At 39.6% G+C, this 144,179-nt stretch overlaps 1 protein-coding gene across 1 annotated transcript; it reads left to right on the top strand.

Moving 5' to 3' along the window:
* The first annotated feature begins 36,711 nt into the window (after positions 1-36,711).
* On the top strand, positions 36,712-134,316 carry TLK1 (tousled like kinase 1). The gene is made up of 21 exons (XM_063428641.1): positions 36,712-37,167; positions 74,917-75,035; positions 80,205-80,276; positions 82,755-82,830; positions 89,774-89,820; positions 89,996-90,091; positions 90,718-90,807; positions 95,057-95,149; positions 100,718-100,828; positions 102,818-102,954; positions 103,922-104,110; positions 104,981-105,047; positions 108,340-108,437; positions 109,844-109,925; positions 113,848-113,939; positions 114,018-114,107; positions 125,842-126,011; positions 128,291-128,426; positions 129,218-129,329; positions 129,862-129,969; positions 134,011-134,316. Exons 1-21 carry the CDS (start codon positions 37,044-37,046, stop codon positions 134,185-134,187), a joined length of 2,286 nt encoding a protein of 761 aa, XP_063284711.1. The 5' UTR covers positions 36,712-37,043; the 3' UTR covers positions 134,188-134,316.
* The last annotated feature ends 9,863 nt before the right edge of the window (positions 134,317-144,179 follow it).

Here is a 144,179-nt window from a genome sequence, read left to right as displayed (position 1 = left end):
TAATCAAAGCCTGTGTTCTGCTCTGGCATAGAAGCAACCAGTTGATTATTTAACCATTAATCAGTCTGATAATATATTGGAAGAAAGATTAAGCAGTAAAGGTGTATTTCCCTTTTTTTGATTTTTAATTTGTTCTTAGAGGTGTAAAGGTTTAAAAATGCCTGGTGCTAACTTTTATTAATTCTAAAGAACTACATCCTGCAATAGATTGCCCTTGCTTTGTGCAAACCCGAATTAAATGTCCATGTATAGCTCCCAACAGCCTGGCATTTCAACAAAGTCTTGATTAAACAGTGAGGTTTTTTTTCGTATTGAAGATATTTGCACAGACAATTTAGATTTCTTTGCATTTTAAGCATTCTTCAAGTTTCTCACCAATGGCTCTTAAATACTAACATCGCACAAATATTCATGTGTCCTGGTAAATATCTGCCTTTTAATAAGCATTTTAGTATCTGTACTATTATGCCGCAATTATTATATACAGGGAGTGCAGAATTATTAGGCAAGTTGTATTTTTGAGGATTAATTTTATTATTGAACAACAACCATGTTCTCAATGAACCCAAAAAACTCATTAATATCAAAGCTGAATATTTGTGGAAGTAGTTTTTAGTTTGTTTTTAGTTTTAGCTATTTTAGGGGGATATCTGTGTGTGCAGGTGACTATTACTGTGCATAATTATTAGGCAACTTAACAAAAAACAAATATATACCCATTTCAATTATTTATTTTTACCAGTGAAACCAATATAACATCTCAACATTCACAAATATACATTTCTGACATTCAAAAACATAACAAAAACAAATCAGTGACCAATATAGCCACCTTTCTTTGCAAGGACACTCAAAAGCCTGCCATCCATGGATTCTGTCAGTGTTTTGATCTGTTCACCATCAACATTGCGTGCAGCAGCAACCACAGCCTCCCAGACACTGTTCAGAGAGGTGTACTGTTTTCCCTCCTTGTAAATCTCACATTTGATGATGGACCACAGGTTCTCAATGGGGTTCAGATCAGGTGAACAAGGAGGCCATGTCATTAGATTTTCTTCTTTTATACCCTTTCTTGCCAGCCACGCTGTGGAGTACTTGGACGCGTGTGATGGAGCATTGTCCTGCATGAAAATCATGTTTTTCTTGAAGGATGCTGACTTCTTCCTTTACCACTGATTGAAGAAGGTGTCTTCCAGAAACTGGCAGTAGGACTGGGAGTTGAGCTTGACTCCATCCTCAACCCGAAAAGGCCCCACAAGCTCATCTTTGATGATATCAGCCCAAACCAGTACTCCACCTCCACCTTGCTGGCGTCTGAGTCGGACTGGAGCTCTCTGCCCTTTACCAATCCAGCCACGGGCCCATCCATCTGGCCCATCAAGACTCACTCTCATTTCATCAGTCCATAAAACCTTAGAAAAATCAGTCTTGAGATATTTATTGGCCCAGTCTTGACGTTTCAGCTTGTGTGTCTTGTTCAGTGGTGGTCGTCTTTCAGCCTTTCTTACCTTGGCCATGTCTCTGAGTATTGCACACCTTGTGCTTTCGGGCACTCCAGTGATGTTGCAGCTCTGAAATATGGCCAACTGGTGGCAAGTGGCATCTTGGCAGCTGCACGCTTGACTTTTCTCAGTTCATGGGCAAAACAACAAAAAAAGTGGAGACTTATCTTGGATCCAGAATACCAGAATAAAAAGAAGGACATTCAAGTTGGAAGATAAGTCTCCACTTTTTGTGTTGTTTTGGGGCCAGGAAAACCGTGGAATAGTGGCCCTTCAGTCGTTCTTCTATTGGAACATGTTCTATCACCTGGTCTTTCAGAAGTTTCGATATGCAGTCCCTCTTCGTGGTACATATACTAATATGTACCTAACTCCGTTAGTCCTGCTTCTGCAGGCTGATTACTGAGTTCTTCAGATAAGGAGAGGCTGAACTTTATCATACCAAACATAAGAATGAGAGATTGGATGACTTCAAACGACCTAAGAGACGCATATCACCAGATCCCAATCAACAAAATTTACAGCAAGTTACTCAGATTTTGTGTGTTTGGAAGACACTACCAGTTCAAGGGACTTCCGTTTGGGTTAAGCCTGGCACCGAGAACCGTTTCAAAGATCCTTATCGCGTTGGTGGCAGTTATCTGAAATAAAGGGATAGAGATCAATCATTATCTGGACGACTCTTTGATTATAGGTCCATGCAGCTAGATTGTAGCCCTCCACACTCAGGTGACCATAGCACATCTCATAGACCATGGATGGAAGTTGAACATGGAACAGAGTACAATGGTTCCTACTCAGAATATGATATTTCTGGGTGCAGCCATAGACACTATCAAAGGTCAAGTGAATCTGTCAACAGAAAGAATGGAAAGTATTTGGGTGAAGATATGGAATCTTCGCTAAAAAATGGATAGAAGGTTCATGGGAGTCGAAAGAGAGAAGGTTGCATTCAAACCTGAGAGAACTGAGAGCCATATTATATGTCCTTTTGGGATTTCAGCAATGTCTAAAGAACTCTTGGGTGAAAATTCAGACAGACAACAGAGCGGTGACGTCCTATATAAACCGTCAAGGGGGAACCAGAAGCAAAGCTCTCTTACTAGAAATATTTCCACTTATGTAATTTGCTCAACACAAGATACAGGGTCTGAAAGCGGTCTACCTTCCAGGAACAGAAAATTTTCTGGCAGACTATCTGAGCAGAACAACAATTATATCGGAGGATAGGCAATTGCATCCAGATGTGTTTCAAATTATATAATTAAGGTGGGGCACACCTCAGATCAACTTAATGGCTTCATACCGGAATGCTCAAGTCCCAAAGTATTTCTCCCTAAAGGCGGATTATCGATCAGCAGGTCAAGATGCCTTTTCCCATCCCTGGGACTTCGATCTGAGGTATGCATTCCCTCCCCTACCTATGATTCACTGGTTATTGAGGAAAACTTGGAAGGAAGGGAAGATGGTTATTGCTATAATTCCGATTTGGCCAAGGAGGCCTTGGTTCCCGCTCCTGAACAGAATGTGCCTAGGTCCTCCATGGCCTCTTCCTCAGAGATCAGATTTGTTGATCCAAGGTCCAGCGATTCATCCCAATCCAAACCAATTGAATCTGGGGGTTTGGCTCTTGAGAAGCAACGACTCTTAGAGCAAGGATTACCAGAATACGCTTTTAAAATTCAGGAAAAGTTCCACTTCCGCATGCTATCACAGAATATGGGATGTCTTTTGCTCATGGTCAGAATAGATATTCAAACATTTCCTCCATCCTTTAAATATTTATGTTCTAGAATTTCTACATGAAGGGTTGGAGAAGGGCTTAAGCACTTTAAAAAGTTCAGTCATCAGCCTTATCTGCTCTGTGTAACACCTCCTGGGCATCGGATCCAAAAATAGCGAGGTTCTTTAAGGCAGCGATACGCATAAGACCTCCTTCCAGAAATTATGCTCCTCCTTGGGATCTTCCCTTAGTACTGTATGTGCTGTCAGACACCCCCTTTGCTCCTTTGGATAAATTGGGCATTAATAAACTGACTTGCAAGACTTTGTTCTTGGTGGCAATCACTACGGCTAAAAGAATGTCAGAAATTCAAGCCTTCTCCAGTGATTTGAATGACGTACAGGTCTTCCATGATAGAATTTTCTTAAGACCTAGAATGGAGTTCCTACCTAAGGTGGTTGCACGTTTCCACTTGGCACAGGAAGTTGTTCTGCCTTCCTTTTACCCAAACCCTTCATCCACAGAAGAAATTAAGCTCCATCAATTGGATGTGAAGGAATGTGTGATTAAGTATCTAGAGGTCACTAATTGTTTAAAAAAGTCACAGCATCTATTCCTTATTCCTTCCAGCTACAGAAAGGGAGAGGCGGCTTCTACCGCTACTTTGAGGCGTTGGATTTTAAACACCATAAAAATGGCCAATCATGTCAAGAATCTATCTCCTCCGGATAAGATAAAGACCCATTCAACTAGAGCATTGGCTACCTCCTGGGCTACTTGGACAGAGGTTTCTTCTGATGACATATGCAGGGCAGCCACCTGGTCATCTCTTATGAAGCTGGATGTAGCTTCTTCATCCTCATCCTTTGGGAAAGGTGTTTTGTCCTCAGTTAACTCTCATGAATAAATTGCTTTTGCAGCAGACTGATAGTATATGTTTTTTATCCCTCCCATTGTTTTGAGCTTGGGTATTACCCATAAGTGATGCTGCCATGAATGACCAGGAATATAGAAAATGTTCTCCATACTTACCGTAATTTTATTTTCCCGGCTATAATTCATGGCAGCATCAGCAACCCTCCCGTGTTTTTTTGTTTTATAGCTTTATACTGGACTGTGGGTAGAGGGAGGAGGGACCTTTTATGTCTACAGTCTGGTTATAATTAATTAATTGTTTTCTGTCCTGTTCCTGTTGGGGGCAGAGCTAACGCATTAGTGATGCTGCCATGAATTATAGCCAGGAAAAGAAAATTACGGTAAGTATGGAGAACATTTTCTATATTAGTGAATAACTGTGACTAAACTGTGAATTTAGTGAATTAAAGCCTTGATTTAATATTTTTGGATAAACGTTTAATTTATTTTTTTTAAGGAAATATTTTAACAAATATTTGAAATGTAAACAAATTATAAAAAAAATCTAAATATTTAAAAAAAAAAGATTTTCCAAAATATTTCATTATATTCAAAATGTGTACAAAATTATTAAATCATTTGAAAACCTTATCCAATAATATGAAACCGTTTGAGAAGCGTATCCAAAAATCCAAATCAAGGCCTCAGTTTAAATTTGCAAAACAATTTTCCAATTCAGCTATAGTAACAGTTTGACTGAAATTTTAGAGTTTGGTAAATAAACCTGACTGAGTTTAAAGGGATGGGCACTATCGTCAACAAAACAACTTTAGCTTACTGAAGCAGTTTGATTCATATATCATGCCACTGAAGTCTCACTGCTCAAGTATCTGCCATTAAGCCTTCCTAAACACTTCCTGTAAAGAGTAATCTAATGTTTACACTTCCTTTATTGCAAATTCTGTTTAATTTAGAATTTCTTATCTCCTGCTATGTTAATACTTTGATAGACCCTGCATGAGCCTCCTGTATGGGATTAAAGGTCAAAGGTTACAGAGCAGGAGATAAAAAAAAAAGCTGCCAATGCAAGTTAACAGCTGACTGGAAATTAAAAAAAGAAAATTAATGCAGTCTGTGTCAGTCATAGCCAGGGGAGGAATGGCTAGAGCTGCATAAACAGAAACAAAAGTGATCTAACTCCTAAATGGCAGATAATTAAGCAGTGTGACTTCAGGTGCATGTTCTATACACCAAAACTGCTTAATTAAACTAAACTTGCTTTGGTGACTACAGTGTCCCTTTAATTTTGATTTCTATGATGGCATCCCTGCTAAGCTGTAAGGATGCATACACTATAACTCAGATCATGGGTGGCATTAGTCTGAGTCACATGCACACTAGGACAGCAACATATTGTGCAATATTTCTGCTGTAAGCAAGGTGCGCTCATTTATATAAAAAGCATAGTAGTGTTTACATCATTATACCATTCAACATCCCTTTAATCAAGTAAAACAAACAACTGAGATCAACTTGCATATATGTGCAGGGCAGGTGCAAGATTGTTTGCCTCCACAGGCGAAGATGCATTTTTTCCGCACATACCCTCAATGTGTCTCACTCCGCACTCCCAGACCTTTAATTTGTCTAATTTCATCCCCCTGCCCCCTATGTGTCTCATTTCCTCCCCCAGCCCCCCATGTGCCTCATTTCCTCCCCCAGCCCCCCATGTGCCTCATTTCCTCCCCCAGCCCCCCATGTGTCTCATTCCCCCAGTCCCCCAAATGTGTCTCATTTCCCCGGTTCCCCCCAATGTGTCTCATTCCCCCAGTTCCCTACCCCCCTAATGTGTCTCATTCCCCCAGGCTCCCCTCAATGTGTCTCATTCCCCAGCTCTCCTCCCAAGTGTCTCATTCCCAGAGCCCCCCCAATGTGTCTCATTCTCCCAGCTCCCCCCAATGTGCCTCATTCCCCCAGGCCCCTAATGTGTCTCATTCCCCAAGCTCCCCCATGTATCTCATTCCTCCAGCTTCCCTCAATGTGTTTCATTCCCCCAGCCCCTCAATGTGTCTCATTCGCCGAGCTCCCCCCAATGTGTCTCATTCCCCCAGCTCCCCCAATGTGTCTCATTCCCCAAGCTCACCCCAATGTGTCTCATTCCCCGAGCTCCCCCATGTGTCTCCTTCCCACAGCTCCCTCCCAATGTGTCTCATTTCTTACCTCCTGTGTGTTACCCTTTTCCACCTCTCCCCCCATGTGTTACCTCCTTTCCCCCTCCATGTGTCTCCTCACCTGCCTCCTGTAGCGTGGCTGTGTGCGGACCGGGGTAGAGGAGGTCCAGTAACCTTTCCCTGGTCTCACAGAAGCAGTTCTGTGCACTTGCTGTGAGACCTGAGTAAAGTGAAGCTTGGCCATGCTACAGGAGGAAGGTGAGGAGACACACAGAGACCGGCAGGAGGGGAGTGCTGTGCTGTGTGCTCCCCTCCAGTTGGTCAGCCGGATCGTGCACCCTCAGGTCCTATACCGCCTTATGGCAGCGCCGGCCCTGTTTATGTGTTTCATTACCTATAGGTCAGCCGTGCTGGAAAGGTAGATCCCCAGATGTTGTAGAACTACAGCTCCCATCAAGTAAATTAATGATAAAGTACATTTTCTGCTAATAAAAGTATTAAAGAACCACTCAACGCACCATAACCACAGCATCATGCTATAGCAATTGTGATGCCAGGCATGCCCTAGCACCCCCCTCCCCTCCAATGCAAACTATTTTCTGATGGTGTGACTTCTAATTTGAGGTCCGTTGCGGCGCATCTCCCTGCCTGAGCTAAAGCCAGCTGTATGTAAAAAATATAATATTGAAATATAAATATAATTAAAATATATAAAAGTCAATACAATCTTTTTAATAAAAAAATAATACAATCAAAAAAGATACACACTAAACAGATGTGTTATGATGAGATGAAATGTCTGACTTTATAATATAATTTTACATTTTGTTATTTTAAACAAAATGACATAAAAAGAACCTCTGTACTAGTGCGTCTAATGGAGTCACAGATTCAAAAATGGGTTTAGATTTAGCTTTCAAAATCTAAAATATTGTAAATGAAGCATATTTAAGGAACTAAGCCTTACACGGCTAAAATTAGTTGCAGCAGATCAAATGGAATGCTATACAAAACATTCATCATGCTTAAATATTTGCATGTGACTCTTCTTATAGGCTATTTTTGTAGTGTTATGTTACAAGTTTGCACAGAAAACATCTTTGGTAACAGTTTTCGAGGGGTGTTACTTAATATTAATTTGTGCATCACAACTTGGCAATAATCCTTATAATATAGTATAGTTACAAATGATCAGAATGAATAGAATGTATATATTTAAATATTCAAATAATTCATATTATATTAGCTATTAGAGGGAGTCCTTCTAGGTAAGTATGTCAGTGAAATGTACATTACATGTTATAATTAATACAAAACAATCAGTATTGTAATGTGTGTATCAGAGTCGCATAGCAATTATATGTTTTATATGTTACAATAAACACTTGGACATTCTATATAAAGTCTGTGAGTACTGTGCTGCCAAATTTTCAACTACTTGTAATTATGGGCCTTTTGGTATAGCAGCCAGCAATTGAAGTCATTGAGTGCATGAACTCTCACCAAACATATTATATATATATATATAATAGAATAGCATACAGGTGGTCCTCACTTTGTGACCCATCTGTTTTATGATGGCTCGCACTTACAATCAGCTCTCTAGCGTGGACATTCAAGGGATTCCTCACGTTAGAGAGCTGGTCTATGCACAGGGAATTTTCCCCCGAACATAGATTAGAGGGATTCCCTGTTCTGGTGCGTATGTCTACGTTCGGGGAAACTTCCCGGAACATAGAAAAATGCACCAGAGCAAGGAATCCATATAATCTATGTTTAGAAAATGTTTGAGGGATTCCTTGCTCTGCTGCGCTTGTTTATGTTCAGGGAAATTTCTCCGAACATAGATCTGCACTGGTGCACAGGTCGTAAGAATCTGGTGGGTAAGTGAGGAGCATCTGTAAATATGTGTAATGTGTAGAAAGCTGGTGCACATCATTTAACAATGCATACTGACAATGGACTCTTAACCCCTACGTGGCCTCGGACATATCACGTCCGACAAAAAACGGTCGTTCACGACCTCTGACGTACCTAATACGTCTGCTGCAAATTAGATCGCTTCCAGCCGCTCTGATGGTATTGCAGCGATGCCTCACTGCCAGGGCGCCAGGTGATTGCTCCCCTGGAGCGATCACTTCCAGGTTGCTCCACGTGGCACCCGTCAGTGAGGCAGAGCATCGGAAGCCATCAGGCAGGCTTCCGATGCTCTGCCTGTGCTGAGTGCCTCAAGTGGTTGAGGCACTCAGTGAAGAATACAATTATTAAAAAAATTTAATTAAAAAAAATATATATTAACCCCCCCTTCCCTCCCCTCCCCCCCCCTCACTCCCTCCATTCCCATTCACTTACCCGATCCCTGCCGTTCCCCCACCGGTGATCGGCCTTTTTCTCCACTGGAGGGACTGTCTGACAGCCCAGACAGTCCCCCCTTGGCAAAATAGGATCCCAAGGGCCATGTGATCGCTCTAACAGAGTGATCACATGGCCGCAATAAGCGTCCATAGTGTTGCCTGCAGGGGGACTGCCTGAACTTACAGGCAGTCCCTTTGCTGGTGAAAAAAGTTAAAAAAAATAAAAATGAAGTTAATAAATGTAAAAAAATATATATATTTATGATATTTATGTATATATGAGATATATATACCATATATTATATTTATATTAAAATACACTTAAAATGAAATTATAATTACTGCCGGGCCGCCGGTGATTGCTCCCCTGGAGCGTTCACTTCCAGGTTGCTCCACATGGCGCCCGTCATATTTATGATATTTATGTATATATGAGATATATACACCATATATTATATTTATATATAATATGTATATATATCTTATATATAATGTCATACTAAGTGTATTTTTTATTAATATATACATATATTAATACAAAAATACACTTAGAATAAAATTACACAAGTATATATACTATAAAAATAAATAATAATTAATTTAAAATAAATTTGAAAAAATTTAAAATAATACAACAAATGTTTACAAAATGTTATATATATATATATATATATGTAATTTTATTCTAACGTTTGATATTAATATATATATACACTTAGAATGAAATTATATATATATCTCTATGTATATATAAATAAATAAAAATAATTTGAAATATACATATTAGTAAAAAGACAGGCAAGGCTGCGCCAATAAAATACTAAAAAGCAAATAAAGGAGAAACAATGTTCCAATAATAAAGGTATAGTCCACTGGAATAAATAGTCAGAAATAAAAAGTCTCACTAAAATATCAGGATAGGGTGGGGGTGAAATCCTCAGAAGTTGTTCCGTCCGGATGGTTTAAAATATCCAAATATGTGAAGAGACAAAGGGGAGATACAACGACTAATAGTGCAATATGTCAAAATCCAGGGATAAAATTCAATGAAGGTAAGTAAAACACTCACATTTAAAAGAGCTATACCAGCTCTGGGATGTAGGGCGTATAGTGGTACGTCCGTCAATACAGTCTGGGTATCCAATATAATAGAAATGAGATATAAAAAAGATAAAATTATACTCACAAATATAGAGCAGGAATTACTGCTCTATTATAAAGCGTTGGTGGAATGATTCCCACCTAGGATTTCTTTGGGTACAGGAACAAAACAGACATTTGCCAGAAAAATAGGGCATAAAAGCATAAAAAGTGTATATATATAAATTACAATAAAAGAAAAGTGGGTACAATTTAGTAACCAAAAAGAATTTTAATGTTTAAAATACACAATTTAAAACCATAACGCGTTTCACCAAATGTGGCTTCTTCAAATGGAATACGTGTTATGACCAGCTGTGAAAATTCCAAGTTGGAAAACTGGAATGCGCAGCCTCCAAATAAGGCCTTTTAGCCCCCAGAGAACCCGACACACCTATACATGGGTGGTACCACTGTACTCAGGAGATGTTGCTGAACACATATTGGGGTGTTCTTTGACAGTAACCCTTAAAGTTCTCAGTACATGTATTCTTAAATTGCTATGTGTGTCAAAAAAATCACCAATCATTATTTTTTTTTTAATTTGACATAGATTGGTGGTAAAATGGTTGCATGAAACGAGTCAAAATACCCCAGGTTGTCTTCTTTTAAATATATACATGCAAAGGGTTACTCTGGGATTCCTGACAGATATCAGTGTTACAATGTAAATTTTGGAAAAAAATGGTTTGGAAATAGCAAAGTCCTACTTGTACTTATTGCCCTATAACTTGCAAAAAAAAAGCTAAGAACATGTTAACATGGGGTATTTCTAAACTCAGGACAAAATAGAATTTAAATGCAAATATGATACAGTATGTGGAGTGAAAAAGTGCAAAAATAGAATTTAGAACCTATTTAGCACGGGTGTTTTTTGGCGGTTGCAGATGCGTAACAGATTTTGGGGATCAAAGTTAGAAAAAGTGTGTGTTTAAAATATTTTTCATTATATTTTATAATTTTTTTATAGTAAATTATATGATATGATGAAAATAATGGTATCTTTAGAAAATTCAAACATAGTCAAAAGATATCCTGAGACAAAGTAGAAAGTATTTTGTCTTAGCATTTTTCCTTCGCTTGACAAAAAGTTGCCTTCTGTCAAGCCTTGTCATCAAGCTAACAGCCATCACTACCCACGCCTGAAGGAAAAAAGGCTGCAAGATCCTCTATAGACCTGAGTTTTATACTCTCGCACATGCGCAAGAGAACAACGCTAATGTGGGATCTGGGCAGCTGTAACGCCAGGACTTTAAGACCATTGTCAAGAACACCATACCTGTTGCTGCGAGGGATAGATTCAGGTAAATAAAACTCACCTTCCCTGCACAACGTGGCAACTGAACTCCCAGTGTCAAAGTCACTTTCAGGAGTGTTTGGAAATGTGTATGAATGACAAAGCTGCTCTTAATTTTGGCAAAATGTTGCAGAGAATGAAAGGGAAACTGTCACTTTTCAACTGATTTTAATATTATGTTTGCTTGTCCCCTATATTTACCAGATATGTATATATGAAATGTAAAAGAATTGAATTACATTTGGAAATTCATACCTCTTTATCCTGGAATGGGGGCCTCTATTTTAACTCAGTCTCAATCAATGTTATAAGTTCGGAATCCTCGCCTGTAGCCTTTGCAAGCCCTCTCCCTCTTCCCTAGCCCAGACTTTCTGTGGCTGTCCAGATTTCCCAATGGAGCTCAATAAGAAGTCTTTAGAAGGTATATGCTCTGAGCAATTGCTGATGCTTGAGTTTTGCTATGTGGAGCTAAAATACCAGGAAGTAACAAGACAGGTTGCCTGATTGACAACCAGGAGGGTGTAGCCAAGTTAATTTATAAATGTGCCAATTTCTTTGGAAAAGTATTGTTAAATTAAAAATTACACACTCATCATACATAAAGCACTTCAGCAAGTTAAAGTGCTATAGGTGTTTGAAGTTTCTGCCAAAACATCGTGCCATTTCCCATTAGCCCTTACAAGTAAGCTAAAAGGCAACTATATCAAATTTGTCTAACGCTTCTACCCTACATTCAAAATGCATGTAATGAATTTAGTCTTGCCTTTTCAATTGTGAATGTTGTGTGTGTGTGAATAATTTCAATATTCCAAAAACCAAATACTTATACTTTGGTTTGTTTCTCGTTCATCTGTAGCACTTGAAAAAAACAAACACTATTATTAATTTCTATTAAAAGAGCTAGAGTAGACAAAATATATTTTAATTTAAAAACTCTGATTATTTTTAGAAATAGTTTGTCCAGAAATTGGACTACATTAAATACCAGGCAGTATAATGTCTATAAAAAGACACTTTAAATCAAGCAACTTGAAGCCATCATATGACTTCAGAGTGGAATCTTAGGCGGCAGCATGTGGTAATTAATTTTGACACAGGTGATATTTTGACATTTTTGAGACATGATAAGGTTGAAATTAGTGTTATGATCCACAGGAAAAAAAAATGTAGTAGAGTATAACATGCTGTGAAATAAGTATTTGCCTAAAAAAATTAAAGTGTTTACATGCCAACAGTGATGCGGGTGTTAATGCTTTTAAATTTGATTTAAAATAAATATGTGCAATCACAGCAATTATGATCAAAGCCCATATTACTGCATGTTTGGATTATGAGACAGAGGTGGTAGTTATTGAAAGGTAACTAGTATTTGGCAATAGTAGTTGAGAGAGGAAACGTTCAAAATCATTCACAATTATTTTTGAGAGAAATATAGTAAGAGGGTCCTCTTATTCATAGGAGAGATTTAAGCTGATACATGAGTCTCAGGTCAAACATCACTTTAAGACATGTAAGATAAGCAGTGATACATAGATTTCCCACATTTGTGGAAACAGGAAGCAAACCATTATTAACACGTGTCTTGTTTTCATAGCACATGGATTTATAAATATTCATATTTAACTCTCAAGGCTTTGCCACAATGAGTGTGCTGTATAGGCCCACTTGCCCACCAGTGTTTGCAAAAAACTTATATACAATTGGAAATTAGCATATTATGGGTACATAGCTCAAAATGTAATCTGCCTCCATTGTTCCATTCCTTTTTGGTTTTAACCAGGTGACATGAACCTTTATATTAAAGAAATCATATACGAAAGAGCACCAGACCTTTCCTTGACGCACAACATACTAAGTCCTGACCGATCACTCACAGGACCACCCCAGTTCCTACTGTTAGGGCCTCCACTGGGTGCCAGGGTATCCTACCTAGGCTAAGTCTCGCTGATGCACAAAACGACCACCAAATCAATACCCACCCACCCCCAACTCCCAACAACCTTTCTCTGAATTATCCACCTCACTCTTGTTGCATGTGAGCGACTTAACTGACTAACCTTATCTAGGTCCTAACAATACTCATGGGAACGAAGCCCTCTACTCCTATCATGTTGTGCTAATAAGCACCTCTCTTCCCCATTGACTTTCTCCTCACATGTCGGGAACTTCTCACACAGGCCTAAATGACACATTCTGTATTACACTCAGACATCTATGTCTGACATGTTTTTTCTTTAGTTTCCTGTTTGCTACTTTTTCGTGTATCACCACAAAAAAAAAACCCAAAAAGTGTAGTATTTTGAAATGTTTACCAAGTATATTTATACCTGTGCATTATCATCACCTATGCTACCCTGGAATGTCTTTGATTTCTTGATTGTCAATCATTGTGCTTACAAAAATAAGTTGGTGAACACACGTAATTGAGCAGCCAGGAGCTCTACCTATCAGTCCTCCTGACACTATGAGGGTTATGTACAAAAAGCAATTCTAAAAGTGCAACAGACGTCATGGAACCCAATGGAATGTTATGCTGATTGCTCCACTTTTAGAACTCCCTATATAAATAATCTCAGAGGCCGAGCCCATCAACTAAACATCATTCAAAACTCAGTAATGCTGACAGGGAACATTTTACAAAGTAGACCTATTGAAACTATATGGTCACATTCAGCACATGTAAAGAGCTCATGGTTTGACCGGCGCTAGGCCTAGGCCAGTCTGAGTGAATTTATAACAAATGTTCCAATTTTAATTACCGAAGTGTTTGCACAGTTGTCGAGTGTTTGTTATTAACTCCATAGTAGAGCACCTTGGTCATGTCGAAATGAAGCTTTGTAACATATGTTCTCATTTTAGTGTCTACTGTGTTTGTTATGAGTTTAAGGTATATTTCTGCAAAATCGGCTATATGTAAGCAAACATTGTCATCGTGTATTGTTAAATTCATAGATTGTCTTTTCTTTTTAAAAATGCCAGGAGGAGTAATGGGTGGTAGTGAAATGGTGTAATAACAACACATGTTTCTGTTGGTTTTGGAAGGATAAATCTGAAGGATGATTTTAATTTGTTATTCTATGTATAAAAATATTCTAAAAGTATTTTATGACTTTTTGTTCTTGCAAATTGAAAATGTATGTGAAAAAATAAAATCACTGACATTTGTAATGGGTTACATTAAACATGGATAGACAGACAGACTGACTATACAGGATTGTTATAGGTTATTTTTAAAGTTTTATTCAATGTGATATATTTTTTTTTTTGTAAATCTGTTTATTGAAATGGTATAATCAACATAGGTGGCTCGCAGGCCAGACAAAAACATAAAATTTCCAAAATAAGATAAAGCCAGCATAGAATATTTTAGTATCAGAGCAGTTTGAGTAAAACAATTAAAGTACAGTTAAACATCACAAAATCAGATAGACAAATTATGGACCTCGTTTGACAAATTCCGTAATTATTTCCCTTTATTTGTGGAAGCAGGGGGCAGGGACCAGTATTAAGTGCCTTCATGTAGCATTTGTGTGTACATGAGTATTTACCCATGGCCCGATGCGCCTCTGGTTAGACATGGGTCACAGATGACGCCAGCCTGTGGTGGACAGGGGATGGATATGTCACATAGGTAGTTATTACCTCAGATAGTCGAGGTTAGTTCAGGGTGTAATACAGTGTCAGGGCGGAGAGATCAGTGAGTCTCGAGTTTAGTGCCATCCAGGGTCGAGACCGATGTGAGTGCTGATCCCTCCCGCACGATACCCGTCCCAGGCGGAGCCTAAAACATGTTCACCGGGCACCTCTGCCTCAATAGTGTGGAGTCACCGGTTGGTTCGAAGGGTCCCTGATCCCTCCTGTCATGGGCGGTGTTCATTGGTGTGTGTGCACGTGTAGGAGTCCTGTCGGTCCATATGTCAGAATGCTAGGGAATGGAGTCATAGCGTAGTCAGATTCTGGAGTGTCCAGTACATTAAATGTCACTGAGGACGATGTCTGCCCCTAGAGTCTTCTGTCCAATGTCAAGTCCTAACTCGTAGGTTTCTAGTCAATGGTTTCCTATTCTGTCCGTTATCATGAAGCATTACCTATCTGCATAAGTATAGTCTGTCCAGTGTCTGTCTCAGGTCCCTTGAGACCCTGCGATCGGAAGGAGGAGAAGAAAGGAAAGGGAATTAGGAGGGGGGGAGCATTGGTGCCTGTGCCGTGCGACTCTGGTTGTCTCCATCACGTCGATACTGAGCAATATAGTAAAACCAGGGCATCCACATGTCGGTGTGTCTGGCTCTCCGACCAGTGATGGTGGCGTGTGCCTCCTCCGCCCCCTGAATATCTTCGACCCGGTGAATCCATTCGTGTTTAGTCGGTACCGTAGTTGTTTTCCAATGTGCTGGAATGTTGGCCTTAGCGGCGTTGAGCAAGTGCCGCAGTAACGATTTTTTATACACTGGTATGGGCTGTGTAGAGGCGTGTAGCAGGGCCAGTTCCGCCGTCCATTCGGGTATGTCTCTCAGGATGAGCGTCACCTCGGCCCTGACCATGGTCCAATATGGGGTAATGAATTTACATTCCCACCAGATGTGCAGTACAGTGCCGCGTTCCACCTGGCATCTCCAGCACACTGGTGGGATTGATGGGAAGATTCGGTGAAGTAGTGCCGGTGTCCGGTACCACAGGGATATCAGCTTGTAATTCATTTCTTGGTAATAAGAACTCATCGAGCTCTTATGTTGCCAGAGCAACGCGGATTCCCAATGTTGGGTGGTAAGTTCCTTCCCCAGTTGTCCTTCCCATTGCCTCTTAAACGCCAACGGTGCGGGGTTGCCTCCTACTAATAGGTTTTGATATAGTGTCGAGATTGCGTGGGCCAGGTCTAGTCCTTGGTCGCAGATTCTTTCGAACCATGTGAGGTCCCTGTGCAACCGTACGTTGTGTGGTATGGAGGCAATGAAGTGTTTCAGTTGCATGTAACGGAATTGGGAGAGAAGGGTCCAGGGTCTGTCTCCAAGCAGCGATGGGAGATCCCGAAGTTTCCCATCAGCGAGGATTGTATGTATGGGTATATACGTACGTTCACTCTCGATGGGCCATGCTCTCGCTGGGAGCCCACCTCCTACCTCTACATTATGTGTGATCGGTAGCATTGGGCTAGGCGTAGGGGAGATGTGTTCTAGTTTTCTCAGTGTTCGCCAACCAATCAAGGTCTGAGAGACCAGACCCCCAGTGCGAGTCGGGGTGATGAGTCTTCCGGGGTTCCCCCACACCTGAGCTTCCAGTGTCGGGCCTATGAGTCCCCTATCCAGTGTAACCCATTGTTTGGGTGCCGAAGTTACATGCCAGTCTAAAACACGTTGCATTACCGCAGCCTGATAATATTTTTTAAAATCAGGGAGCGCTAGACCACCTTGTGCCCTGGGTCGGCACAGGATATCATGCCGAAGTCGAGGTCGGCCGCCTCGCCAGACATATTTAAGCACTCCCGATTTCAGGGTCGAGAAGAAAGACTCCGGGATGGCAACAGGTGTTGTTTGCAGGAGATAGAGGATCCTCGGTAGGACATTCATTTTAAGTACGGCAACTCTGCCGTGCCACGTAATATGCGGGTAGGACCAGTTGGAGAGGTCCATCAGGACTTTCCTGAGGAGGGGTGTGAAGTTGCAGTTATACATATCCTCCGGGTCTGTCGTCACCCAGACGCCTAGGTACTTCATTTTGTTGGAGCACCAGCGGAACTCAAATTGCGATTCCAGGGAACGGGCCTCCTCTGTAGGGAGTGAGATGTTTAGTGCTTCACATTTAGGGATGTTGAGTTTAAATCCAGATAGGCGTCCGAATCTGTCAAGTTCTGTGAGGAGGCAAGGTAACGTCGTTCGGGGGTTGCGGACAAAAAAGAGGAGGTCATCGGCGTAGGCTGCCACCTTATGGTGCACTCCTTCCCACTCATAGCCCTTGATGTCCGGGCTCTGCCTGATAGCCTGTAGGAGGGGTTCCAGGTATAGTGCGAACAACAGTGGGGAGAGCGGGCATCCCTGCCTGGTTCCATTACGGATCGCGAAGTCTGTCGTCGTAGCCCCATTGATTCTCACAGTTGCTCGAGGGTCCAGATATAGTGCAGAGATCCAGGAGAGGAGCCTTTCATCACACCCCTGCCATCTCAGCATCTCCATAAGGTATGACCAGTTGACCCGATCAAACGCCTTCTCCGCGTCCGTGGAGAGAAGCATCAAGCGGGTCCCATGTCTCCTAGCATGACGCTGGATGGCGAATACTCTCATGGTGCTGTCTCTGGCTTCCCTACCCGGAATGAACCCTGTCTGGTCCTCGTGAATCAGCTCGGGTAGGAGGCATTTGAGACGGGTAGCCAGAACTTTTGTGAACAGTTTGGAATCCACATTAAGTAATGAGATTGGGCGGTAACTGCCGCAGTGTAACGGATCCTTCCCAGGCTTCAGGAGTACGGAGATGGTGGCAGCTACGGACTCCCTCCCCAAATGTCCCCCCTCCCCAACTGCGTTGAGGGCATCAGTGAGTCGTGGTAAAAGTATGTCGGAGAAGTTTTTATAGTACCCCACAGAGAAGCCGTCTGGTCCTGGTGCCTTACCGGTCTTAGAGGATTTCAAGGCCGCAGTTATTTCTGCAACATCAATTGGAGCTCCCAAGAGTGCCGCAGAGTCCTGCTCCAGTCTGTGAATGCCCATTTCAGACAGGTATTCCTGGATCATCGCGCGGTGCATCTCAGTCTCCGCTACCCCTTTAGGTGGATATAGATTATATAGTTTTTCATAAAACCGCCTGAATTCCTCCGCAATCTTTTCCGGGAAGGGAGATATCTCCCCGGAGGTCAAGCGGATTTGTCGAATTTGTCTAAGGGGCATGGGGCCTTTTAAGAGTCGTGCAAGGTACTTGCCACCTTTGTTGGCATGGGCGTAGTAGAAGCCCTTAGAGCGTTGTGCAGACCTGAGGTGTCTCTTCAAGAGGAGGGCTTTAAGCTGTCGTCGATGTTCCATCAGCTCTCCATAGACCGCATTCAATTGGGATCTCTTATGACTGCGCTCCAATACCGAGATGTTGCGGTGTAGCTCAGTCAGCTCGGACAGGAAAGCCTTCCGTTTTTGCGAGGCAATACGTATGAAGGTCCCGCGGATCACGCTCTTGTGTGCCTCCCAGAGCGAGATCGGGGAGACATCCGTCGTGTCATTTTCCCTAAAATATTGCTCTAGTGCTTGGTGTAGCTGGTCCTTCGTATCCATATCCAGTAAGAGGGCCTCATTGAGTTTCCAAGTCCATCTTGTTGGTTTGTAGAGTGGGGAGGCCAATTCCATGGTAACAGATCCATGGTCCGACCAGGTGGCAGGGGTGATGTCAGTTCCAAGCAAGCAGGATAATCCCTCTTGGGTAAGGAAAAGATAATCGATACGTGAGTATCGGTTATGAAGCGCCGAGAAGTAGGTGTAATCCTTCACCGAGGGGTGCAGTGTCCTCCAGCAGTCCACTAATCTGAGTGCCTCTAGCGATTGTCTAATGGACCTAATATGGTGCTGCGATATGCAACTGTGACCCGTGGAAGAATCCAACGTTGGGTCCAGTGGGGCGTTAAAATCGCCTCCCACTATTAGGATGCCATCGGAGAAGTCCTCCAGCTGTTGGAGAGCGTTGCGGAGGAAAGGAGCTTGCCTCTTATTAGGTACGTAAATGGAGGCTATGGTATAAATTTTGTCCGCGATGACCCCCTTAAGGAAGAGGTACCTCCCCATTGAGTCCTGTACACGGTCGAGTTCTTCAAATCCCAGGTTGGTCGCCAGTAGAATGGCTACACCGGTCTTGTGCGATGCGGGATGATTGCAAAAGTAGTTGGTAGCATAGTGTCGGTTGCGTAATCTGGGTTGTGACCCTTCCTTAAAATGTGTTTCTTGTAACAGGGCGATTGACACCCGCTTTCGTTGTAGTTCCCTCAGCAAGTGTGTCCTGCGTTCGGGGATGTTCAGTCCCCTACAGTTCTGCGTGACAACCTTCAGGGGTGCTGTGCGGTAGGCCATAGTGCCCAGCGTCGACGGGGATGTGGGTCAGTGAGAAGCAACCAGTCCACACGCCAGGCAATCCAATGCAGGAGGGAAGGGGGGGAGGGAAGAGGAGAGGAAAGAGGGAGAAAGGAGAGAAGGGGGTGGTATGAGGGACGAAGAGGAGGTAGAGAGAAGATCAGAGACAGGTAAAGTGATCGTAGGAGCAGGTTCGTTCAGGGGCCTGAGGTACAGGTACAGTCGTCTGTAAGGAAATTAAAAGGAGGTAAGTATCCCTATTGTCGATACCCTCACAGAGTCTGGGATCTATCCCAAATCTATACCCCCCACCAAGGTGGAGGAGGGTAGTCTCGTGCAGCAACCGACGTCAATGGGTCTTCACCCCGGTACCAGCCCAGGAGATTAAAGTACCCGTTGCGCGGCCACACCACCTTTAGCACGAGTGTATTTATGTGGAAGCACGGTTTAGGCTCCGCTCAAAGGAGTACCCACGAGAGGATAGTAAGCACCCGCCTCAACCTATCCCCCGTATGGAGAGTTAGTGGGCAGTGTCCGGTACCACAGGGATATCAGCTTGTAATTCATTTCTTGGTAATAAGAACTCATCGAGCTCTTATGTTGCCAGAGCAACGCGGATTCCCAATGTTGGGTGGTAAGTTCCTTCCCCAGTTGTCCTTCCCATTGCCTCTTAAACGCCAACGGTGCGGGGTTGCCTCCTACTAATAGGTTTTGATATAGTGTCGAGATTGCGTGGGCCAGGTCTAGTCCTTGGTCGCAGATTCTTTCGAACCATGTGAGGTCCCTGTGCAACCGTACGTTGTGTGGTATGGAGGCAATGAAGTGTTTCAGTTGCATGTAACGGAATTGGGAGAGAAGGGTCCAGGGTCTGTCTCCAAGCAGCGATGGGAGATCCCGAAGTTTCCCATCAGCGAGGATTGTATGTATGGGTATATACGTACGTTCACTCTCGATGGGCCATGCTCTCGCTGGGAGCCCACCTCCTACCTCTACATTATGTGTGATCGGTAGCATTGGGCTAGGCGTAGGGGAGATGTGTTCTAGTTTTCTCAGTGTTCGCCAACCAATCAAGGTCTGAGAGACCAGACCCCCAGTGCGAGTCGGGGTGATGAGTCTTCCGGGGTTCCCCCACACCTGAGCTTCCAGTGTCGGGCCTATGAGTCCCCTATCCAGTGTAACCCATTGTTTGGGTGCCGAAGTTACATGCCAGTCTAAAACACGTTGCATTACCGCAGCCTGATAATATTTTTTAAAATCAGGGAGCGCTAGACCACCTTGTGCCCTGGGTCGGCACAGGATATCATGCCGAAGTCGAGGTCGGCCGCCTCGCCAGACATATTTAAGCACTCCCGATTTCAGGGTCGAGAAGAAAGACTCCGGGATGGCAACAGGTGTTGTTTGCAGGAGATAGAGGATCCTCGGTAGGACATTCATTTTAAGTACGGCAACTCTGCCGTGCCACGTAATATGCGGGTAGGACCAGTTGGAGAGGTCCATCAGGACTTTCCTGAGGAGGAGTGTGAAGTTGCAGTTATACATATCCTCCGGGTCTGTCGTCACCCAGACGCCTAGGTACTTCATTTTGTTGGAGCACCAGCGGAACTCAAATTGCGATTCCAGGGAACGGGCCTCCTCTGTAGGGAGTGAGATGTTTAGTGCTTCACATTTAGGGATGTTGAGTTTAAATCCAGATAGGCGTCCGAATCTGTCAAGTTCTGTGAGGAGGCAAGGTAACGTCGTTCGGGGGTTGCGGACAAAAAAGAGGAGGTCATCGGCGTAGGCTGCCACCTTATGGTGCACTCCTTCCCACTCATAGCCCTTGATGTCCGGGCTCTGCCTGATAGCCTGTAGGAGGGGTTCCAGGTATAGTGCGAACAACAGTGGGGAGAGCGGGCATCCCTGCCTGGTTCCATTACGGATCGCGAAGTCTGTCGTCGTAGCCCCATTGATTCTCACAGTTGCTCGAGGGTCCAGATATAGTGCAGAGATCCAGGAGAGGAGCCTTTCATCACACCCCTGCCATCTCAGCATCTCCATAAGGTATGACCAGTTGACCCGATCAAACGCCTTCTCCGCGTCCGTGGAGAGAAGCATCAAGCGGGTCCCATGTCTCCTAGCATGACGCTGGATGGCGAATACTCTCATGGTGCTGTCTCTGGCTTCCCTACCCGGAATGAACCCTGTCTGGTCCTCGTGAATCAGCTCGGGTAGGAGGCATTTGAGACGGGTAGCCAGAACTTTTGTGAACAGTTTGGAATCCACATTAAGTAATGAGATTGGGCGGTAACTGCCGCAGTGTAACGGATCCTTCCCAGGCTTCAGGAGTACGGAGATGGTGGCAGCTACGGACTCCCTCCCCAAATGTCCCCCCTCCCCAACTGCGTTGAGGGCATCAGTGAGTCGTGGTAAAAGTATGTCGGAGAAGTTTTTATAGTACCCCACAGAGAAGCCGTCTGGTCCTGGTGCCTTACCGGTCTTAGAGGATTTCAAGGCCGCAGTTATTTCTGCAACATCAATTGGAGCTCCCAAGAGTGCCGCAGAGTCCTGCTCCAGTCTGTGAATGCCCATTTCAGACAGGTATTCCTGGATCATCGCGCGGTGCATCTCAGTCTCCGCTACCCCTTTAGGTGGATATAGATTATATAGTTTTTCATAAAACCGCCTGAATTCCTCCGCAATCTTTTCCGGGAAGGGAGATATCTCCCCGGAGGTCAAGCGGATTTGTCGAATTTGTCTAAGGGGCATGGGGCCTTTTAAGAGTCGTGCAAGGTACTTGCCACCTTTGTTGGCATGGGCGTAGTAGAAGCCCTTAGAGCGTTGTGCAGACCTGAGGTGTCTCTTCAAGAGGAGGGCTTTAAGCTGTCGTCGATGTTCCATCAGCTCTCCATAGACCGCATTCAATTGGGATCTCTTATGACTGCGCTCCAATACCGAGATGTTGCGGTGTAGCTCAGTCAGCTCGGACAGGAAAGCCTTCCGTTTTTGCGAGGCAATACGTATGAAGGTCCCGCGGATCACGCTCTTGTGTGCCTCCCAGAGCGAGATCGGGGAGACATCCGTCGTGTCATTTTCCCTAAAATATTGCTCTAGTGCTTGGTGTAGCTGGTCCTTCGTATCCATATCCAGTAAGAGGGCCTCATTGAGTTTCCAAGTCCATCTTGTTGGTTTGTAGAGTGGGGAGGCCAATTCCATGGTAACAGATCCATGGTCCGACCAGGTGGCAGGGGTGATGTCAGTTCCAAGCAAGCAGGATAATCCCTCTTGGGTAAGGAAAAGATAATCGATACGTGAGTATCGGTTATGAAGCGCCGAGAAGTAGGTGTAATCCTTCACCGAGGGGTGCAGTGTCCTCCAGCAGTCCACTAATCTGAGTGCCTCTAGCGATTGTCTAATGGACCTAATATGGTGCTGCGATATGCAACTGTGACCCGTGGAAGAATCCAACGTTGGGTCCAGTGGGGCGTTAAAATCGCCTCCCACTATTAGGATGCCATCGGAGAAGTCCTCCAGCTGTTGGAGAGCGTTGCGGAGGAAAGGAGCTTGCCTCTTATTAGGTACGTAAATGGAGGCTATGGTATAAATTTTGTCCGCGATGACCCCCTTAAGGAAGAGGTACCTCCCCATTGAGTCCTGTACACGGTCGAGTTCTTCAAATCCCAGGTTGGTCGCCAGTAGAATGGCTACACCGGTCTTGTGCGATGCGAGATGATTGCAAAAGTAGTTGGTAGCATAGTGTCGGTTGCGTAATCTGGGTTGTGACCCTTCCTTAAAATGTGTTTCTTGTAACAGGGCGATTGACACCCGCTTTCGTTGTAGTTCCCTCAGCAAGTGTGTCCTGCGTTCGGGGATGTTCAGTCCCCTACAGTTCTGCGTGACAACCTTCAGGGGTGCTGTGCGGTAGGCCATAGTGCCCAGCGTCGACGGGGATGTGGGTCAGTGAGAAGCAACCAGTCCACACGCCAGGCAATCCAATGCAGGAGGGAAGGGGGGGAGGGAAGAGGAGAGGAAAGAGGGAGAAAGGAGAGAAGGGGGTGGTATGAGGGACGAAGAGGAGGTAGAGAGAAGATCAGAGACAGGTAAAGTGATCGTAGGAGCAGGTTCGTTCAGGGGCCTGAGGTACAGGTACAGTCGTCTGTAAGGAAATTAAAAGGAGGTAAGTATCCCTATTGTCGATACCCTCACAGAGTCTGGGATCTATCCCAAATCTATACCCCCCACCAAGGTGGAGGAGGGTAGTCTCGTGCAGCAACCGACGTCAATGGGTCTTCACCCCGGTACCAGCCCAGGAGATTAAAGTACCCGTTGCGCGGCCACACCACCTTTAGCACGAGTGTATTTATGTGGAAGCACGGTTTAGGCTCCGCTCAAAGGAGTACCCACGAGAGGATAGTAAGCACCCGCCTCAACCTATCCCCCGTATGGAGAGTTAGTGGGCAGTGTGAATGGCCAATTGGGCGAGCGATGAAGGAGCCCACGGACAATAATCGTTAACCAGGTTAGGCAATAAATACAAGAGTCCAGGCTAATCAGGAAGTTCCAAAGCTATCCCGTATCCCCAAGTACAGCCCCAGCATAGAGGCCCTCCTTCTGGTCCCCCCACCTATCCCATTGATCCGCCCCTTGCGGGACTGCTAACGATCAGATTGTGGGCTGATAAACATTTTACATATGTCAGATCCCCGGGCTCTGAGGGGGGGATGAGTCTATGGAAGGCAACACCAAAAAATAACCACGTGCTCATGTAGTGACCCACGTAACACTTAATACAGCAAAACAATTCTAACAAACCTTAAAACAGTGTTAACATTTTTAAGTACGCTTCCTCACCACGGTTCCCCTCCCCCAGCTCGCCCCGCGTCAGAGAGAGAGGGGGGGCAAGCGGGGGGGTGGGAATGCACACGCATGAGAATGGGCGCTCCCGGGTAGGGGCCAACGGGCAAATACACCCCAGGGCGAACAAATGGGTCCGATATACCTGCAAAACCATGTGCGTGTCCGGGCGGGGGGGGGGGGATTGGGGGCCGCCGCACGCACCCGGGTAGGGAGCCGGGGGAGCGGGGGGGGGGGGGGGAGGGCAGGCGGAAAGGGGGAGGAGGGGGAGGAGGGGAAGGAGGGGGGAGGAGGGGAAGGAGGGGGGGGGAGGGGGGAGGGAGGGGGGAGGGGGGGGGAGGGGGGAAGGGGGGTGGGGGGGAAAGGAGCGAGGCAGGGGTCGCAAGCCGGTCCCCCACAAATGAGTTATGGGTATGTATGTCCCAGGAGTAGGGTGCGAGTGCGGAGCAGGCCATCTAGTTTGACACTTGTACATACTAAACCCTGCGGTACTATACAGTTAATTACAACAACAGTCGACCCTCTATGGAAAACGGCAAACAGTGCATAAAATACATCCCACAACCCCCCCATCCCAAATCCACACCCACCCCATAGACCGGGTAAGAGCCAGTGTCCCACAAGTCCGTAAGCCCGTGTTGGTCATAGAGGACTTTCAGGAGGCGCAGTCCGCATCACCCCACCTCCCCCCCCAATCCCCCCACCCAAAGGTTCAACATGCATGTATGCAGGTAGCGGCACAAATCATGGGGCCAGAGATGCCATAGCATAAGGCAATGAGTTACGGGGATCACAGCGGTAGAGGACCCAGTCAAGAACCCATATGTCCCATTAACCCCCCTCCCAAGATGTCAGGGAAAAGAGGGAGCCCCACAGTACCTCAAAATCTGTCGTGTGAAACTCACTCATCCAGAGATAACCAGGCCGGAAACCGTCGTCATCGTCCAGCAGCAGGGCTTCATCACTTAGAGTAGTGGGTGTTGTACCATGGGAGGTTCAGAGGAGCGTGATTATTCCTCCGGGGACGTTGGATCTCTATGTCTGTCAGTCCGGGGGGCATAGGAAGCTCCGGCCGATCGCTGTCTGGGTTGTCTGGGTTCTCTCTGTGGTCTCGGTGGCGGCCCCAGCGGACCCAAAATCCAGTTGGTGACTAGCTGAGGTGGAAGGCCCAATTCCCCCAGAAAACGCGGGACTTCCTCAGGCCATCTCAAAGTGACCCACCGGTTCTGATGTCGTGCCATCAGGGCGAAGGGGAAGCCCCATTTGTAAGTCACGTTGTGCTCCCGCAGTGTCGTTGTAATAGGTCGGAGTGCTCGCCGGGCCTCCAGGGTGATAGGAGACAGGTCGTTAAAGAGCGCAACTTGGGCTCCTCTGAAGGGCCAAAAGGCTCGTTCCCGGGCTTTAAGCATGATGGCGTTCTTCACCGGGAAAGAGCTCACACAGCAAATGAGGTCCCTCGGGCCGTCCTCTGCGTTCCTGGGGCGCAGCGCCCTGTGCGCTCTTTCAAAGAGGATTGGTGGTGGTGGGGCAACTTGCATAATGGAGTGGAAGAGCTCCCTGAGAGTGTCTGCAGCCTCCTCTGTCCCCTCCGCTTCTGGTACACCGCGCACGCGGATGTTACATCGCCTACCTCGGTTATCCACGTCTTCGAGGTGGCGGCGCATAGACAGAATCATCTCGCCTTGCCTAGTGAGCGCGGTGTCCGTGGATGATATACGGGCCGTCATAGCCACATCTGCTTCTTCCAGTGCGGTAATGCGGCCTGCATGCGTCGTGAGTTCGGCGCGGAGCCCAGCCACCTCCGTCCGCAAGGCTTCCTGCAGATTAGTGGCCACCGCTTGTAGGTCGGTTTTAGTGACCATGGCAGCAGTTAGCTCCCGGAGGGTATTTTCGATCCTCTCCAGGGCAGCATGTGTTGGGCCTTGTACAGGGGCCGACGCCATCTTGGGTGTTGCAGGGTCGCCGCTCGCCCCGGGCTGTGGCTGTAAGAAACCGTCCAGGGGGCCTTGCTGGGGGTTCCCTGGGGTCTGGGGATGCTCAGGGCGTTTAGTGCGCCCCATGAAGGCTGATTTGCCGCTATAAATCGCTATATTGGGGGTGTAGGTGAGCGGAGCTCTTCTCTCACGCGGCCATCTTAGACGGAGCCGAAGCCACGCCCTCCCAATGTGATATATTTGTACATATATTTGTGGTTAAGCCTGAACAGCTGTCCACATCCCAAAGAAGAAGATTAATTTGGTTTCTAAAATAGTATTTTGGCCATTACTGTAAAATGGGTAATTTGGGTTTGAAGGATCAAAACACAAATCAAAATATTTTCACTTTTCATTGCATAACTGTCTGATACAATATTGTGGGCTTTATATGTATATAATATAATACAACTGTTCTGAAATAAATTCCGATCTTGCAAATGCGCAGCTCTTTGGGGCTTCCCCATAAATCTGAAGAGCATGAGGACATTCAGCATCAGTTAGGCAACCAAAGTCACCTAGCAAGCAGGAAGTGCCCCTAATGGCTTTCTGATTGACAGCCACTAGAAGTAGTCTTAGTCCTGCAATTAAGACATCGCTGTTTCTCTAAAACTGCAATGATTTACATTGCACGACTACTTGGGCCAGGGACATTGGACCCAGACCAGATCAATGACCTGAAGTGGTCTGGGTGCATATAGTGTCCCTTTAACATCTTGGGTTTAGTAAGTTGGATTCTGCCTGGCATTTTGCACTGGACATTAAAAATCACAAGTTACGAGAAGCCATTAGACTAGGCTTTTGTGAATTTATTAAAGCATCTTCATAATATTTTTTTAGAACATTATCAAATTATAATATCAGATTTTGCCCTTTCATTGTGTTGACCCTTTGGGGGTTTTATTTAATGAAGATGGGATTTTGGGTGCTTAGAATATAAAATATAAAATGTTAGAATTCCTCCACTGCTTCTATGCTATGATCCACATAGTTCTTGGTTTTAATGCTAATATAACACCCAGCCCCATCCCCCCTTCCATTTCACCTCCAACTACATACAGGTGTAATCAAAATGATTTAACCCTCACTGAAAATCAGGTTTATTCTGTTTATTTATAAACTGTCAGCTGTTTGCAATAAACAACTCAAACAGAAGCAATGGAAATAGCTCAACACAATGAAGGCTTCAAGTGGTTTCCCCAAATGCAACTGAAAATGCAACTTAGAATGACTTCATGGCAAGTATCTCGAGTACTTAGTGGAGCACCCATTTTCTGTTATGATCTGCTGCAAATGAGATGCATAGCCAGACACCAGCTTCTGGCATTCCTGAAGAAATCTTAGCCCAATGGCCTCCAGTTCAGTAATATTCTTGGGTTTGCTTGCTGCAACCCCCTTCTTTAAATCCCACCAGAGATTTTATATGGGGTTCAAGTCAGGTGACTGTGAGGGCCACTGCAGAATTTATAGATGTAATTAAATTCAATACGGTTGAGTACCATGACAGATACAGAGCAAGATGATAACCAGTTATTTTTTAGTTAGTGACAGTTACTCTTTTATTAATTACACCAAATGCTCTTGAAGTGTGAAATGGCATGAGGTGTGTGTTTATAAGTAAAAAAAAAAAAAAAATTAAAAACATCCCATTCACTGTCTTGATCAGTTTACTGTAAATCTGATAGTTAAAGGGACACTATAGTCACCAAAACAACTTTTTAGTGTATAGATCATGCCTCTGAAGTCTCACTGTTTAATTATCTGCCATTATGAGTTTAATCACTTTTGTTTCTGTCCATGCAGCCCTAGCCATATCTTCCCTCGCTGTGACTGACACAGCCTGCATGAAAAAGATTTTTCACTTTCAATCAGATGTAACTTACTTTAAAAGTTTTTATCTCCTGCTCTGGAAATTAAACTTTAATATACACAAAGAAGGGATCCTACTGGGTCTAGCAGGCTATTACCAGAGCAGGAGATAATAATTCTAAATTAAACAGAATTTGCAATAAAGGAAGTATAAACATTAGATGACTCTTTACAGAAAGTGTTTAGGAAGGCTGTGTAAGTCGCATGCAGGGAGGGCTGTATAAACAAAGGGATTTAGCTCCTAAATGGCAGAGAATTGAGCAGTGAGACAGCAGGGGCATGATCTATACACCATAAATGCTTCATTAAGCTAAAGTGGTTTTGGTGACTATAGAGTACCTTTAAAAAAATGCAGATCATGTCTAGAAAGATTAGCAAACAATTCAATTAAATAAATGGTTTAGCACTTTCTTCTTCAATAACATTATTGGAGATCAATATGATGGATATGGATTTGAGGAAGTGGAGAAGCTGTGGGGTCGACTGGATATCTAATGTCCTAATAAATGTAAATTTAATGCCATTTCAACAACTTCAAACTTTATACTATTTACCTTCTAAAGATATATTTACTGACCTCAGAATAAAGAATTATATGACCACTAAACAAATTATTGAACAAAACTAAACCACTGAATTTTTAGACATTTATAGTTACTCGAAGAGAATATCTCACGCTTTGATTTTTTTCTGCTGTTTTGAAACCTTTACCAAAGAAGCACCCCAGATTAAATGGGAATACAATATAAAAAAAAACCACCAACACCAACAGCCTTAGTACAGGCACCGCACGTACCAGGTGAACGGAACTCTACCCAAGCCACCCACCGCCAAGTACAAAGGCGAAAGCCACAAGAACACACTGTCAAGCCCACCATCAAAGCCCACATGAGATACAACCTTCACCAAGCGACCAACAAGGGCACAGGTCACCGGACAACCAGCCCAGTACGATAAAGTCACCAACCGACCACCCAAAACCAGATGGGCACACAAAGCCCTCACACGGAAATGAGATGCCAGTGACAATGTCTCCCTTCCTGTGACTTGTCTCTCCCCCCAACCCTCCTTTTTTAATACTATACCCCGCCCCCCCCCCATTTTGTTTTCTTTGTCATTATTGTTCCTACGGTGTACACCCACCACTGTTGCATACTATCTATATCACATGCGAGAAACAAACCGCAAAAATTGACAAATTAAGAATGTTATAATAGGAAAAAAATAAAAATAAATAAAAAATGACTGACAGACAATGTATACTTAAGCTCAAACACTCGGCTTCTGCGCAAGCCATCTACAGAAACGCCACTGTATTAAGGGACATTCGGCTTCTGCGAAAGCCACCCACTGAAATGTTATTGTACCATTGAATTGACTGTCAGTGAACAAATAAAGAATTTAAAAAAAACAAAAAACTTTGAAATCCAGGAATGAAGAAGAAGTATAAAATAAGTTAAACAAATTATGCACTGTATAACTACACTATAAAATAATATATAGGTGGTATATGGCTCCAGCTTTATGAAATAAGATCAATAAAATCCCCTTCAACCAATGCTGGAGATGGAATGATGCTAAAGGTACCAATTACCATATATGGTGGGAATGTAGTGAATTAGATTACCTTAGACGTAAATTGAATGTATTTATAAAAATAATATTTGGACGGGATTCCTGCTTGACCCACCAGCTCCTCCTCCTTCATATCGATATTCCTAAATGGGAAAAATTATCATTGCACATACTGGTACACTGCTTGAATTTAAAATCAGTATAACTAGGAACTGGAAACAGCAAGTACATTTAGAATGGGCTGAAATAGTAAATCAAATTAACTATCAATTCAGAAAACAGAGAAAGGATTTTATATAATGAATAACCAACTAGAATTATTATTCAAAGATTTCGACACCTTGTGATATTTCCCTTGTTGTAAGGAAAAATAAGTAGAACTGAATTAAGGATCCTGGAAATATGGAAATTTTAGAATTTGACGAGGACAGTTAGCCATAATTGGTATATAATATTGGCATCATACTCCTTGCTCGGCCCTCCTTGCGTTAGGTATGAATGATGAAGTAAAGTATTGTATTTCTCTTGTATTATCTCTGCTATTAGATATTTTCCTATACCAAATAACCTAACATGGAATGCTTAAAGGGACACTATAGTCACCAGAACAACTACAGTTTATTGAATTTGTTCTGGTGAGTAGAATCACTACCTTCAGGCTTTTTGCTGTAAACACGGTCTTTTCAGAGAAAATGCAGTGTTTACATTACAGCCTAGTGATAACTTCATTGGCCAATCCTCAGATAGCTGTTAGAGATCCTTCCTGGGTCATGGCTGCCTAAAATGCATCCAAACATTCAATGTCTCCTCCCTCTGCATGCAGACACTGAACTTTAATCATTCATTGATTCAATTAATCTCTATGAGGAGATGCTGATTGGCCAGGGCTGTGTTTGAATCATGCTGGCTCTGCCCCTGATCTGCCTCTTTGTCAGTCTCAACCAATCCTATGGGGAAGTATTGTGATTGGATCAGGCTACCACTTCTGATGATGTCAGCAGACTGCTTGTTTTTTTTTTAGGCAAACAGCATGCAGATCTACAGCTTCTGGCTTGGATACAGTAATATCTTGCTATATTTGTGGAGGCATAAGGGGCCCAGGGGGGGTAGATGGTGGTTTTAACACTATAGGGTCAGAATACATGTTTGTGTTCCTGAGCCTATAGTGATCCTTTAATGTAAAGTGTAAAGAATTTTAAATCGTATAATTTAATATTTAAGATGAAGTCATTGTATTATTTTAAAAACCTTAATAAAGAAATATAAAGAAAACAGTAACAAAAATAAAAAAAACATTTCCTTCACAACAGTGATAGTAGGGGCAATCTCCTAGCTAATGCATTTTTTTGTGCAAATTTCTGCCTTTTTAAGCCACTTTGTACAGGAACACAGTGACAGAGGACCTCTTTGCACCATAGCGGAGATGGAGAGTATTTCCATTTTTGTACCTTTAGCTTAAAATATGCAACTCCTTCGTCAAGTAAATATATATATAAATGCAAATTTGTGATTTCTGCGGAAAAAGCAGTCTTATGGCTTGGCTGTTGTGCACTGTACAGATTTTTGTTTACATTGACATTGTATTAACTATCCACAGACTTGAGGCGGAAGGGGTTTTCAATAAACAGCTGTCCATGAGTGGTTCACTGGCTTTGCATCTTTTCCTAAGTTTGTGTTTCAAAGCTGTTGTATACAGCAAAGAAAAACACAAAGGAATCCATGTTTAAAATGGAATGAGGCAAAAGTGGGATTCTTTGTTAAACTAATTTGCATATGCCCACCCAGAATCCTTTGCAGAATCAATGCAAATGTGTGATTTCTTTGGGAAAAGCAAGTCTTATGGCTTGACTGGTGGGCAGATTTTTGTTTAACATTGTATTGACTGTCCACAGATTTCCGGTGGAAGGGTTTTTCAATCACAATTTTCCCCCACCATAACCTTTTTGGTTTTTGCTTATCAAGCCTCAATAGCAAGCCAGTAACCAACCTCATGCTGATGATTTGCATTAACAATGATACAGCTGTCCATGAGTGGTTCACTGGCTTTGCATCTTTGCCCAAGTTGTGTTTCAAAGCTGTTGTATACAGCCAACACAGACTCAAAGGAATCCATGTTTAACCCCTTAAGGACTGAGCCAAATGTACACGTGATCAAAACAAAACTTAAACAAATTGCGCTTTATGTCTGTTCAGGCTTAATTCACCTCTTTCATATTATGTGCACCCACACTTATTATATATAATTTTATTCAGGGGAAACATGGCTTTCATTTAACATCAAATATTTAGGTATAAAACATAATTTAATATGAACAAAATATAAAAAAAATGGGAGAAAATAAGAATGTAAATTTTTTTTTAGTTCTACATGACATTCTAACTGTGAATGTCATAATACTGTTTGCTTTTACTGCAATAAAATACACATATTTTATTCAGCGATGTCTGACTTGTAAAACATTTCCCCCTATGTACAGGTTTTATGGGGTTTTGAGAAGTTACAGGGTCAAATATGGCGTGTTACATTTTTAAAGTTTTTTCACATTGAAATTCGCCAGATTGGTTACGTTGCATTTGAGACCGTATGGTAGCCCTGGAATGAGAATTACCCTCATGATGGCATACCATTTGCAATAGTAGACATCCCAAGGTATTGCAAATGGGGTATATCCAGTCTTTTTTAGTAGCCACTTGGTCACAAACACGAGCCAAAACTAATTTGAACACCAATTTTGGCCAGCGTTAGTGACTAAGTGGCTACTAAAAAATACTGGACATACCCCATTTGCAACACCTTGGGTTGTCTACTTTTGCAAATGGTATGCCATGATGGGGGTAATTCTTATTCCTGGGCTACCATACGGTCTCAAAGGCAACGTAACCAATCTGGCGAATTTCAATGTGAATAAACTGAAACGCAGGCCTTATATTTGACTCTGTAACTTTTGAAAACACCATAAAACCTGTACATGAGGGGTACTGTTATACTCAGGAGACTTCACTGAACACAAATATTAGTGTTTCAAAACAGTAAAACGTATCACAACAATTATATCATCTGTGTAAGTGCCATTTGTGTGTGAAAAATGCAAAAAATATCACTGTCACTGCCGATATCATTGTTGTAATACATTTTACTGTTTTGAAACACTAATGTTTTTTTTTTTTATAAATTCTTTATTTAGTAGTGCAATTGTGTTCATCCTCACATACAATGCCATATCAATTTTAACCAGCAGTGATATTGCATACAAGATAAAGTGTGGTCTTGACATAAAGATATTGCACCATTTTTAAAAAAGGAAATCAATAACAAGAAACAAGTTAGAAATACATGTCTGCAGTGGTCAATAATACTAGCTAAGCGTAAGTATTGTGGTAGTGGTTGGAAGCTTGTTGTCTGGCTATAGAACTGTGTGACATGTAAGACTGTGCGATCAAAGGGTAGATCCTTCTGGTGGCTGGCTGGTGTCGCCAGTTGGGTTTGGGTAATGCTGGGCTGACGGGGCCAGTGTGGAGTGTTATAGAGCGTTCCGGCTTCAGGATTATCTGCTATAATGTGCTGTCGTTTGGTTCTGTTTTACATAGCATTTAGTGTGTGACATAGATTGGATGTCTTTGTAGGCCTACGAGGCGTTTTAGAGGCAAATGCGATGTGCCTGTTGTGTTGGAGGTTTAGTCAGTGGTGGTAGTGGTTGAATGGGTTGACCCCGGCTAGGTCCGTGCATTGGGAATGGGTACCCCTAACCAAGGGGGAAACACTAATATTTGTGTTCAGTGAAGTCTTCCGAGTAAAACAGTTCCCCCTCATGTACAGGTTTTATGGTGTCTTGGAAAGTTACTGGGTTAAATATAGTGCTGGCAAATTAAATTCCCTGGACATTTGGCCTGGGTTGTCAGGCAGGTCCCGCAAATTGTAATTAATAAAATGACCTAATTATTTATTACATAAATATATACGTAGAATTATTATATATATACGTGTGTATATATATATGTATACACATTTTTTTAAATGTTCATTTATATATATGTATATATATAGTGATATATACGTATATACTTATGTATATATATATATGTATATATTTCGTTCTACGTGTATTTTAATATCAATATATGTATATTAATTTTAAAATACAGTTAGATCGAAATTACACATATATATTTTTTATATATTTTTTTTACGGATTTACATATATATTTATTTTATATTATATATTAATATTAAAATACACTTAGACAGTGTATGTGTATTTATGTGTATGTGTGTGTATATATATATATATACATATATATGATCTAAGTATATATAATGTAATTTTAAACCATTAAACCGTTTTAACATTTATTTTTGCATTTTTCAGGCAGCAGGGGGAGTACCTATCATGTGATCGCGATCACATGGCCCAGGGGGGGGCGAAGAGGAAGGAGGTGGACTCCCTGGGCTCCCTGCCGTCCTTTAGGGGTTAAAATGGGATGAGGCAAAAATTTGATTCTTTGTTAAACTAATTTGCATATGCCCACCCAGAATCCTTTGCGGTAGTAACATCACTGCAGATTTGTGATTTCTATGGGAAAAGCTAGTCTTATGGCTTGACTGGTGGGCAGATTTGTGTTTAACATTATATTAACTATATATATATATATATATATAAAACAGTCAGGCTATTCTGTCGTTTTGTAATAAATAGAAAAAAAAAGTGGGCTAGGAGGATACGGAGTTAGTTTGTCTACAGAGGAATAGAGCTGTTAAACAATGCATTGAGAATTTTATCATGGGATAACTTTGATGTAGGCTCCATTACTGGAACATAGAATGTATCCATCATGTCTGATGACTTGAGTAAATGTTGCATTCAATGATCCATGAGATCGCCAGGTAATCTGATAACAGTTAGGGGTATCATCAGAACACATCAGGAATTTTATTGAAACAGAAGTAGACAGGAACGGAGAACCGGGTATGAAGGCAAGGCATTTATTAGGAAGTGAGGGGAGAAAACAAAATGTTCCAGTGTTTGGTCAGATCGATTACTTGTCTTATTTATTTATTTATTATTGCCATTTATATAGCGCCAACAGATTCCGTAGCGCTTTGTCTTCTGCAGACGTTTGAGCAATCAGGCTCAAAAAACATTCACCATAACGAACTTATATAGAAATTATAAACACGCAACTATTATATAGTACAGTGCTATGGAATCTGATGGCGCTATATAAATATAAATAATAATAATATAAATATATATATATATATATATATATATATATATATATATAGTTACAGAAAATTTCCTCTGATAATATACATGTTGTCTAAAAGTTTACTCCAAGCACCAGTGATTTAAGGTGGTTATGGTGCTTGGAATCTGCATGCACTGCATTTCGCTATGAAACTCTATTCGTACTGAAATTAACCCGTCTGCTGCTAGAGATGTAACTCCGCCTCCGTCAATGTCTTTGTGACATCATTAGCCAACCCATAAAATATTTCCAGGTTGCTAATGTTAATTTGGTGCATATTGGATGTCTGATGTCAGCGTGCACAACATCCAATCACAGCATACCACCCCTCCCCCTTTGTGTTGACCATGTCTTCCCCTCAGCCTCTGCTCCCCCTAGTTCCCTCCCAGTTCAGCATGGAAGAGTGGCATTAGTATGGAATCTGGATGCAAGAAGAACTTGGCCTCCATGCCAGAACAATGTGAGTTTTAGCTTTATATCTTTTTTTGTTTGTTTGTTTTGTTTTGATTGGGGGTTGGGTAAGCAAAACAAGGTTACTCTAACCAAACATTAGTTTTTGTTTGGAGTAACTCTTTAATGTAGACATTGCACTGATAAGAAAAATCTCATGTCATTTTAATACAGTTTCAAAGGTTTTGAAGGGGAAAAAAAAAAAGTTCAGTTTTCTCCTAAAATGTCTAGTTTAAAGAGGCCTTATTTAGAACATACATGTATCAGTGTATCCAGGAAAACATTCTGCAACATTAATGAAACCTTGTTTTTTATGTAGGCAACTCCCTGATAAACATCCCAGAGTATGTGTCACTAGGAAATGAAGCATAGTAACAGGTCTGTGCAGTCACATTCACAGGCTGTGGGAGGGGACTGATTGACTGCAAAATGCATTCTAAAATAAGGACATACTATACATCTATTGATACAGGCTTTAATAGATAATACATCCAATCCACATTGCTATAGACAACATCACAGGATTAATAATTATATTCAAATTATAATCAGGAATTAAAATAGCACATGGAAGATGTCAATCAAACTTTATTTATATTTAATTATAATGTTAAGATTATCCTATAATATTCCTTTAGTATACACATTCAATTTCTTTTTTTCTAAATTTACCAAAGAATTATGTTTATTTTTTTTTGGAAATATATCATCTAATTATGTATTATCATCCTATCATAAACTGTGTAATAAAAATAATATATTTAATATAACCTATTAAAAATAAGTTATCAGTAAAAAACAAAACAAAAATAAACCACTCCTATACTCTCCTAAAAGTTACATGCACCAGTCCATCCTGCATTAAAAGAAAAAAAAAAAAAAAATAATTATATAAATAAAGTCATCGTCAGCCTTCCTCTATCTCTCTCTGAGAAAAGGCAAATCCAAAATGTCTTCTAAATAAAATAATGAAACTTTCCCTGCTGCACATGTTCAAAGAGCAAATAAAAAAAAAGTGTGCATGTGAAAAAAAGAAATAGATGGTATTTAAATTCCTGCATCTTCCTGCTCTACACATATGATGTGTACATTTAATTGTATTGTATGTAAGCATATATTTAAATATATTTGTAAAATTTCCATATTTGAAAAAGTGTGCTTCCAAAAATTTTATTTTTATTTATTTATTTTTTTTAAATGGTGAAATGTGCCTAAAGTTCCCATTTGAGCACAATGGTGTTTTGAAGCAGTGTGATTTAAAAAAAAAAAAAAAAAAAGTGTGCAGGTGTAAAAATAAAAAAATAAATAAAATGCCATGGCTGTAAAATCTAGATTTAAATGGAATATAATATATACTGTGTGACATGGCTGTCTGGCAGGCTGGAGGTGTAAAATATCAATATAAATGAGTATATTGTGTGATGTATGGGAGCACTGCAGGCAGTGAGTGAGGGGATGGATGGATGGATGGATAGATAGATAGAGGAGGAGGCTGGCTCAGTGAGTGGCTCACTCAGTGTGTGAGTGAGTGAAGTGCCGGGGTTGCCATGTTTCTTAGTGGCAGGTTGCCCGGGGTGGGTGCAGGGGCCTCGCGATATACATAGTGTTCCATAGTGTCACACAGTGTTGTTACATAGTGTCAGTAGGAGCGGAGCGTGACGCCGGCCTGCCTGCCTGCCTGCCTGCCTGCCGGGAGGGCGAGCTGATGTGAAGGTTGCACCCAGCAGCAGACAGGCTCCTTGCAGACGCAGTGCAGAGGTGCGGGCAGGTTGTGTGATCCGAGCCCCAGCCAAAGGCCGACCTCCCCCCTCTCCCTCCTTCCTCCACTCACTCACTCCCTCCCTCTCTCCCTCTCTCTCACTCACCCTCCCCCGAGCGCTCGCCAGGGGGCCCCGAGGACACGGCGCCCCCCTGTATCCCCCGCCGCTAGCCCCCCCGGGGGAGATCGTATCCGGCGGGGGGAGTCCCGGCCATGACCGGCCTGGCCCAGCGCTGCCTCCCCGAGCCAGGAAAGTAGCTTGATGAGTGTCCAAAGTAACAGTGGAAGTTTGGAGGGGGCGCCATCTTGGTCCCAGCTCTCCACGTCCCCGACGCAGGGCTCGGCTTTGCTGCGGAATAGCACGCCACCTGGCAAGGCCAAGGCAGGTAAGGGGAGCCGGGGGCACGGGGGAAGCCTTCCCTGAGGGGCTGAGGCCTGGCTGGGGGTGAGGGGAGTGGGGGCTGGGGAGGGAGCCCGGCCTGAAGGGGGTGGGGGGGTAGGACTTGTACACAAGATGTCAGAGTGCCCTGACCCAGCCACCAACACCACATCATGGGCAACTTTGTACAGGCATGCCATGGGCAAAGTACTGATAATATGGGGGGTGCTGGGCATGCAACTCCCACAGCTCCCAGCCAGCAGCTGCTGCGCGTGGCCGAGGGTGATGGGAGTTGTAGCCTTAATATTGAGGAGGAGGAAGGGGTGGGTTGCCTCAGGTTGCCTTCACCCCCTGCTGTAAACCATGGATTGGCTTGCCAGCCCTCATGGAAGGTTGTATATCTTTATTATTATTACTATTATTATTATTGTTGTTGGTTTTTATTTTTTGTGTTTTTGTTAAAAGATGAAGCCCTGGTGGATGTTATATGTCAGAGGTTTTGTGTTGTGTGTGTCTGCTGTGCTTCTTCCCATCCGGTTTACAGTTCAGCCACCAAGCAAGCACCATCCTCATCCTCCTCCTCCTCCTGCTCTGTGTGTCTTGTACAGACATCTCACATCTGCTAACTTCAGTCTCTTAAAACAGTGTGCAAGGATCCATGATGATAGATCTCTGGGCTGCTCAACTCTAGTTTTCATTGCAAACTCTTTATTTTACATTTATTGTGTGTGTGTGTGTGTGTGTGTGTGTTTTTAAACACTCATGGTCAAGGTTATTCTGTGAACTAAAGTGTAAATGGTTAGGAATTCAAAGTGAACTCACAGCAAATTCCAAATTGTAGGCTAAAAAAAGCTGAACTGAAATTCATAAATTATTCAAATTCTGCTATTTAAACCTAAAATTTGAAATTTACTTTGAATTTGTTACTATTTGTCCTTTTAGTAAATAATTCTTAATTTTCTTTTTTTTTTTAATTATGTCCAAGCATAGGTGTGTTTGTTTAATGTATACACCCTTTCTTTGGCAGTTGCATACAATTATGTATATTTTGGCTGCAAACGTCTATTAAGTTACTATGAATATTGCCATAGGCAGTGTGATCACCATTTCGTATAGACTTCTTGAATGTGCAGCTAAGGCGATGCCATTCTTTGCAATGACGGTACAGAATTGGTTTCATTCATCAGGCAGCCTGATTCACAGTCTGACCCATTGTCAGTTCTTGATCTTTATGCACTTAATTTAGAAGCGGAGAGTCTCCAGAGGGAGCAGAAGCTGAGCTCTGATATTCCAAATCTAGTAAATCCAGCAGCTAAAAACAGTGATCTGGAGAGATTGAAATCCATTCTCCTGAGAGCCAGCCAGGATGGTAGTGCATGTGTAGGAATGGAGGAGTATTTATTCGTTTGCTGTTCAGTTTGTCAGCAGGGCCCAGCTGCAAAGACCTTTGTCCTCCCATATATTGTCATTTAACCAATTGGCTAGCAGTGCGTTTTAGTAGCTCTTTTATTTGGCAAGACGTAACCCTTTCCATGCTGTTGGGCTATTACATTGCTCCACCCTGTGGTGCAGAACCTGCCACCGAAAAAATGGTAAAAATTTCAATGCCGGTTATATATTTTATGATGTCAATTGCAGTAGGAATTTCTTACCGTTTTAATTTAGCAATCACTTCCCTTTTGCATTTAATACTCCTTTTTAAAAAAAAAAAAAAAAAATTCACTCCTTTATTTTGTCGCACTAAAGTTTAAAGGGCTGCAACACGTTTCTTAATTGTCTTTAAAAAAAACAAACAAAAAAAAAACCCACTAAGATGTAGCTGTGTTCTATTTTCCTTTGATTATAATTTGGCATTCCTCATACAAATCAAAGTTTTTTTTTTTTGTTTTTTTTTTGCTAAACCTGAATTGTGGAGAATAAGCCTAAATTAGATGTATTAGAAAGCAATTTTTCACAAAATACTGAACAAGTAGTATACTAGCTACATATCTAGTTTGTGGCTTGGACTAAGATTCAAAATGTATTTTTGCATTTGTGAGAAAATATGACCAACTGAAATCTCTGAAAGATGTCTTTCAATTTTTGTTTATATAATATTCGTCGAACAGCTTGAATCACAGGTACTGACCCTATTAGTTATTTTTCATTTTCCATGTCTGTATTACACTAATTTACTTTTGTGGTTTTTTTTTATTTATTTTTTTTATATTTTTGCTTCCATTTTACCTGATTATTCCTCCATTATTCATAAAAAAAAAGTCAGAAAAACAAGTCATAGTGACAGTAGCACTGCCGTGTCATAATTGTAGGCCTGCACACATATAAAATATTACCCTAGGCCTAGGGAAAAAAACAATACCAAAGTTTCTCACAAGCAGAAAGTGAACTTTAATGCTAGAAGTTAACCTGTCAGATTTTTTCTTTTGTTTACTCACTAAACTGGGATTCGTAAGTAAGCGACATAAGTATTTCATATTTTTTGTCAAAGTAATACAACTGGAACAATTTCCAATGCAGCCAATTTTCCAGCTTGAATACTGTGACCTTAAATATCTTGTCAATTCCTGCTTTTGTGAATAAACTCCTCTAACGTATGTATTGTGTTTGCATGCTTGCGTGTAACTGTATAGATTTAAAATCTCCTTTCCATGCCACCCATTCATGCACAGTACTCATTTGGTGGGAACTGCAGGCAAAGTACAGCCCCCAAAATACGTTTCAGCTACTATACTCTGGTGATGGCATACTGAAGTAAAAAAGCAAGAAATCATGGATTAATAATATTGATAATTTATTTCCTCCCTTATGTTGTCCTAGACATACATCTATAATTGAGAAGCGCGAGAGAGGTGCATGCATGTGCACCTATAATGCATCACTTATGATTAATCTGTGCATTAACTCTCCATGTGCTTTGCATCAGCTTCCTCAAGCACATGCAAACAACAACAATCAAGGAAAACAATCCTTTCTTTATACCTTTACTTAGTTCTGTTAGCACAAAAACACAGCAGACATGTCATCTCTTCATAAGTAAACATTGCAAAAATTACACTTTTTTTTCTCATCATTTTCTGATAGTTTCGTCTATTAAAAAAAATATGAATATTGCACAGACAAATTTCTACAAACTTCAAGCATGTACAGTTGTAATCAAAATGCTTCAACCCCCAGGTTTATTGTCAAAATTTAGACTGTCAGCTGTTTCTAATGAACAAATAAAACCTAAGCAATTTAAAATAGCTCAACACAACAAATGCTTCAAGTGGTTCCCCCAAATTCAATTGAAAAGGCAACTTATGACTTCTCCAGTCTCAAAACTATTCAACCCCTTAAGGACACATGACATGTGTGACATGTCATGATTCCCTTTTATTCCAGAGGTTTGGTCCTTAAGGGGTTAATGGCAGACATATGTAGTACTTAGTAAAGCACCCTTTTGCCGTTTTGACCTGCTGCAAACGAGATGCATAACCAGATCCCAGCTTCTGACAGCGTTCCCGAGGAATCTTAGCCTATTGCTCATGAGCAATGGCCTCCAGTTCAGTAATAATCTTGGGTTTGCTTGCTGCAAGCACCTTCTTCAGATCCCACCTGAGATTTTCTATGGGGTTCAAGTCAGGTGACTGTAGTGGCCACTGTAGATTTTTTCAGGACTTCTTCTGCAACCAAGCCTTGGTGGAATTTGAGGTATGTTTGTCATCATTGTATTGTTGGAAGATCCAGTGACACCCAAGTTTCAGTCTCCTCACAGATGGCATGACGTTTTCTTCTAGGTTTTCCTAATCTTGCCTTCCATACTCCAGCTTTTCAGTGCCAGAGGATGCAAAGAAGCCCCAGAGCATCACCGAGCCACCACCATGCTTAGCTGTAGGCAGTGTTCTTTTTAGCGTATGCTTCATTCTTCTTCCTCCAGACATACCGCTGATCCATTGGGCCACAAAGTTCCAGTTTTGTTTTATTGCTCCACCGAACAGAATCCCCAAACTTATTTATATAATTTTGAGATGATTGCAAGCATATTGGATGGAGCGGACTCTTCTTGTGCTTTTGGGTCAGTTTTGGTGTATGTTTTGGAGTTCTGGCATTGAAACCTTCTGCGTTTAGTACGTGCCTTATTGTGCTCACTGAAACCTCAGTGTCTGTTACCACCAAGTCTTGCTGCAGGTCTTTTATAGTCACTCAAGGGTTTTCACAACCTGCTTTCTTAGAAATCTAGCTTCTGCTGTTGATTGCTTCCTTTTTCTGCCTTATCTAGGTAGTGTAACCACTGTTCCTTCAACTTTCAGCGGTGCTTCTAGGAGCCTCTAGCGAACTATGCTTCCAATGGTATCTCTAGGAGCATTCACTGCCTTCACAATGTTTTTGTATCCTGTTCCTTGTTTGTGGAGGGCAATGATCTCTTCTCTTAACTTTGTGGACCAAAGCCATATTTCTAGCATGCAGTCAAACGTGACACTCGCCAAATCTCTAGAAAGTTCAGGTACTTCAATTGTTCCAGTTCAAGCACATCTGGTGCAACTAATAAAGCCCTTGATGCATCAAGTGTTCTTGAGATAACACCTGTTTTGCATATTTATGCTGTTGCAAGGGATTCTATTCAGGGGCTTGAATAATTGTGAGACTGGAGAAGTCATAAATTGCATTGTCAGCTTAATTTGAGGAAACTACTGGAAGCATTTGTTGTGTTGAGATATTCCGATTGCCTTTGTTTGATTTGTTCATTACAAACAGCTGAAAGTCTGTACATTTTTACAATAAACCTTATTTTCAATGGGAGTCGAATAATTTTGATTACACGTGTATAGGGGAAACATGCTTTTCCTAAAATTGTTTGTTGTGACTTTTTATTTATTTTTATCCTTTTACCTATACAAAAGCAATTTAAGCCATTCAGTATGTTTGCATGAAAGTTGTAAGTTAGTGAAAGTTAAGATTTTTATTAACCTATTTTACTTTGTAATAACAAGCAAAAAGGAAGACGAATACTCAATACACTTTGAATTGCCCAATGAAGGGCACATTGTTTAGGTACCCTACTCTAGACCCATATAATCGTATTCGTAAAATAATAACCCTGCAAATCAATCTTCAGTTTTTTGATAAGTCCACAGGAACTGAAATTGAAGTTACATTCTTAACAAGGAAACGTGACTTTACTTCAAATTATACCTTTTGAGTAAAACATTGTACATAACCCACATCTTGTGTAATGATTTTTTTCACATGATGTTCAGGCTTGAAATGTATATTAAAGGAACATTTTAATCACCATAACCACCACAATTCACGGTAGTGGCAATCGTGACATGAGTGCCCTGGAGCCATCGAAGTTGTGTTAAACAGTTTTTAGAATGGTTTGACAACCTTGGTTCCCCGTTGTCCCATGCCTCATTCAGTATTCTGCAGGAGAAGCATGATGTCTCTCTACTGTTAAACATGACTGCACTTCTTCACTGACTCTCTCAGCTAATGAGCGCAGTCCTGCATGGCCCTGCTTAGCTCACTAGAACCAGCTATATTTTACTGCTGGAGAAGACCAGAAGTCACAAGCACCCACAGGAACCCAGGTATGTTGTCAAAAATGTTTAATCCACTATGATGGTGCCATGGCACTCCTGTCACCATAATCACTACGCTGGACTCGATTGTTAAAGATCTAACACCTGACTTCAAAATTCAGTTAGATCTGAGAACACACAAGGCATTGAGAGAGTATAAATACAATTTTTTTTTCTTCTTAATGCATTGACTGTATTTAGAAGGGGAAAAAATTAATGCAAAACCATGTTTCTGTCTAGTCTCTAGTCTCTAGTGTCTGCCGGTAGGAAGACCAATAGAGAGAGATTTTTTTTTTATTTTTTTCAACCTAGTTTCTTAAAAAAAAAAAAACAAACAAAAAAACCCCACAAAAAACTGCAATGTTATATGTATATTGCAGGCTTAAAAGGAAAGGGCCACTGCACCCAAACCACTAACTTGGAGGGATACTCTCTGCACCAAACCAACTTTAGCTGAAAAGGACACTAAAGTCACCCAAAAGACTTCATCTCAATGTGATGTGAGTACAGTTAAAGTCCTTTTATGCTAAAGTTGATTTGGTGCTCAGAGTATCTTATTTTGACTTATCTTGTTATCCATGCCAATTTACATAAGAAGGAGAGAACTTACTTTGTGGAAGATATACAGCTGCGTATTTTAGTTGGTCTCTCCTTAGTTGACCAGATTTCTACTTTTCTTTCCCGAACTTTAAACTGCCTTTGCCATGCTCTGTTTTTTAATAAAACTATTAACAGTTGTGTGTATATATTAACTAAGCTGTTGCTTTCGCCCTGCACTAAGGATCTTGGCAGGCTTTGGGTTGGTGAAGTTGCATTTTGTGGTACACATACCAGGTGTGAATTTCCACTCACCAGCCAGTGGCATATTTAAGCCCTCGTTTAGGACTTTGTTCATTTGCCCTCCTGATGACCCTTAAACTTTCCATTACGATAATCCAGTGCCCGGTATTGACCACATGCTGAGATTTGTGTCTTGTAGGCCAGCAACAGCTGGATGCCTGAAGTTGGAGCCACTGGGTTCGTTGGGTGTATTTAAAATACACCGGAACGGTGCATTTTATGATAAACATGGCTATTTGTGTAAGCTGCTTAACAAGATAATTGTGTCTGATTGAACAGAAGTTTTCAGATAACTTGTAGAATTAAGGTTGCCAATTTTAAAGTGTTCCATGTCTGATACACTGTTTGGGAAAAGCTTAAAACCCCAAATGGCATGTCAGCCATCCTATAGAGCATAGGAATTTTTTATTAAGTTTGAGGCCTAAAAGTCAGATGTTACAAAATTCAGCTGTATGTATGAGCAACGCTTTTTACATTTTATTTATTTATTTATTTTTTTATTATATAGAAAGTGTTCTTTGTACTAAAATAGAAGTCTCCCCTTATATAAGCATTGGTGAAAATTATATTTTCAACTTCTATAGCAGTAGATAGAAATACATGTATTAAACCCCCCCCGCCACCCCCTGCTATTTAACTTAATATTGTGTGTGTTCTAGGCTTAAGAGCAGTGGTTCCTGGTTGTGTCTATGGTATTGTTTGTTTAAAAAAAAAAAACAAAAAACAATAAATCAAAAACACCTTAGACACAACTGGGTAATCTCTAAATCCTGGACTATTCGATTTGTTCTCAAAACGTTATAAAGTTAACCTGTCTCTCAGAAATGGGATGGTAGCGTGCAAATTTATCATTAAATATCATTGTTGGATTAGCTCTTTCCTGTATATGCAATTGACAGACATAAAAATAAAGAGTATTGTTGTAATAAACAGTCATACAATATACAATGTTGATAACTAAGAGTTAGGCCTTTTTGTTGTGATCCTCAGACACAGTTATTTATGCATCAAACATCAGGTGAATATATTTGATTTAAATTTTGACTCACACAGAGGACATATGGAATTCTAGGACAATTTTAAGCTCAATGTAGCAATAAAATTTAAAGGACCACTATAGTGTCAGGAAAACAAACTTGTTTTCCTGGCACTATATAATCCTTAGGGCCCCCTCCTGCTGGGCTGAAGGGGTTAAAACCCTTTCAGCCACTTACCTTTATCCAGCGCCGGGCTCCCTCGGCGCTGGTGACCTCTCCTCCCTCTCCGATGTCAGCTCCCGAATGGAGCTGAATGCGTAAGCGCGCATTAAAAACGCCCATAGGAAAGAATTTCTCAATGCTTTCCTATGGACGTTCTGCGTGATCAATGTGATTTTCAGGGAAGCACCTCTAGCGGCTGTCAGGAAGACAGCCACTAGAGGCTGAATTAACCATGCAATGTAAACATAGCAGTTTCTCTGAAACTGCTTTGTCTACATCTGAAGTGTTAAAACCTGGGGGATCTGGCACCCTGACCACTTCATTGAGCTGAAGTGGTCTGGGTGATTATAGTGGTCCTTTAACAAATATAAATAAATGTGTCATTCTGTATTTTAGTGGGCATCAAAAGCAGTGGATACATTTTGTCATGATCGTTTCTTGGTACATGGTGTTTTTTGATGAGTTGTATCTGGATGTAGGTAGGTAGATAGACATGCACCTGAGTAATTGAGTAACTTATGAAAAGAGGAAACCCCACCACCACCTATAATAAACAATATTTGAAAGAAAGACCTTGTCTAAATAAACAAAGTGGCTAATACATTTTTAATTTGGGCACTGTCTATTTCCTTTAAAATAAAATGTCTGTCTAAAATAAAAAAAATAAAAAATCTTGCATTGTATTAACATGCTGTTTTTTTTTTTTTAAACTGTAATGAGTAGTGTTATAAACATTTTGAATACATGTGTCTATATCTAGTTCTCAAACACGTCTGCTTCCTGGTTTGTTGTTGTTTTGAGTATTGGAGAAATCAGGACATTGGGTTAATTTAAATGTATGTGGTTCTTCTCCCATGCCTTATTGTGAAAGGTCAAATATATATTTCATATCCCTTACATAGAAACCCCTATCCTGCAGATATGTATTTAAAGAGCAAACTTTACATTTTATCACTGTCAAGCATCACTTTTGAGACCTTATGTATAGGTGTAGTGCACTAAGTAGCTTACTGTTAAAGGGTCACTTCAACTACTGTGATTTTAAAGTGATCATGGTGGTGGAAGTCAGCTTGAAACACTGCACATACTGAAATATTTGCACTTGTGCGCTGGGGGGCTTGTTGAAACCCCAGCACATGTGACATTGGCCTATTCCGGACTGTCTAATGTCAATTCTGTGCATAAAATATGTCTGTTGCAAGCTGCTGACCGACATTAACATCTTCTCCTTGCAGGAAGAGCACCTCCAAGGGAAAGATAGCACTCATCTCCCTCCCTTTGGGTGCTCCCTTTTGCCTCCCTCCATTGCACATGAAGGAACTTTAAGGGGAAAAAAATAGAAAAACCTCCCTCCCCTTGCCGGAGTGCAATGTATATAATTTATTTTACGTGTATATGTATTATTTTTAAATATGTGATTTTATTATATATTGAAAGACCTGCCTGACAACCCAGGCAGAACGTACAGAGAATTTAATTTGCAAGCCCTGTATTTTACCCTGTAACTTTCCAAAACCCCATAAAACCTGTATATGGGGGGGTACTCTCTTGTACCCACGAGACATCTCTGAACACAAATATGTGTATTTTATTGCAGTAAAAGCTAACAGTGTTATGACATTCACAGTTAAAATGCCATGCAGAACTGATCAATCTATCAATTTCTTAATTTCTCATACTTTTTTAGATATTCTTTATTTTAAAATATGCTTATATATTATTTGATAAGAAATTAAAGTCCTATTTCTCCTGAATAAATTGATGTATAATAAGTGTGAGTGCACTGAATATCATGGTTGACTAGACATATAGCTGTCCTTCAGTGGGTAAAGATACATTGCTGTGAAGCCCTGTTTCACACTCAGAAACATCTACAATATGGAGCTCCTAGAAAAGAGGGACATCAGGATAGAAGGATAAAAGGGACAGATGGATTTGGGGACAAAATATAGACTATCCCTCCTGAGTGGCTTAAATAAGTGTCTATGCACTGCTGATAATAAAGGAGAGGTGGTTTAATAGAAATAATATAATATACTATTGGCAACCTACATACATACTTTCTTACATATCAATATCTTTTGTCTTTTATTGAGAAGTGGTAGAAACCTCAGTTTCCTCAGTTTCACAAACCTCAGAAAGCTGGCGTTTCTGGCCATTCAGTGGCTCTATTCCAGATGATTAGGCATGTATTTTTTTTCCCCCCAGCACCTATCAATTTTTACTACATATTATTTTTTTTCCCTATCTTGCATTTGCAATGTATGTGGTTGTCTGCATAAAAAAACCTCATGGATCATCTTGGATAAAAACAGAACTTATAACTGCGAATCGAAAATCTAATTTTATTGAATATATGCAGCGTTTTGGATTTTTTTTTTTATTCATTTGTAGCAGTATGTTTATGATCAAAACATGATTTAATCTATATTCATTTATATAATTGAATAATACAGGAATTATTCATTATATGTTTGGTGCACCTAAAGCATAAAATTCTCCACTACTTACCTCCCGTAATATTTATAATTCAATCTCTTCTTTCCCTTTTTTTTTTTTAATCGGATGGCATTTGACCCTATGCTTCTAATTTTTATTGATATTGAGATATATATATATTTTGGCATTTATATAGTGCCAACAGATTCCGTAGCGCTTTACAATATTATAAGGGGGGGGGAATTTAACTATAAATAGGACAATTACAAAAAATAAACTTACAGGAACGGTAGGTTAAGGAGAACCCTGCTCAAACAAGCTTTACAGTCTACGTATCTATATCAGGGAACTACATCGCCCACAATGCTTTTACAGCCATAATGCTGGCAAAGCATCATGGTATGTGTAGTCCAAAACATCTGCAGTGCCGAAGGCTGCCTATCCCTGATCTATATAGTTGTCTTTCTCTAGTAGTGCAATAATGAAACACTTGAACAGGCTCTACCACACCCATATATGTTGTGTTATTTACTACATGTAGAGACTCCACAAGAGTTCCCAGTAAAATTAAAGGAACACTTTAGTGTTTGGAATAAAAAAACTAAAACATTCCTCTGCACTGTCCCTACCTCGCCATCCCCAGAGGCGAGGTAGGGACTGTAAAACAGCAGGACAGTGCATCCAGACCATTCCAATAAGCTTAAGCCATCCGGGTGCCTATAAGGTCCTTAAAATGCAACATTTGACCTATCTTGACATTGATTTATTATACCTATAGTTCTTATCTACAGTTATAATTCTATTAGTTGATGTAACATTGTAATTTTTGAGACCTGCATTGGATATATTTATTGATTTTACTTATTTTCAATACTTTTTTATGGTTGTTCTTAATGGGCAGAGTATGTGATTTTGTGCCTGTGCCCTGTCAATATGGAAAACTGGAACCTTCAGCTATTTACCACATATCTAATTGACGTACTAAAGTCTGTGTAAACCTATGGAACTAATGCATTGGTAAAAGTCAGGACATGGCATCTGTGCTATACCACTAACCAGCCATTAAAATTGACTTGACACTGCACAAGTGGAAGGTCCATGTCACTCACCAGGGGATAATTTCTACTCATCAGTAACTATTGGCCAGTGCACGTTTGGAGTCGTGTGTGTAGAACAAGGTCTCCTTTAATTTAATTTCAATGGTCTGTTTTGCCAAATAACAATTGTCTCAATTTATAGATCAATAGGTGCATTGTAGGTAGTTTAACTGTTGGCTCTCGGTGTAGCTGTTGTGGTGCCAAGAGTCATTGGATGCTATGGCCATTAACAAAACACAAAAAAGGACTCCCATGCACATATAGTACCATAAGTACAATGGGCTGTAGTGTTTATGGTGGTTACCATAATGGCTACATTGAGCTGTTATGATGTTTAGAGTGCTATTTAACCTGCTAACATGTTTGTCAGAGAGTTGTGCATGGGCCACTGACACATATTTTGTGTACAGAAAGGCTAAATCTCACATATTGAATCACATTTTGTTTTCACATTTGTTAACAGTTTGGCTAGTACAAAATATTCATGCAGTTTTACTGTGCATGAAGTGCTACCATGTCACTTGTGCATGCTGTGTCCAGTTTATCGCTGAATCAACAACTGGAATATAAGAAGCATTGGACATGATTCGAACATTTGTGTTCATTTTCAGTGCACCGTTCTTTCTTGTATGTAATTATAGGTTTTTTTGTTTTTTTTGGAATGCTATTATGATGGAAATTTTAAAAAGGAAAATGTGCTCTGTGTTCTACATGCTGGATGCCTTTTCAGTCTGTAGAAAAGGCCAATTCTGTGCTGTAACTAAATTCTTTACATTGTGTGCAAATTGCTGTTTTATTACCGTTCTAGACAGTGATTATATGGTTTAAATGTACAGCCTAATCAATAAGTGCCACATGTTTTTGGTCAGTAAAAATTTAAAAAGGAGCACTATAGGTTCAGGAACAAAAACATGTATTCCTAACCCTATAGGGTTAAAACCACCATCTAGCCACCCTGGTCACTACATGCCTCCCTAAATATATAAAATCTTACTTGTATTCAAGTCTGCAGCTGCTGGCTTTGTCACTGTTTCCTTTAGACCTGCCTGCTGACATCAGCAGAAGTGGTAGCCTGATCTAATCACAATGCTTCCCCATAGGATTGGTTGAGACTGACAAGGAGGCAGATCAGGGGCAGAGGCAGCATGATTCAAACACAGCCCTGGCCATTCACCATCTCCTCATAGAGATGAATTGAATCAATGAATCTCTCTGAGGACAGTTCAGTGTCTGCATGCAGAGGGAGGAGACACTGACTGTTTGGATGCATTTTAGGCAGCCATGACCCAGGAAGGATCTCTAACAGCTATCTGAGGAGTTGCCAGTGGAGTTATCACTAGGCTGTAATGTAAACCCTGCATTTTCTCTGAAAAGACAGTGTTTACAGCAAAAAGCCGGAAGGTAATAATTCTACTCACCAGAACAAATTCGATAAACTGTAGTTGTTCTGGTGACTATAGTCCCTTTAATTTACTGTCACTCCATTATTGGACTCTAATCCAATCAATTGCATGTTTGTACATGGAGATATTTGGATCCCAAAGAGGGACATAGGTCAAGTAATTTATTGCAACTATTGTTTAAAAAAATTGAACTGTTTAAAAGGAACATTCCATTATTTAAATACATGAATTGCTCAATATGCTTATCAGAAAGTTAGCAACACTTTAGCTGCTGTGATTGCTCTAGTGAAACTGCAGCAGTTTGTAGGATAACATTAGTCTGATTTAAAATGGCTGTAATCTAGCTAACATGTTTTATTTATATGTATAATCTATCATTAACAAAACCATGATTATCAAACTTTAAAAAAACAATCAGACCTACAAAGTAAACCTTTCATGACAGAAGCCCTTTATTATTTTGCAAAGGTGTGTTGGCTTCTGCAGAGGGGCACTCTGAATGTTAGAGATACATACTTGTATTTCTAATGTTGGAATGTTTCTTTGCAGTTTTATATTATGCCCACTTCCTAAAAAAATATTACTTACCTGTAATCCAGTGACAATACTGTCTGCAGTTCTGCTCCACCCTCATCTTTACTAGTCATGATCTACTAGCAAAGCTAAAGCTTCTCAAAAGCGTTGGAACATGTGCATGTTCTCTTTGGTAAATGTTGAAACCAGTACTTCTCTGTGGGAAGCCCTCATTTTTGGTTTGAGGAAATGCTCACACCACTTAGAGGTGTTACCGAGAGAATTTATAAAAAGTGTTAATCACTCTTGAAATCTGCATTTTTCTAAAATGAAACCAAGGGTACATTCCCTTAACTCCTTAAACAGGTGCTGCAGGCATTTTTTGACTCTTGCTTTTTTTGTGAAATGTGTAATCATGCAACCCTTATACTTAAAGGGACACTATAGTCACCTGAACAACTTTAGCTTAATGAAGCAGTTTTGGTGGATAGAACATGCCCCTGCAGCCTCACTGCTCAATCCTCTGCCATTTAGGAGTTAAATCCCTTTGTTTATGAACCCTAGTCACACCTCCCTGCATGTGACTTGCACAGCCTTCCATAAACACTTCCTGTAAAGAGAGCCCTATTTAGGCTTTCTTTATTTCAAGTTCTGTTTAATTTATATTTTCTTATCCCCTGCTATGTTAATAGCTTGCTAGACCCTGCAAGAGCCTCCTGTATGTGATTAAAGTTCAATTTAGAGATTGAGATACAATTATTTAAGGTAAATTACAGCTGTTTGAAAGTGAAACCATTTTTTTTTCCTGCAGACTGTGACAATCATAGCCAGGGGAGGTGTGGCTAGGGCTGCATAAACAGAAACAAAGTGATTTAACTCCTAAATGACAGTGAATTGAGCAGTGAAATTGCAGGGGAATGATCTATACACTAGAACTGCTTTATTTAGCTAAAGTAATTTAGGTGACTATAGTGTTCCTTTAAGGAGCTGAAATATTTTGCACAAAAGCCCTCCATTACATGTGTAGCAACTGTCACATTTGTTTCTCTTGCAGATACTTTTCTGAATGAAGTTGTTATGGTGCCAGGAGGCCCCTGGAGCAGTGTTAATAATTTTGTTGACTAACAGTTTTAGTACAATTTTTGTAGACTAAAACAATTCAGTTGACTAAAATACGACTAAAATGGCTTTTTTTAGTCAAGACTATGACTAAAACAAAATCTAAATTTGTTGCTAAAATAAATACTGCCCTGGAGGCATTTTTACCTCAAAGGGTTAAACCGTTCTTGAACAGTTTAACCCCAAAGTTGCCTCCAGCTGGATGTCTACTTCTCCCCATATAGGAAGGGCAGAGTGCCGCCGGGCAGAGTCGCAGCTGATTGGGGGGAAGGTGAATTATAATTTAAAGCGCATAAAACTGTTATATATATATATATATATATATATATATATATATATATATATATATATTATCTATCTATCTCATTAAAAACAGCAAATAATAGCTACTCTTATTGTCTGGATTGAGAAATATTATTAAATGGTACCGTGATCAGTTTGTTTTATCGATTTTAATACGAAGACCTGGGTCCATGAAATTCAACTAGTCACATATCCCTGCTGTTGATGAAAAACATTTGCTTGATTTTTAGAAAAACTTGGCTACGTGTTATAATGCAACCCCCGTCATGGTGGAGGCTGTAGTGTTACAATTATTAAAGTGTCAGCACAAGTACCATAGCAACTCCTGGCATAGGTAATGGAGTTAGATTGCATTTATTTTCTCCAAGTATGATGCTTCTAACAGTCATGTAGTTATTCACTTTCATATGCAAATACAATGTACAGTATAGTATGTGCGAATACTATGCAAACCCCCACTATGTTTGACTGGCTGTCTCATGTTGTGTATGAAGGTGCTGGTTGAAGTAGCTGCCTACTATTTAGTACCGAAGTATGTATCCCACAAACCTAGACAGGGCTTTACCTATGGTTCCTATTAAAAATGGTGAGAGGGCCAGGACTGCCTGCAGAGATTTAGCCATTTCCTGGCTTGATGGAAACTTGCAGCAGACATTCCATATCTGATGATTTGTAGCAAACAAGATCTTTTCACGTGATTGTATTTTGAACATATTAAATTTGCACCGTGTTTAAAAAAACAAAACAACTTTTTCATGTTTTGCAATAGATTAAGTATAAATGTTATCTTGATGAGTAATTTTTAATATATTAAAGTGGCATTGTCACCTTCCCGCCCTCGCAAAATGAGTATTTCACAAAGATAAAATCTTTATCAAATACTCATAATGAAGTGTGTTGGAATTTTACAGAAATTCCAACCCAGTCAAAAGATGTACTGTGACAAGGTAAGGGACTACTTTGTCTCCGTATATTTTCTATGCCTGACACTTCTAGACACTCTGTGCTGCATTCTATGGAGATATTCTATGGAGGATCCTGCGGTCTTGCAGGATGCTTTATAGACTTCAATGCTGTACTCTCGCGCATGCAGTGACACTAGAAGCAGAAAAGGACTAGTTGGAAAAAGATGTTGACGCTCGCAAGGGACAGGTTCAGGGAAGTAAATCTCACCTTTCCCTGCTCCCTGGCAACAGAACCCCTTTGCTTTGAATTAGTAAGCTACTACTTGTCAGGATCATTGTCAGAAAAAAAAAAAAAGTGTGTGTTAACATATATGCAGCAAAAAGAAGAACCTTGCACTCCGTTGCAAAAGTTCTTAATGCCTGTTGCTCAGGTCCACTCTCCGTAGATCTTCTGTTGCACATTGACTGGCTCTTTCAGATTTCAACAAAACGTATGTCAATTTAGTCAAAATTGCAGTTAACATTTCAATTCCTTACATAGAACTTTCCACACGAAAATTCTTGTTTATGTTATGAACTGAAACATTGATTCCAATTTTCTGTTATAAAGGCATTCATTTTCTTGTGAAGCTGCAACATTAAAACCACTGACCAGTCCAGTGAATAACGGATTATATTGTTACAATATGGCTTTACGCCCACAATTGAAGTGACCGTTAAAGGACCACTATAGTGCCAAGAAAACACTTGTTTTCCTGGCACTATTAGGGTCTCTAGGTCCCCCCCACCCTTAGGGTCCCCCTCCCGACTTACCTTTTCTCCACTGCTGGGCTCCCTCGGCGGTGGGGACTCTCCACCTCCTTTCCCCGTCATCGGCTGAATGCGCATGCGCGGCAAGAGCCGCGCGCGCGCATTCAGTCAGTTGCTTTCCTATGGACGCTGGAGTCTTCTCACTGTGAAAATCACAGTGAGAAGCGCCTCTAGCGGCTGTCAATGAGACAGCCACTAGAGGCTGGATTAACCCTAAAGTAAACATAGCAGTTTCTCTGAAACTGCTATGTTTACAGCAGGCAGGGTTAATCCTAGATGGACCTGGCACCCAGACCACTTCATTAAGCTGAAGTGCTCTGGGTGCCTATAGTGGTCCTTTAAGATCTATATGAATGACTTAATTTTAGCTTGCTACATAGCTTCTTTCACACTGATTCATAAATGAAGCTGCTAGGGTGGGCATAAGCTATAGCAATTTTTCAAACTGTTAAAATTAGAATGATGTGGATGAAGGAAGACACGTAGTTCCTTTCAACATAAACGCTAATGAAAAGCTCAAGTAGTTATGGTACTTAAGTTCATTTACCACGAAATGTAATTTTTAATGCTCAATTGATTAATGATTTAATTCAGGTGGCAGGTCTACATTAAACAGTCTGCAAGATAAAATTATTGCACATATTATTCTTCTGTCAAGTCTCAAACCTCGCTGAATTAAACTGGCACATCATTGACAGTAATAGAAATATGGTAGCTTGCATGGGCCACCCACAGTTTTTTGTTTGCAAAGATTAGATAAGTTGCCGATAATTGTGAAGTTTTGCTTTGGCTACTTCAGAAAATAAATCGTGCTTTGAATTGATTTTGCTCAAGATGCACAAAAGGACAACCTTAGAAGTTACAGCATTAATCGTTATGGTCACTCAAATAACCCACTCAAACCTAATAAATTGCGCGATGATTAAGGATGCATGAACCGGAAATTACTAAATTAATTTTTTACCCAGGGTCGCAATGCGAGATAATTCTTTTCTTGAAATAATACATATGAGGAGATATGTTGAATGATAATCACAGAAAGTTGATATAATTGCATCTTGAATACTTGCTCTATATCTATAGGATTTGTTTAAATATATTTGCATTTAATTGCTTAGTTATGGTCCCCAGCTGTGATTTAGTATATTTCAACATCCGTGTAATATAGCAACCCTTTCCTGCCTGTGTGCGGTATTGTAAATTGCAGTGCAGTTTGTGCAGGTCTTTTGGCCTGATTTTAGTTTCTATTGTTTAAGGACCACTTCATGCACCATAACAACCGCATCGTAACAAAGTTATGTTGCAAGGAGGATCCAGGCAGCATCTTACCAGAGGGAAATAAACTCTTAATGTACGGTTTAACCCTAACGTCTGCAGCAACAATCCTTTTGCACCTGCATTTCTTCTGAATATCTGAGTGCTTCAGTCTATAAATACATATTAGGAGTGAGGAGAGTCTTTCATAAAAAATCTTTAGCAAAATCGGTGTCACCAATGTTATTTAAAAAAATCTATATTCTCTATTAATATGTATATGAGCACATATTGTTAAAATTGTAGAAAGCTATTGCTGTTTAAGCATTTAACATCTACATTAACTTTGGATATTAACCATCCAGATGTTAATGTATGATGTTTAATAGAACCCTATAATGCATTCCTGACACTATAGCGTTAAAAACCCATCTTAGGTCCCGGGCCCCCCTTGCCACCCATAAATAAGTTTAAAAAATAAAAAACCCTCACCTTTACTCCAGCACAACGAGGATCCGCCGGCGCTGGCTCAGCCTCCCTGGCTGATAATATCAGGATTGACAATATCAGCCAATCCAATGCTTACCCATAGCAAAGCATTGGCAGGCTAGTCCGCATGTGCGGAAAAACGCAGCTTGGCGCCAATCAGCATCTCCTCATAAATCGGTGAATCTCTATGGGGAGCGTTTAGCTCCTCCATGCACGGTGCGGAGAGGCTGAAAGTGTGCAGCACTGACTCAGGAAGCACCTCTAGTGGCCGTCTGAGTGACTGCAACTAGGTATGTATTGCAATGTGAATATTAACTTTTTCTCTGTAGAGGCCGTGTTTACATTAACATGCCTGCAGGGACAGACAATAGACACCAGAATAATAAGCAGTAGTTGTTTTGGTGATGATAGTGTCCCTTTAAATAGCCATAGCTTTCTTACAAATGTATCAATAGGTGATTGTCAGAGAGGGGTCAGGAGATTATTTGCAAAAATTTTCATTTAGCAAAATCATTAAAAAAAAAAAAAAAAAAAAAAGTGTAACTATTGTGTGATCTTTCAAATGAGGGCAATCTCAATGGTATGCAGTGTATGGAGAGAAACCTACTGGAGTGCCGTGCAATTTTTCAGCGTGAAAAGGGGGTGGATTGTAAAATAGATATAACTTGTTTTTTTTTTTTAATTTGTTGTGTAAGGGACACTATAGTCACAAAAACAGCTTTAGCTTAATGAAGCAGTTGGTGTATAGAACATGCCCCTGCAGCCTCACTGCTCAATCCTCTGCCATTTAGGAGTTAAATCACTTTGTTTATGAACCCTAGTCACACCTCCCTGCATGTGACTTGCACAGCCTTCCTAAACACTTCAGAGTCATCTAAAGTTTATCCTTCAGTAAAGATAAAAGAAGAATAAGGTAAAAGCGGTTAGGAATAGGTGCTACAATCACCAATGTGAGTCACTTATTCACATAAAACAAAGATAAATGTTATCCTTCCTTTATTCCAAGTTCGGTGTAATTTAGGTTTTCTTATTCCCTGCTATATGTTAATAGCTTGCTAGACCCTGCAAGAGCCTCCTGTATGTGATTAAAGTTCAATTTACAGAGCAGGAGATAAAATTATTTAGGGAAAATTACATCTGATTGAAAGTGAAAACTGTTTTATTTTTCATGCAGGCTGTGTCATCCATAGCCAGGAGAGGTGTGACAAGGGCTGCATAAACAGAAACAAAGTTATTTAACTCTTAAATGGCAGTGAATTGAGCAGTAAAACCCGAGAGTCATGATCTATACACTAAAACTGCTTCATTAAGCTAAAGTTGTTTAGGTGACTCTAGTGTTCCTTTAACCCCTTAAGGACGTTCTATGCCATCAATTTTAGGGCGGCCCCAAACGCCGGAGGGCGGCATATAACGTCCCCACCGTCCTTTGGACTTATTGGATCCCCGCCAGTGGTCGCAATCCTGGTTTCTGCCTGGTTGCTCAGGCAGTTCCTCTCTGCCTGACCCGGCCCCCTCCAGACATGTGATCGCGGGGTCCTTGCGGTCACATGGCCGGAATAGCCGGCTTATGCAGTGCATGCAGTGGGCCCGCCTGGGCTTTGTCAGTCGCCCTAATGCCTGTAAAAAAGTTTAGAAAGTTAATAAAAAGTTTAATAAAGTAAATAAAAATACTTGGATCATATATAAACATTTGATGTATATATATATGATCTGAGTACTTTTATATACACATAAGTAAACCATTAATAAAAGTGTGTGTGTGTGTCTGTCTGCACTCACGGTCTTTATAAAACGTAGCTTTTATTCTTTACATAAAAAACTATGCCAGATAACGTCAACATTTCATATATATATATATATAATAATCAAATACATTTATAACTAATACATTTAAAAAAAATTATATACCAGTTGTAATTTGTTCTAACTGTATTTTGATATTAATATACATCTCTCTCTCTCTCTCTCTCTCTCTCTCTCTCTCTCTCTCTCAAATAATAATAAAAAAAAAAATTCTACAAATATATTTGATATTTTTACATAATCAAGTCATTTTATTAATTTCAATTTGAAGGATCTGCCTGATGACCCAGGCTGAAAGTCAAGAGAATTTGTCTCGCAAGCCCTATATTTAACCCTGTAACATTCTAATACACCATAAAACCTGTACATGGGGGGTACTGTTTTACTCGGGAGACTTAACTGAACACAAATATTAAAACATATCACAACGATGATATCATCCGTAAAAATGCAGGTTTTTTTTGTTGTTGCATTTTTCACACACAAACGGTACTTCCTCTGACGATATAATTGTTGTTACATTTTACTATTTTGAAACACTAATATTTGTGTTCAGCGTAGTCTCCTGAGTATAACAGTACCCCCCATGTTACAGGTCTTATGGTGTTTTCAAAAGTTACAGAGTCAAATATAAGACTTGAGTTTTCTTTTTTTTTTTCACATTGAAATTTGCCCGATTGGTTATGTTGCTTTTGAAGACTGTATGGTAGCCCAGGAATGATAATTACCCCCATGATGGCATACCGAAAGTAGACAACTCAAGATATTGCAAATGGGGTATGTCCAGTCTTTTGTAGTAGCCACGTAGTCACAAACACTGGCCAAAATTGGCGTTCAAATTAGTTTTTTGCATTTTTCACACACAAATATGAACGCTAAATTTGGCCAGTGTTTGTAACTAAGTGGCTACTACAAAAGACTGGACATACCCCATTTGTAATACCTTGGGTTGTCTACTTTTGCAAATGGTATGCCATCATGGTGGTAATTTTCATTCCTGGGCTACCATTTGGTCTCAAAGGCAACATAACCAATATGGCGAATTTCAATGTGAAAAAACTGAAAAATGTAACATGCTTTATTTGACCCTGTAACTTCCCAAAACACCATAAAACCTGTACATAGAGGGCCCTGTTTTACACGTGAGACATCGCTGAATACAAATATGTGTATTTTATTGCATTAAAAGCAAACTGTATTATGACATTCACAGTTAGAATGTCACGTAGGACAAAAAAAAATAATCGGATTTCTCCCATTTTTTAAAAATATTTTATTCATATTAAATTATATTTCATACCTAAACATTTGATGTTAAATGAAAGCCCTGTTTCCCCTGAATAAAATGACATACAAGTGTGGGTGCACTTAATATGAACGAGGTAAATTACGATTGAACAGACATATAGTCAAATTCCAGGTTTTGTTTACGTTTTGTTTTGATCACAACGTGTACATTTGGCTCAGTCCTTAAGGGGTTAAAAGCTTGTTATGGTGCTTGGAGTGTCCCTTTAATGCCATACTATTTTGTGCCCCTCTTGATTCTGCATTAGCACCTGTCTAATCTTCTCAACATGAATCTAGATGTCTTGAGGAATGCTTATATACAGAATCCTTCAAATTGCATTATGTTCTTTCAGCAGTTTGCGAAGGGTAACGTGAGGTTTAATTTTAGGAATACATCAATGAAGAGAAGACCACAACAATTATTCAAAATATTTTAACAGAACAGTAATGTTTCATACTAAACCTAAATGTATTTAAATAATAACAACAAAAACTCCTAAGTATACACAAGTGCTTAACTTGCGGAGTGTATAGTGCAGGTGGCACTGAATCATATTCTTTGGAAGCCACTCACGTCCATTGATAAGAGATAAATAATTCATGCCCACAGTAAGCTGTGTGGTGGGTATTTGATGGTCAGGTTATTCATAGATGTTTTTACTTTGTTGACATGCCTTTTATATTTTTGTTTACACCTTTTGGGCTCAAAAGGTTCCCTCTTTCATACTTTATAAAAGGACACATATTCCTTGAACATTAGCACTTATATTAAATGGGACCTGTCATTCCCCTAACAGCTTATGTTTATTATATTGAGCATATGATTCTAATGATACATTGTGCTAGTAGTTTTGTTAGCAATTGTATAGATTAGGAGAAAAACCTATTTATAATATAGTTTTTCTCCCAGCTGTTAGCCAGTGCCTTGGCATGCCTGGTTTGCACCCCATCACATAATTAAACTAAAGTTGGTGCTTAGAGTGGCCCTTTAATTAATATGAATAATTGTATTATATATTTATTAAAATTTTAAAAGGGCATCATATGAAAAAACATCAGCTCCAGTTAAAGACGATTTTAATGTTTTTTTTTTCCAATGGTGTAATTTCCAGAGAAGTGTTCGTTTTCTTTTAAATCTATTTCCAAAAAAGAGGCCAAAATTGCTTTTTATGTCACCATGGTAACCTAAAATATAAGATCTTTATGAGGACACTTTTCTCCAAAGCTCGACAACTTTAAATGCATGTGTTGCAGTTAAAAGAGAATCTTTATAGATCTGTCTGTGTCTCATTAAGTATCTATAATATGTAGGAATTGTGTCTAACACCAAAGGATTTTAATCTAATTCGTAGTACACATTGCTGCACGGTTTCCAGTATTAATTGCATGATAATTAGTAAAACCATAAAGGGTTACTCCAAGCACCATGGCCACTTTTTTGATTTGAAGTGTTCATGCTGCCTGGAGTCTGTATGTGCAACGTTTTCGCTTTGAAGCGCTACCCAAACAGAAATTATGTTTGTCAAAGTAAAGTCTTTGTATCTGACACTAGAATGTCACACAATAACATCACCATAATGTTAATTCTCCTAGTGAGAGGGCTTGGATTTTTAGAGGCTGCCCCCATGGCTCCAGGGGCAATGGGGACCGTGATGAAGTACAAACACATTTATAGCCACCACCTTAAAATTCTGTTTAGAACCCTGGCATCACCAGGCAACCTCACCACATTTCCCCAGACAAATAACTTGTGTTGATTAGCAACACCTGAAAATGCTGCTCTGTAGTATGTCTAATTTCTATGCTACAGAATTCCTGATTTGATTTATTACCTGCAGGACTTGATTTCTATACTACTGGGTACAAATATCATGGAAAATATGGTGGATAAGACATCCCTACCCAGTGTTGAAAAGCACACATATTGGTTCCCTAATTAGGTATTAATTGGATATGTAATATGTCATGCAAGGGATCACTCTTAAAAGGATTCCCCGGGTGCTGGCTTTCCTCATGGGTTTAAACCATTAATGAACAGTTTATGCCCATATTCTTAAATCTGGTGCCTGGTAGGTCTTTCCCCAAACATTCATTGAAGTCTGAGCCTTACATCAAGAAACCTTGGACTGCTATACATAGCGCCTTATTGACACAACTAAGTGAGAAAAATACGTTCCTCGTTCTTAACAGGCGCACGATTTAAGTTAACAAACTCTTTAACCCCTTGAGGCAAGCCTGTGCTCGGGGATCTCTTTTGCACCATAACAACTTAATAACATTCCTTTAATCTGTGTGTATATATATATTAATGTGTAAAAAATGCAAAAGATATTGCACCTCGGCTCTTCACATTTGTCTCACCATTCCAAAAGAAAGATGTGGAAAAGTTTAGCCATTTGTTTTCCAGTAACCTCTACACAATGCATATGTCATTGTTTTCCAAAATGCCAACATATTTTGCAGCACTCCTTGATGAAGTAGCTCTTATAACAACTTCTCATGGAACTAAAAATGATATAGAAGTTGCACACTGAACTTCAATTTTTTTTCCCCTGTACTTATTCAATAGATGTTCTCTCTAATCTGAATTCACTCTTTAATGTGACCAAAGTGTTTTCTGCATTTTTCTTCCTTCCAAAATATTTTTAATCTAAAGATCTTTGGGTGGATTGATGGCAAACCCTTGCAGAAAAATGGGTAGAATTTTGTGTGGTGGAAAACATTACTGTTTAAGTGTTTGGCCATAGATCTACCTACTTCTATTGAAATCTGAACAGTCCTGACCCCTCAGCTGCTACGTTCCGTCACAGGTGGGGAAATTTACTCACGTGTCCATCTGGATATTGTCATTTAAATGATCTCTTTCCCTTTCTTTGCCTTCTTTATTACTTTTTTTTTCTCTTTTGTTTATTTCAAGAATTATAATTGTCAGTCCGTTTTTAGGTTTCTGCTGACTGGTAAAGTTTAACAATGTGAACTTTGGTTGCTAAGACGTTGTCAAAGCGGTTTCAAGAGTCATTGATATTTCTACAAACAGCTGATGGTAGTCGGATGGACGAGTCCCTTAAGAATGGATATATCAGAAAGCCTGTTTGTTTAGTGTATCCTATATATAGCATCAGTTATTTAAAGGACTGACAGGTGCCATACCTTTTTTCTTTTCTTTTTCTCCCACTTCTGTGTGTGATATGTGACTCACTGCTTCAATAGATTTGTTTTTATTTATTTATTTATGTTCATTTAAAAACAACCTTTTCTTTGTTTTGCTGTATATGTTTTGTTTTCTGTTTTATTACAAGTAAGCACTTGCGCATCCTTTCTAGCATTATAAATGGCCAAAGAATAGGCACTTTGGTTTGCATGAAAGTGTCTATTGATATGACAAAGATGCAAACTTGTTGTAATTGTCACTAACCATAGGACCAATGGAAACCGGATCATTAATCTGAATAGGATTCCCTTTCAAACAACATTTAAAAAAAAAAATTTTTTTTTTTGTTATTTAAAATTGAATTTATTCTTTTGCTTTCTGAGATTTTAAAGGTTTATTCCAAGTACCATAATCACCTGTCAGTTTTGAAGTAGTCATGGTGCTTGCAGTCTGCATGTGCAGTGTTTCACAGACAAGTATTGTACATAGAGTGTTAAAGCGGCACGGTCATGGGCGAATCCCGTTTTTTTTAACCCCCCTCCCGCCTCCACTACATCTAACTGACCCCCTAGTCACCCCCAAATGCCCCTAAGCCCCCCAGATTACCTATTTTTTATTCTTTTTTTTCTGCCCCGATCTTTATTCAGGGCACCGCCATCTTTGTGTGGGTAGGTGAAGTCCCTGTGGGGCTCGTCATCTGCCCACACTAGACAGACTGTGAGATTCCTGCACATGCCCAGTGAAACACCTGGGCATGCGAACGGGAATGTCATCCATTCATTCATCAGACAGACGAATGAATGAATAGAAAAATCAGACGAACAAACTAACACTGTTTGTTTGTTCGTTCAGTTTATTACAAGGAGGGAGCTACCGGCACGCAGCTCCCTCCTTGTAATATGTAAAGATAGAAGCGGCAGGGGTGAGCGGTGGGTGGGGGCCCTAAAAAACAATAAGAGGGGGGGACCTACTGTCCTCCCCCCCCCCGGCCCCTACCCCTGAGTGGTGGGTGGGGGTCCTAAATACCCCCCCTCCCCAATCAAGGTGACTAGGGGTCCCTAGTCACCCCCCCCCAAATAAAACTATCCCCTACCTACCCCCCTCACCCTAAAAATAGTGAGGGGGGAATAAAATAACTAAACTGTAAAGAAAAATTCAACTTACCATTTGACGTCTTCTTTTTTTTCTAAAATCTTCATTTTTCAGCCCAAAAAAAGGCCAAATAAAAAGCCATCATACCTGTCGAGTTTAAAATAAAATAAAAAACCTGAGCGCAAAAAAAAAAACCTGAAGAAAAAGAAAAAAACCTGACGCTTAAATTAATCCATCTTCACCCATGGAGGGCTCCGCGCAGACTGAACTGTGCAGGGCGGGGGAACGCTTATAAAGCCTTGCCCTGCAATTAGGCTAAGAACACTCTGATTGGCTGGTTTAAGCCAATCAGAGTGCTCTTTGTCATTTTACACCGCGTGGGGAAATTCCAAAGAACTTTCCCACGCTGTGTAAAATGACACAGAGCACTGTGATTGGATGGATTTCAAGCCACCCAATCAGAGTTTCATTTTCATTTTTTTTTTATTTCATTTGTGTTCTGTTAGGTTAAGATCACTGCTGTGTACGTTAATATTTTTCTTTCAAAATTAATACATGTTTTCGTAAACAGACCTGTATTGCTCTGCTGGTGCATTGAACTTCCTGTTTTGCTGCAAAGTACAATAATATATTCAAAACATTGATCTTCCGAACTCAGGTTTCCAAACCAGTATTAAGTAAAAAATCATTTTGCTGATGTAGCATTTAAAGTAAGGCAGTTGTGCTAACAGATTCTCCTAATCCATGTCATAGACACGTTTTTGCTCTTTCTGCCCACATATGACCTTGTGGAACAACAAATTCCAGCTTCATACAATATAAATAAGTGTAGTTAACTTGTGCTGCTGAGGTTACGTGTGTTTCAGCTACCCCCAAGGCATGTGTCCCCTGGGACCCCCCCCCCCCCCCCCCCCCAAGGCATGTGTCCCCTGGGACCTTGAGAGGTTGTCATCCACTCACATTGATATATCTTTAACGGTCAATGAAGATCTCCAAGTCTTGTTCTATTGAAAAACAATTCAATTACAAGTAAATATATGTATCACACACACATTCTCACATAGAAGCCCTATTATTACTAGTCCTTTAAACTGGAATCAAACACCATAACCACTACAGCATGCTGGTGCTAGGGGTGCCCTGTCTTTCCCAATTTATAGGTAGTTAAACTGATTTAGAGCATATATTGTTAGTGTTTTTACAAAGTCACTTTAGTGTTTTTCTTTAGGGGATTTATTTTATTCTTAATGATGCTAAAATTGACATAATCCTGTAATTTTAGAAGTTCATTTCCTCCATAGTTTTTAGAAAGAGAATGGTCTGGAGAGGTTACAAATCAGTAAGGAAGATTTATTCCTTTTCCACTATGACAATTGGAAAGGTATTTCAGTGAGGTGTACTTTTTGTCGTGGTAATATGACTAGCTTCTATAATTTTTGTCTAATTAAATTCTTATGGATAAGCTAGGTGATTGACATTTTGTTCAAATGTTGGAAGGAGAATACTTTAAACTTTAAATTCCGGAGAATGAAACATTTCAGTACTTCCCTCATTGGTAGTTAGAAAAAATAAAGATTTCATCTACAATTTTAATTCTTTAGTTATTTTACCTTTCAATGTGCACAGATGGATTCCAAGAAAAAGCAGGTCTAATTGCACATTTACAACCATCTCAATTAATTACTCTTAAATGCATGGGTATTTTTCTGTAGTCAAAACAAACAATTTTTTAGTTTTTTGCCATGAGGCTGGTTTGATCTCTGCGGAAAAAAAATGGTATTGCAATAAATGTTTCATAGCTAGTGTTGCGTTTTTTTTTTTTTTTTATCTCCGTGCTCTATTTACTGTTTACTTTGGCATACTAAATTAGGGAAAGTCACACTTTTTTATTTTTATTTCTGTTATTGTTAAAGGGACAGTTGAAACACAGAAATACCTAATCTTGGGTCCAGTGGACTTCATATAAAAAAAAAAAGTTAAGAAAATATGTACAGTGCATGAAAAGACATAAGAATGTACAGTGTAAGAAACGATAATGCACTCTTAAAAGTTAAATATATGTTAATATGTAACCTGTAGAAAGGAGGGGAAATAGTGACATGGTCATAAATATCACTATACCAAATAGTGTAGAAAAACAAAATAAAGAGGAAAAAAGTTAACCTTTTCTGTGATCCAAACCTCTTTATCATCATCCTATAGGAGAAGTGTTGGAGAGAATAGCTTTGACCACAGCAGCATTCTTTCCCTAACAAGGTAGTATCCACTGTTATAAACAAGAGTGGGCATTCTTTAGATTCTCTAGAATTATTTTCAATATTGCTCCATTGCAGGAATTTTCTGGAGGCTGGAATGCGTTAATGTATTAGAGGCACTTTGCTCACCCCTTTCTACTGTCAGATGATTACAACATTAAATTTACTGATATTTGATTGTTATCGTGGTATTCCTTTCCTGTGGTGCTTTCAGAAAACAGAATGTTATTCACCTGAAGAATTGTTAAGGACATTCCATAAAGTTTTGAAAGTTTTTTTTATTTTCCTGGAAAAAAAGATAAGTATTTGATTTTGCTAAAAAAAAGTGAGAACTGTATTGAATTATAGCAACATTTCCAAGTAATGTGTTTATTTATATAGCAATTTTTTTCATTAAAAACACGCTGCTGGAAAAAATGTTTACATTAAGTACAGTGTAAACTCCTTTAATAACTTTTATAATATGGAGGATTTCATAAAACTACAATGTACAATAAATTATCAGTTAGCCAGGTGATTGACATTTTATTGAAATGTTAGGAGAATACAAAATAATGTTGATTAAAAAATATTTTTACTGCAAAATGTTGATGCAGAATGCTTTCTTTTTTTTAACATTCGTTCAAGTTTCCAAGTAGAATAAACATAATTTATGTTCACTCCTCTTATTAAAGTGGTATTATGTTTTTTAGTCTCTCATTTTCCTGATACTACCTATTGATTATAATTCCAGTTGTCTTTATTTACATATCTTTTCTTCTTTGCGTTTGAATCTCAATATTTAAACATGGGGAAATAGTGTGGCAGTGATTAATTTAAAAACAAATCCTGCAAAGTGACAGTACTACATTAAATGAACACTATAGTGATAGGTATACAAAACTGTATTCCTGTCACTGTATAGTCCATCTGCCCCTCCCGCTCCCCTTTCTGTGGCAATCAAAGCGTAAAAACCCTTTAAACACTTACCTGATTCCACGTACTTGATCCCTCCATTTCTACCTCCTCCAACATCAGCACAAGGAGGAACCTAATGTACCTGTTCAGCAAGCTCAGCATGCGCATTAGGCATTCCCCACATGAGGGCATTGAATTATTTGAAACATTGCAGTCTCTTTAAAACTGCAATGTTCCAAGCTGCAGTTTCAAGGGGCAATGACTCTGACTCTGCAGCCAGACCACTTAAATGAGATGAATTAATATACCATTGCCAGTAATTTGGCAAGCCCGTTGTATAGATAAAATGTTATATTTAAACTTGCATCGTGTAACCTTGGTGACACTGGTACACTTTGTTTGCTTGTTTTTGTATAACAAACAAAAAACGAATTTAGTAGAAATATACAAGATAGATTTGAGCTTATTGGTTATCTCCTGTATATAGGATTTCAGAAGAAGAATTACTTTTAAGTTGCTATGAATTTCAATTTACATTGCATTGATACAAAAGAATCAGTCCAAAAATAAACAAGAGTTTCACACGTTTTATTAGTATTAACACCATATTTGAGAGTAAGATCTCTTGAGATTCCAGTTGCGTTATATGTTAATTGTCAAAATACATTCCAGATATTTTTTCCAAAACACACACTAGTATAAAATAATAGCTTCCAGGGACCTGCTACAGTGGGTTATTGGAGAGGGAGGGTCTGGCCTGACAGGTTATGATAGCTTCAGTCTGTGAAAAACTGGATATTATTATTATGTTATTAATCAAAATATTTATCAAATATTGTCTGTCTGTACATGTGGTGGTAAAATTGTGCAGAGTTTTCTCACAAATTAATGTAACTTTAAAAATAGAATGTTTGTGTGCAGGGCTTACAATTTCCACTTGCCATTGCTGAGTGAAAGTCTAGCCTGGGCTTGTAGAAATATACCCATGGTTACTGTGCGATGGACTCCCCTTGACTTGCAGTGACAAGTAACTTTTAAGGCTTGGCTGGTAGTGTAGGATGTGCGATTTTATGCCTTGTTTGTGTGTGTAGGTGTAGGGCATCCACAGAAAGCCATATAAATATAGAATATTTGTGGTTATGGTCATAATCTCAAGGTACATATATGATCTAAATGAAAATAGAAAATAAAGGTGCTCAGCCAAAAATTCAGCTGGTTTATTAAGGGCAACGATTCAACACATATGTGTCTTTTCACAAGCTTGAGAAAAACACTTGTATGTGTCAAAACGTTGCTTTTTCAAATAAACCACCTGAGTTTATTGCAGAGGACTTTTATTTTTGTTTGCTTGCTACTGTGGATCCAAGTGAACAGAGAGCTCACATTCTAGCATCAGCACCAAAATTTTGAATTTGCTTTCGAATGCCTGCCACACACTATTTAGTAATTAATATAAAAGACAGACAGCCTGCTGTGTGCCTTACCTACAGGGACAGAACCCCCAGTTAGGGCATACCTACTAAAAAAAAAAAAAGGGGGGGGGGAATAAGAAGTGTGTGTCTGTCTCGTTATATTTTTATATTTTTCTTGGATCCATTATATTTTTTTAAAGTTTACTATATATTTTAAGAACATCATTTTCTAAGTTGATCCAAAAATATTAAATCAAGGACATATGATTGTGTTACAGGTTGTATATTTTTCAGTTAGTGAGGAGTGCCACCTGAGTTTGGATTTTATCAACCTTCATTGAAAGGACACTATAGGCACCCAGGCCACTTAATCTCATTGATGTGGCCTGGGTGCAGTTTTCCCATCCCCTTAAACCTGTGTAAATGTAAAACACTGCAGTTTTAGAGGAATTGCAATGTTAACATTGTAGGGTTAAGACTACCTCTAGTGGCTCTCTTCCAGTAAAACAATGATGGATGCTCTCACGCTTTGCATAATGACCTATAGCGCCTTCAATCTCCTCATAGGAAAGCATTGATTCAGTATGTTTCCTTTAATATATTTTAATATACTTTCCCCAAGTTGTCCCAATCCTGCAAGATATCGGTTGACCACCTTTTGGTCACTTTCAATGGGAAGAGCGGGAACATAATCTTAAATCTGACATAATTACACAACTTTCATGTACATGTAGTTATGACCACTATCTTACATTTATTCATGAGCAATTTATTTATTTTATTCAATGAATGGAAACTCAGGAAAGCAAGTGTGTTTCACATAATATTGTTAAGCGCTACGGAATCTGTTGGCGCTATATAAATGGCAATAATAATAATAATGTGCAACATGTATTGTCTTATCGAGGAGGTAATTATTAGACTTGTGCATTCAGTTTTAAACTAAGCACAATTTGTCCATATTGTGGGAGTAAACTGAATGTCCAAATTGCCATATAACCAGATTTCAAAACAAATTAAACAAACCATGAACTGGCTTCATTTGTTTTTGAGATTTTAGTTCCACCCGCAATGCTAAAAAAAATAATTGTTGGGGGGGATTATTGTTGTTATGAGGGCGGCCACTAAATGTTGATTTGACTCACTGATCAACTGAGAAGTGACAAATGGAGGGGGAAAAGGAGAGCAGCACTTTTAAATGTTTTAATTTTTTTTGCTCATATCTGTGTACGGTAAAATATATACATAATGTTATGTACTTATTTTGCAGTGCACGAATTGGCCAATTTCACATCCTTTTGCTTTTTCCAAAATTGCTTTTTCCCAGAATGATCACATGGATGAAATTTGTCCGAAATGTCACAAAACAAAATACATTTTTGGAGGAACTGATTCGCACATGCCACATTTTTCACTGTGCCTAAATCTAGTCATTATCTTGCTTGCACATGCCCACAAAATCCTCACAGGGCTGTTTTGGAGACTTGAGAGATTCTATGCCACCTTACTGCTTCTGTGTGTGTGTGTGTGTGTGTGTGTGTGTAAAACAAAATCAGAGGTGCCCCTTATGTATTTGTAATTCCGTTCTTGTTCCCTGGTTAAAAACCATCCGGATGAAATATTCTCCAGTGCAGCTGGCAGACATATATTTTTTTTTTTGTGGTTCCTTTCAGAACTACAAGAATGAATTTTCTTATTACAGAATTTGTTGATGATTAAAAGACTGTTAGACCATAGCTGCTGGCAGCCATTTTGTGACCCATGTGAAAGGAACAAATGTCAGTAGAACAATTCCAGATGGATTGGAGCCACATTAAAGAAAACACAATTACATTTGGCAGTGCCTTGTATTATGAAGTGTGCAGACAAATTGGTTTGTGCTGTTTCAGAAGACAAGCTTTCATAAATCACGCTTCCTTACAATGCCTAGGCAAGTTAAAGGATAGTTATAACTGCATAGGTTAAGATCCGATGGCAGCAAACCTAACCGTCAAATGCCTCAAGGTCATTTAGCAGAGGTGCTCAAAGGGTAGATCGCTGCCTGCTGTAAGGCCAAAAAAGCATAATGGGTATTGTAGTTCTACCTTCTTGGCCAGTTCAGTTATTCTTTGTGTTACTGATAGTGTAGCAGGGTAGTGATTGAATCTTGAGATCTTTTGCTGCATTTCATCTCTTTAACATTTAATTGGGTTTCTGTTGCATTTTTGATTGGGGGGGGTGGGGGGGGGGAGTGGAGATTACTGTTTATATGTCTGTGTCTAACTGGATAATGCTGGCCACTCGAGTAGTTTTAGTTGCTCCCTATGTGAATGTAGATTCTGCTGTATTACAGAAAATATTGCATAAGGTCTGACTTAAGTAAATACTCCTCGGAAAATAGACCACTTTAAAAAATAAAATAACAAAATCTTTATAATTTTATAAATTGGGCAGAATTGATTTTATTACAGTAACGTTTATTTATATAATAGTATTTAAAAAAAAATATTTATTTTTTGTACTTTGTTGTTTTAACTTTATATGCTCTGATGTATCTATGCATAGACATGGAAATGTATTTGATTAAAACATAACTTGTTTATAATGTTTTTGCCATCTGTTAAGATCGGATGCTCCGCACAAGAATAAGAACGTGTTTTTTTCTTTTCTCCATCTTTGACTGCTGTCCAACATTTAGATATTAGAAATTTCAAATGATGCATGCATATAATTTCATAAATTTAATTCCAAGTCATCTGTGCCCACCCAAAACCTATTTTTGTTTTTCGGTCCTGATAAATGGGCAATTAAAATAATATAAAATAATCTATGTCAAAAATATAAAACAAAGTGATCACGCAAACCTTTCCACCCATAGATCATTTGTTCAAGTGTACATGCATTACCCTTTGAATGCTGGCAAACTATTTCAATAAAAAAATAAAAAAAAGGAAAGGAGTTAGAATAAATGTACATATAGAAGTAACACAGTTAATATATGTACTCCTAAGCAAACTGTCTAATTTTTTTTATGTGACATAAACAATCTAAATGAACATGTCTAAATTTCGGACAAAACCGTAATATAAAACATATTTTAATTACTAATCAAGTAAATGAGCTATTTTGCAAGAATACTAGTTGCTTGAAGTTGCGTAAGGTAGTGGACATAGCGACTGCGGTTAATACAGAAACATGCCATACGATCAGATATGCAAGCTCGATAGACATGTAGCTAAAATAATAAATGGTTCAGTACCACTGGGCTATTAGGTAACGAGTGAGAGAGACCAATTTAAAGGTAAAATATAGATTCACAGCCAAGAATCACCTAACCTCACAGGCAGGTCAGTGCAGCCCTTGAACTAAAACAAAATAACCGAAGAAACTCTGTTCAGGTGAATATGTGGCCGTGCAGATCTAGAACTCTAGTCTAGTCAGCCTATTCACACATCTGGGAGGTCCAGCAAGTGGTTGGTTCGGGATGCATTGGGACACTGGGAATGATTGGGAGGGGAGCGGGGGATAGATGGTGCACTGCCAATAATAGCGGTTGATCTTCTGTCCTTGTGGCTGATGCTTTGGGGTTATGCCTCTTGTGGCTGATGCTTTGGGCTGGGTAGTAGTAGTAGTAGGTAGGTGATTATGAAGAGGATGATTGCCCAAAAAAAGCTCATTCACCTCCCGGCTCTCACTCCCCCTTCTCCTCCTGAGTCTAAGGTGTTGCAGCTGATTGGCATGCTTCCAAGACTTCCCAGAAACAATTGAAGGGGTCACCGTCTAGCCACCACAAGAATTGAGCCGCTGATTGTAGAGGGTTCCTAGCAGGCTGCCCAGGACCATAGATTTTAGAGGAGATCTCTGCCGCCTTCTTGACCCTCCCCCACCTCCCCCTACCCATCCCCACAAAGGCAAGGAAGGGAAGATGTGGTCACCTACAGGACGAGAGATCGACCGCCTCTCCTGCTTAGCAGCGCCACCTGACCTCACCAGAAAGCACGTACCAGAAGAAAAGAGTGTTGCACTCACCTCAATTAAATAAATCACAGGGTGCTTTTGATGGAGTACGGGTCAGCATACCCCATAAAACAGATATCAAAAGGAAAAAATCTCAGGCACTCACTGTGATCATTTCAGCCAGATTTAATGGACACAGCAATTTTTCGACCTGTTCCCAGGTCTTTATCAAGCTTTATAAAGACCTGGGAACAGGTCAAAACGTTGCTGTGTCGATTAAATCTGCCTGAGTGCCTGAGATTTTTTTCCTCACCAGCAAATGTCATAGGATTGATCATGAACGGAGTTCTCAATGTCACAGGAAGGCTCAACCAGTGTTGTACTCTTCATCCGTTTAAATCATTAACACCTCCCCTCCTCCCCCCACCCCCCCCAAAAAAAGGAGGAAAAAAATAAGAGAATTGAGTCTAGTGCAAATAGATACATGTCAAATAGCTTTATTCTTTTTGGTGATATTATTTACTGAACAGGTGGACACCAGGTGGACAGCATGTGGCTTATAGTCAGTCTGGCATTCTGTGACCTCTTGATCAAATGGTTCACGTTAATGATCTTTTCACATGAAGTATTGAGTCTCCTTAATGTTTTGTATTAATAGTATTGCCTTATTAATTTTTTTTTTCTCAATAGATTTATACATTTCACATTTTTTCAATTATTAGTTTACAGTTTGTAAATAAATCCACTAAAGTAAGAAGATACAATTTATCCCCCGCCTCCCCCGCATTAAATTTCTGTTCTGTTTTTTAATTTTTTAATTTTTTTATTTATATGTGTACAACACAAATCTCTTAAGGTATATGGGACCTTAAGGTAAGCTTACTAGAGGTCTCTTAAGAATGTCTGCAGTGTTGTAGTCTTTAGAAAGTCTCCGGTCACCAAAAGCCATTACAAACAAAAATAAACATTATGTCCCATCCCCTGCTTCTTGTGGTGGTTGCAGGGTTCAAAATACAATCAAATAATGTATCCGATATGTGTTTTAGTATTATAATCTGTGTACTTTTACTTTGAATTTTACACTCACCCAAGTGAGGCATTTGCCTTGTTCCACAATAACATTTTTGTACATATGTGTCATTTACAACAATACCATGTAAACTCTGATAATAGATACTTTCTTACAGAATCTTCTCCTCTGGCTAATGTCGTTTTGTTCCCTCATCTTGATTGACAGATGCTGTGAGTATAGGTTTAGTTGTAGAATTACGATGCATGTATTTGGCCATGTTTGTCCCAGGGCTCTGCGATGTTTCTAAGGTTTAGCTACATTAGATCCTAAAATGACCGGAAAACTAGACTTTAATAATGGTTATGGAAATATCGAGCTGGAAACGGATAAGATCAGTAACAAACAAATATTTATAATTTAAATTCTCCCCTTTATCGAAAATACAGAATAGCATGCAATATTAAATGAAGTGGTGGGAGCAAAAATACTGCTATTTATGAAGAATATGTTGTTGCAGTGGATATAGCTGTTTGCAAAGGCATCTTCTTAGTCAATATGTCTGCAGTTAAATTTCCAGGTTGCAAGACAGGTTGATGAAGAGTGCTGAAATGCAGACAGAACATAAAAACAGGAGCTTTTTTTTAACCGTATAGTCAAACTGCGTATTTTATGTGTGAGGTGTACAGCAGTTTATTGAACGCATGGTCAGTATATTGCTGACTAAAAATAAGTCTGATTATCGCCCAGTTGTAGATGGTCAAAATGTTTTTATTGAGATTGCTGTTGGCATTTGATTTCTTTTTTGGTTTTCTTTTGTGCGCAGTAATCTGTCGAAATTTGGGTTGCTTACTTCCTAGTTAGAGAAGGCAGGATTACTTTATCTGCCGGACCTGTCTATATTTATTATCATTTTGTGCTGAGATAAAAAATAAATAAAATAATATATAATTATATGCATGTTTTTGTAATTACCTTTGTCGACCTTTTGAAAATCGTGCCCTTTTCTGCTACATGTAATTGAAGGAAAAGCTTGATATTGAATTTGTTTTGGAAGTTTTGAAACGATCTCAAAGCACTTACGAAGCAAAATACTTTGAAAGTAGGAATATGAGCAACGTACACAATTACTGTAGTTGAGGTGAATTTTCCCTGGTACGACTACAGCCCTATATTGTAAATTTGACGTTGTTGAACACAGAGCTGCTTTGGATCGTTTGAGAGGCACGCTTACGTTTATCGCATTGTTCCAGGAACAAATCTTTTGTTATAAGATTTTTTTTTTAATGATTCTGTGCTTGTCAAGCAATTACCGCGACATCTCCTATCCCTTTCTGACATGACAAGCACAAATAAAAGAAATTTCACAACTTCCATGGAAAATGCAAAGACCATTTATACTCCAGCTTTTGTCATTCCGAATAGGCAGATATACGTTGGAGGAAAAGAAAAACCTTGTAAGCGAACTTACATTAGGTTTTGATAGAGTAGGGTGTTTATATAATATATAGTTATTTTTTTGCGTGGAATCATGTTTTGTTTGTATCAGACCCTTATCCAAGCCTTTAGGAGTTAATGTGGTACTGCATCCAGTAGTAGACCTTTTCACCACAACTCAAAGGATCATAGACCAGTCTCTTACCTTTTTAATAGCAGGTGCTAGGGGAGCCTTTCTTGTTACAAGGATATTTTTGGTTCACTCAATGTATTTTTTTTAATTTTTTTTATTGCGTTTTAGAAGAGGTATTAAATGGTGGGGGGAAAAAAGTGAATTAAACCCCCTTCCGCCTGAAGGCAGTGGGTAGTCGATACATTCTTAAAAACATTTCTGCACACACCAGTCAAGCCATAAGACATGCCTTTCTCACAGAAATCTCAAATTTGCAGTGATGTTACTACCGCAAGAGTGGGCATATGCTAATGAATTCAACAAAGGGGATTCTTTATTGAATTAATTTGCATATGCCCACCCAGAATCCCTTGCGGTAGTAACATCACTGCAAATCTGAGAGTTCAGTGAGACTGCATAGTTGTGAACTGATATTTCTAACTGATTCTTAGTGTTTTTTCAATTGGATAAGTTTGAGTAGTTCAATGGACTATGATTCCGATATAGTGTGCTTTTCTCTTCTTTCATTTTAACTATCACTGGGTTTCTAAAAACTCTACCAATCAGTGGGTAGCTGATACCCTCAGTGTGGCATATATGCAGACATGAGGAATGCCTACCGCAGAACTGTCCTTAAAGTGATGGTGATTGCACAGAGGGATGGTGATTCATATTGTTCAATAACTGGACATAAGCCTATCTCCTGTAATGCAGTAATGGACTAAATGAGTGTTACAGCTTGCAAAGATAAATATGTGATAAAAGTTGATGTTCAGTTATGTTAACTATCTTTACCACTTTACAATAAAACACATTGCTAAGAGAATCTGCTTACAGCGAAGGCTGTGGCAGTTTGATCTGTGAAGAGTAGCATATGGTGAATGGCAGTATTAAATCTGCAGTTGTAGTCTCCGCAGACCAATTTTTCATGTAAAGTAATGTATTTGGGCCGGCAGTCAGTCGATAACCACTTTGGATAGCACCTGGTGTACTTCAGTGGGTGAGTGGAGATTTCAGCAACATAATTCACAGGTGTAATTAAATCTAAGTACCTTAATTGTGTTTTGTGGTCTCCCAAAGGCAGCTAGCCTTGATATTTACTGTCATTTAGCACACTTAATGTCCTGTGACACTCTTGTTTCTTTTATCTTGGGCTCATCTAAATTATTAGATAAATTATGAAAGGAAATGAACTATACACAAAACCAATAACCTCACCAAATTATTTTAGACCCTAACACTTTGATTTTGCTTCTTGCTTTACTCTGACTATTGAATTTTAGTGCAGAATTTACCATATGGCATCTAAGGGAAGAAAACAAACACATTGAATGGTCATAACATCACATTACATTACATCTCTTTTTTTGCAGGTGTCATGGATGAACTTCAGAGCTTGGATCCAAGGAGGCAAGAATTGTTGGAGGCTAGATTTACAGGTGGTGTCAGCGGCAGCACTGGGAGTACTGGGAGTTGCAGTGTTGGGGCAAAGGTGAGTCATGGTGCCAAAACATAAATATATTCTGTTAGTGCCTGTCCATAACATGAGATGTGATGTGATTTGAGTGGCAGGATACATGGAACTGTCCCGTTTAATCAACGTTTTATTCACCGTACATAACAGCAGGATCTTTTTGTTGCTCTTAGTTTTATGCATGTGCGTGGCTGAAATGTTTCACTAGTCTGTGTGCTTGTGCTGAGTAAGGAAATGTTACACTGCAGTGGAAGCCGTTATACAGTATAAAATGTAACCCAAGACATAAAATAGTTTTTTCTTTAGACTTTACAACTTTTAAAAAGGAATCAATATGGGATCCCCCCCAAACAAATAGCCAGAATATAAAACCAAATATTATAATGCTAAAAACTATTGGAGCAATTTAATGAGTATTACCAGGAATAAAATACGTGGTTATTTCATAGGCATTCTGATGTGAAAATAGATGAGCGTATTTGCCAGTTTAGTACTTCATTAGGTAGGTTAACGATTACAGGGAATCCAGGTATTTAGTGGTATAACTAAGTAAAATAACAATTCACCTTTACTTTTGACACTGTCATTTTGTTAATAATTATCCTCATATTCTCTATACAGAGTTTAAAATGTTTTGCTTTCACGCACTACACCACTACACTGGTTGATAAGCTAAAATCTGTGTTTTAGTTCCCAGTTGCACCTTAGACAATAATTTAAATCATGTGATTATGTTATATCTTGTGCTACAGTGTTCCATGGTACCCTGTTTATTATGTGCTGCCTAACGAGTGGGTTGTTTGCTGTTTTTTTTAAAGTTTTTTTTATAATCTATTTTGCACCAGTAATCTTTACAAAATATATGTTCCTGACACTACAGTGCTGGAATGAAGCATTAGATACATGGCTTCCCTCTCTCCAGAGAGCAATGGTGATTTTAATGGTCTTTCCTCCTACGCCACGCTGGGGATACCTGACTCCGCCTCTGTGGCCGAGGTAATCCGTTTTGACGATCTCAGCCAATTCGATGCTTTCGGAGGTGATCCGCATGCGCGTCAAAATACTGTGCAACGCCAGTCAGCATCTCCTCAAGGAGGTGCCTTGAATCAGTGCATCTCTATGGGGTACGTTCAGAGCTTCCATGGAGAGTGTGGAGATGCTGTATGCCAATGCGGCCCTGACACAGGAAGCTCCTCTAGTGGTCGTCTGAGTGACTGCCGCTAAAGGTGTTACTAGGCTGTAATTTAAACAATGCCTTTCTCTTACAGTGCCATGGCTGCAGGGACATGCTGTAGACACAAAAATCCACTGGCTTATGGTGTTCTCTTCTTTTACTTTTCAACAGAAAAAAATTGCCCATGGCCAATAAATCATTCTGCATGGACACTTATGTGATACTTTTATTCCCCTTAGCAATACTGTACACATTAAATACCCATAGCTATACTGTACACATTAAATACCCATAGCTATACTGTACACATTAAATACCCATAGCTGTTGTTAAGTGTTCTAGATATGACACAGTTTATTGGAGCTCCCACTTTGAAATCCCAAATGACACTAACTCTACAGTTTGGCCAGTTTTCCTATTAATACAATTAAAGGGATCCTATAGTGCCAGGAAAACAAACCTGTTTTCCTGGCACTATAGGCTCCTGGCGGGCCCCTTCAGCCACTTACCTGAATCCAGCGCCGATGTCCTTCAGCGCTGGGTCAGGCTCCGTCCACGCTCCTCCCCTGCCGTCAGCCAGCGGGAGAGAACTAATTCACATGTGCGGCAATTGCCGTGCACACATTAGACTTTCCCATAGGAAAACATTATTCAATGCTTTCCTATTGGGAAAATCTGACGCTGGAGGTCCGTGAGGACGTCAAGTGTCAGATAACGGACCAAAAGTCAGTTTGGATTCTGGAAACCCTCTAGTGGCTGTCTGTTAGACAGCCACAGATGGCAGACTTAGTGCTACAATGTAAAACATTGCAGTTTCAGAAAACTGCAATGTTTACATTGCAGCTCTAAGTGCAAAAGGGTCACAGCACCCTGACTACTTAAATTAGCTGAAGTGGTTTGGGTGCCTACAGTGTCCCTTTAATTACTTGTAGTGTTTTCTTAAATTAAAATGCTTGTAAAATACATGTGCAGTGTTCTGTGTAAACATCCATTAGTGTAGTGGAATTTGTTTTCAGAGCGAAAAAAAAACAAACGAATACAATGTATTTAATTATCCTGCATGTGTTGTACATCAACATTCTTTTCCTTTCACTACGGTAACCAGTATTGCTGCAGATCTCAGGACTACAGAAAAGAATCAATAAAACTGCTGTAGCCTGTGACCACGGAACTCTCGCTACTTCCCTGAGATTGGGAAAGACAAGCTTGTATTGATTAACATCTCAAGCTTGAGAAGTGCCTAGCCAGTAGCACCAAGCCAAATACATCTCTTAATCACTAATCCATGCTTTGAAAACCGATTCATAGTACAGCTGCAGTTTCTCTGAACAAGACAATTTGATCTCGTTGGCATCTTGAGAATTGGACTGTTTGCAGTGTGGCAATTTGACATTTTTGAGTGCTGGAGATAGTAACATCACCAGTTCAAATGATGGCAAAATATTTTGTAGACGGCTTACGGTAAACACCCGCTTTGCAATCGTTTAAAGAGGAACTGCAGGCATCTGGACAACATTGATACGTAATACCATTTTTATGGTAAAATAATCTGACTTGATTTGCCTGCTGCTCATGTTTTTGTACACCGAGAAAAAATAGTTTAGCAGCAGTTTAGTTGGTGATAAATTGGTATTTAAAAATAAATACAATTTTGAGATGAGAACTACTAAAGCATCTGCACTGCGCTTAGATCTAATATAATTATTGTCTGTTATTTGTATTCTCCTGCGTCCTGTTTTGGATTGTTTGCAAATTGCCTTGGGTCTCCATAAAGTAAAAGGGTAATCCAGATATGGATCCCTCTCTCGCTGTGTCTTGAGCAATATTAGCCTCAAGATAAGTTAAAGCTTGAGAACTGTGTGAGGACCACGGAAAGGCAAGCTATTTCAGTTGTTGTGCATTCTCTTATGCCCTGTTTTGGTGTGATAAATCATATATTCAAAGCGTAAGGAGACGTTATTAAAGTAAACCTGCCATAGCAAATTTTACTTAAAGGGATTCTATAGTGCCAGGAAAACACCCCCACCCCAGAAGTCCCACTAGTGGCTGTCCTGTAGACAGTCACTAGAGGAGGACTTAACCCGGCAAGGTAATTATTGCAATTTCTCAGAAACTACAATAATTACCACTGTAGGTTTAAGTGCCATGGGACATTGCACCCAGACCACTTCAATGAGCTGAAGTGGTCTGGGTGCCTACAGTGTCCGTTTAAATACCCTCATGTCACAGATTAACAGGCATGTTGTTTTACACTGCCTGCTGCTTCACAACTAATCAAAAGAGAGGCCCAATGCCCTAGGCCAGTGATGGCGAACCTATGGCACTCGTGCCACAGGTGGCACGCGGCCATAGGTTCGCCATCAATGCAGAGTAGGCACCTGCCTGCCCAAAACGGCAGGTGCCTACTCTTCTTTCTTGTCGGGAGGACCGTAAGCAGGGGGAGGGATCTCGGAAGCAGTGCTCCTGTCGTCCCGCGAGCAATCTGTGTGGAGTGTTGCTGCGCGTTACCATGGCAACGCTCCACACAGCATTCTGTGCGCGGGTGGACAGGAGAGCTGCAGGACCTGTCCTAGATACTTATTACCACCGGACCGTCAGAAGGGGGAGGAGAGAATACTGATTTAATATACATTTTTTTTTTTATTTTAAATTTTTTACATTTTTTTTTCATGCATCTTTAATCCCCTGCCCTCCCACACACCGCACCCCTAATCCCCCCACACACCGCGCCCCTAACCCCCCTACACACCGCACCCCTAACCCCCCTACACACCGCACCCCTCATCCCCCTACACACCGCACCCCTCATCCCCCTACACACCGCACCCCTCATCCCCCTACACACCGCACCCCTCATCCCCCTACACACCGCACCCCTAATCCCCCTACACACCGCACCCCTATCGTGTACCCCCTATCACATGCTTTCTAGGACAGCCATATGTAGGTAGTGGAAATGCACTCAATCCTTCATCCTGGATGCTGCACTGGATAAGTCCCAGTACCAAAAGGACCAAATATGAAGTTTGAATGTAGAAAATAATCCAGGCACTCCAAAGAATAGACATTTTTATTGGAACCAAGAACCAAAAAACAACATTTCGACCCCATTGACAAATGCCCTAATGGGTCGAAACGTTGTTTTTTTGGTTCTTGGTTCCAATAAACTGCCTATTCTTTGGAATTCTTTGGAGTGCCTGGATTATTTTCTACATTCATGCTTTCTATGACAAGCATTTGAGGAGCTTATGTGTAAAAGCCAAATATGACTGTTCTCTCAGCGGAGTTGTGTTTAGCCCTGCAAAAGAAACATTGCTGTATTTATTAAACAACAGTCTTTTACACTGCAAGGCTAAAATTACATTGAGATGAAGCGATATGGGTGCCCATAGTGTCCCTCCCCTTAAGGACCAAATTTCTGGAATAAAAGGGAATTGTGACATGTTACACATGTCATGTGTCCTTAAGGGGTTAAGCAGAAAAAAGTCACAAAGAAATCTCCCACCTCACACTTCATCCAGTATGTTTGTGATGTATGATGAGACCCATATTCAAGATTTCTAGAAGGCTATCAACATGCACAATCTGAACTTTGACTAATGTATTGATAAAGACTGATGACAGACTTAGATGATGTACAAATGATGGCCCCATTAATGCTGTGACTTGGAATGTTACAGACTCTTATCTCTTTAGGTGGGATAGAGAGTTAAGAAGCCTTGAATCCCAGAATCACTTTGAAGTATCAGGAGTGAAGGCAAAGTGACAGTCGGTGCAATCTCACTCATATTTACTCTTTGCAAAAAGTATAATGGGACAATTTTTAGCTAATCAAATGTCCAATAGCGTAGTTTGCCTTTAAAACAATTCACTTTAGACACTATGATTGTCTTGTAAATGACACAAACATCATTGGCTATGTGTGTAATGTATATCACTAGTTTTCAATTCAGCCTCCCTGTGCTGGTCTTTTCTACATTATTAATCTTTTTATACCTGTGCTTGTTCAACAGGCCTCAACAAACAATGAGAGTTCAAACCACAGTTTTGGAAGCCTGGGTTCTTTAAGTGATAAAGAGTCTGAGGTATGTTGTTTGATGTTGTTGCTTTTTCCTCTTCAATATCTTTTGATCTAAATTGTCATTTTTTTATGTTTTTTTGTCTTTCAATTCCTGTATGTCAAATGTTGGTTTTAGTGTTCAAAATGAAACCTTTGAGTTTTTTTTTTTTTTTTTTATATATATAAAAAAAATGTTGTGCTATAGATTTTAAGTATTGTACTGATTATGTCATTATTGCCTTACTGCAACTTCTTTCTTAAACATTTGCAGGATTATTCACCAAAGTGAGAATTGCTAAGAATTCAAAGTGAATTGGAGTATTTCTTTTTCTAATCCCGCTATTGTGACTTAAATTTTTAAATTCTCTCTGAATTAGAAAAAAATACTAAAATTTACTATGAGTTCCTGATAATTTATATTTCAGTGAATAACTCTTTTGATGCAACAATGCAGCAAATGTATTTAATTTAATTTGATTACATTTCTTTACACTCATAGCAAAGGAACATTCCCATACTGAGAGTTAAACTATTGACTGCTTTAGGCTTTACCTTATTTGTTGTAAGTACAAAAAAAAAAAAAAACAGAGCAAAACAATGCAACTAATAATAGACATTTATTGCAAAGTATAATAATCTTAACTAAGATGATAGAAGGATTAACTAAGATGATAGAAGGGTTAAAAAAAATATTGAAAATACAGCCATTATCTAGCATGTTTCTATACAAACTGCATTATTTGTAGTAAGGGCTATATGAGCTGTCATCTGTAACATTTTCTACAAAAGTATTTCGTTATTTTTATTTTATTTTTTCTGTCTGTTTTTTTTATTTTTCCCTCCTCCCTCCCATGTTCTGGAATGAATAACATTTTTAAAGTGAACCTGTCATAAATCCCCCTTATGCATCACATTCCTCATTTGTCCTAGATAGTCAGGAGTAGTTTTGTATCTCATAACTTTTTTTTCCTTTTTTTTCTTTTTTCTTTTTTGTTCACATTCTGTCAAGATGAATATGGTGCATTTTGTGATATGAACTGAAAGATATTCATTTTTGGGGAGCAGCCCACTGACTTAACACGTGGTGTTCCTGTGTAGGAACTTTTATATTCTCATTTATTCTTTATTTTGAATTTAGCATTGCATCACACAGCTATAGTACTACATGACAGAAATGTCTACATTGTAGAATAGCATTGTGCAGTCACTACACTGATTGCTATATAATGAAAGAATAAAAATATAGGGGAAAGAAGAGAAACATAGAAGTTTTCACCTGTGAAGTCCCATACCCATCCTACACTACTCCAGAGCCTCAAGGCCACTATGTATCAAGAATTGCTCCATAGGAAAACCAAGACTTCCACAATATGTCAAAGGAGGAAAAATGGGTTGACAATGGACATCACCCAATATATTTTAGCTTTCATAGTAGATATCAGATAGTGGTTACGGGCATCCTGGAACCACTAAAGTGCAATGGATTTCTACTTCGCAACCAGTATCTTAGCCATCAATCTGTTTTCGCACTTAGACAATCCTGCGAGCAAGAGAGTAGAAAGATCCAAGTGTCATTTTGAGACACTGGCATCATAGATGGTAACTTGTGCCTTTTAGACCATATTACCACCAAGAAACCTGTTGTGCCATGACCCATATGCATAGAAAATACCTGAGTAATGTACAAATGACAGATAATTTTGTGACATTGTTCTTATGAATTAACAGAAACTGGAACTTTAGTACAAGCCTCCCATATTTATACCTCCATGTTTTCACCAATGTCCTATTCTAATTTTTTTGGGATTGATATAATCCAGGAATTCTGAGTGTATAGAGATCCTGTGTATGGAATTTGTATTCAGGTCTATTAAAGGAACTCTCTAAAAATAATAACTGAACAGCCCACTATAGTACCTATAATATTGGAAGGAATGCCCTGGTGAGCTCCCAGAGTAAGTAGACACATTTACCTTGGCCCTGCCATGCATCCCCTGCTACACCATGTTGCTGAAAGCAGTTGCCCCTGAGCTAAGCCCAGCTATGCAGGGCTCTTGCTCTTGTTGCCTACGATCGCTTAGCTGATGCACTCTGCCAATGAGCTGGCCCTGCATGTCGGTGCTTAGCTCAGTGTTGCCAATGGAAACACCAGGCAGAAGTTTCTGCTACGAGGATAGTTGTAGTGATGGTCTTCCGGTGAGACCCAGGTAAATTGTCAAACCATTCATAAGTGGTTTGACTGCTTTCTGTGGGTTGGTGCCATGGTATCGTAGTACCATAACCACTACAGTGGGCTGTATTGGTTATGATGCTTGGCGTGTTCCTTAATGGTTTTCACAAAAGTCTGCTGGACAAATATTCACAGAGTGTGATAAAATGTTACATTTATGGACACAAATTAGTTGACTGGGATTGTATATTGTAAATGTCTATAATTCAGTAGTGCGTGGCAATGGGAAAATTATTACTTGAATATTGATCGTTTTTTGATTGTTGCTTTTAGACTCCAGAAAAGAAGCAGCCAGACTGTTCAAGGGGAAGGAAAAGGAAAGCGGAAAATCAAAGTGAAAGCAGTCAAGGTAAAACAACCTACAGTTTCATCTACATATGTGCATATATGTATACTGTTTGTAATAAGCTAAAACTTTCAACTTCAAAGCAGGAAGGGGAATTGGATGTACTTGTCCATTTAGGGACAAATGACTTGGCTTGCAATGAGGTTTCAGAGGTTAAGGAAGTTTTTAGTGTTTTTGCCAATGATATACGGCAGGTTGCTTCCACACTGTCATTCTCTGAAGTTCTGCCTGTGCATAACACTCAGAATGACAGGCGGATGCGTATTAGGGACTTTAACTTGTGGCTTGGTGAATGGTGTCGGGAGCAAGGATTTGGCTTTATTGCTCATGGTAGCTCTGTTTGGAATGGAAATAAACTGTACAAAAAAGATGGTTTGCATCTTTCTCAAAAGGGAACAAATGTTCTCAGTGAGCAGTTCAGAGGTTTTGCTAAGATGTATTTAAACTAGGAGGGGGGGGCAAAAGGGTGATAAAACATCAATCCAATTGTCCCCCAAAACAAGTACAGAAGGTGCCTGTAGCAAGTGTGTTAAAAAATGATAAGCTTAGAGTCATGTCTACAAATGCTCGCAGTTTAGGGAATAAGATCCATGAACTTGTGGCAATAATGGCAACTGATAGTGTAGATTTAGTCGCTGTTACCGAGACATGGTATAATGAGAAAAATGACTGGGACATAGCAATACCAGGGTACTCTTTATATAGAAAAGACAGGGAAGGCAAGAAAGGGGGAGGGGTGGCCCTGTATGTAAAGGATAGCATAAAATCTAGCCTAATAAAGGTTAGTGAGGCGAACATAGAGTCCGTTTGGGTTACGTTAGAATTTGGTAATCACACAGTAACTCGTGTAGGTGTGATTTATAGGCCCCCAGGACAAATTGAAGAGTTAGATAATCTACTAGTTGAAGAAATAGCTAAAATGACAATGAAGGGGGAAGTTATCATCATGGGTGACTTTAATCTTCCTGATGTGAATTGGAAAACAAAAATAGCTACTTGTGCCAGGAGCACACATATTCTAAACTCCCTACTGGGATTGTCTCTAAAACAAGTCGTTGAGGAGCCAACTCGTAAAGAGGCCATACTAGATTTAGTGTTAACAAATGGAGATTTGGTATCAGATATTACTGTAGGTGAAAGTTTAGGATCCAGTGATCATCAGTCAGTGTGGTTTAATATAAGAACAGTGACTGAGTCACACCACACAAAAACAAAAGTTTTAGACTTTAGAAAAACAGACTTTTCTAAAATTAGAATATGTGTAAAGGAGTCATTATCAGACTGGAGCAATTTATATGGAGTCCAAAAGAAATGGGATTATTTAAAAGTTGCACTACTGAAGGCAACAGAAAATTGCATTAGGCTTGTCAGTAAAAGCAAAAAATTCAAGAAACCACTGTGGTACTCCGCAGATGTGGCCAAAATAGTAAAAAACAAAAAGTTAGCATTTAGTAATTATAAAAAAAACCAGAGTGAGGAAGACAGAATGACCTATAAGATTAGGCAGAAAGAGGCTAAGCAAGTTATAAGAGCTTCCAAATCCCACACAGAAGAGAAAATAGCACAGTCAGTAAAAAAGGGGGACAAAACTTTTTTTAGATACATAAATGAGAAAAGAAAAGTAAAACAAGGATTAGTTAGATTAAAAACAAAAGAAGGAAGGTATGTAGATGAGGATAAAGGTCTAGCTGACTGCCTCAATGAATATTTTTGTTCGGTATTTACAGATGAAAATGAAGGAAAGGGACCTCAGTTAAGAAAAAGGATAAATGAGTCATTTATTACACGTGAGTTTACAGAGGAAGAGGTTCTATTTCAACTGTCAAAAGTAAAGACAAATAAGTCAATGGGACCTGATGGAATACACCCAAAGCTATTAAAAGAGCTTAGTGGTGCACTAGCAAAACCATTAACAGATTTATTTAACTAATCATTGATAACAGGAGTAGTCCCAGAAGATTGGAAGTTAGCGAATGTTGTGCCCATTCACAAGAAAGGTAATAGGGAGGAGTCGGGCAACTATAGGCCAGTAAGCCTTACTTCAGTAGTGGGGAAAGTGATGGAAACCATGTTAAAGGATAGGATTGTTGAACATCTAAAAACACATGGATTTCAAGACCAGAGACAACATGGGTTTACTTCAGGGAGATCATGCCAAACTAATCTTATTGATTTTTTTTGATTGGGTAACTAAAATTATAGATCAGGGTGGTGCAGTAGACATTGCTTACCTAGATTTCAGTAAGGCTTTTGACACTGTTGCACATAGAAGGCTTATCAATAAACTACAATCTTTGAGTTTGGATTCGAATATTGTTGAATGGGTAAGGCAGTGGCTGAGTGACAGGCAACAGAGGGTTGTAGTCAATGGAGTATATTCGAAGCTTGGGCTTGTCACCAGTGGGGTACCTCAGGGATCTGTACTTGGACCCATTCTCTTTAATATTTTTATTAGTGATATTGCAGAAGGTCTTGATGGTAAGGTGTGTCTTTTTGCGGATGATACTAAGATATGTAACAGGGTTGATGTTCCAGGAGGGATAAGCCAAATGGAAAATGATTTAGGTAAACTAGAAAAATGGTCAGAGTTGTGGCAACTGACATTTAATGTGGATAAGTGCAAGATAATGCATCTTGGACGTAAAAACCCAAGGGTAGAGTACAAAATATTTGATAGAGTCCTAACCTCAACATCTGAGGAAAGGGATTTAGGGGTGATTATTTCTGATGACTTAAAGGTAGGCAGACAATGTAATAGAGCAGCAGGAAATGCTAGCAGAATGCTTGGTTGTATAGGGAGAGGTATTAGCAGTAGAAAGAGGGAAGTGCTCATGCCATTGTACAGAACACTGGTGAGACCTCACTTGGAGTACTGTACACAGTACTGGAGACCCTATCTTCAGAAGGATATTGATACCTTAGAGAGAGTTCAAAGAAGGGCTACTAAACTGGTTCATGGATTGCAGGATAAAACTTACCAGGAAAGGTTAAAGGATCTTAACATGTATAGCTTGGAGGAAAGACGAGACAGGGGGGATATGATAGAAACATTTAAATACATAAAGGGAATCAACACAGTAAAGGAGGAGACTATATTTAAAAGAAGAAAAACTACCACAACAAGAGGACATAGTCTTAAATTAGAGGGACAAAGGTTTAAAAATAATATCAGGAAGTATTACTTTACTGAGAGGGTAGTGGATGCATGGAATAGCCTTCCAGCTGAAGTGGTAGAGGTTAACACAGTAAAGGAGTTTAAGCATGCGTGGAATAGGCATAAGGCTATCCTAACTATAAGATAAGGCCAGGGACTAATGAAAGTATTTAGAAAACTGGGCAGACTAGATGGGCCGAATGGGTCTTATCTGCCGTCACATTCTATGTTTCTATACTGATTTTGCTAGTCCTCCCTTAAAGGACCACTATAGGCACCCAGACCACTTCAGCTCAATGAAGTGGTCTGGGTGCCAGGTCCATCTAGGATTAACCCTGCCTGCTGTAAACATATGTTTACAAATGGGTTAATCCAGCCTCTAGTGGCTGTCTCATTGACAGCAGCTAGAGGCACTTCCGCGCTTCTCACTGTGATTTGCACAGTGAGAAGACGCCAGCGTCCATAGGAAAGCATTGAGAATGCTTTCCTATGAGACTGGCTGGCTGCGTGTGCGGCTCATGCCGCGCATGCGCATTCAGCCGATGACGGGAAAGGAGGAGGAGAGTCCCTAGCGCAGAGGGAGCCTGGCGCTGGGAAAAAGGTAGGGGATTAACCCCTTCCTTCCCCAGAGCCCGGCGGGAGGGGGACCCAAGGACCCTATAGCACTAGGAAAACGAGTATGTTTTCCTGGCACTATAGTGGTCATTTAATAGGATTCTTAAGACTTACAGTGCAAGAATAAGTTTAATAGAGCATAATGAAGGATATCTTCTTCTTTTTTTTTTTGTTTGCATTGTGCCACATGCACTTTGTTGTCAGCCTATTCTACTATGACATTGCTAACTGGAATCTTTTTAGTCATGCTCAGCTCTTGGATAGGCAGTGCTTGAGTGCGATTGGTTTTAGCACATCTAAGAACTTGGTTTGTTTACACTGGTAGAACCTATTGCAGCATTATTTATGAAGAATGTTTAAAGCATCTTCTCCTCTATAAAGCATCTACCTTCACTTAACCAGTCTGTAAGGGCCTATCGTGCGTGTTTATTGCAGATTGCATTGGAAATGTTTTTCCAAAGTTGATTAATCCAAAGAAGCTCTAAGTCTTGAAATCGATGATCACAACTCTGAGCAACTAAGCTCTTCTTTTTGAGTCCGGAGAGCTGTAACTTTTATGCAGACTGAAATTAATTTATTTTAACCTTGTAACGGCACCCCGGCATAAAAGGGTTAAACCGCCGTTTAGAAGATCTTCCCCTACCAGAGATACAGGCACAGCTACTGCAGAACACCAAACTCCTGAACTGAATACAAGGAAATGCTCCAAACTCCCGAACTGCATACAAAGTAGCACTCCAAACTCCCGAACTGGAACCTCCCGAATAGCTGCTAGCAGACGAACAGGAAAAGCACCCAAGCGGCTTACACTCCTGGCAATCAGTCTCAACATACAGTAAATCCCCCCAAAGACGAGACAGAGCTCCGTGTTGAGGGTCAAGCAGTGGTCTGGTTTATTCAGGGGTACCTGCCCAGTATTTATGCAGGTCTCCCACCTGGTGGACACTCCCCTAGGGGACCAGATGGAAGATTGTAACACAGACAGACATGTATCCCATTCAGACACACAGAAGTAAAACATCCCCACAATGCATCCTAATTTCCCTCCCTCTATCCTGGATATAATTGGGAAGTAATCCAATTATCTCCCAGGACAGAGGCAAAACTCCATTATACACAGGGGGACACAAAGACAGCAAAATACTTTAAAATGTGCAAAGTTAAATTTTATACATAAAATACAGACATGTCACATATCCCCAGATAGCTGGCATCTGAGCGCACTTAACTACCGAATAGCGCTCAGATCCTACACACACAGTTCAATTGCCATGGAGCCATAGCTATCTGGGTTAAAACAGTCACATAGAAAAAGTCCCGATCAATCCAGCGCTCAGCTAGACCGCCATGAATAGAAGCAAGGAGGCTGACGGCTCAGCGGTGTTCGCGCAAATAAGTGTCCGTTTCCAGTTCCATAGTTTGGGCGCTGAACACCGCTGGCCGTTCGGGACTTTAAAAAGGCCACCGCCACATGTTCGTCACCCAGCATTTGTCAATTAAGCTGCGGTTAACCGCAGTTTCTGGGAGGTAAATTGCCGACACACTCCCAATACAGGTGGTCCAGTCAATCGGTTGTTTGTTCGGTAGATTGAATCTACCAAACGCCGGGCTGAAAGGCACGAACAAGCCTTTTCTGCAGGGGAAAAGAAGGCTTTTTAACATGGGGCCATAGTCCAGAGGCAACAGGCGGGCAACCAGGCTTCTCCAATGCAATGTGGCGAGATTGGTCTCGTCACAAACCTTGCTTAAATAAAAACCTTTTTTTCTTTTTTTTTTACTTGCCCGCTAGCCATTGACAAGTGGAAATTCAGCCCTGACAAGAGTGCTACTGGCCCCCACTACCCATGGGGATCCGCAGTGCTGTTTGAAAGCAGTAGCTTGTATCCACTAGATTGTTTGCATTTTTGTAGAGGAAATATTGTGAAATCAATGCAGTGTGTATCTGGATGCTTTTGGGATACATGTGTAAGCTAGAACTATAGAAATGAGTGGGTAGCCAGGGAATCCACAGCACATTGCTTATTCTTCTCTGGTATTCTAGTAAAACATAAGGTGTATGTGTAGGTGGTTGGAACTCACACATATAAATACATACCTGTTGCCAGAGGAGGAGAATATGTTCAGAACATTTAATCTACACATTTTCTTGCAAATGCACTTTATGGCAGTATTGGGCATTTTAGCAACAGAGTGCTGTGCCGTGTAGGTTGGACAATGCTTGGCTGAATACTAGCCAACACCATACATCTCCATATCTTGCTGACAGAAGGACAGGATACAAGTAACTCCTACTAATTACTGTTTCCTTCTGGGCTTAATGCCAGCTTGCAGAAACTGCAGCCAAAAGTTGTGAAGAATGTGTCTAAGATGGAGTCGAGCGTTTTAACATTGGAAAGAATAACGTTATAGGCAAACTAAACTAGGAAGAAGCAGGATAAGATCTTGATTACTAGTGGCCGAATTTCCTTATAGTTGTGCTCTCGAATGAGCCTTTTTAAGATAGCTGCAGTTTTAGAACTCTAAATGTAGAGCTATTGTGACGCTCTTAAATCACGGAATCCTGGTAAAATACCCTCTGATTGAAGCTTTCACACATGGAAAACCTAACACAGAGAAAACCTAACACCAACTCCATGTGGACTGGAACCCTTTGGATGAAGCTTTGACAAAGTGTCTGAAACAGTTTTACACCTTAAGTTGATCCATTTGTGCCCTAGCTGTCATTTTTCAATGTACCTAATTTTTTGAGTATTGAAACTGATTTATCAATCTTTCTTTCACCTTTTTTCCACCAGAAACGTGTTATGTTTCTTTTTTTCTCTCCCCACTACTCTATATTTGGCTATAGGTAATGCCTGGTGTTCCCAAAAGGTTCTCTAATCAGTTCTTTAGATCACCATTTTTACACCTAGCATGAAAGGCATTGTATTACACCTCCTATAATGGTTTTACATACTAGTTCTCTCACAGGATTTTCATCTTATTTATGTTAAAATATCCCTCAATAACCATTCTACAATCAGTTGCACGTGGCCATACTGTCGTTGCACCTTCTTCCTGTATACCTAATTAGGAAAGTTATTGTATATGTTAGATATTTATATTTTTGCATTACTCTTTTTATTTATGACTTGCCAGGTGGAATATAGTTATTAATTACAAATATTTTCTCTGTAGGCAAAAATAATGGGGGACGTGGCCACAAGATTAGCGACTATTTTGAGGTAAGTTTCTTTTTTGTCATTCTGATTTAAAGGTGTCATAGAATGCTTATAGTCATATCAATAAATATGTTATGATTGTTATTGCTCAATCACAGCATTGTACATTTTGAAACTTACATTATAATTTTGCCACCACTGTACAAATCCTAACTGTGTGTCTGAATTGTATCCGTAGTACCAAGCTGGGAATGGCTCCAGTCCTGTAAGAGGCTTACCGCCTTCGATACGGTCTCCTCAGAACTCGCATTCACATTCCACTCCTTCCTCTTCTGTAAGTTTCCAGAACTACCATCTGATTTTTGCATTACAATAGGTACAGTTATGGACTTCTCTGGGTGCAGCTATTATTCAAGAAATCCTCTTCACTTCTCTCCAAAATGTTCCTTAATTTGTGAAATTATGATTAACTTGTGCAGTTTTGTGATGTTTGAATGAATACAAATATCATTTTTAAGTTCCTCCACCTATATTTGGCTCGTCACACAAGTGTGTGCATGCAGCTCCCCTTGAATTGAATGTGTGCGCGCATGGAGCAACACTGATTTTAAAGCAGTATTGGCTGGAAGCATGCCTATTAAATTCGGAGAGGTGTACTGTTCCACATATACTGTAGTGAGTATATCACTGCATCCTCATTAAAGCTTTTATAAGAAAACAAAAGCTATGTTTTAATACATACGGCATGCAAATAAGTCCTTTATATAAAAACATACAAAGTAACCTTGGAATAATATGCAAATCCAGTTTGAATAATTACATGGTTTATCTATATTTCACACGTTTTTATATGTAAAGAAGATACCATAGGGTAATTATGGGTTTTTGTGTTTTGTTCACTTAGGCATTTATTTACCCTTTACCCCAATTCCTGTAACAGTCAGTTTCTTTGTGTTTTAGGTACGACAAAATAGCCCTTCCCCGACTGCACTGGCTTTTGCGGACCATCTTCTAACGCCAACAAAGCAGTTATCGTATAAATTAATACAGGTACTTTTAGACATTTTCAGCAGTGTTTGACAAATATATCTTTATTTTTTTTAAGGTATCTTATATTTTAAGGTTTATTTTATTTTTTTTAATTTAAAATACATCTAATTGAAACAACAGAGAGGAATAATAATAATAACATACTGCCATACACATACAAACATAGAGATGAGTGTAAAAAGTATTGGAAAGGAATACAGTTCTGTTGGGACATAAGGAAGGGGGTTGCTTACAAGACTTTAATATTCCAGGCTAACTGTTGGACGGTGATTAATACAGTTGCTCATAACAAAGCAGACACAACATTCTATGTTGTGTCTACTTCTTAAAAGATGAATACTGAGATCTACTTTCCAAGTAAAAGCCTTACTCTCCGCTGAAATGGTGGCATTGTTTTCCCTTCCCCATTGCTAGCAAATAATCTTATAACTGGGATATATTTACTGCAAATTAATAGTGTGTGAATATCAATTAGCCCTGTATCCAGGCAGATTTTAAGGCAATTAAACCTAAAATTGTATTCATTAACTTACCTTGACCCACCCACTCTCACCCCCCTTTTTTAATTTTAAACATTATTTAAAGCATAGGCTCTTACACTTTTGTGGCTTCATTTGTGTTCTTTAAGGCAGGGCTTGACAAATACGTTACTATGGTGACACAAAAATGGGACCTGGCACACACTATTTCTTTTTGTTGGTCAGGAAAGCTCAAACGTTCTTCCCCAATTAATTCCTCTGACATTCATACTTTTATTTCTCTATCTCACCCCCCTTATCTCACCACTGTTGGCATTAGAAAATGAGGAGATGAGAAATCTGTCCATGGTGACCGTGAAAGTGCATGCATTACCTAAATGCTAGAGTTCACAGAGATAGGGAAAACCCTTCTCTGCTACCACATCACCAGTAGCTAAGAAGGACCCAGTGTTTATTTAAAGGAACACTATAGTCACCTAAATTACTTTAGCTAAATAAAGCAGTTTTAGTGTATAGATCATTCCCCTGCAATTTCACTGCTCAATTCACTGTCATTTAGGAGTGAAATCACTTTGTTTCTGTTTATGCAGCCCTAGCCACACCTCCCCTGGCTATGATTGACAGAGCCTGCATGAAAAAAAAACTGGTTTCACTTTCAAACAGATGTAATTTACCTTAAATAATTGTATCTCAATCTCTAAATTGAACTTTAATCACATACAGGAGGCTCTTGCAGGGTCTAGCAAGCTATTAACATAGCAGGGGATGAGAAAATCTTAATTAAACAGAACTTGCAATAAAGAAAGCCTAAATAGGGCTCTCTTTACAGGAAATGTTTATGGAAGGCTGTGCAAGTCACATGCAGGGAGGTGTGACTAGGGTTCATAAACAAAGGGATTTAACTCCTAAATGGCAGAGGATTGAGCAGTGAGGCTGCAGGGGCATGTTCTATACACCAAAACTGCTTCATTAAGCTAAAGTTATTCAGGTGACTATAGTGTCCCTTTAATGTTTCTTACATTCAAGAACTTTCATTCTACACCATGGTAAAGTGATAAGATTTATTTGATCTTTCGACCCCAAGGATGCTAGAGCCAGTATGTAAGAGTGGTGTATTTGCTTAGAAGTAAAACTATAGATGTAAAAATGAAAGTCTTTATTTTCCTACCTAAATACAGGGAGTGCAGAATTATTAGGCAAATGAGTATTTTGACCACATCATCCTCTTTATGCATGTTGTCTTACTCCAAGCTGTATAGGCTTGAAAGCCTACTACCAATTAAGCATATTAGGTGATGTGCATCTCTGTAATGAGAAGGGGTGTGGTCTAATGACATCAACACCCTATATCAGGTGTGCATAATTATTAGGCAACTTCCTTTCCTTTGGCAAAATGGGTCAAAAGAAGGACTTGACAGGCTCAGAAAAGTAAAAAAATAGTGAGATATCTTGCAGAGGGATGCAGCACTCTTAAAATTGCAAAGCTTCTGAAGCGTGATCATCGAACAATCAAGCGTTTCATTCAAAATAGTCAACAGGGTCGCAAGAAGCGTGTGGAGAAACCAAGGCGCAAAATAACTGCCCATGAACTGAGAAAAGTCAAGCGTGCAGCTGCCAAGATGCCACTTGCCACCAGTTTGGCCATATTTCAGAGCTGCAACATCACTGGAGTGCCCAAAAGCACAAGGTGTGCAATACTCAGAGACATGGCCAAGGTAAGAAAGGCGGAAAGACGACCACCACTGAACAAGACACACAAGCTGAAACGTCAAGACTGGGCCAAGAAATATCTCAAGACTGATTTTTCTAAGGTTTTATGGACTGATGAAATGAGAGTGAGTCTTGATGGGCCCGTGGCTGGATTGGTAAAGGGCAGAGAGCTCCAGTCCGACTCAGACGCCAGCAAGGTGGAGGTGGAGTACTGGTTTGGGCGGGTATCATCAAAGATGAGCTTGTGGGGCCTTTTCGGGTTGAGGATGGAGTCAAGCTCAACTCCCAGTCCTACTGCCAGTTTCTGGAAGACACCTTCTTCAAGCAGTGGTACAGGAAGAAGTCTGCATCCTTCAAGAAAAACATGATTTTCATGCAGGACAATGCTCCATCACACGCGTCCAAGTACTCCACAGCGTGGCTGGCAAGAAAGGGTATAAAAGAAGAAAATCTAATGACATGGCCTCCTTGTTCACCTGATCTGAACCCCATTGAGAACCTGTGGGTCATCATCGAATGTGAGATTTACAAGGAGGGAAAACAGTACACTTCTCTGAACAGTGTCTGGGAGGCTGTGGTTGCTGCTGCACGCAATGTTGATGGTGAACAGATCAAAACACTGACAGAATCCATGGATGGCAGGCTTTTGAGTGTCCTTGCAAAGCAGGGTGGCTATATTGGTCACTGATTTGTTTTTGTTATGTTTTTGAATGTCAGAAATGTATATTTGTGAATGTTGAGATGTTATATTGGTTTCACTGGTAAAAATAAATAATTGAAATGGGTATATATTTGTTTTTTGTTAAGTTGCCTAATAATTATGCACAGTAATAGTCACCTGCACACACAGATATCCCCCTAAAATAGCTAGAACTAAAAACTACTTCCAAAAATATTCAGCTTTGATATTGAGTTTTTTGGGTTCATTGAGAACATGGTTGTTGTTCAATAATAAAATTAATCCTCAAAAATACAACTTGCCTAATAATTCTGCACTCCCTGTATTTGGTTAGTGCCAGTTTATTCAGGAAAAACAATCCCCCTCCTAAATTATTAAAATGTCAATTTAGGCAAATTTCTACATTTAATTTTGTTTAATACTTGGAGTACTTTTATGAAGCCATCATGTCTCCTTGTTTAATGTAGCAACGATGCTTGATGGATTTCTGTTTAGGTTTATGAATTGCGTTTTTAGGCGAGATTAAACTATTCTTTTATGTGTTGAACAAGTGAATGTGCCTGTTGATGATGCTGCATAAACTTAAATAAAACTAAGTAAAACTATCCTCTCTATGTAGGTTTAGTGAGTGTTATCCTCATTCTTATTAGTACACTGCAAAAGGAGGGATGTGTGGCATATTATTATATGCCTACTTTATTGAACACGATGATAAAATGATGTTTATTGTGGCAGCCAAAGTTATGTCAAAGCACTGAAATACAGTGGTTGTGCATTTAAATGTTGTTTAGTATTGCGTAATATAAACTGGCCTGTTATATATTCTTGTATAATATAGAACGATCCTGTACATATTATACTTTATTTCTGCTTTTACTAAAGAACTTCACCTGTGACCTGTGTTTTTTTTTTTCTTTTCTTTTTTTCGGCCTGCTAGAAAAGTACAGCTTAATTAAATTTTTGGTACTTTGAGATATATATATATATATATATATATATATATATATATATATATATATATATATATATATATATTTTTTTTAGGGAATTTGAAAAATATATTTAGACAGAAGTCAAGTACAGATATATCATCAGAGAACATTTTTTTTCCACCAGACAGTTTGTATAGGACATTATCATTAAATATATCCTCTTAGATTTACATTTTATTTGAAGATAAAGGTTATACATTGTATTTGTTATACCGTTTTATGAATCATGATTTCAAAAACAGGGCTTTGCAGCTAGCTCTGTAACCATGTAGTGAGGGATATGCCCACGTGTCTGACAATAGAAACCAATCAATGAAACTCCCTTCGGGCGCTAACAGCCCAGCAAATAAAGTTATAGTCTGTGTGAAATAAAAATGTCTTCCTTTCAGACGGATCTCACAATGCTGAAACTAGCTGCCCTTGAAAGTAATAAAAACCAAGACTTGGAAAAAAAAGAAGGCAGAATAGATGACTTGCTCAGGGTACGTATGACTGTCTCTCTGAAAATCATTAACTGGGAAACTCATACAGCAATAATGAAAATTGTTTTTTCTTTTTTTTTTTTTAATACAAATATTTTTGTCAAACACAGATGCTATTTCTAGAAGTAAGTGGTATATGTATGCTTATTTAACCCCTTAAGGACCAAACTTCTGGAATAAAAGGGAATCATGACATGTCACACATGTCATGTGTCCTTAAGGGGTTAAAAGCACCTTTTTGGAATCTACAGTGATTTTACATGATTTACCTTAGCTAGCTAGCTCCATTACCATTTCCCTTTTTACATGTTAGTAATATGGTGTCTCTGTCCTTGTAGATATCAAGTGCTACTGGTTCATAAGCCATGAAGTGTTAGAGATGCACACCTGTGTATCCATAGGGAAGGTGTAAAAAATACAACTCTCAGACAAATGTGTTTATTTAAATTCAATCTAACAGTGAACTAGGAAGTGACTTGAGATCAGTCCTTTTTTGTTTTAAAGCCAGAAAAATACAAAACCAATCGATGATTGTATGAGAAATAAATTGAGGTCACTCTATTTTGTTTGAGGCCAATTTACTCTACACTCTAATGGATTGAGCTTTGACATCCCAACTCTGGCAGAATACTTATGGTTAACCCCTTAAGACCGCAGGACGTACTATGCCGTCCTTATTTTGGTGGCTCTAAAATCCGCAGGGCGGCATAGTACGTCCTGCGATCTTATGTACTTACCCGGTCGCCGGCGATCCCACGCCGGCGATCGCGGTATGGGGGACTTACCTGGGAGCCCAGGGAGTCCCCCTGCGTCCTCTTCAGCCGCCCAGGGCCATGTGATCGCGAGGTCCTTGCGAGGACCCCGCGATCACATGGACGGCATAGCCGTCCAAGGCATTGCCAGCAGGGGGAGTGCCTGTAATGACAGGTACTCCCCCTGCTGTCTGAAATTCAAATAAAATCAGTTAAAACAGTGTAAAAATAAGATTATATATACTTGGATCATATATATATTTATTATATATATACACATATACACACATACACATAAATATGCATACACTGTCTACGTGTATTTTAATATTAATATATACATAATTATATATATTAATATCAAAATACACGTACAATGATATTGATTAAATATATATATAATTTTCATTATATATATATTTATATATAATAAAAAATAAATATATAAATACGTTAAAAAAAATAATAAAAAAAAAAATAGATAAAAAATATATAAACATGCGTAATTTCGTTCTAACTGTATTTTAAAATTAATATATATTGATATCAAAATACATGTAGAACGAAATAATATATATATCTATATACATAAGTATATACGTATATATCACTATGTATATACCTATATATAAATAAAAATAATTAAAAAAAATTATATACATATATATATACACACATATATATATACACACACATATATATATATAATAATTCTACGCATATATTTATGTAATAATTTTACATAATTAGGTCATTTTATTAATTACAATTTGCAGGACCTGCCTGCCAACCCAGGCCAAAAGTTCAGGGAATTACATTGTCTAGCACTATATTTAACTCTGTAACTTTCCAAGACACCATGAAACCTGTACATGGGGGGGTACTGTTTTACTCGGAAGACTTCGCTGAACACAAATATTAGTGTTTCAAAACAGTAAAATATATTACAACGACGATATCGTCAGTGACAGTGAAATTTTTTGCATTTTTCACACACAAATGGCACTTACACTGACGATATAATTGTTGTGATACGTTTTACTGTTTTGAAACACTAATATTTGTGTTCAGCGAAGTCTCCCGAGTACAACAGTACCCCTCATGTACAGGTTTTATGGTGTTTTCAAAAGTTACAGAGTCAAATATAAGGTTTGCGTTTCAGTTTTTTCACATTAAAATTCGCCAGGTTGCCTTTGAGACCGTATGGTAGCCCAGGAATGAAAATTATCCCCATGATGGCATACCATTTGCAATAGTAGACAACCCAGGGTATTGCAAATAGGGTATGTTCAGTTTTTTTAGTAGCCACTTAGTCACAAACACTGGCCAAAATTTGCGTTCAAATTAGTTTTTTGCATTTTCAAATATTAACACTAACTTTGGCCAGTGTTTGTGACCAAGTGGCTACTAAAAAAGACTGGACATACTCAATTTGCAATACCTTAGGTTGTCTACTTTTGCAAATGGTATGCCATCATGGGGGTAATTCTTATTTCTGGGCTACCATATGGTCTCAAAGGCAACGTAACCAATCTGGCGAATTTCAATGTAAAAAAACTGAAATATGTAACACGCTATATTTGACCCTGTAACTTCCCAAAACACCATAAAACCTGTACATAGGGGGTACTGTTTTACACGCGAGACATCGCTGAATACAAATATGTGTATTGTATTGCATTGCAGTAAAAGCAAACAGTATTATGACATTCACAGTTAGAATGTCACGTAGAACTAAAAAAATTTAAAAAATTCTTATTTTCTCCCATTTTTTAAATATTTTTTTCATATTAAATTATGTTCCATACCTAAATATTTGATGTTAAACGAAAGCCCCGTTTCCCCTGAATAAAATGATATATAATAATGGGGGGTGCATTTAATATGAAAGAGGTGAATTATGGTTGGAGAGACATATAGCGCAAATGCCAGGTTTTGTTTACGTTTTTTTGGATCACAACTTGTACATTTGGCTGCGGTCTTAAGGGGTTAAACAGAGTTCTAGGTAAACACTGAATTGTATTTAGTTAAAAACGGAATTAGAACATTTAGGCAAGAAGTGCTGATCTGGAATAATCTTTTAACTCTGCCATAGTCCCACATTACCAATTTTAGCCCACATTTTGCAGTCTAGTCTTCCATTCATTACAATATGGAATAAATGTGTTTCATGTGCTGCACATTTACAGCTTTCTATCTAAAATAGGACCTCCACTTAATATTTCTAGATAAGCCTTCAATTTTTTTTATTTATTAAGTTCAAAATTTGAAAAAAAAAATCTATTTATTTAAAAAAATCAGTTTTCAAAAATGTACAAGTTTATCAAAAAATATAATTTAAAATTTTTTATCCAAACATATTAAATCAAAGCCATGCTTCTAATTTTCTCCATTCAAGAACATGTGTTCTTGGAGAAACCTGTGTTACCAAAACCACACTCTACCTCCCTACTTATTGTTGGAAAATGTGTCTAAAAAAGAAAATAAAAGTAACAGAATAAAATGTTGGATTTTATTTATTTATTTTCTGCTGGAAAACTGACATGTGGGCCCATCCTTGATCCTGACGTAGCTTCATTTTCTGAATATTTTCTTCCAAATTTTGGGAATTCTTTTATTCATTTTTTTTTTTTTTTTTTTTTTTACTGTACATTTGTGTTCCTAAAGGTGCACCTTTTTATTTCTTGCTCTCTCTCTTTTTTAAATGTTTTTTTTTATTTGTGACATAGGATACATTTTTGTTTGTGTTTGGTGCATTCAGAAACATATGTAGTTTTCTTGTGTTATTTAAATTGCAGAAGAAATGAGACATGGTTTGTACCTGCAATTTTGTAATTTTGCAGTTTCAGTTTGCTGAAATATTACTCTTGTTAATCGGTACTTTAGTAAACTCTGCTTTGTGCTAACCACATGTAACCATGTAAGTATATATGTCACATATATCACATTCAATATATTTTTGCCGCGTGGAAGATCTACTGCATTAGCAACTGAAAGCTTACAAACAATATTTTTTTAGATTCTTGCTTGCATTTTGACTATCACAGTGTGTAGCGCCAAAAAGTATGTAATACAAGAAATTCAGTCTTTTAACAGCAACTCCCTGCCAATGTGGATTTAAAAAAAATAAATTAATTCCCATCTGAACATGCCATTATTTTCAAATTGTTTTCAGCGTAGCTCTGGGAAATGTCCTTGACTGTTTCAAGCACATACTGTCAGAGGCTTGCTACAATTCTGCTGCTTTGTAGCACTCTGCAAAGCCAATCCTAAACTTCAATACATTTTATGAATTGGCCAATCTATAAATACTCTCTCTACATCTTCTATAAATAGCCAGGGCATAGATAAACAGGAAGACAATTGACAGTAAATGTTAACAATCTGCGTTTAAAGAGAGCTGATGACAATTAGTTTAAACAGTTGAATTGTATTCACAGCACGATACATAGAAAGGACTAGAGATGTCACGAACTGCCCGCCGAACTGTTTGCGAACTGTCCGCCGGCGAGCAATAGCGTGTTCGCGTTGGGCGAACATATGCGATTTCCGGTCCGCCCCTTATACGTCATTATTGAGTAAACTTTGACCCGGAACCTCACAGTCAGCAGACACTTCCTGGGAGGGAGGGTCTGCTGCTGATTGGCGTATAGGGGGCGGACCGGAAATCGCATATGTTCGCCCAACGCGAACACGCTATTGTTCGCCGGTGGACAGTTCGGCGGGCAGGTCGCGGCCTCTCTAGAAAGGACTTGTGTTCCATATCTTCTGTTACAATCCTGTAACTTTTTTTTAAATTCTAATTGTATCTATAACGTAACATTCCAAAACACTTAAACATGCTGAAGTACTTAAGGGCTTTGGAAAAAGTTCCTCTTATTTCATAAGTGTCAATTGTAAGAGAAATATAAATTTTTATAAAAATATAAAATATAATTTTTCTTAAATGTCAGACACCTGCAAGGATGTACTTTCTTTTTTGCATTGAACACTTGCAGAGAAGCATTAGACTTATTGTTGCCGCACGGCAGCACCCAGTACTTCTCCTCCTCAGAGTTGCACACCCTCTTGCTGTGGTGGTGCTTTTTTTAAGGAAACAAGTGGGTCAGATATCTAAATAATAGAACACTCCTGTGCTACATAAATATATTTATAATGCTGGAGTGTTTGTTTAAAGAGATGGGTTTTGCTTATTTGATATTTTTACTCCCCATACAAATCAAATTTTGCTTCTATTAAAGGAAAGCTGTCTTTATTTTATAGTTTTGCAACAAATAATTATATGCAATATACTTGTTTTTGTTATTTGTGTAGTATTTTGCAATCAATACATATAAATTAACATTAACAATCAAATATACACAATGTAATATATTATTAGAAGTTATAAAACAATCACTTCCCCCCCCCCCCCCCCCCCCCAGTTTCAAAATATTGAATCTGACTGGTTTCTGGAATAGAAAATTGCCATTTTAATAGTCACTGTGAAAGTTAAAAAAAATTTTTTTAATTAATGCATTTTTTTTTGTCGCATCACTATGGGCTGTGAAGATTGTGTTATGTTGCTAATGTCTTTTCAAATCCTTTTATTTTAAAGTTTTACTTTTAACAAAGTATGACGATTAAACATTACAGTAATAATGCAATAACAAGGCAAATTCTAACAATAAACATGCATGAGACTTATGAACATTTCTATTTTATTAAATAGTAACTGCCAGCCTGCTTGTCATGAATTCTGTGCATGGAGGAAAACAAAACATAGTGCGTTGTGTTGGCCTCCATATTGATTTATTTTGTTTTTTCATAATTTCAGACAAATTGTGATCTTAGACGGCAGATAGATGAGCAGCAAAAAGTTCTGGAAAAATATAAAGAGAGATTAAATAAATGCATCTCGATGAGTAAGAAACTTCTTATTGAAAAGGTGAGTATGTTGGCTGCAAAATCCAGAAGTTTAAAGATTGAAGCATTCATATTTGTGGTTACACTGTTTAAAGGGACACTAGGCACCCAGACCACTTCATCTAATTGAAGTAGTCTGGGTGCTGTGTCCCTTTTGCACTTAGTGCTGCAATGTTTACATTGCAGCTCTAAGTCTGCCCTCTGTGACTTTCTAACAGACAACCACTGGGGGCGCTTCCGGAATCCAAACGGTATTTTGGTCCGTTATCTGACGCTGGACGTCCTCACGGATCTCCAGTGTCAGATTTTCCCCATATGAAAGCATTGAATAATAATGCTTTCCTATGGGGAGGCCTAATGCGTGCACAGCCATTGCCGCGCATGCGCATTAGATATCCCCCGCCGGCTGATGTCGGCAGGGGAGGAGCGTGGGCGGAGCCTGACCCAGTGCCAAGTGACATCTGCGCTGGATTCAGGTAAGTGGCTGAAGGGGATTTAACGGGAGGAGGGGGTCCCGAGGGATGGGGGGGACCTAACAACCCAATATTGCCATGAAAACGGCTTTGTTTTCCTGGCACTATAGGATCCCTTTAACCCTTGTGCGTATACAGCTGATGTCTAAACAGTTGTTGATTTAGACTACTTAGTTAATTTGATCCTGTTAGCACACTGTTTTAAAATGTGTTATTGGATTGGCATCTACTGAATAATGGAAGCGATTGATCATTAAGCATTTTTCTCTATGTTGTGCTAAGTTCATCAGTTTTTAAAGTGAAAATATCATTATCAATTGGCAAAGTTCAATCTCTACGCAATCTCCTTTTATGTTGCACCAACATCTAAATTAAAGTGAAAATAATTCTTATATTATATTTGTATTTTCTTAAGGGCAGGTTTCATATTCATAATGGTTTGCCATTATTTCATTTTTGCCAAGTGCGCCTAATATTTAGAAATAAAACTAATTATGGGGGTTCTTTTTGTTTTTTTTGTTTTGTTTTTTTAAACCAATGTCAAATGTAAAAATTAGGGCTTATAGTTGAAGTTGGTGGGACCAGATAGGTTTAAAAAAACAAAAACAAAACACATGATATAAATTTAAAAACCTATTGCGTCTTCTCTGTCCTGACTAGAATTGTGGTGGATGGGAATCCCAATGCAACAATTGCATGATATTTTTACATTAAGAAACAGTTGCTTGATTTATACTGCTATTCTAAAACGAATTATTTGTCTAACAATGTGTTATAAGCATGTCAGAGGAACATTACAAAAAAAAGTAACCCGTCCAAGCACAAGAGCGAAAATATTTGTGCAAAAGTTGACTGTCGTGAAACGGATATTTGTTGAAGTTTCTGCAATTATAGATCATTGATTTAACTTTTGCAATAAGAAAGCTCTTTCATCAGACATTTGACTGTATGGAACATGGCTAATTACCAGAATGTAATATTATCTGAGTAGCATTTTATTGCATTTTTTTCAGCATTGTTATCTATTGAGTAATACTTATATTTATAGATCACCTGTCCGATATCTCAAACCCCTGACCCATACTTAATAAATGTCTGGAGTTAAATAATAATAAGAGCCTTCTCCTACATATTTCAGTGGCTGCAAACATATTTTTCAGTTTTACATATAATATTATTCAAAATAGAAGTAGTTTAATGGAATATAAAAAAAAAAAAAAAAAGATATTTATCATAGTTTGGCAGAATTCACCGCCCTCTAATCCATTGCGTCTGCTGGTTTACATTGGATTGTACTTTGAAAAGACGGCAGTAGTGTTAAAATTTGGGATCAATTAACTCTTTTTATACTTTCAAATTCTTTGTTTCATGTTCTTCGCTAAACAGTGATAAAATATTAAATATATACTGTATCTATTTGATAAACCATTTTATTGTAATTTGATGCCGTTTAGTCTAAAATAGTTGAACTGTTTATTTTTCCAGTGTAAGGTCTATTTTAACCTACATATCTTCATATTTACTTTTGTCTTATTTAGAGCACCCAGGAGAAGCTGGCGAGCAGGGAGAAGAGCATGCAGGACAGATTGCGACTTGGACACTTCACAACTGTCCGGCACGGGGCTTCATTTACTGAACAGTGGACAGATGGCTTTGCTTTTCAAAACCTTGTCAAGTTAGTCTTTTGTTATGGGATTTCTGAAATTCTTTTTGCAAGTGAATGTATTTTTAATGGGAGCCAAATGATGTCATTGTGCTTTACTGGCAGTAATATCTGCTAAGGAAAGTTTGCCTGATCTTTCAGCAGACAATCAACGTGGCATGTTGCAATAAAATGTTTTTGAAAATCCTTTTGTCTGAAAGTGCCATAATTCTCGAAAAAAAGTGCACTTAGTTGAACCTCCCAAGTATATTTCCTCATATTAGGGCGTTAATTCTGTACCAGTTATTTATCTAAAGGAGCACGTCTGGGAACTTGGGGGGTGCATTTGTTTCACATGGAAAAATAACAAAGGTTTTTTGTTTTGTTTGCTTTAATTCCATCAGTCAGATACAGTTTGATTCATGACACTATTTCTAGTTCCTTACTTCCTGGAGCACCGATAGAGGCCCTTCGATATGGGCTGTAAAACTAGTTAATTCCCTAGACTAGACGCAGAGAACTCAAGCAGTGAGTACACGCCACATTAAGAAATTCATAGGTTAGAAAGAGGAGTAGATCCTTGTGTTTGTGGATCTGGGTTCCGGGTGTTTGATGGAAGAATTAAAAAAAAAAAATGGAGTTGGAGTATTTTATTTGGCCCATAGCTTTAGTAGAATGCCCTCATTACTTTAATAGGGTTTTTTCTAAATTTTATATGGTTGTCCATATTAAGACTTTTTATGGCTCATTTTTCATTTTGGAAGCTGTAAAAAAAATGTTATGTGAATTCTATTAAATCATATGTGGGTTGGTAGGTTATTTTAATCGATATTGAAATATGCACATAACAATGCATCTCTCACCTCTGTGGGTAGAAATAAACAATTTGTGTTTTTGTTGCCTGGATACCATGTTTAAAAACCTTTAATAGTTTTTGTGGGTTTTTTTTTGTGTGTATTTCTTGTTCAAGTATTCATGTATATTTACATCTCTTTCACAGACAGCAGGAATGGGTGAATCAACAGAGAGAAGATATTGAGAGACAAAGAAAACTACTGGCCAAACGGAAACCGCCAACAACAAACAACTCTCAGACCCCTTCCGCCAATTCTGAACCAAAGCAAAGGAAAAACAAGGCTGTAAATGGGGCGGAAAATGACCCCTTTTTAAGACCTAGTTTACCCCAATTGTAAGTCATTGTATATCACTTTGTGTTATGTTTCTGAGCTAAAACTTAACTTTTTCAACCAAAATATGTACAATTTCTTCAAAATTTACTAGGGTAGGCAATCTCAAGGGGGTTTGTCTCCTCTAGCCTATACACCCAATTATACAGGGCTGAGCATCATTATTATTTTATTATTTATATAGTGCCATCAGATTCCGTAGCGCTGTACAATGGGTCATAAAGGAGTTCTGTTAAACAATAGATTTTGTGTGGTGCGATCACAAGCTAAGTGCAAAGTTTAATATTCTGGTATATAGTCAATCACGCAGCACACTTATAACTACAAATAGTTTGTTTCCTTATTCTACAGGCTGTTAAGAGTTGTTTTTTTTATCTCTCATTATTTCCATGTAGAATATTTTTCATGGTTCCATTTTCCTGTATGTTTGTTTTTTTAAGGATGTTTTTTTCTGGTAACAGCTAAAAACATAATGTCTTGTCTTCATTGAACTTCAAGCACCTTTTCAGAAATGGTTTTGGCTCTTTTTTTTAATTTTAATTTTTTGTCGGTTTTCTAAAATTGCCCTCTGGTGTGTTTTGTATTGTATGAATACCAAGATCACAGGCTGGTAGTTCTATGCAGTTTGTTTGTAGCCGTAACATCTCCTTTAAAGATTACCTAGGAAATTATGGTCTTTATGTTTAGTTTTAGTATTTTATTTTATTATTTACTTGAATCCTTCTGAATTAATATTAGATATTTATGATACGTTTATCATGTTCCAAATATTTTATTTTGTTTTTATTGAAAGGCGTGTTGTTTCTATGGATAAAGAGAATTTAAACCACACTTTGTATGTGATTTGTGTATATTTTTGTTTTTCTGCTTAGGTTGACGTTAGCTGAATACCACGAGCAGGAAGAAATTTTTAAGCTGCGGCTTGGACATCTGAAGAAGGTATGAGACTTGATCAGATAAAGTGGGAATTTGCATGTTTCAAGTGGTTGTTATATTTGGCAAGATAAACAACACAACTGCTCAGGTTACCATTTTAATGTGTGAAGCGCTTTATTTTCCCACAATATAGATAGAAAATTAGGGAATAAGTCAGTAGTGAATCCTGGCCACTGATATCCACCGGACAAAGAAATGCTGCATGACCGCTCTTGTGTGCCTGTCATTCCTCCAAAGTGCCGTACACAAGAATACGTGCCCCGGGTAACCGAGGGCACTGCACCATGGGGTTAAAACAAAGGAGCGATTGTGACGGAGCGCCATTACGGAGTGCTATACCCATTTCTGCCCACTTGCTTGCTTGTGTGTTTTTTCCATAGTATAGTGTGTTTCCCTTCGTTCCCTTATATTTCGTGTCATATGCCCTGTTTACCGTTCTGGAGCGCTCATACGTACGGAACACGTTCGTCGCCCGAATGAGGACCACCCTGGTACCCCATTAGTATGTTCACACCAATCAATCAGAACGTTCACAGCAGGCACATAAGTGCAAAACCACAAGGAAAGTAATTAATGAATGCTCCCATGGGTGGCCACCGTTTCGTATAGGCGAAGGAGCCATAATATATATATATATATATATATATATATTTATATATATATATATATATATATATATATATATATATAATATATAATGTTTCCCTACCCGGAAGCTGCGAGGCTAGGCTCGTAGCTGCCCAGAGAGCGCTCCCTCCGGTGCTAACCAAGTAGAGGTATCCACCGGAACGAGACGTGGGACCCCTTGAGCGGAGAGTCGACTTTAAGGCCGCATAGTCCTGCTGGCCGCCTGGAAGTCCGTGCCGACCAATAGGAGAAGGAGCTCCCATTCAAACTGGGTTCACGCTATTCTCCTGATAGGCTGGCGTAAGGGAGTGCTGATTGGATCGCTGCAGGGTGCAGACGACCAATAGGAAAAGGAGCACCCGTTCAAACGGGGTTTCGGAGCCCTTTGTCCTGATTGGGCGGCGAAACACCTCTCCTCCCTGTCCCCCGATTGGCCGGAATTGGTTTCACGCCTTTCGCCGGATTGGTCATTGCTTTTTTAGGGCGCAAAGTTTGAATTGACTGGCCTAAACCAAGCAATCCTGTGAAACTAATTTCGGGGATGTACAGAGCCTCGAGCACAGACTTTGAACGATTATTTCTCAGGCTCTGTACATCCGATAGCCCCGCTATGTGCAGGGGTCCTAGCTGGGACCCAAGGCTACCCAGGGATGTATGTATTATAGATGTGACCCATTTTCTTCCAGGGGCGCAGAGCCCTTAAGTGTTCCCCCATATATGTAATGTGCTTTACTGTATGTACTATTGGTATCTCCCAGAGCGGGAGATGGTTATCTGTGAAATATCCTCCTCCCGTCTGACACCAAAAGACTTGTACTGAAAAGAGTGGAGACCCCTCTTCAGGGGTCTGTGTATAAATTGACTCTACCAATAAAGCATTATGAGTTGCTAGACCCCAGAACTGTGTGGCATCCAGTTACTTGGGGGAGAAAGGGTTATTCCCCTTGCCAGCTTGTTGCAACTGGTTTCCACCCATAGACCGCCTCCTCAGCAACTGCTGTGTTATGATATGGTAGTGATAGGGTGTTAGTGCTGGGATAAATTGTATTTTTTGTTGGTGCTCTCTAGGAATGTTGCATTCACCTAGAAAGCGTCTAGTCCTCCGGCCCTAAATTGATAGCAAATTATGCATCTTTTAAATGTTTGCTCAGTTGGTGTTTGTAAATCAGTTTTATCATGCTTCTTAAACTTTCTGTGCTTAAAAGTTAAGTAGGTGTGGGAGTTAAAACCATATTTAATGCATGGCGCTCCCCCTAATTTTATTACATATATAATCATTAGTTCCTATTGTTGCCTATCGTGGTAAATGATGTAATAGAGCAGCTACTCCAGGTCCTTAATAACATTACACAAGTTGCCAAATGCTATCATATATGAAACTGCCTGAATTGTATCAACAGTTGGTAAATCTATCTGTGTGTGAGCATTGTCCAGGAGAGCAGAATGCTCTATTTATTTCCTAGGGAGAGTTAAAGCCCACAGCAACAGCCAACTGACTGCGTTTTTCCACATCAACGCCAAAACATTAGTTTAACCTTGGCTGAAGTGGGATGCACTGGGGTGTTTTCTCTTCATGGTGCCAGAGCATTTAGATTTCATTGTGGAATCTTGTCTTTTGTGGGTCTTTATTTTTCTTCCTCTTTTTGAGAGTGAGGAAAAAAAAACAACAGGAGTATTAAAGATATTCCAAGATCAGTGGCAAGATACATTTGCATAAAGGTACTCTGCTGTGGGATGTCCAACTGCTTTGTTCATCTGCGGTCAGACAACATCTCTCATCTCATAATTATGGGAATTGTAATCTGGAAGACTTGAATGCAGGATAAAATATTGTTTAGACCAGGAGTAGGCAAACCTTCACCCTTTCAGGTGTTTTGGACTACATCTCCCTCTGATGCTTTGTTAGCATTGTGGCTGTAAGAGCATTATGGGAGTTGTGATCCACAACATCTGGAATGCCTATGGTCATCTATCCATTGTGTAGACATACATTAATTACTCTGTCTACCTTCCCTGATCAGTATATATAGACGTGTCCACATATACCAAATCATATGCATCACAAATTAACTGGATTTATTCCTCTGTGTTACATTGTTACCCAGTTTCTTGGTTTACCATTTAAAAGGACTCTTTGGCGTACACACAGACCATAGAGCAGTAGTGGCTGGCAGGCATTCCTGCTGCTGTTGTTGAAATATCCTTATCTATATCCATGCTAGATAGACCTTTATAAAACAGGGTGGCTACTGCATCTTGGCTACCCTAGTACAAAGACCGTTCAGTTTAAGCAATATGTATCCTTAAATATCACATGAATGTTTTAAAGGGACACTTACAGCCTAATGTGGGTGCTCTGGTGTAAAAAGCCTGCCCCTGCAGCCTCAGCAGTGTAAACCTTTTCTGTGAAAAGGCAGTGTTTACATTGCTGCTCAAGGGTGGCTTCCCATTGAGAGGCATTTAGTCAATTGCTGCATATGTGCATTAGCCCCCAATGCTTCGACTGACTAAGATCATCATTAATGATAATCCCAGCCAGGAAAGGAATACACATTTGTACGCCTCATGCTAGTGTTCCTTTAATTGTATTTTTTTTTTTTTCTGGGCATAATCCTATTGTCATTCCACTGAATTCCAGTTTATATTCTGTTTATCTTTGTTCTTTCAGGAAGAAGCAGAAATTCAGGCAGAGTTGGAACGTTTAGAAAGGGTTCGAAATCTTCACATACGAGAACTTAAAAGGATAAACAATGAAGACAATTCACAGTAAGACAGTTTGCAATATGCAATTTTACGTGGTTGTTTCTGCAGTTACGTTTTATTTTGTGTTCTTTTTAAAAGTTGTAATGTATGTGATTTGCTTCTTTGGTGGACACCTATACTATTTTATGTATAAATTATCATTTATATAAAAAGAAATTGTAAATGTCTGCAAGTATGCTTTGTAGCAAGTGATCACTGTTAAGCTTGATCAACATCAAATGAGATTAACATTTTTTCGTTGGAGGAGCTGTCTTTTTACTTTGTACTTTCATGTATTCTGTTAAAGTGGCTTTGTCACCCCATAAAGTATTCGGAAATACTGACATTGACTGTGTTGGAATTTCCAGTCAAAAGATATACTGAGACAAAGAACTAAGACTACTTTGAGTATTTTATACTACACTTGACAAAGGTTGAGATAAGACAGTTACATCTTGTCAAGCTTGTCATTTCCTAGTGACGGCTGTAGAGGGTAAATTAAACTCTTTTTATTGCGAATTCCTTGGATCCTCTATAAACCTCAGTGCTCTACCCTTGCGAGTGTACGAGAGTACTATGGTGTTGACTTTGGCTCTTGGCAGAGAAGCACCAGGAGCTAAAGAGAACCATACAGAAGATGGTGGCAATGCCCACGAGGGACAGATTCAGGTAAGTATCCAGACACACATAGCACTTTATCAAGCTTAAGGGCTCTATGTGTCTGGCGTGTTCCTTTTAAACGCCAAGAGATCAGAGTTACATCTTAACTTGATGCATTCCCATCTGCCATGTAGTATAATCCCTGTTCTCCTCTTGTAGCACTTAATCATAACTTCCAAGTGATTGAACTAGGTAGCCAATATACATTTTTTTTATTTTTTTTATTTTATTTCTTTCCCTAGTTTGCCTGTTTTGGATTAAAAGTGGCTTTTTAAATGGGCCAGCTCTCTCCAATCCATGTTTAGTGAATAATGCATAGAGCCTTGTAACTGATATTGCATTTACACAATAAAAATAAAAGAACACATTTTGTTTTAGAATGTGCAAAAACCTTATGATAACACAGATTTGTGAGTATCTTCAGTAGACTCCTTTCCAAACATTTATGCATAAGAATTTTCTTTTCTTTAAAAAAAAAAAAAAAAAAAAATTTCTACAAATTATTTAGTTTTTTTTTGTTTTGTTTTTTTTTTCTTCTGTCAAAGGTGCATGCGTATTCTGCAATTTCATTCCATGTAATTTAACTGTAACTGTACAAGAATTCTTCTACTGGCAAAGATTTAAGATGGGTTTCCAAAGCCCTCTGTATGATACAAACTGGACCGTTGTCAGATACATGGCTTTTGTAACCGTAAGCATTTTTGCTGATTATTTGTATGTACCTTACATTAATCACTTTAAATTACTGACCTGCATTCTGCTACTTTCAGATTTAAAGATCACCCTACGTTGAATGAACGTTATTTATTACTTCATCTACTAGGTCGAGGTGGTTTTAGTGAAGTGTACAAGGTAAGTTGATTTAAAATTACAGTCTATTGAAAGCTTTTTAATCCACTTTAAGCATGTATTTAAAGATTAACATTTGACTCTGAGAATTTGTGGTTTACAGTTTGTGTATAAAGATCAGTGACTTTTAACATATTGCTGATCTTATTGTTACGCCTGGTCCAGTAACTGCAATTATGCTTTTTAGAATCTATGAATCATGTGTGATTTAGAGGCCCATTCGCATTTTTACATCACAAAACGATTGGTTATAGCTGAGAATCCTATCTAATGTGTTTTGACTTTTAATACCTTTTTTTTTACCTAATTATTATTTTTTCTTTTTCACCTTTTGTCATATTTGTCATATTTAATCTTTTCGATACAATATTTGAAATAATGTAGCCATAATGCAATTAGATAATTTCTGTTATTGCAATTGTCAGATGCAGAACTTCAGTTAAATGATAAATTTACTCTACACCCACTGAATAGCAAATAATTGTACATTGTACATGAAATAAAATGTACTGGTTACTGGTATCTGTGGCATGCATGTTTTAACTGGAATTTAAAACCAAATTCGCAACTCTAGTTAATTACCCTCTTTCTATTTTAATATTGTCATCATGCTTTGATTTATCAAACTTTTTCTTGTACAAAGTATATCCATTTTTTGTATTGAGGATTATATTCTGTGAAATAATGTCTTTTGGTGCTTCATAGATAAGTGTGATACAGAGGTCAATGTAATTTAGAGTGCTGAAGCAATGACTCAATCACACGTATCACTGGCTTTTTTTTCTTTTTTTCTTTTTGATATGAGAGCCAAGATAAATATAGAGATACATATGCATTTGAGATTGTGAGATTGCAAAATACAAAGATTCTGATTTCAGATCTGCTTGTTGCCATACGTTCTATTGACGTCTTCCAGAAAAAGATGTTTTTACACGTTTCCAACAAGTTGTGTACTGCTTCCAATGCCCAGAGAACACTTAAAATTCAAAAGTCCTGCACAGTCAGCCATGTTACTCCGACACTTTACACTGCTTTCTAAAAGTCGCAATGCTCGTGCATCCTCTCTGTTGTGTTGGCCAACATCTGCCAGGGATTGCTTAGATGAAATATCCATTCTCTTGTTATAATATTAAAGCGGCACTGTCATGGCCTTGTGTAATTCCCATGCATGCCCAGTTAAACACTTGGGCATTCGTTATTGTACGAAAATCTTACGGGAAGTTAAGCTATTCGTACATTCGTCAGAAAGACGAATGAATGAATAGATACTTCAAATAAACGAAGACAGAATTTCAGTCTTCGTTCATTTATTTTGTTTATTACAAGGAGGGGGCTACCAGCTTGCGGTAATATGAAAAAATAGAAGTGACAGGGGGCATTGCCTACTTACTGTCCCTCACACCCCTGTCCCCACCCATGAGTGGCGGGTAGGGGACCTAAGTGACATGTGGGTGGGGGGGACCTACTGCCTCTCCCCTCCTCTGCCCCCACCCATGAACGGCGAGTGGGGGCCCTAAATGACAATGTGGGGACCTATTGTGTCCCCAGCCCCCTCCCATTGGTGACGGGGGTTTGATGTAAAAATAACCCTTCCCCCTGCCTCAGGTGACAAGGGGTCCCCAAGCCCCACACCTTTTTCTTCTTTTTTTTTTCTTTTTTTTTCTCTAAAACCTTCTTTTTTTTAGCACCCAATAAAGGCTAACCAAAAAGCCACTTATCCCGTCAAACTAATAAAATAAAATGCTTGCCTGATAGCAAGCAAAAAAGCACGCTGGAAAAAAAATAATAATCCAGATGCTAAAATATAATCCATCTTCACCCAGCGGAGGCTGAGCTCCGCAGGGCGGGGAAAGCCTTATAAACCATTCCCAGGCCCCACAATTTGACTCAGAGCACTCTGATTGGTTGGCTTAAATCTTGAGCCTTACTTGGGGCCCCCATCTGCCCACTAATCCCCCATTTAGTTTAATAGCCCCCATTCACGGGGCACAAGTTAATTATTTTAATACTTTGCCCACCATGGGGCTTTTTATTGGATTAGGGGGAGGGGGATGAGTAACGCACAATTTAAAATAAAGATGTACTTTAGGGTAACTAAAATCTTGTATAAAAACACTTAAAGGGACATTCCAGGCACCCAGACCACTTCTGCTCATTGGAGTGGTCTGGGTGCCAACTCCCACCACCCTTAACCCCTTAAGGACACATGACATGTGTGACATGTCATGATTCCCTTTTATTCTATAAGTTTGGTCCTTAAGGGGTAAAAGGGACACTCCAGGCACCCACACCACTTCTGCCTATTGCAGTGGTCTGGGTGCCAACTCCCACTATCCTTAACCCTGCAAGTGTAATTATTGCAGTTTTCATAAACTGCAATAATTACATTGCAGGGTTAACTCCTCCTCTAGTGGCTGTCTACTAGCACAGGTTTTTTGTGCTATAGCGTCGCTGGACGTCCTCACGCTGTGTGAGGACCTCCAGCGTTGCTAAAATCCCCATAGGAAAGTATTGAAAGCATTTTCAATGATTTCCTATGAAGAGGTCTAATGCGCATTAGGTCTCCCCAGCCGGCGGGCGTGATCGGTCTCCCCCGCCGGATGACGTGGTGACGGGGAGGAGCGTGGGCGGACCCAGAAGCAGCCCTGAGGAACATCGTCGCTGCCTCAGGTAAGTCACTGAAGGGGTTTTGACCCCTTCAGCAACCGGGGATGGGAGTTGGGAGGGAGAGGGGACCTGCAGTCCCAGGAAAACGATTTGTCTTCCTGGCACTGGAGAGTCCCTTTAACCCTGCAAGTGTAATTTATTGCAGTTTTTATAAACTGCAATAATTACCTTGCAGGGATAAGTCCTCCTCTAGTGGCTGTCTATCAGACAGCCACTAGAGGGACTTCCATGTTCTTAGCACACGAAAAGTGTTTTAAACTACGCTGGACGTCCTCACGCTATGTAAGGCCCTCCAGTGTAACCAAAATCCCCATAGGAAAGCATTGAATAAGGCTTTCCTATGGGAAGGTGTAATGCGCGTGTGCAGCCATTGCCGCGCATGCGCCTTAGGTCTTCCCTGACGGCTGGCGGCAGGGGAGGAGAGTAGGCAGAGCCTGACCCAGTGCCAAGGGACATTGGTGCTGAACTCAGGTAAGTTTGGCACTGGAGAGTCCCTTTAGGTATTGGAATTTTATATATATTTAACACTGGAGACGTTTTCTAAAAGCATACTGTTTGCATACAAAACAAGAACCTATTTTAGAGTGGGATTACTTGTTTCTATAACATGTTTTTAAGAGGGTATTAAAAACTGTTTTACTCACGTGCTGTTTGTCAGGCTAGGTGCATCATCACTTTGACATGAGCTCACTACAGCAGACTTGATTAGAGACCTCTCTATAAAATTAAAATGAAGCCAAATAAATCTCTGAGTGCACCAACCGATGCAGCCTGTATGTTTCAAACTGAAGCATGTAGGATTCTTGCTCAAGATAAAAATGACATGTATTTTAAAAATAATCTTGATGTCTTTGGCTTGTTTGAAACAAAACAGAAGGGGGCTGTCAGGTTGGGGCCAGCATGGGGGAGTATTGGTGGCACAAATTGGAGCTCTGGTAAGAATATTATGATGTGATTAGTCCAATATCTCTGATTTGTGATCTGTAATATTTAACCTATTGCAAACTGACCTGCTGTGCAGATTTCTAAAACCAGGACAGGAGTCAAAAAATGAGACAGTCTGCAACTATATAAAAAGTGCATTCAATTTTAGCTCTGTGCTTATGCCTTTTTTTTTTTTTTTTTTTTTTTATTAAAACTAGATTCTATTACAATTTAAATGTGACTTGGGAGAAAAATGAAAACTCAGCCAAGCATAATTTACGTTAAATGTATTGAAATCCAATAGTTAATATTTTTTTACTTCTTTTCCTTTTAGGCTTTTGATCTTTATGAACAGAGATATGCTGCTGTGAAAATTCACCAACTTAACAAAAGCTGGAGGGACGAGAAGAAGGAGAACTACCACAAGTAAATACTTCACTCCCCTTTTATAATACAGCTTGTCACTCAGCTCTGCATGTGAATTAACCTGTCTGTTTGTTTTAGGCATGCCTGCCGAGAGTATAGAATACACAAAGAGCTGGATCATCCCAGAATAGTTAAGCTGTACGATTACTTTTCCTTGGATACAGACACGTAAGTTTAAAAAAAAAAAAAGTTTTTTTTTTTTGTTTTGTTTTTTTCTCTCACATTTTGTGTTTCAATACATTATAGCTTCAGATTTTAATATTTGATTTACTCATGCTCTGTATTTAACCAATATGTGTATGTGAGGTCTCAAAAATAATATGAAATGTGCAAATCTGAACCAATGTATTTTCTGCTTTAATGGGACATAGTGCATCCAGCTTGGGTCCCTATACATTAATTCATATAAGGTCTGCCCTCAGCATTATACTTATATCACTTATATCATTTTGTTCCCTCTGCCCAGTTTTTACCATCTTCATAAGAAGGTATTCCTAGTAAAACTAAACATTTTAAGAACAGAACGACAGACTTGAAGGAATACAAGATGATAATAATTTGTGTGTTGTTTTATTATTTTCGTGTTTTTTATTTTTTTTTTATTTATTAGAACTCTCTTAATACCTTCATGACTGAGCCTTTTCACAAATGCTGTAATTTTAAGACAGATGCCTTTTTGACATTTTTGTGTTTTGTATTCCACTGTAATTTGACACTTTCCGTGTGTGTGTGTGTGTGTTTTATTTTGTTGGGGAGCATACCCTACAATACTTACACACACCCAGGATTAAGAACTGCTTCTGTAGTATTTGTTTGTCTACAATTTGTTTTAATCTGCTCTCTATTCATTTTATATTGCTGTTGGAGGAAAGAAGTAAAAAAAAATCCATACAAAGCAGGAAAAATTAGAGCTCACATATATGTGTGGGCTCATGTCTTGCCTTGATTTTTTTTTTTATATACACAAATCAGAGTGGGTGGCGGGGTTGTATGTGAATAATCTCCTTAATAGATCTTATTCAAGTGGGGGAGTGTTGGGGAAAATATTATATATATATATCTGTTTAATATGTGCTTGATTAAGTCTGTGTGTATGGGAGGTCAGGAATTCTCTTCAAAGGGAGTTTCTTTTTAGATAGTTGGAAAGATACAGCACCTGAAAGGCACCAATCACATTAACAGGATAGACGACGCTTTGGGCCTTGGGAAAGTAAATCACATATACATATCAATTGAGCTGAGGAATTTGCTATTTACAACATGGGAACCAATTCCTTTAAAAATAGAAGATACTGACATCACATTAGACTAGGTTGGTAAGACACACACGATGCACACAACATCTCACAGCACATGCACAATACAGTAGATATTATTAGATAGATGGAATGTGTGAGTGTTATGAATGTATTGTAACTCTGTAATACTATAACTGTAACATTCTTCTTCTGTAATATTTAACTGGGCAGATTCTAAGTAAAGATTTCTCTCTGGTAAGAACTATGGTGTTGGCTGTTTATTTGTAATATCGGATAGAATACCTTAGTAGTGCTAGTCATATATTTATCTGGACAAGGGGATAAAGATATGTTAGTTCTTGGAAGAGGTGACACAGGGATATTACATTCACTATTAATACACAACGCAGAGTGGATTTCTCTCAAAAGGCTACCAATTGGAAGTATTGGTGGTGAGAGAAGGATTATACAACATATATATATATATATAATATATAATAATTTTTTCATTTTTTTTTTTTTTTTTTTAAGGATGGTGACCACTTTTTTTGGTTCTTCTGATACCATTTACGTCTATTTAACACTAGAACTAATACTAGTACTTATACTAGTTATGAACGAAATACTAAAAAAATGGGATGAGGGGAATTTTCCTCTTTCTGACTTATACACACTTAGTGCAACACTAAAAAAAGAAACCAACCAAAACCCTCAAAGTAGGATTCACTTATTATTCCTGATTGGGGAAATGCCTCCAGTGTGGGATTTCAATTAATTTACGAATAGGATAATCGGTAAATAGCGGGTTTAAAATTATACCTTAGTCAAATTAGGCATGCTGACACGTTAATAACAGCCACGGTGTTGCGGTCACCGGCCCGCCGAGCCTCACGGTCGTGCCCGACCGGCACGACCGCTCCGACTACACGAGCTTACCTGCTCGTCGGCGAGCCGGGAACCGCGCGTGTAGTTCTTCCGGGCATCACGCCCGAATCCAATATGGCGCCGACCACGTGGTCGCGTCTATGGATAGCCCCGCCCCCGAGAATTATACTAACGTGTGCGTGACGTCACGACGTCAACGCACACGTATGTTCTGGGGTCAGAGGTCGCCCTCTGACCAATCATAGCTTAGAGAGGGGTATTTAAACCCCTAATTCACCCTAGTACTTTGCCATGTCGTGGTTTCAGTTTCCTGGTATCCTGAAAGTACTAGTTTCGTGTTTCTGATTTCCTGGTATCCTGATCCTTGGCGTTTCCCTGGTTATTCTGATCTCTGGTTTCCCTGACTTGGCTTGTCTTATCGGTATTGAGTATTTTCTGGCTTCCTTGACCTCGGCTTTCCCTTTGACCATTCTCTGTCTCTAGCGTATTAGTCCGGCCATTCTAAGGTCCGGTTTACGCTCTGTCCTGTTATTTTTCCTTTTCTGACTTATGTATATGTTTACATAGATTCTGCGTGCTGGACCACATTACTAGTCGTGACATTACGACATGGCCATGGATCCTGCAGAACTATGCAAACATATGATCGCCTGTGAAAATAGGGTGGAGGATATGGACCACAGGTTAGACCAATTTGCTCAGGCATTTCAGACCTTGCTCCAGAGGACTGCCTATTTAGAGGTCCCTCCTGTACCACCTGTGGTTCCGCCACCTGTAGTGGTTCCCGTACCACATAAACCACCGTCCATAACTTTGTCACCGCCCCCTCGTTATGGAGGTGATTCTAAGGAATTTAGAGGTTTTTTAAACCAAATAGAATACCACTTTGAGGCCTCCCCAGATTCATTCCCAACAGATAGATCTAAAATAGGCTATCTGATGAACCAATTAACTGGAAAAGCCTTGACTTGGGCTAACCCCTTATGGGAAAGTGGTGACGCAATAGCCCGTGATTACAGTACCTTTCTTACGGCCTTTAAGGCTACATTTGAACCTAAAGGCAGGGAGAAGAACGCTGCCAAAGCCCTTATGAGAATCAGGCAAGGCAATCGTTCTGTAGCCGATTATGCAATAGAGTTCAGGACATTAGCGTCTGAGGTTGATTGGACCAATAGCGGTCTGGTGGCTGCTTTCTCTGAAGGTTTAGCTGAGAATATACAAGATGAAACTGCAGCTAGAGACCTTCCGGTTAGTCTTAATGAGTTTATTGCCTACATGATAAACATTGATAACCGGCTCAGAGAGAGAGAGAAAAACAAACAACGTAACAGACGTTCTAATTTGTCCATAGCTCCTCGTTTCTCTAACCCAGTGGTGAGTAGCCAAACGCCTCTTCCAGAACCTGAACCCATGCAATTGGGTAGTGCTAAACTCACTGAGGCAGAGAGACAACACAGACGTAACGAGGGGTTATGTATGTATTGTGGCAAGAAGGGACATCTAAGATCGTCATGCCCGGTTCGGCCGGAAAACTTGCACACCTAAGGCACGTACGGGGACCGACCTTAGGTGTGATGTATATGTCCCCTAAATTGACTAAGAACCGTTTCCTGGTCAAAGTAACCTTATCTTTCGAGAACACAACTGTTCAGTGTGAGGCTATGATTGACTCTGGGGCAGCGGAGAATTTCCTAGACAAAGAGTTCTCTGCTAAACATCTCCTGCCCTTAAGACATAAAGAGAAACCTATAGCAGTCGAGGCCATTGATGGAAGGCCTCTTACCCAGCCTTTCATCACACACGAAACTCTGCCAATCACTGTTTCAGTGGGTATTCTCCACTCTGAAGAAATTACCTTTCAAATCATATCTTCACCTACAGTTCCGATAATACTCGGTTTCCCTTGGCTCCTGAAACACAATCCACGTTTAGATTGGATTGAAGGAGAGATTGTGAGTTGGGGTGAGAGATGCAAAGGTGTTTGCTTTAAGCAAATCCCACAACCTATTGGCACCATTAATGTTCCTGTTACACCTCCCTTGACCACACAAATTCCTCAGCAGTATATGGATTTGAAAGAGGTATTTAACAAGGTCCAGTCAGAAGGGTTACCTCCTCATAGACCTTATGACTGTACTATAAACTTATTACCAGGGACTATGCCTCCCAAGGGAGGAGTCTATGCCTTGTCCCCCCAGGAAAATCTTTGTTTGGAGGAATATATTAAGGATGCTCTCAGAAAGGGTCATATCCGTAGGTCCTCCTCACCAGCCGGGGCTGGATTCTTCTTTGTCTCTAAAAAAGAAGGAGACCTACGCCCTTGTATTGATTATAGGGGTTTGAATAGGATTACCATAAAAAATGCCTACCCTATTCCCCTTATATCAGAGCTATTCGACAGATTAAAGGGAGCTCGAGTCTTTACCAAGCTCGATCTCCGTAGTGCCTACAATCTAGTCAGAATTAAGGACGGTCACGAATGGAAGACCGCATTTAACACCAGAATGGGACATTACGAATACCTGGTTATGCCGTTTGGATTATGTAACGCTCCAGCGGTATTCCAGGATTTTATCAACGATGTCCTAAGAGAGTACCTTCACATGTTCGTTCTAGTGTATTTGGACGACATTCTCATCTATTCCCCAGACCTAGAGACACATCACGAACATGTGAGAATTGTACTGAAAACCCTGTTACAGAACGGCCTTTACTGTAAACTGGAGAAATGCCAGTTTGACCAAACGGAGATACAATTCCTTGGATACGTTATATCTCCGTCTGGTTTCCAAATGGATCCTCGTAAACTGGAGGCAGTCTTACAGTGGCCATTACCCAAGGGCCTTAAAGCTACTCAACGCTTTATAGGTTTTGCGAATTACTACCGCAAATTCATAAGGGGATTTTCCTCCGTGATTTCCCCTATAACCAATTTAACAAAAAAAGGAGCAAATTATATATCTTGGCCCAAAGAAGCAAGAGAGGCATTTGAACGATTAAAATCTTTATTTTCCTCAGCACCTGTCCTGACCCATCCTGATCCATCCAAACCATTTATCCTAGAGGTGGATGCATCAGAGACAGGAGTTGGAGCCATTCTGTCTCAAAGAGAGAGTCCTGATACGCCTTTACATCCCTGTGGATTTTACTCTCGCAAACTCACACCTGCAGAGAGGAATTACGACATAGGGAATAGGGAACTTTTGGCCATTGTACTTGCCCTTAAGGAATGGAGGCATCTCTTGGAAGGTTCCAAAGAGCCACTTTTGATCTTTACTGATCATAAGAATTTGGCTTATATTGGGGACGCTAAGAGACTGTCCTCTCGTCAGGCTAGGTGGTCATTGTTCCTCTCCCGATTCAATTTCGTAATTACATACAGACCTGGTACTAAAAACACCAAGGCAGATGCTCTTTCTCGGCAGTTTGAGACAGATGAAGTTCCGGAACAGGTGATATATCCTATTGTACCTCCTGAATGCCTCATTGCCACTACAGTTTCCGAAGTGTCTTCTCCACTCTTCTGTGCCATAATAGCAGATCAAACTCAGGCACCTGTGGGAAAACCTCCGGACAAACTGTATGTGTCACCTCAGTTTCAAAAGAAGGTACTAGATTTGTTCCATGACAGCCTCACAGCGGGCCATCCTGGAGTCCATAAAACTCTCTCTGCCATCTCCAGGAGATTTTGGTGGCCTGCTCTTAGAAACGATGTCAAAGATTATGTTGGGGCATGTCAAATATGTGCTGTTTCTAAAGTTCCTCCCAGGTCACCTCCTGGACTATTACAACCACTGCCCATACCTAGTGCTCCATGGACCCACTTGGCCATGGATTTCATTGTGGATCTACCCAGTTCAAACGGGTTTAATACAGTCCTTATGGTCATTGATAGATTCACGAAGATGGCACATTTCGTCCCACTTAAAAAATTACCATCTGCTCAAGATCTAGTTCAAATATTCTTGAGAGAGATCTTTCGGTTGCACGGTGTACCCAAAAGCATAGTATCTGACAGAGGTACCCAGTTTATTTCTAGGTTTTGGCGTTCCTTTTGCAAACAATTGGGCATCGAACTCTCCTTTTCGTCAGCATATCACCCTCAAACAAATGGAGCAGCAGAGAGGGCGAATCAGTCTTTAGAAGCCTATTTACGTTGCTTTATAAATGCCAATCAATCTAACTGGTACGAGCTCTTACCCATGGCTGAGTTCGCCAGAAACAACGCCACTCATGAATCTTCTAATCACAGTCCATTCTTTGTTAATCAGGGTTATCACCCCACTGTTTTTCCTTCTGCATTCTCAGACACAGAAATCCCCGCTTTGAACACCCGTTTAGATTCGATTCATGATACTTGGGATTCCGTCCATTCAGCTCTGCAAAAAGCCTCATTACGAGCGAAGGTCCAAGCTGACAAGAAACGGGGCGCTAATCCTCTCTATATTCCAGGTGACAGGGTGTGGCTCTCCACAAGACATATCAAGCTTAAGGTCCCGTCCATGAAATTTGCCCCTCGGTACATTGGTCCCTTTCGAGTTACCCAACGTATTAATCCAGTGACCTATACTTTGGCACTACCGGCTCATATGAGAATAGCGAATACTTTCCATGTGTCTCTGCTCAAGCCCCTTACTTGCAATCGCTACACAAGGGTATCCACTCCTCCTCCGCCCTTGGTAGTGGGTGATCAAGAGGAATACGAAGTCCGTTCTATCATGGACTCCAAATTATCCAGAGGTGTCTTGTCCTATCTCGTTGACTGGAAGGGTTATGGTCCCGAGGAACGTTGTTGGGTTCCTGCTGACCGGGTCCATGCGCCCCGTCTTATCCGGTCATTTCACAACCGCTTTCCTCTTAAGCCGGGTCCTTCCCGCTCGGTGCGCGGTCTTCGAGTGGGGGGTACTGTTGCGGTCACCGGCCCGCCGAGCCTCACGGTCGTGCCCGACCGGCACGACCGCTCCGACTACACGAGCTTACCTGCTCGTCGGCGAGCCGGGAACCGCGCGTGTAGTTCTTCCTGGCATCACGCCCGAATCCAATATGGCGCCGACCACGTGGTCGCGTCTATGGATAGCCCCGCCCCCGAAAATTATACTAACGTGTGCGTGACGTCACGATGTCAACGCACACGTACGTTCTGGGGTCAGAGGTCGCCCTCTGACCAATCATAGCTTAGAGAGGGGTATTTAAACCCCTAATTCACCCTAGTACTTTGCCATGTCGTGGTTTCAGTTTCCTGGTTTCCTGAAAGTACTAGTTTCGTGTTTCTGATTTCCTGGTATCCTGATCCTTGGCGTTTCCCTGGTTATTCTGATCTCTGGTTTCCCTGACTTGGCTTGTCTTATCGGTATTGAGTATTTTCTGGCTTCCTTGACCTCGGCTTTCCCTTTGACCATTCTCTGTCTCTAGCGTATTAGTCCGGCCATCCTAAGGTCCGGTTTACGCTCTGTCCTGTTATTTTTCCTTTTCTGACTTATGTATATGTTTACATAGATTCTGCGTGCTGGACCACATTACTAGTCGTGACACACGGTATCTAAAGCTCTACAAACAAAAGCAAATCTCTATAGAAAGTAGACTCATCAGGGTATTTAACTCTCAGTATTTTGGCAGTTTTCATTCCCGCCTCCCCCTCTCAGCACCCAGGGTGATTGGTTAGCTTGGTGGCTAATCAGGGACTATTGCTGATGGTGAGGTAGTCCAGCGATAGCCAGTTAACAGCTTATCCCAATATGCACTGTGGCAGCTGGGTACCCGCTGTCAATCATACTATAGGACCACTGTGACAGGCTGAGCCTGATAGGCATGGTGCTCACAGGTACTGCTGTCACACGATTGCCTGCCTTGTGGAACCTCTATATAGCTGTTTCTGTGATGCCTTACTACTGAGGTATCTAGAAATAACAATGATCACTGTGATCTTAGGGCCATTTACACCCAGTCTGTTTGTGGTTTGCACAAAGTTCATAACTGACCGCTCTGTGCAGACTCAGCCAGGAAGGGGTTAACATTTGGCTCTGTAAAGTTTCTTTTTGGACCAACAGGTGCTTTAATATTTTAGCAGCTAAAACGTGAAATGCTTATTGATGTGGAGAGAGGCATTGAGGCCAGTGGTGTTGTGCAGAGAGGCACCGAGGCTAGTGGTGTTGTGCAGAGAGGCTTGAAGACTATGGTGAGGCCTAATAGAAAGCAGTTGTTGTTGGGGGATTCCATCATAAGAGGTGTGGAGATGGACAATGGTGGTCTTGTGAGGTGTCTTCCCGGAGCTACTGCTCACAGAGACAGGAGACGTATCTGTAATATTGTTAAGCAAGCAAAGCAGGAAGGGGAATTGGATGTACTTGTCCATTTAGGGACAAATGACTTGGCTTGCAATGAGGTTTCAGAGGTTAAGGAAGTTTTTAGTGTTTTTGCCAATGATATACGGCAGGTTGCTTCCACACTGTCATTCTCTGAAGTTCTGCCTGTGCATAACACTCAGAATGACAGGCGGATGCGTATTAGGGACTTTAACTTGTGGCTTGGTGAATGGTGTCGGGAGCAAGGATTTGGCTTTATTGCTCATGGTAGCTCTGTTTGGAATGGAAATAAACTGTACAAAAAAGATGGTTTGCATCTTTCTCAAAAGGGAACAAATGTTCTCAGTGAGCAGTTCAGAGGTTTTGCTAAGATGTATTTAAACTAGGAGGGGGGGGGCAAAAGGGTGATAAAACATCAATCCAATTGTCCCCCAAAACAAGGACAGAAGGTGCCTGTAGCAAGTGTGTTAAAAAATGATAAGCTTAGAGTCATGTCTACAAATGCTCGCAGTTTAGGGAATAAGATCCATGAACTTGTGGCAATAATGTCAACTGATAGTGTAGATTTAGTCGCTGTTACTGAGACATGGTATAATGAAAAAAATGACTGGGACATAGCAATACCAGGGTACTCTTTATATAGAAAAGACAGGGAAGGCAAGAAAGGGGGAGGGGTGGCCCTGTATGTGAAGGATAGCATAAAATCTAGCCTAATAAAGGTTAGTGAGACGAACATAGAGTCCATTTGGGTTACGTTAGAATTTGGTAATCACACAGTAATTCGTGTAGGTGTGATTTATAGGCCCCCAGGACAAATTGAAGAGTTAGATAATCTACTAGTTGAAGAAATAGCTAAAATGACAATGAAGGGGGAAGTTATCACCATGGGTGACTTTAATCTTCCTGATGTGAATTGGAAAACAAAAAAAGCTACTTGTGCCAGAAGCACACATATTCTAAACTCCCTACTGGGATTGTCTCTAAAACAAGTCGTTGAGGAGCCAACTCGTAAAGAGGCCATACTAGATTTAGTGTTAACAAATGGAGATTTGGTATCAGATATTACTGTAGGTGAAAGTTTAGGATCCAGTGATCATCAGTCAGTGTGGTTTAATATAAGAACAGTGACTGAGTCACACCACACAAAAACAAAAGTTTTAGACTTTAGAAAAACAGACTTTTCTAAAATTAGAATATGTGTAAAGGAGTCATTAACAGACTGGAGCAACTTAAATGGAGTCCAAAAGAAATGGGATTATTTAAAAGCTGCACTACTGAAGGCAACAGAAAATTGCATTAGGCTTGTCAGTAAAAGCAAAAAATTCAAGAAACCACTGTGGTAATCCGCAGATGTGGCCAAAATAGTAAAAAACAAAAAGTTAGCATTTAGTAATTATAAAAAAACCCAGAGTGAGGAAGACAGAATGACCTATAAGATTAGGCAGAAAGAGGCTAAGCAAGTTATAAGAGCTTCCAAATCACACACAGAAGAGAAAATAGCACAGTCAGTTAAAAAGGGGGACAAAACTTTTTTTAGATACATAAATGAGAAAAGAAAAGTAAAACAAGGATTAGTTAGATTAAAAACAAAAGGAAGGTATGTAGAAGAGGATAAAGGTCTAGCTGACTGCCTCAATGAATATTTTTGTTCGGTATTTACAGCTGAAAATGAAGGAAAGGGACCTCTGTTAAAAAAAAAAGGATAAATGAGTCATTTATTACACGTGAGTTTACAGAGGAAGAGGTTCTATTTCAACTGTCAAAAGTAAAGACAAATAAGTCAATGGGACCTGATGGAATACACCCAAAGCTATTAAAAGAGCTTAGTGGTGTACTAGCAAAACCATTAACAGATTTATTTAACCAATCATTGTTAACAGGAGTAGTCCCAGAAGATTGGAAGTTAGCGAATGTTGTGCCCATTCACAAGAAAGGTAATAGGGAGGAGTCGGGCAACTATAGGCCAGTAAGCCTTACTTCAGTAGTGGGGAAAGTGATGGAAACCATGTTAAAGGATAGGATTGTTGAACATCTAAAAACACATGGATTTCAAGATCAGAGACAACATGGGTTTACTTCAGGGAGATCATGCCAAACTAATCTTATTGATTTTTTTGATTGGTTAACTAAAATTATAGATCAGGGTGGTGCAGTAGACATTGCTTACCTAGATTTCAGTAAGGCTTTTGACACTGCTGCACATAGAAGGCTTATCAATAAACTGCAATCTTTGAGTTAGATTCCAATATTGTTGAATGGGTAAGGCAGTGGCTGAGTGACAGGCAACAGAGGGTTGTAGTCAATGGAGTATATTCAAAGCTTGGGCTTGTCACCAGTGGGGTACCTCAGGGATCTGTACTTGGACCCATTCTCTTTAATATTTTTATTAGTGATATTGCAGAAGGTCTTGATGGAAAGGTGTGTCTTTTTGCGGATGATACTAAGATATGTAACAGGGTTGATGTTCCAGGAGGGATAAGCCAAATGGCAAATGATTTAGGTAAACTAGAAAAATGGTCAGAGTTGTGACAACTGACATTTAATGTGGATAAGTGCAAGATAATGCATCTTGGACGTAAAAACCCAAGGGCAGAGTACAGAATATTTGATAGAGTCCTAACCTCAACATCTGAGGAAAGGGATTTAGGGGTGATTATTTCTGAGGACTTAAAGGTAGGCAGTCAATGTAATAGAGCAGCAGGAAATGCTAGCAGAATGCTTGGTTGTATAGGGAGAGGTATTAGCAGTAGAAAGAGGGAAGTGCTCATGCCATTGTACAGAACACTGGTGAGACCTCACTTGGAGTACTGTACACAGTACTGGAGACCATATCTTCAGAAGGATATTGATACCTTAGAGAGAGTTCAAAGAAGGGCTACTAAACTGGTTCATGGATTGCAGGATAAAACTTACCAGGAAAGGTTAAAGGATCTTAACATGTATAGCTTGGTGGAAAGACGAGACAGGGGGGATATGATAGAAACATTTAAATACATAAAGGGAATCAACACAGTAAAGGAGGAGACTATATTTAAAAGAAGAAAAACTACCACAACCAGAGGACATAGTCTAAAATTAGAGGGACAAAGGTTTAAAAATAATATCAGGAAGTATTACTTTACTGAGAGGGTAGTGGATGCATGGAATAGCCTTCCAGCTGAAGTGGTAGAGGTTAACACAGTAAAGGAGTTTAAGCATGCGTGGGATAGGCATAAGGATTTCCTAACTATAAGATAATGCCAGGGACTAATGAAAGTATTTAGAAAACTGGGCAGACTAGATGGGCCGAATGGTTCTTATCTGCCGTCACATTCTATGTTTCTATGTTTCTATTTGACTGGGGTCTTGAAAGTTAATATTTCTCTTTCCAGTCCTTATAAAGAAATATAACCTATTTGCTGCAAGTGAAAAAGTTTTGTTGCAATTCAGACTTATCATTTACTAATTTATGTGTTCTGTTTTGTTTTTGTGTTGCAGGTTTTGTACAGTGCTAGAATACTGTGAAGGCAATGACCTTGACTTCTATCTAAAACAACATAAGTTAATGTCAGAAAAAGAAGCTCGGTCTATTGTAATGCAAATAGTCAATGCACTACGTTACCTCAATGAGATCAAACCTCCCATCATCCACTATGATCTAAAGCCAGGTAAACATCAAGCACCTGCAATACATTTTCTGCTTTTTTCCCCCCATCGATAAAGCCATCTGCCCCTGTGGAGGCCATTAACCTTACTAGTAGTTGTCTTAATTAAAATATATATTGAGTAAGGTCTAACTGAGCGAAGCGTTCTACATCCACATTCCATTGGTTTTAAGGTGATTGCTCTGTTTTAGAGGTTTGCCCTTGAAGTTTTTTTATGCACAACCTCCAAAGTATTTTGTGAAAGTGTTTTGTGTGCTCACTAAACATTAACCGGGTTATTTACTAAAAGGGAAAGTTGGCTGGAATGAAAAGTAAATTTCAAAATTCAGGCCAAAGTAACCAAATTAGAAAGAAATTCTGTTTTCTTTTTTTTTTTTTTTTTTTTAAAGCCTTAAATTTGAAATCCACTTTCAGGGCTATTTACTAAAGTTAGAATTGTCAGAATTTCAAAGTGAATTCAATAAGAGTTATAAAAAGTCAGGTATGCTTCCATACGTTGGCCTTAAATTTGAAATTCCCTTTGGATTCCCGACAATTGTCACTTTAGTAAATAACTCTGAATATTCTTCAAATTCTCATCAATTTCTCACTTTAATGAATACGCCTGTAAAAGTTATTAACCTACATCTCTTATGTAATGTTTGCTAGAATTCCATGAAAAAATACCGGTTTATTGAGCAGAAGGGAGAGGGGCTCACAGACTCTTTATTCATTATGTACAGACAGGGTCATTAAGGGTTGAATTATTTGTTATGCAAAATGAATCTCAAATAGTAAGTCTAAACAGCAAAAATTAACATAACCGATTTAGGGATTTATTTTTAAATTTGGCTATTTTGCGCTAAAATTAAGTTAATTAATTCATATTAATGTTGGTATGAATTCTTGATAATTCACACTTCAATAAGTATTTTTTTACAAGGCTGTAGCTGTTGGTTTACAGTATTTAGCCACAGGTGTATTAAGGGTACAGTAATGCCACAAATGATAAATGTTCAGTCAAATGGCCACGTTTCCTTGTTTTACTGGTGATAAAGCCTTCAGTCTTTCAGACCTAGTGTTAGTTATAAACCTGGCATTAAACTGCACATTAGTGTGTGTTACTAGTTTCATTTTTAAACTCGTGATATGAGAGCTTGGTTCATGCACGGAAGCGCTTTCCTTTTTGGTCAGTCAAACTGCCAGTTCACCAGGTTACAAAGTTAGTGAAATTCACTAAGATCTCTAGCACACATGCACGTAATGATTATGTCTTGTGTAGTCACAGTACTAAACCTGTGTATATAAATGGCTTAGTAGAGCACATATAAGCAAGAGGAATCCACTATCCTGTGTGCAGCAGTTTTCAGGTGCATTTTGCTTGTTTAGAATGGACTAACATAACACGTGGAACACTGTTTACAGTGCATTAAAAGACCTAAACGTTTTCATGCCATGCAGGGGAGGCTTTACCACCATTTAAAAACACTGCACTTTTTGGCATTACTCTCTTTAAAAACAGTTGAAGTCTGATTTCAAAATTGCAGTAGAGCTTAATTCAATTTAGAGAATTTAAAGAGTTAACCAATTACGAACCAACCTATATAATCAGAACAAACTGCTCTTAAAGCACCTTAATAATACAAAAAAAATGATTTCAATGAATGACTGCACAGGGACATGCATTGCTGGTATAACTCTACAAGGACTAGATTTGGGTGACAGCAATATGTATCATAGGTGGTCCTAACTTGTTCCAATATTAGCTACAGTTTACCCAGGGTATTGTGCAGAATTTATTACGCTAATTGAGGGGTAGTCAACCTTCAGAACTCCAAATTCAATGGACAATATCTCCTGTAATGCTCTTACAGCTGTAATGCTGGCAAAGCATCAGGGGAGATGAAGTCCCCAACATATGGAGTGCAGAAGATTACCTACCCCTGCTCTAATTGCAAGCTCAGTATTCCAACCGGTGCAGTTAAACTGATTTATGAAGTGTGTCTGCTCTTCCCTGCAGGTTTATACTCCAGTATTAGAATTATTTTAATTGAGCGGTATAGATCTGTGTTGATAGAGTTTTGCATTTCATCCCAAAAAGTGTGAAATAGTAATAATTACTTTGCATAGAATGGGCATGTGTGACATGGATAATACTTGAAGTGCCAGGTAGGTTAATAACAGTTGGCAATGATTTGTTCACTCCACCGGCATCTTAATGGTTAATATGCGTGTATTTTTTGTGGAGTAGTCCCTGGCACCAGGTTGAAAGCACACTTTTTCATGAGAGAATTTTTTTTCAGGAAACATCCTTCTTGTTGATGGGACAGCATGTGGAGAGATAAAAATCACAGACTTTGGTCTGTCCAAAATAATGGATGATGACAGCTATGGTGTGGATGGCATGGACCTTACCTCCCAAGGGGCAGGAACATACTGGTGAGTGTATCCACTAATAATAGCAATATTCATTTTAATGGAATCTTACACAAAAATAAAGTGCTCTCTTTAACCATACAATAGCTACCAATGCTGTTTATTTTTTGTTTCAATGCTTGCCTTAAAGCCAACATCATTACTGCAGTTCACACTCGGATCACAGCTTTTTAAATTGGATCACATTTCATGGTTCACCGTTAAATCCAAGATGTGCAAGAAGTTGTATTAAGAAAGGTTTCCTTGCCAGTACTGATATGGGTAAATAAATAGCAGTGCAAAACTATGTAACCAAGCCCATTCAATCAAACCTGACAAAGACCGCATCAGCTTAAACATTGCAAAGTTCACTTTTTTAATAAAGTCATTGTGAAATATCCATCTGCCGTGGCATGGTTATATTGCTCTGCCACTAGTTTATGGGATATATGTAGCAAAGCTGTTTCAAGTACTTTTATTCATCGAAAAATGTGGCTGAATGTACTCGATCTACAACTTAGTTACGCTTTTTACATGCACGAGTATAGCTGCTGTACAAAAAGCTGTAGGAGTACTAAGGCAAGTTTTATTTAGGATTAAGTTAGGACATTGAGGGAGTGACACACAGTTACAGGGGGAAAAAACTCTGTGAACTAAAATCTGTGCAAGTCTTGCAGTGACTATTTCTGTAGTTTGGATAATGTCTAGCTAAAATAGCTTTTCTGCATTTCAAGCAGTTTTTCCTGTAGCTAGAAGGTAATAAACATTCACTTTACTTGTATGTTGTTTCTGATTTCATATTTTAACTTGTTTAGGTATCTCCCACCTGAATGCTTTGTGGTGGGTAAGGAACCACCAAAGATTTCTAATAAAGTAGATGTGTGGTCAGTTGGAGTCATATTTTTCCAGTGTCTTTATGGACGGAAGGTAAGAAATGCTTGTTTTGCTTCCTTTTTAGTGAAAGTAATTAGTGAAACACTGTAGCTTCTCGGCGTTTCATAGAATGCTAGTTCAAACTCCAAATTAAATGTCATTCCCAAACCAACAAGAAACACTATGATTCCTATCTACTATTATCTTTGGGATCAATTTAACATGGCACATTAGCTTCTTTTTACTCTCTATATCTTTGTCATGAGATATCTTGGTCACTTTAATTAAAATAATTGTCTTTCATCACATATACTGATAAATTATGAGCACTGCAAATGTGTTAGTGTTTTATATTCTGTTATATGTTATTTTGAGCAATTTTAGGCAATGTTCTGTTCTTTGTCTCTATGATGTTATCTGTGCATTTTATGTTTGAATTCAAAAGTTTTTTTGTTTTTTTTTAAAGATACTACACTGCCACTGTTTGGAGTGTACATTGAATTGAAATCAATAAATACATTGGAAAAATATTGAAACATAGCCTTGAGGTAAATTAAACAATTTTTGTTTTTTTCTTTCTCTTCAGCCATTTGGGCACAATCAGTCTCAGCAAGATATTTTACAAGAAAATACAATATTAAAAGCCACAGAAGTTCAATTTCCTGTGAAGCCTGTTGTAAGCAATGAAGCCAAGGTAAGATGCTAGCTGAAACCTGAATTTAGAATTAGATGCCTTTTGAATACAATGTAGCTGAATGTTAGAGAAATGCTCTCCGGTGAGTTTGAAAGTAACTTTTTTTTTTATTTTTTATGGAGGTCTTTATATGTTGCCAAGTTAAAATTGTGAATACGTAGTTTTATTGTGATACTTAAGCTTGACACATAGTTAAAAATTTAAATTGGAACTGTGGGGGATCCAGTCCACTTAAAAAAAAAAAAAAAAACAATAAAAAAACTATCCTAGCAAAATCAATAGCAGATATATAGATAGAGCATTATACTTGTATGTGAGTGACCATGGATTCATTTAGCAATATCATATACTTTATGCGTGCAGTTAATAATTTATGATACATCACTTGGTTAAGAAGTCACCTCAATTATTTTAGTAGTGTGTGCATGTGTGCGAAATGTTTGTAGGTTTACAGAGACCATGAAGGGGATGAGTTTTCTCTGCTGTTTTTGTTGCTCACTTTATCAATAGCAACATTGTACAAGTCTTGTAAGCTGTTGCATGGTTGTACTACATGTGCATGCCACGTCAGTTAGTGTGCGACTAATGATTCCCCCATACCAGGGTTCTCCAAATTCTAATGATTCCCCCATACCAGGGTTCTCCAAATTCTAGTCATACCGGGGTTCTCCAAATTCTAATGATTCCTCCATACCCGGGTTCTCCAAATTCTAATGATTCCCCCATACCAGGGTTCTCCAAATTCTAGTCATACCAGGGTTCTCCAAATTCTAGTCATACCAGGGTTCTCCAAATTCTAGTGATTCCCCTCTACCAGGGTTCTCCAAATTCTAGTCATACCAGGGTTCTCCAAATTCTAATGATTCCCCTATACCAGGGTTCTCCAAATCCAGATGTTGCCTAACTACAACTCCTATGACTCTTTGGCTGTATGTTTCATTCAAAGAATCATGGGAGTTGTACCGTATATACTCGAGTATAAGCCGACCCGAATATAAGCCGAGGCCCCTAATTTTACCCCAAAAAACTGGGAAAACTTATTGACTCGAGTATAAGACTAGGGTGGGAAATGCAGCAGCTACTGGTAAATTTCTAAATAAAATTAGATCCTAAAAAAATTATATTAATTGAATATTTATTTACAGTGTGTGTATATAATGAATGCAGAGTGTGCGTATGAGTGCAGTGCGTGTATGAGTGCAGTGCGTGTATGAGTGCAGTGCGTGTATGAGTGCAGTGTGTGTGTGTATATATTAATTGAATATTTATTTCCAGTGTGTGTATATAATGAATGCAGTGTGTGTGTGTGTGTATGAGTGCAGTGTGTATGAGTGCAGTGTGTATGAGTGCAGTGTGTATGAGTGCAGTGTGTGTATGAGTGCAGTGTGTGTATGAATGCAGTGTGTGTATGAGTGCAGTGTGTGTGTGTATGAGTGCAGTGTGTGTGTGTATGAGTGCAGTGTGTGTGCGTATATATTAATTGAATATTTATTTCCAGTGTGTGTATATAATGAATGCAGTGTGTGTGTGTATGAGTGCAGTGTGTATGAGTGCAGTGTGTGTATGAGTGCAGTGTGTGTATGAGTGCAGTGTGTGTATGAATGCAGTGTGTGTGTGAGTGCAGTGTGTGTGTATATGAATGAAGTGTGAGTGCAGTGTGTGTGAGTGCAGTGTGTATGAGTGCAGTGTGTGTATGAGTGCGGTGTGTGTATGAGTGCAGTGTGTGTATGAGTGCAGTGTGTGTGAGTGCAGTGTGTGTGAGTGCAGTGTCTGTATATGAATGAAGTGTGAGTGTGTGTGATGCAGTGTGTGTTTGTGTATGTGTTGGTGGGGGTGGGCATTTAATATATTATTAATTATTATTTTTTTTTTATATTATTATTATTTTTTTTGCATTATTATTTATTATTTAATTATTAATATTTTTTTTTTTATTCTATTTTTTTTCGTCCCCCCTCCCTGCTTGATACATAGCAGGGAGGGGGGCTCCTTCCCTGGTGGTCCAGTGTCATTGGCAGTTCAGTGGGGGGAAGAGAGGGGCTGGCAGAGCTGTACTTACCTTTCCTGCAGCTCCTGTCAGCTCCCTCCTCCTCCGCGCGGTCTGTGCAGCTCCCTCTGTCAGCTCCCAGTGTAAGTCTCGCGAGAGCCGCGGCTCTCGCGAGACTTACACTGGGAGCTGACCGAGGTGCTGAACGGACGGCGCGGAGGAGGAGAGAGCTGACAGGAGCTGCAGGAGAGGTAAGTAAGATCTCTGCAGCCCCCACAGCCCCATTGTCTGTATTATGGCAATGCAAATTGCCATAATACAGACTCTGACTCGAGTATAAGCCGAGTTGGGGTTTTTCAGCACAAATAATGTGCTGAAAAACTCGGCTTATACTCGAGTATATACGGTAGTTTAGCAACATTTAAAGGACCAGAGTTTGGTACTATGTGTGTACATTTAATAAAATAATATTGCACCATTGCCATACAAGGATTAACAAACCGCATGTTAAAAACTAAATAAAAAAAAGTGTGAATAAAACATTTTATTATGTTACAAAGCGAAAAAAATATATCCAATCTCTCATTTGAAAAAAAAAAAAAAAACGACTTTCTTTGCATCAATGCTTTACCTAAACAAAACAGATTGAACCCAAAGGGATTCATTTTGGAACCCTAGACTTCCATTGTATTGTACAGATCCCAAGCGTGGCAGCTACTGGGGTAATATTATCTCTCCAGTAGATAATTTAAGGATCTTACAATTTAAAACTCTTAAAGGGACTCTGTATGCTAAATATGGTCCATCTATATGATAGCCTACCCTCTTAGCACCGACTGTATTGCACCTGGGTTAAAGTAACATTGGCAGAAAGCTCGGGAATTAAATGCACCAGGGAAATGATAGTCAGGGAATTTTCAATGCAGGGCAGTATTGGCAGGCACTTGCAGAATACAGAAAGTCCTTCCAGGAGGTGGACTCATTAAATTTTGCAATGAGCTGCCTGCCTGCCAGATTTCAGGCAACCTCTCACCTCGGAGGCTGAACAGGCTCACAAATCCCCAGGCAACCTGGGATTTGTAAAACCCTGTCCTATGCTGCTTGCCATAGTATGCTCATCAGGGGAGAATATCTACTCTCTAGGACAACTTTTTCATTTGTCAGTGGTGCATGGAAATTTTGAGCTCTAATGAAAATACCTGATAAAAATGAGACCCAAAACTACAAAATGAGCTTAAGTTGTGTGGGTGCCAACTGTACCCCTTTAAACATATTACTAAGAATTGCACTGCGAACCTGTATATCACAAAGACTGTGGCTTAAAGTGGGCACTTATTACCTGTAGATATTATTGTAGACAATCTCACTGCTGAGAAAAAGGTAGACCTATTTTTTTTTTTTTTAATACAAACTGAGAATAATGTAAAAAAAAAAATGCAGTAAATTGCTTCTACATAACTTTTTGCAGTCTGGTCAATATATTCTATACATGTCTGAAAATACATGTAATTGTTATCACTGAATCTATAGTACCCTGAAAAACTGTATTGCCTTCCTTTACTTGGTTCTTTGACATGGTACCAAGTATGTTGACAAGGTGTTGGTGTTATTAAAGGTACAGACATGTCTTTAATTTCAAGGTCAGCTGACCCGTTATGTCCGACGACGCAGTGCAGAGAGTACATAAGTAGTGTTTGTGGGTTATTATTTTTTTTTTTTTTGTGTGTGTTATTTTCTTACACAAGCAAGTCTGTAAAGGGGATTATTCACTAAAGTATGAATTGTCATTATTTAAAGTAAATTTCTGGAGAAAAACTGTCCAATGCAGCTGGTTTTCACTTTTTCTGCTTCAGTTTTAAATATGGAATTAAGTTTGAATTTGTTTTAAATCAAGATAATTCACACATTAGTCAATTAACCTTTAACTCTAACTCGCTATCAGTTCTTTGTTTAGATCACCTTTACACCCAATTCTATCTTTTGAAATCTTTCATTTTGCAAACATGCCATACATTACTCGTCTCATATAATCAATATGCCTTGTCTTTTTGTAGGCCTTCATAAGACGGTGTTTAGCATACAGAAAGGAGGATCGGTTTGATGTTCATCAGTTAGCGAATGACCCGTACCTTCTCCCTCACATGAGAAGATCTAATTCTTCAGGAAACCTGCACATGTCTGGCCTAGTGGCATCTCCGACACCCCCTCCATCAAGCATCGTTTCATACTGATAGTGAAATAACGGCTGGCATGAATATACGGCACTAGGCTTTCAGGGGCAAAACTTAGTTCAAAGACAAAATAAATTAATTTAACAAAGAAGAAGAAAATAGTTGTTGGGTTTTTTGTTTTTTTCAATCGAAAGTTTTAAAAGAAATTTGATGGCGGAGGGGGGGTTGTTTTGTTTTTTTGGGGTGGGGGGGGGAGGGGGGGGAAGGGTTGGAGAGGAGGGAGGTCATTCTCCAAAGTGTTATATGTATGGTTAGAGAGCAAAGACTGTGAAAACAAATATATCCGTTGACTAAAATGTTCTAAAGGAATGGATTCCGTTCATTGCGTTTGGATATCTTGTGGTTTCTGGAAATGAGCTATCACCAGGATTTAAAGGGTCTTTGAAGCTTGTTGAGTGGTTGTAGAGCATTAAAACAATCCATTCACAGAGCTGCATGTAAATTGGTATATGAAGAAAATTGAATTTACTGATGGCATCCACTTCATCCGTTCATAACAACATATACAGATACATTTCAATTGATGCAAAAGGAGGAGACACATCAAACCTGAAACCTTTCTTGTTCTTGTAGCAACTTGTGTTACCCATCAGGAATCTTAAACCTTTGGCACTGGAGATGTTGGGGACTAATATCCTATGATGGTCATGTAAAGTTTAAACTTACAGATATTAGTTGCGCTCTACATCCACGTTGAAACAAGTCCTTTGAAGTTACCGAAGAACATGTATGATCGTGCAAGGCCATTATCAATATAAACACGATTGCACACAAAACCAGGCTTGCTTTACGTTCAAGTTGGTCTAACTTTTTCCCTTTTTTTTTTTTTTTTTTAACTTTTTTGTTGTTGATTTTGCCCTCCCCTAGTTGGGACATTGTAAATACTCTTTGTAATACTGAAAACATAATTGGTTGATACTGGAGAGTTTTAGCATGAAGGGCATTTTTCATTATAAAAAAAAAATTAAAAAAAAAAAATTAAAATAAAATAATAATAATTATGTACCACAATTTAATGACTGACTTGCATACATCGGTATCATGCACTGCCCACAGGCTCTTAACATCTGTTTATTTAAACCAAAGTAAAGAGAAAAACGTTCATAGATTGTGTCAAATTCTATACGAATTCCTGGTTGTTGGTTTTGTTCACGTTTCATTGTGAAGTCTGGCTTGGCTGTTATCGGTAAAACACATATATTCTGGATTTTAGTTCTGTATGGGATCATTCCACCATTAACATAATTTTTTTTTTTTATTTCTTTTTAAATATATCTTTATTGAAAGACACTTCTACAGTAGGTACCAAATGCAGGTGAACCCTTCTATGAAAAGGTCTGTGCAGGTTAATGATAAATTCCCTTCTAGTGCTAATGTATATTGTTGTACAGAAGTCATTTTCAGTTATTCATGTGCTGTCAGCAGCTATTATTTTTTTCTTGTACAAATGTTTAAAGTATGGCTTTTTCTAAGTTGAATATTGAATTTCGTTTTTTTTTTTTTTAACGTCTCCTTTGATGGCGCTATTATTTGCTGCTAAATAACATTGCTTTTACTTCTGCAGAACAATAGAATTTTGTCCTTTTTTCAAGAAATATTAAAAAAAGGCAAGTTGGGTAATGTTGTATACATACTGGGATTTTTCATTAACTTTCAAGCATGTGTAATACATCTGTAAAACATACAGTACTGTAGATCTCTCTATGTTCTATTTACTAGGGTGCGTTGTTTTGTTAAGGAGACTTTTTTGGTTATTTTTCTCACTTAAATGATCCTCTGTGCAGGTAGACATTATAAAAATTATCTCTCTCGCTCTCACGCTCTCTCTCTCTCTCATATATATTTATTTATATATATATATATATATATATATATATATATATATATATATATATATATATATATATACATACACATACACACACACACATATTTCTCATGGCTTAACATGCTTAGAATATTTGTTTCCTTTTTTTTTCTTTTTTCGGACAGCCTAAATTAAGCTTGATAATTTTTTTAGGATGTTTTCCTTTTACTGCACAAATACAAGGAGACCCACCAGTGTCAGAATAGGCAGCAAAGCACCATGTTGCGATAATTTGCCTATTTCTGTCACGTTAAAGGGGTGGGTCCTTAAACTGTCACATTCTCAATAAACTGTGTAATTTTGTTCATGTTACAAAAGAAGAAGTTGTATTAACGCAGGTTATCATTTAATATTGTACAGTTAGCTGCGGCTCTTGTTTCCAATGTTGCAAGCTATTTCATTTTTCCATTGTACATAAATATACATTAACTGTCTCTTTAAGATGCTGCTGAAATTGTAGAGAATGTAGCCAAAACAGTAATAAACAATGAAAGCTGAAATTTCAAGTAATCTTTCTCTGTGTTTTTTTTTTTTTTTTTTTTATATACTTATAGTAGGATAACAAGTGAAATAGTCCCTGAGTAACTAAGAAAGGTATAGTAAAACAAATAACCAATGGCTGCCTGTTTGTTGCCATTCATGTACCATAATTTTTAGGGGAAAAGAAGAAAAATAAATCTTTTCGGAAAGTTATCACCGAACGTGCGTGTATGATGAGTATATTTAAAAAAAACCAAAAAAACTTAGAGGACATAAATTAGTGGCGTCACATGCAGCCTCAGTTGTGGTTCACTTACATAGACGTATGCAGGAAGTAAATGCAAACCATTTCTCATAGTCAGGAGACAGCATCATTCCGGTCTGAACTTTCCCCTTTTAGGTTCTCACAATCTACCTTGTATTTCCCTTACCTCATTCCCACTTTTTTCTCTCTCGCTTCACTAACCATTTTGTTATTTAAATTGCCTCTTTCTCCTGATTGAAAAAGAAACAAATATATACAAAACTGGGACAGCTGGACAGGGAATCCAAAATTTGAACAATCACAGAACTATTGTGAATTCTAATGCATTGTAATGATGGTATACAATAATCTGGACATTAAGCAGTCCAGAACAGAGCTGGGCTCCTATAGAATGTAAGCTCGTTTGAGCAGGGTCCTCTTCAACCTACTGTTCCTGTAAGTTTATTTGTAATTGTCCTATTTATAGTTAAATCCCCTCTCATAATATTGTAAAGCGCTACGGAATCTGTTGGCGCTATATAAATGGCAATAATAAATAATAAATAAATAAATAAAGTCACATGTACAACTTGCCACCAGAACACAGTTGTCAATATATCTTGCTGTGCAGTGTTTCAAGCTGAAACACTGTACATTCAGACACCTACCACCATGACTACTTCAAAAAGCAGAAGTGGTATAATAGTGTTGATTTAAGAAACACAAATTACATATGTATGCACAGCAGAGCAATAAATGGTTCTGGTAAGAATACATGCATATATAATCTATGGTACTGGTTCTGGCAACTTGGATAAATTGTCAAACCAATTGTTGCTGTAAACCTAAATGGCATCACTAACTCGTATCTCCAGGATTTTTCCTAGGGCTGCCCCATTTCTGTGGAATTCCCTACCTTGTGCCATCAGACTCTTCACTAGCCTCCAGTCTTTTTAAGAAGTCTCTAAAAATGCACTTCTCTAGGAAAGCTTACCATCTTCCCGGGTGACGCTTCTTATTTCAGCTGCCCTCCTCCATTTCCTCTCCTCTACAGCTCAGCCTGACTCTTCCACACTGCTTTTCCACTAATTTCTACTTCTTTTAAAACAGGCATCTTATTCATCAATCCCTTCTCCTCTCTCATATGATTCCTCTTCTGTTTTTTTTTTTACTCCTTCCTCATGCAGTTGTGATCAAAATTATTCAACCCCAATAAAAAATCTGGTTTATTGTCAAAACAGACAGCTCTTTGCAATAAAATCATCAAACAAAAGCAATTGAAATAGCTCAACACAACAAATGCTTTTCAAGTGGTTTCCCCAAATTCAACTGAAATGCAACTTATAATGACTTCTCCAGTCCCTTCATGGCAAGCATCCTTAGTACTTAGTAGAGCTCCCTTTTGCTGATCTGACCTGCTGCAAATGAGCTGCATAGACGAGACATTCATGAGGAATATTAGCTCATTGCTCATGAGCAATGGCCTCCATTTCAGTAATATTCTTGGTTTTACGTGCTGCGCTAAACCAGACTTCTTACAATCTCACCAGAGATTTTCTGTTGGGTTCAAGTCAAGTGACTGTGATGGCCACTGTAAAATTTCCAGGACTACTTCTGCAACCAAGCCTTGGTGTAATTTGAGGTATGTTTGCTATCATTGTATTGTTGGAAGGTCCAATGACGCCCAAGCTTCAGATTCCTCACGGACAGCATGATTTTTTTTTTCTCTTAGAATTTGCTGATATTTAAATAAATCCATTGCCTTCCACACACTGCAGCACAGAGCCACTACCATGCTTAGCTGTAGGCAGAGTGTTCTTTTAAGTGTTTGGTTCATTCGTTTTCCTCCAGACACACTGCTGATCCATTGGGCTGAAAAGTTCCAGTTTTGTTTCGTCGCTCCACAGAACAGAATTCTAAAACCTCTGTGCCCTGTTTATATGATTTTTAGCATATTGGAAACAACTTTACTTGTGCTTTTGGGTCAGTAGTGGTGTATGTCTTGGAGCTCTGGCATGGACACCTTCTGTGTTTAATATGCACCTTACTGTGCTCACAGAAACCTCAGTGCCTGTTGCCACCAAGTCTTGCTGCAGATCTTTTGCAGTCACTCAAGGGTTTTTCTCAATGTGCCTTCTCAGAAATCTGGTTGCAGCCATTGATAGCTTCCCTTTTTTTTTTTTTAATTCTTTATTTTTGCAGTGCGTATATTTGTCACAGGCATACATATGGTGCCCCAGCGACACTCCATATGCAGATTTCAAGACATTAGTTACAGTAGGGGGTAGATAAACAATGCACTATTTTTTTTTATTTTTTTTTTACATATTCCGTAAAGATAACAAGCTAATAGGTGTCGCTTTATGGTATAACATGCTAGGTTAAAATTGTGTTTAACACGACTAGTTGCACATCAGATTGTAGTTATATTGCAATAACAGGTTAGACAAGAAATAGTAATGACATAGTTGTGTTCCATGCTTGAGGAGGAAACAAGTATGTTGCCATATACTGCCTGTTCATTAAAGGTATGCAGCATTGTTGAATACAAGAGTGAGGAGAGTCAGGCACATTTTTGTTGTAGAAAAGGCAGGTTATCATAAGTTGGTTCCTCTCTTAGTGTAAGTATACTAGCCTAGCCTATGTGTCAAGAGGAGGTGGACAGAGGAGTGACAAAAGGACATGGAAACTTGGCATGCATATTAGCATTTATAATAGATAGTGAGACGTTTGTGATCTGTATGATTATACAACATGTTAGGCTAGGCGATGTGTAGACAGGTACTTTGTCTGCCTGTATACCAGTGCTGCTAGCTGTTGGAGCTCACTGTCTCCCACGTTAACATATTTATGAAGTCGTATATTTAACAAAGAGCATAATTAATGTGTAGGCTAAGGCGAAGTCGCTTATATTATAGTGTTACTTTACCGCATCAACAATAAGTCAGTTAGCGTAAAGAGAGATAAAAGCAGAGAAAGGAAAATCATAAGATAAAGTATAGAAAACTCAGTGCTTGGTACTTAAAACATATGGATCGTTTCTCTTGTTGTCGGAGAGGGAGTTTGGTCAGATGGCTGTCTCTAGAGAAAGTTCAGCCAATCCCTGTTAGCGGCATAGCTGTTACCCCGCCGGGTGTCAAGCCTCTGGGTGCCGATGTGGTCGTGTGAGACAGTTCAGTCTCTTGGGTAGGCATTCTCAGGAGCGCTGTGGGTGTGCGGCAGGGTTCCACTTTGGGTCTCTTCGGCCTCTTTCTGTGTGGATTCCCCACATGGTGAGAGCTGATCTTCCATAGGGCGGTGAGGTTGTGATGGGGTAGTCCCTGCTCAGGGGTAGTACAACTCACCGCTGGTCTTGGACTGCGTCTCATAGGCTTTTGTCGGGTCGCCCGCCGCTTCCTCCCCGCCATCCGAGCCTTGCCCCGTGTGGGAGCCGTGGGTCGCAACACGGCCTCACCTTGGGTTATTGCGGGTGGTGCCTCCTCTTCGGTGCCCCCCTGGTGGTAGATTTTGGCCCAAAAGGCGGCGAACAGGCGATCTAGCCTTTCTTCAAGAGAGGGCAGCGGGGCGCTGTTCAGAGGGTTACACGTGGCATCCGTCATGATTTTCAGTGCTGTTCCGGCAGTGTAGGACAGGCCCTGTTGTTGCTTTGTCGCTTAGACTCAGGCTTTGGTTGCCGGGATAGCCCTCACCGGCTGGGGGGGGGGGGGGAGAGTGTGCCGGGGGGGGGGGGGGGGGAAGAGAGTGTGCCGGGGAAACCTCCCGGTGAGTGGGCTGCAGTCAGCGTAGGGATCGGCCGCCTCCCTCGCTCTGAGTAGGCCTCCTGTAGGCCTCAGGTCTATCCCCGGGGAGAGGTTGCTGATTTCGGTCTGGATATCCGACGTTTGTCACTGCAGTATTGGGCTCCCTTCTCCAGATCTCTAAGCTGTCAATGTTTAAGGTTTTTTCCTCCGATTTTAGGTGGTTGTGAACAGTTTAGCACGGAGCTCTTCTGATGTGCGACCGCTCAGCATGGCTGCTAAGCTCCGCCCCCTGATAGCTTCATTTTTCTGCCTCGTCCAGATAGTGTAACCACTATTTCTTCAACTTTGAACTTGCAAACTATGTTTCCAACAGTGTATCTAGGAACGTTCAGTGCCTTCACTATCTTTTTGTATCCTGTTCCTTGTTTGAGAAGGATGATGATCTCTTCTCTTAACTTTGTGGACCATTCTTTTGACTTCAAGTGAAACTTGACACTCAACAAACTCCTAGCCAGTTCAGGTATTTCAAGCGTTCCAACTCAAGCAAGCCTGGTGCAACTAATTAAGCCCTTGATTAGTTGCATCAAGTGTGATTCAGAAAATACCTGTTTTGCATATATGTGCTGCTATAAGGGATTCTATTCAGGAAGTTGAATAATTGTGAGACTGGAGAAGTCATAAGTTGCATTTTCAGTTGAATTTGGTGAAACCACTTGATGCATTCGTTGTATTGAGCTATTTCAATTGCTTTTGTTTGACTTGTTTATTTCAAGGAGCTAAAAGTCTGTACATTTTGCATATAAACCTAATTTTTAATGGGGATTAAATAATTTTGATCACAATTGTAGTTTGTAAGTTCGTTTTAGCAGGGTCTTTTCTTCAACTTTTGTCTGTTTCAATATTTTGTATGTCTGTTATATCCAAGAGCTGTGGAATATGTTGGTGCTTGATAAATAATATTATTGCTTCTGCTAGCACATTTGACCAAAATCTTGCTGTGCAGTGGTCAGCTTATTGGGGGAGAGCATCAGCTGATCTCTCTTAGCCAATGAGCTAAACCATGCACTGCTAGGCTTAGCTTCATGCAGAGAACTTCTGGCTGCATAGATAGCGGGGTCTGATGGATCCCAGAGAAAAAGTAAACCTATTAGCAAATAGTTTTACTGTTGGTGCTTGTAGTTTTATTAACTGATGATGAAGTCAGAACTGTCCTTTCTTAGAGGAAGGTACTTAATTTCTTTCAATATCTGAAGATTGGAGGATATGCACGTGCATTACTGGAGGAAAGTCAAGTATCGGAGCAGCAGCATGGGAGGGAGAACTTCAACCAGCAAACAATGGTAATGAGGATGGTGACGACAGACTATGTTTTGCCAGTGGTTATTCATATACCAATAAAAATAGTGCTGATACTTGAATAGCAGTGAGGATAAATCTGAGTGGTTATACTCATAGTAATATTATTTGGTGTTGGTACTAATACACAAAAAAGAATAGATTGTGTTGGTACACATTCAACAATAACAATAAGAGTACACTGATCAGCCACAACTCACCAGTGGCCTAATATTGTGTAGGTCCTCCCCTCGTGCTGTCAAAACAGCTCTGATGTGTGGAGGCATGGACTCCACAAGACCTCTGAATGTGTCATGTGGTATTTTGCACTAAGACATGAGCAAAAGATCCTTTCAATCCTGCAAGTTGCGAGGATTGGATTTGTTGTTCCAGCACATTCCAAAGATGGCAGTTTTAGAGGCATAATTTTGGGTATCATGGCAGTTTTAGAGGCAGAAACTTGGCACATCATGGTAATCTGCTTTAGAGGCATACAACTTATGTATGTGTGTTTGAATATAAGCATGTTTTTGTATGGAGTATGTTGGTGTTTGAATGCAGGTGTGCATTTGTGTGCAGTGTATACACCTCCACACACTGACACACATGCAAATACACAGGCACACAAATGCACACTTTGACACACCGATACACACAATGACACCTAGTTTCCCACACACAGATACAGACACTCATGTACACACAATACAGACACTGACACAAAAGGACACACAGATACACATTCATACAGAGACAGGAGGTGAGGGTGACCATGTGGGAGGGAGTGTGTGTGCTGGTGACAGTGTAGGGGCAGGGTGAGAAAGGGTTACAGTGGGCAGGGGGGAAAAAGGATTACAGTGTGGGAGGGCAGGGTGAGAAAGGGTTACAGTAGGGAGGACAGTATGAAAAATGGATAGATTGGGGGGGGGCAGGGTGAGAAGAGGTTTCGGGGTGGGGGCAGGGAGAGAAGGGGTTACAGTGTGTGGAGGAGGGCTGGGAGCCAAGGGGTTACAGGGTGAGGAGGGGGGCAGGGAGACAAGGGGTTACATTGTGGGTGGGAGGCAGGGTGTGGGGGCTGTGTCCTTCCGTGTGGTCCGGTAGGTTAACTCTCCGGTCTGCAGGGCTGCAGACCATGTGATAGAAGTCTCGGTCAGACTGATTGAAGGGAGCCCGGCGGCATACAGGGCACCGAGGGCTTGACTAATCAGTCTGCCTGACGATCTCTTAGGTCCCCGGCGACCCTGGAGGCGTGGGTTAGCACGACCCACTTGGAATCAAACTGCGACCCACACTTTGGGAAATCCTGGCCTAATATATCCAACCCCTTAACAGGTGCCATTGTAACGATATAATCTGTTATTCACTTCACCTGTCAGTGGCTTTAATGTTGTGGCTGATCAGTGCATATGTTGCTTGTACCCCTACAACAATAAGAATAATTGGTGGTGGTACTCGTATAGCTGTATGAATAAATGGTGGTGGTACTTGTAAATCAATTAGAATTAATGATGGTGGTTACTTATACAATGGTTAGAATAGATGGTGGCAGCATTTGTATTACTCTTATACTTTATAATTCATCAACACACTTTACAGCACTGTAAATTGTTACAATTGGTACAAGTAAAAAAAACAAAGGTACAATACATTGTATAACAGTAAGTATAGTTGGTGGCACTCGTATATCTGTAACAACATATGGTGTTGATTCACGTTTAGCAATATTAATAATGGGTGATATTACAATGCTGTAGTCCAGCAGACAGCCATGATTGCTGCAAACGGCCAAACAAAAAACTGTAATGAGAACCTGAGGAAGGGTACAAGAGAAGAACATGTTAAATTTTCCTGCATGACATTTCTGTTCTGGACCACCCTTACAGGAACACTATGATATGATTATACTATAAGGGATCTACCAAAGGACAAGTTAATTGAGTGTAGTAGTATGGTTGACATCAGGCATCGAGTAAAATGCGGCAATTCGTTATTCGTATCTTTCCCGCCTGAGCCATGGAAGAAATGTCCTCCTCTGTTGCCTGTGTTCTGGCCGTGTGACCTTGGTAGTTGCTGTAGTGTCATGACTTCATGTAGCAGGAATTGCTTCTGGAGCATTGAAGAGTCTCTTTTTTTGTGGAGGCAGAGCAGTGAGGACCCAGCTGGCCACCATATTAGGCCAAGGTCTATTCAGCAATAGGTTGCTGTTATGCGAACCCTCATCTGAAAGGACTTTAAACTTCTTAGTCTTATTCCCCATAGCTGCAGGGAAAGGCAAGAGAAGCAAAAATAAATTTTGTTATGGATAATATTGTAATTTCTCCAATTA

The sequence above is a fragment of the Pelobates fuscus genome, chromosome 8, assembly GCF_036172605.1.
Source record: "Pelobates fuscus isolate aPelFus1 chromosome 8, aPelFus1.pri, whole genome shotgun sequence".
Classification (NCBI taxonomy): Eukaryota; Metazoa; Chordata; class Amphibia; order Anura; family Pelobatidae; genus Pelobates; species Pelobates fuscus.
Note: the sequence above shows the minus strand (reverse complement) of the source record. Positions and strands in the feature narration are given on the sequence as shown.

Bases quoted from the DNA above. Each gene is read 5' to 3' on its own strand.
- TLK1 (XM_063428641.1), top strand. From the start codon at position 37,044: ATGAGTGTCCAAAGTAACAGTGGAAGTTTGGAGGGGGCGCCATCTTGG. The intron at 109,926-113,847 runs GTAAGTTGATTT...TTTTCCTTTTAG, and splicing joins GTTTTAGTGAAGTGTACAAG to GCTTTTGATCTTTATGAACA. The intron at 113,940-114,017 runs GTAAATACTTCA...TGTTTGTTTTAG, and splicing joins AAGAAGGAGAACTACCACAA to GCATGCCTGCCGAGAGTATA.